The sequence below is a fragment of the Convolutriloba macropyga genome, chromosome 4 (genome assembly GCF_964194025.1).
Source record: "Convolutriloba macropyga chromosome 4, txConMacr16.3, whole genome shotgun sequence".
Classification (NCBI taxonomy): Eukaryota; Metazoa; Xenacoelomorpha; order Acoela; family Convolutidae; genus Convolutriloba; species Convolutriloba macropyga.
In genome coordinates this window covers 51082189-51217128 of record NC_134471.1, presented here as the reverse complement: position 1 = coordinate 51217128, position 134940 = coordinate 51082189, and the positions used below count along the sequence as shown (strand labels likewise).

Below are 134940 nucleotides of genomic sequence, written 5' to 3'. Positions count from 1 at the left end.
CCCCTTATGGTATGTTTACCATGATTGGGGGGGGGGGGGGGTTATAGGTTATCTGACCACTAAGCTGGGGGGGGGGCTATAATGGGAAAGACCCAAAAAATGTTGGATCTTTTCTGTTTGTGTCCCCCCCCCCCCCAGTACGTTATGCACCCCATTTACAGAGCACGTGCAATTTTATAGAAAATCAATGTGTGAAAAGATGGCACGTGAGTCTGGAGATGCAGATATGCCCCACTAAGCTTGGGGGGTGGGGGGGGGGGTCTCAAACGCAAAAGATCCAACATTTTTTCAATGATGGTCAGCGCTTTTCTTGCATAATTTTTAACAAAATCCTCGACCGTTGGGAGGGTGTTGGTGGTGGCATTGGCAATAAGAACGGAATAGTGATATAAGTTTTCAAAACAAGAAACTGATTTCCTTTGAGAACATATTCTTCATCTTTCTGGTCTTCTTTGAAGACGACCTTTGACTTTCGGGTCTTGCCAGTGCTGGTGGTCCGTGAATCGGATTTAGCCATTAATACGTTTGCATTAGCTCAGATCTGAACTTTGGGTAGTCTATTTGCATCAGGCAAACTGCTGATATTTGGTGAAGACAAAGGATCTTATCACATTAAGCAGTTCAATCAGTACCAATAGAGCACGTGCTTTGATTGATTTGAACAAAAGCATCTCTTCACAGGGATCTTTTCCGTTTGTGTCCCCCAGTATATTATACTCTCTCCAGATACAGAGCACGTGTCATTACATGATAAATCATATTATGTAAAAGTATGGCACGTGCGCGGGTGGCGCAAATAATATGCACACACAAAATAGGGGCAGAAACGGAAAAATACCTTTACGGTTGAGCCCTCTCAATAAATTTGGAGTTCCTCCTATATTAGGTGTCCCCCGATCCCTGCGTCTAGAACCTAAAGACTTCCAGGATCTTCTCTGATCTATTATTTGCCAGACGTTTGCCGGGCCGAGGTGTCAACCCCTAGCCCACCGTTATTAAGCGAGATTAAGGGTGTAAAGCCTTTTCCACTCTTAAATAACAGGGAAAAGAGTGTAAGAGTGTAATTTTGTAAAAATTACACTCTTTTTACACTCTTTACACTCTTTAATCTACTCTTTTTACACTCTTAAAAATTACTTTTGATTACACTCTTTCGTCCAATTTTTAGTGGGGAAAAGAGGGAAAAGTGTAATTTTGAAGCGATTACACTTTTTTTCATCTACTTTTTCATCTACTTTTTTGGGATAGTTTCCGTGGTATTTCTCATTATTAACCCCCCTCTGGTTTAGTGATTATACGCCAGGTACACTCCCTCCACTAATCATGGTATCTAAAAAATAAGGAGTGGGTTAGATTTTCGTGGGAGCTCCCAGCTCTAGACCTGGACTAATGAAAAGACTTTAAAAGTCTAGTTGGGGCCAATATTGACTATAATTACATGGTCCATAACCAATAAACAACCGAGTCGAGCACGGTATTTTCATGGGTCCACCATTAGTCATTTCATAACCAACAAAGTCGAGCTAAAGTCTTTTCATGGGTCCACCATTAGTTTTTTCATAAGTTTGCTTTTTGCCAATTCGGAATTTTAAGTTTTTTCTTTTTCTGTATATAAAGGGACAGCACCTGAGCAACACTGAACAGTTTTGCACCAGAGCAGTCCAACTTGAGGAACAATCGGAAAACTGCTAAAACACTTAAGAATTTTGTCATGTTTTAAGATAAAGCATTATGGCAGATGGAGTATATTACCAAATTACTTGGTTGAATGAAACCAGGTAGCCTTAGCGTGACTGTCTTGTTTCCCCTAGCCATGACAAAAATATGGCGTTATTAAGTTTGCGTTCCCTTCCAAAATTCTGAACTATTTTTTTTTCAAAAATAATGCAGGTTTCTAAAGGGATTTGTGGTTCATGAACATCGTAAAAATTGAAGTAGCATACGTGCTGACAACATTATCAGCAAAATTGAACAAAAAAGTTGCAAATAAAATATTAAAAGTAAAAAAGCAGGCTTATGAAAAGACTAATTATGGGCTCATGAAAATACTTTGCTCGACTTTAATTGATTATGAAAACACTAAAGGTGGACCCATGGAAAGACCTTAATTCGACTTTGTTAGTTGTAAAAAGGCAAATGATGGACCCATGAAAAGAGCTTGCTCGATTGTAAATTGTTATGAAACGACTTTAGCAGAACCATGAAAAACCTACTTTGAGTCTAACTAAAATCTTTTTTGCAAACATTGCATTGCGCTTAAGTCCAGCCCTAAATTTGGGTCGAGCTAAGGTCCTGCATAATTTTCAATCGAGCTAAAGTCTTTTGAGAAAAATTCGGATCGTGTTAAAGTCTTTGAGAGGAATGTGAGTCGAGCTAAAGTCGAGTATGACTTAAAGCCCAGCTAACGTCTTTTCATAGCTGAAATGAGTCAAGTAATGTCTTTTCATAATGCGCTTTGGTCGAGCATGGTCTTTTCATAAGTCTGCAGCTGGGATTGGGCTAAAATATGAACGAAACGTTTTTTTTTATCTCTGCCCTTTGTGCGTTATGCAACCCCAGTTATAGAGCACGTGACAATATGTAGTTAATCATTATTCAAAAATATGGCACGTGCCTTTAGGTGGTCCATAGAACATGAGTCCATTGAGCTGAGGTAGAGAACACAAGTAAAGAAGATCTCTTTTTTCGGTCTTATTGTTCTTGTTTTGTGTAAGAAGGATTTCATCAGCATCAAAAACTATAATCTCGTGATGAAGTTGTTCACCTAATTGTTCTCTTTCTTAATTGTTCAAAATCTTTCAAATCGGGTTTACTCGCCGTCCCGATCTAAATATGAGAGTTCCGATACCAGATCAATAACAAAATCTTTCAGCTTCTTACTACGGTTGACTAACTCTAAAATATACTTTCTGAGAAAATAAAAAGCTTTTCAAGTTTCAGTTTCTCAATATTGCGATTGACTTACTTTCTTACATATTGGTTACGAGTAAACCTAAAATGCGTTGCCCGCCTCTTATCTCATGAATTTTTGGAGTTTTTGTTAACAGAAGAGTCCTGTATCTTGATGCGGAAAATCTATCAAAACAATCAATTAGTTTTATGTTAGTTTAATTTGCCGTGTCCATATGTTGTACACTTTCTTTTCTGTGCAAAAAGAGATTTATCTTCTTTAAAATTTTTGCAAGATTCTTAAATGTGAATCAACCTATCAGGGGAAAACAGTAGCGCCCGGAACTTAATGGATTGCGTTCAGGCAACAATCGAATTTCCGTACCGTTTTCTTGACTGTTAACAAGTGTCAATCAGAGAAACAAACTACTCCTACAACTAAATAAAACAGCTCAAAACTTTCACGTAGCATGCTCTATTGCATTTTACAAAAGATCAGGACCTATACTAAGTTTAAGACAAGCACTAATAAGCTTGGAACAACAAGTTACTAACAATATTGTTCTCAAGCGAGGTTCCTAACTATAGTAGTTTCGGCTAGTTTTTAAAGTGAACTAGTACTGCTAGTATTATTTTTCATAATAACCAACTGATGAACTAGAGTCAAACAGGCTCAATAATTTCATGCCTCTTGTTCGATCAATCGAAAAAACTCTTCCAAATTTAAATGACTTGAATTTCCCGCAGATATTCCGAGCTTAAAGCTCAATCTGCAAAAAAATTATAACTTTAATAAATCGCGCTCCGCTTATTGTGTATGCAATTTTAATACACAGCCCAGCAAACAAGTTGTTTGTGCTAAAAAAATAAAACTCATGCTTGCAAAAGTTGTCTAGTTTTCTCTACTTTCTACACTTAATTTCAATAATGCTAATGCCGTATATCTGCTCTGGCGTGATGAAAGCAATTAAGAACTTAGTCAATGTCAATCCAGAAAGCAAAACCAATCGACATGTGTTTTCAGCGTATTTGTTTTCTCAGGGCGCATTAGGTAGGAATCGTTTTCGGGCTAATCAAGTTGTGACTCAGGGTTTACAAACACAAAATACTCGGTGGTATTCGTAAAACAAAAAAATGATTTATTCTAGAGTTTACACCAAAAATATCATTCTTGCCCTCATAGTTGTTAATAGCTACCTTTCCCGTTATAATGCAACTACCGATTTTCGCTCTAAGAGCTCAAGGATCCCCTGCAGTGACTACAGTTTTGCTTTGTTTCCAGTATATTAGCCCTCCGAAACAGGGGTTTGCAGAGATCTGCAGGCCCAATCTGTAGAGTTTAAATTTTGACCAAAGACAGTTTTTTTAAGAACCTATTGACCTTCAGTAATAATTGATGTTAGTGACTACGGGTAGGATTACGTTTGTAGATTACTAACTGTAGATGGTTTCACAACTATTCAATACAGAATGCAAAATCAGAAAAATCCCTTTAAAACTCACATAAGTTGGTAATTCCCTCTAATTTTCTCATCAACTTCTGTTACTTTGCAATTTCTCATCCTTTGCTCTTTTCAAGCGTCATGGGAGCTGAGATAGTTCACTAATAAAATGTGCTAGTGATAGAAAAAAATTGATCTGATCTTTTTACCGCAAAATTCATGATGTTGTTTTTCTCGTGGGTTAGCTGTTCAATGACGACAATATTCATGATTCTAGTCTTTATGACAACAAAACATATGAAAACAGTGTGCAACAAGGGTTACGCCAACTATGAATTAGTACATGCAGTTTCGTTCAAACTTCAGATTAATATTCGGGATTCTAAGCGGTTGATTTAAAACCATTTTTAAGTAAAGTTTTTACACACCATTCCTTGTTACACTCCTTACTGAGCTTAATTAGCTTAATTGCTTATTTCCTTGTCGAAAAAATGTGCAGGGCGTATACAAATAATGTGTTGTCGCTGATTAGAGCACCTGACTCCTAATTCGCTTCACAATAAACGTCATGCCTAATCTCTCAAAGGCTTTGGTTTGAGCCCATTAATTACGAATTGCATCCAGTGGAGTGCCGATTAAAAATAAATTTTTAGGAAGAAAAGAACTGAAGATCTACAACCTGATCTTCCTTGCGTACGAGGCATATTGTACTCTATAGTTTTCGCCTCTGTTTCCTTGTGTTGAATTGACACAAGAGCCGCGAATTTACGGAACAAAAGGCTGGCTGAGAAACTGAAGACGACATACAAGTTTATAGATAGAGTGATTTTGGTATAGATTTTGGTATTATCTGAGTGGGCTGGTCATTTAGTATGGACACGTTGTACGCGCAAAAAAAGTATATCTATCTCACGAGAGAAACATCACAGCACGATTAAAAGAAAAAAGGAACTTTGTATTGGGCGTGTATTGGACAAGAAAATTTAATTTGTTTTGCATGCTTTTACCAACCGTACTTTTTTGCTCTCGTTTGACACATTGAAAGTATCTTGCTAATAATTCTGAAACTGATTGGAAAATCATTCCATAATCTTCAGATCAAATTATAAAGTAATTGTGTTTCTGTATTGGTATTTTACAATAAAAAACCAAAGAAGCAAAATCGAAATGTGCCTTCAACGTTAAAATTTAGAAGAGTTAATGAGAACAACTGAGAAGCCAAAGCGATGAGTTATCAGTGCTACGCTGATCGGGACACTGAACAAAAAAACCAATGAACTTAACCGGGAGCAGCACACAACTTAATTTTATTCTGACTAGAAAGAATTTTCTGTTTATTTACTTCAGTATAGTGTTGAAAGAAAAAATTGATTGAGAAGGATAGATTGCATATTACAGCACAACTCCTGTAATGCATCTAACAGAAGGAGAAAGCTGACTCCCTTTACGTGTAAAGCCAATTGTTACAGCTGTGCTTTGTTTGTGTTGAACTGTGCTGGGTAATCAGTTCAGCCTGAAAATCCTAAGCTGGAGGATGGCTGAGCAGATTGATGTGTACAGGAACTGAGTTGTTTTAGGCACAAAGTTTACTGGGAGCGGCTGGCCACCAGCTCATGACAGAGTAAAAGAGAACTCTTTTTTGGCAATAAACAAAAATAAATAAAAGGAGATGAAAATGAGCTGGTCTTCAACTGCAGTCCTACAAATTTGTTTTCCAGTGTTTGCTCGCGCTCTATCGACAACTGTGCCAGTTTGGTCTTCCAAAGGTTGTTGGAATATTTTGGTAAACTTAATGAAAGGAAAAAACGCCCAGAAGAATTTGCTGGAGTGGAACTGGGATCGCAGTTGAAATTTCCTTGTTCGTCTGTCTTTGCACTCTTCAAAACTGTGCCACTAAAATACAATCTGAGTTTATTCGCTGACTTGGGTGAACTCCTTCTTTTTTCCTTCACGTTTACATAATTTTCACTTTTTAATCAAACTCCACTTCTACTACCTAAAGATTGTGATTCCTAATATTGAGTTATAGAGATGACCTGGGGTTGATCCTCATTTGTCTGGTTGTTCATTATTTTGAGCTCTCAATCAAGAGGTATGTCTATGGTATACGCAAGTTGAGTCCCTAGTAGAGGGGATGGTCATGAGTTCTTTTGTAAGTCTTGAGTGGGCACTGTCGTTTTTTGTATATCATCTGTAAAGCAGTCTACAGGTTGTTTTATAGCCCGTGCGATATTACCGTTGTGCACTTTAATCTGCATTTGTCTGAGTGGTTTCTTTGATTTCATAGAATTTATGGACCTTGTATCATCTTGGTTTTAGTCAATAAATTTGCTCAGCTTGGTTTGTAAACCACAAGCATTGAAATACAAATATTGAGAGCAGATCAAAGATTTATTTTAAAAGATATAAATTTTTGTATTGATGTTCAGTTCACCCAAATTTCAGAGTTGAACCAGCCTGCTGTTTTGATTTCTGTACTAAATTTTTGCAGTGGCCATTCCAGTTGAGTTGAAGACTGCGAGCGATACCGAGGAACTCCATTGGTTTTGTCTGCCTGATGGACACTAATTTTCTACAAATTCTAGAAACATTTTTTGGGATTGGATTTAAAATATTTTGTATTGAGTTTAATTCGAGTAAAGTTTGAGTTTAAGTGAATCACATCAATCAAGTAGACTGTTCGGCAATAATTGTAAAGCTAAGCGTTTTTTTGAGGCAACCGGTTGCTGACGTATACAAGAAAGAAAACAAGAGAAATTAGGCTCTCTTGGAGTACTCCAGGTTTCGGTCAGAAAATCTCACCGACAGTAGAACTTTTGTTCACAAAAATGTTCCTCCGTGAGAGAAAAGAATTCATCCATTTGTAACTGAGATGCATAGACCAACTGATTGTATTTTGTGAATCAGTTTTTGGTGTTCTTCAGCATTAAAGGCTTTTTTGACCTCCAAGGGCACTAAGCCAACCAATGAGGTCCACTGTAAGTTTTCACTAACGTGCAGATTGAGCTTGATTAGGTTTTGGTTGTCTCTTGCGCCGGATTTTCCAGTAAACTCAGATACAGGAAACACATTTTGACTGTCCCAATTTTCTATTACAATGCTATTTATGATGAATTATCAGATTATCTCTGAGCAGTTTTGACTAATGGATTGGTAGTTCTCGGACTTTGATCGGTTTTTCTGGTCTGGATATGATTTTTTTTCTAAATTTTCTTCCAGTTCTTTGGAACATGAGAACTTCGAGTGAAGTTTTTCATGTTGATATCATTCTGTCAATGGATGTGGTTAATTTGTGAGAACAACAACTAGCGTTTGATTTGATATGTTCGAGAAGTTTGATTCTATCAGTTTATCCACTATCTCTGATTCATAGTTTTAATTAGATTTCCTTGCTTCCTCATTTGTACCTGCGAGGTTGATGTTGAACTCAACCAGAGTTGATTAAAGTTTTTCCTGACTTGTTAGGTTTCATTGTTCAGGTGATGGATAATTTCGTAAAGTTGTCATGATTCAATAATAACTTAATTGTTTCAAACGAAATGCATTTTTCGACAGCCACTAAGACACCGTGTTGTTTTGATTTGCGTTCGGTTGACTGTCTATCATTTCTGATTAAAAACAAATTTTGTGGAAATATTGCACTATCAGCTGTCAGCCAGTTTCCGTGAGACAGAAGAAATAACAGTCATAAATTGTTAGGCATTTTGCTATTTTATTTCAACGCTCCGGTTGCAGAATGCGCTCTGTGATAAAATTATTAGTTTTCGTAATCAGCATCGTCCGCTAACGATACCCCAGCAACCTTGTTCTCAATTAGGTTCTCCTTGTATTCCACGCATTTGTCACCGTGTTTGGTCTCAACAACCAAATTTTGCACTTTAACATTTGAATTTGACAACATGTGGTTGTCAATCCACTAATGTTTTTTACTGGATGACCATTTTTAGTTTTTAACTGCTCTGAAGTAAGCTCTGGGCATATGCAGTTTCGTCAAACAAAATTTTGAAGCCTGAAGGCGGATATCAGATCCATTTTTTGCTGATAGGGCTTTCTAGTTTTATGAGGATAGTTCTCGAACCCTGCTCTTCGATTTTTTATTCCAATAAGCATAACGTTACAGAGCCGTTCATGTTGTACTTTAAGGTAACAACAGATCTGTTCAATAGAATTATTATTGGCATGAATATTTTCGTCTGGCATTTTTGATTCGTTTTCTGGTGTTCCGCACGCTCAGATACACTTTATATTGATCCCTCTATCATTTGCGCTGTGGTAGAACATTTTTCACTTCCTAATTTTCCCTAAAGATGCGGCACAAGATTGCGTTTTTGGTTTCAGCTCAAAGAGTTTTGCTTTGATTGAGTTAATGATTTCTAATGATTTTTCATTTAGCTTATTCGGTGTTTCGTCTTTTAAATTGAGATCATCTAATTTTCCCTCCAATTTTGTTAAGAGAGCCTGGCGCAGTTCTCCTGACGCCCTCTTTTCTGTACAGCTGTTGCAGACGTGAAAACTGTTTAAATTTAATTAGATGAAGACTTTAATACTTCTACTGTAAAGCCTCTGCAGTCTGAAGTCATGTGCAATGTTTTATTGCTAAAAGTGCACAAAACTATTCTTTTTTTAATATGTTGCTACTTGAATGAGAATCAGGTTGTCATTTCAAGGCTTTGCACTTTAAGTTAACATTTTTTTTCTTATAGGTTGTGTAACTTCTGGACACTCCGCCTGGAGATAGTTTGAGGAAGGGTTAATGCTAATCTTGACCCAAGAAATTAATCAAGGTCACAAGGATGCAGGAAAAACAGATTTTACTCATTGGTACTGTGAGTCTGGCTAGGCAAGGAAACTTCTAACAAAGTCACTTAAATCCCTTTGTCTTTTTGTGTCCGATGGGCGCTGATTCTGCTTGATTTGTTTCAGATCACCGTAAAGTTTTCTAACGATCGTCAAACTTTTGATTTCAATTTCCTATGATAATGAAGCTCTGAATATTGAGAGATAATTTTTATTTCTTTCTACCTCTTCTTTGACAGCAGGTCCGTGATAAGTGGAGAGTTGCAATTCTTGTCGAACAAATTCCTTAAAGAAGTTCGCTTCACCTTTGGCCGCAAACTTGTGTAACAAAATAAATTTGTCAGTGGTTAGCGGTTGTCTCGATCTGCGGGGTGCTTTGTGATCAAGTTCTTAATTCGTCGGACCAAAAAATAACTTTCACCAATCGAGGCATTACCTAGTCGATGTTGTACATTCTGATCTTCGTTCAGCTTCCAGGATGTAGATTGAGGCACGGGAACTCAAATTTATTTTTGTCAAAAAATTGTCTGTAACTTCAGAACACTTCTCCAATGAATGGTGTACGCTGCTGGCTCCAAAAATAAATACCAAAACAGATTATAAAAAAATTTTAGAGGCCACAACTGCTGCCTTGCAGTTCATCAATAACTGAAATCACACTATTTATTATGTTTATCACAACAATGGGAAAGAACAGCAGTTTCCTACAAAATATTGAGCTTGGAAATAAGCCCTGCCAAAATCTATAATAATAAAGGCTTCTGGACAAACAATAGGTCAATCCGGAGATCAACCCGGTACATAGATATGTCAGTTTTTGTCTAGGATTATCAAGTTCAGTTCATTAACTTCTTTGCAGTTAGAACATCCACATATTATTTACACATTTTCATTGTACTTTAAGTTGGAAAACTCCTGGTAAAGGTATAGAAGCTTCTTTATTGTTCATCAAAGAGGATGACGTTTGAAAAAATTAATGCAAATATCATTTTTCAGTAATGACATACTTTGGATTATCAAGAAAAACAAGCGTATGTACTCTGATACGTTTTATTTACATGTTGTTTAAATCAGTTCTGTTTTTCTATCAAGTATGTGTTATCTGATGACTATGGCTATTTTTTATTTGTATCTAACTAACTAACTAACTGTACTTGTCAGACTAACGTTGAATAAAAACTTCACCCTAAAGCTTTTCTTCAACACAACAATTTTTTTCAACGTTATATTGTAATTCCACTTATTGAAGCCGTCTACAGCAGCTACTCTACTAATCCCTGATTCTCAAACTTCGAAGCTATCCTTCACGAATTTCAACATCCTTATGTTACCCGGGGAAGAGTTGTCACGTTATCGATTTTCTGCCCACCAAAAGACAGTTTAAAGTAGTGTTCCTATTCATCGGTGCCAACTGCTTGTTTGACAAACACGGAAACCGGGTATCGACGCCATATAACGTTGCAGAAGAACTTTCAAAGCTCGCACACTGTTTGGTGGCGTTAGCAGAAAAAGTGGTTATAATTGGGTTAACTCCACGATTTACCCATCCCGAGCGAATGGCTGCTGTTAACCGTATCCTCCTTACCGAGAAGTCAAAATCCATCAGGTGGATATTTCGTGGGATCGTTCACAAGATCAGCATCAATCTCTTCAAAGACGATTATGAACAGTTGCCTGATACCGGACTGAGTCAAGTAAGAAGCATCCTGAAAAATATACATCCTTCTTTATTGAAAATGTTCAACGTCCTTCGACAACACAGGTCACTTGCCAACTCTCACCTGCTGAGAACCCTGTAACTCTGGTTTGTATGAATCATAATTCTGTTGAGTTTTGTTATATCTCCTTACCGCAGACGCTCTTTTGGCCGTCATAGAGTTTTTTTGCTCCGGTAGGCCCATCTTTCCCGAAGACGTTCTCCTGGGTTTTATAGGTTTAATTCATAAAAAAGATCGCAAAGAAGTTTAAGCCTCCACAACTCCCATTAAATCCAAGCGCCGAAGCCTAGCAATAGTAGAAAAATTGCTTCACGAAGTGTCTTGCGATAAATGAAATAACAGAGGATAACCATAAACTCACTTTCCTAATATCCCATGTCGGTCCAGACTTTTTAACGATTCTGGAAGCAGCAGTCTCGTACGAGGAAGCACTGCCCATCCCTGATAAACACTTCAAAAAGCCAACTAGAGTCATTTACGCACGTCATCAATTGCTATCTAGTGCCCAAAAAACAGCGGATTCTATTTTGGATTTTGTCAATAGGTTGAAAAGTTTACTTCAAAAGTGCGAGTGTAAAGAGGTGAACATAACTGAACATCAGCAGCAGCTCAGGCGGGATGCACTGGTTTGCAGAATCAAATCAGATAAAATATGGATGCGACTTTAGGAACTCAGCGATGAGGAAGCTAGTTTTGAAAACTGCATATCACTAGCGAGTGCAATTGAGCTGTTGTCCGATTGTACTAAGTTTCCAAAATAACAAAACATCTGAAGCAACCTGGTTGCTACGCCTTCAAGTGGCACCCTTGCAGCTGTTAAAAAGAACCGGCAAAACCACCCACCGAGGTACAAAGGATAATAGAAAGTTTTCTTTTTGTGAACTGCGCAATCGTCCCCGATGGCATTGTCCAGCACGAAAGGACGTCTGTCATAAATGCCAGAAGAAAAGGCATTGGACTGCGGTTTGCCGAGGACATTTCTCGGCTACGACACATTCAGAGCCGTCTATTGTTGCTTCCGTTTTACTAGCAGCTGGTTCTCAGGATCAGTGTTTTTATGTCCTTGTGGAAATCGGAAAACATAAATTACTAGGTTTAGTGGACTCAGGTGCTAGCGATTCCTTCATAACGAAAGCGGTACTGGAGAAGTGTAAAATCGCAGTAACAAATCACCGTTGCACGACCAGACTAACCGACAAGACACAACTGGTGATATTAGGTAGCGTGGAAGTATAAATGAAGATAAACTCGACACAGTACACTGCTAACCTCAACGTGGTCGGCTTTCTGGTATCAGATGTCACAATTGGCCTGGATATCTTAGGCCAACATTAAACGATTCAGCTTAAAACGAACGGAACACACCAAACGGCAGTTTTTTCGCGGAATCTACGGGTTTCCTCAGTGTTTCCACCCTTAAAAATAGGTCTGACTACGGTATTTTCCAAGCTGACGGAAGAAAGAGCGAACACTTTCGTCACTAAAACACGATAAACTAATCCCAAAAACAGAGAGTATATCAAACATGAGCTGGCTCGGCTACTACGTGATGGAATAATCGAACCAGGTTCCTCGCCCTGGCATGCATAAGCTTTCGTTGTAAGAAAGAAAAGCCTCTAATGGTTATCGACTACTCAGAGACCATCAATCGATACACTGAATTGGATGAAAATCTTTTTCCTGACATAGAAGAGCTTCTAGCAGTGGCAATTCAAGATCCCTTCTTCTTCAGGGCCGACTTGAAATCCGCCTATCATCAGATAACCCTGGAAGAAGCAGAACAACCCTACTTTGCCTTCAAAGGGAATTGTGTTCCCTATCAATTCACAAGACTTGCCCCCGGCCTGACAAATGCGGTGTGTGTCTTTCAACGCAATATCGACAAACTCCAAAGTTAGGAGAACCTTGGCAAAACTAGGGCATACCTGGACGATGTTATCGTTTCAGGGTCTTCAAAGGAAGAACATGATTGTAACGTGAATTCGTCTCGAAGCATTGTTCGAAAGTATGGGCCTACCCTAAACGAAAGTAAATGCGAGTTTAGAGTTACTCGGATAGCACTATTTGGCCAGTTGCTCGAGGATGGTACCAAGCAACTGGACACCAACCGACTCAAAGCTTTGATGGAAAATCCTTCGCCGCAAACCAAATCTCAGCTCCAACGGCTCCTCGGTTTTTTGCCTATAATGCGAAATGGGTCAGCGTTAACTCCAATAAAATTCGTCCGCTTCTGGACTCATTCGAACAATCCGTCTTCCCACTTGACAGGGTCGCTATCAAAGCCATAAAGCTTTTAAAGGAGGAGATCGTAAAGGCAATGCTCAGCATTCACCGAAATGGGCAATACACTATCGCAGTACAATTGACCCGTCGCCTTTTCCTTGAGATCATTGTTGCCTCCAAAATGAAACAGTCGTCGGTTGAACGTGAAACCATGGCAATTATCGAATGCTGCCGGAAATGGGCACGCTTTATCCGTCCGTTCCACGCCGTTATCCAGACAGATCAAAAAGCGGGGCCCTTAATTTTCCTTAGAATTGAAAGCAAGATTTAAAATGAGAAGCTAATCCGATGGCGTATTGAATTATCGCAGTTCGCCTATGATATAGAATTCAAAATAGTCTAAGAAAACGTCGCCGCTGATGCATTTTTCACGTATCGCTAGTTTACCTAGTGGCACCACACTTAGAGCTCTTCATAATGTTCTCTCTCATCCCTGAATAATTAGATTGTTGGAATATATCCAGCGCCATAAGCTCCCTTTCTTGTTTCACGATGTTAAGACTTGTATCGAAAGGTTAAATACATGTCTCGAGTTTAAGCTCTGTTTTGTTTGCCCAGAAAAAGCACATGTGGTAAAGGCTGCAGCGCCCATGGAACGGTTCAGCATTGACCCAATGGGACCCAATGTTCCCTCACGCGTAAACGCTTCTCGGTACGTTTTAACCCCCATTGACTAGTTTAGTCGTTTCCCGTTTGCCATACCATTGAAGGATATCACGGCAAGTAGTGTGATTGGAGGGCTAAAGTCTATTTTTTCTTTCTGTGGAACACCGGCGTTGATTCATTCCGACAGGGAAGTCAAATCTAATCGTATGAGTTTGATGCACGTTCACGAATCCTTCCATACTTTCCCAGAGGTAATGGGCAATGCGAGAGGTGTAACGGCGTAATCTTGAAAGGTGTCTTATGTAACCTCCACTCTCGGGGCCCGAGTGGCGATAGATGGGAAGAAATGTTGTCCAATGTTTCAGCTTCGATAAGAACGTTGATCTGTTTGGCAACCAAAAGCACACCTCATGGCCGGTTCTTCGATTTTCCTTGACTTTAACTCTGCATAGTGCTAATTAGTTAGCGCCAATTAATGCCATTTACATTAAAACGATTGTACGGAAACAATCAGATTCACTCGTTAAACTTGACAAAGGCGTTGAGGTAGTAAATGATCAGTTTGTCAGGATACAACGTCTCGGTGGGCCAATAGATACGGTTTTGTTACCGAACGCATCGCATGGCAATATTGCTCCCAACTGGAAGTGGAGTGATTCGACGGAACGAACAACGATGGTATCAAATCAGATTTTTGGCCTTCGGAAATGGAATTGCTCCCATGCAAATCGGATCAGGAAATGTTTACCCAACCAGAGCAAGCTGATTAACGTACTGATTCTACCGCAAGTAAATCAGTCACTCAATCAGCGGAAGTGCAAAAAGAACAAGTGGAACAGTACTTCAGGCCTAGGCGAGCCCGAAGGGCTCCCGAATTTTACAGAGATTATGTGGAAACAGAAAGGCTATTAAAAAGGGTATGACGATCGCGAGAAACCTAAACAGTGGGGGTGGATGTTATAATGACTGAATATTTTTTGTTTGCATCTAACTATTTAGCTAACTCTACTTTTCAGACTAACGATGCAGATAAGTAATTTTCAATTAAAGCTTAAATTGATTAAATAAAACGAACGTTTTCTAACATTACGTTCATCGTCAGGTTTAAAAACTAATTAAAATCATTTACAAAGTATATAAACTTGTGTTTGACCATAATTTTAACAGATGAGTTAAAATAACATCGAATTTTTGAAATTATTTACAGTTAAAATCACATTTACAACATTTTATTACACTTACTACACTAAACTCAATTAATTTTTATTCCGGATTTTATGAAAATCCGGGGTATAATGCTTTTTTTTCCTGAAAAAGGATTTTTACTTTCATTCCTATCTGTTTTTTTTTACTTTTTGGGGATGACCAAATTCCGAATTAACATGTACCAGAATATTTTTTGAATTTCAAAAGTCAAATTTTTGTATTTGAACTAGTACTTCAATGTCAATTCCCTTCCCCGATACTCGCGCGTATTTAATTGCGGATTCAGCTTTTTGATGTAGATCGCTTCTATCGTCATTAGTTTTTTAACCCCGCGACTTGCATCAAGAATCTCCCATTTTACGTTATGCGTTGCACCACAACATTCAACAAGAGGTTGTCCAACAAGGGAATCCTTCTTCTGATGCTCTGAAACTCTAGTTGTAACATGTCGGCTGTTTTGTCCAACATAGATGGAACTGCATCCATTACATGTAACTTTATACACCACATGGGATTTCAAATTCTTTCAAAAGGTGATTTCAGGGCGGGCAGGCAAGTTCTTAGCTTTCTTGTTGTGAAAATGATTTGAATATCACACAATTTTCTCATTCTCCTTGCAAAATTTTGCGTGATATTTCCTCTGTATTGAACAAAAACCTAGGTTTAGGCTCCATATTGTTACGACTTTTAACTTTTTTTAAGATGTTGTTCATTTTGTGGTGGTTTTGCTGTGACCTTTTCCTTCGTGACTATTTTATCCAACGTCTCATTAACAATACTGGAGGACCACTCCGTTGGGTATTGATTTTCAGTCCAGATCTCTTGATTTTTCTTAAGAGCTACATCAAAGGATTGCTAGTCACTGGTCGCATTAAAAATCCTATGCACAGTCCCTTGAATATAATTTCTCTTATGTTGTAACGGTGCACAGCTACGGAAATTTAGGATTATGGCGGTATCAGTTGATTTTTGATACTAATGACAGCTGATTTTTCTATCTTCGTTTAGGTTTATGTTTAGATCTAGGAATGCCAGTCTCCACTTCCGTTTGGTGTCTCAAGAGTGAAATGTAGTTCTTGTGAAGAGAATTTGCATACTCAAGGTAATCTAGAGGGTTCCCCTTTACCGTGCACACTATGTAATTTCAATTCCAGTGTGTCCTCTTTACTGCCTTTCTCTGCACAATAGGAACATATCCAAACAATTTTCTGCATGGTCTGATATTCTGTGTCAGTGATACCTTGGCATTTTGTATGAAACCAGTTTTTGCATGATTCGCACTCGACTCCTTTCCCTCGAAAAGTAACGCGTCGGTTACAGTCAATGCATATCACCTTTGTGTCAGGAGTTTTGACCTCCCTTCCCTTTTTTGGTTTCTGCAAAGATTTATCAAAGGATTTTATCCACAAGTTTGCAAAATTACCCCCAGCGAAGCACCCATTGCTCAACCGTCCGATTGAGTGTACCACATTTTATTACACTTGAAGTGAACATTCGTTACGGCTAGTCTCAAAAGGCTCTTCATAGCTGACCTCGGAATCTCAGGTACCTCGTCACTGGAGTACAGTTCTTTAAGCGCAATTTCAATTGCCTCCTCAACCGGTATATTGATGTATATTGTTAGATCATCACTTTCTCCATTACGAGGCTCAAACTGACTGGAGCTCAGGATTTCAGACTAACGTTGAATAAAAGCTTCACCCTAAAAGTCGAATAAAAGTTTTATTACAGTATTAATTCGACCCTTTGACGCGGCTCCCGGAGCCTAGAAATTATTATGGTATGTTTACCATGATTGGTGGGTCTATAGTTTATCGGACCACTAAGCTTGGGGGGGGGGTGTAATGCGAAAGAGCCAATTATTGATTAAATTCTTTACTATTTTCTTTCCAATTGGTCAGTAATGTTTTGAGTTTCTCATTTATGACTACTTTCAGATTCATTCGGGTTTCTATCAATAAGTTTTCGGTGCATGCTGGCGACAATCATATCCAACGGTATTTGAAATTTTCATACACCGTGACACGTGATAAACTGCGCTTACAGCTTATGCAAAATATCTAGATGTAATTACTACAAATGGTTTTAATAAACGCCCCAACTGATGTCTTAGACGTCGAAAGTATTGTGGCCTGTTGTGAAAGTCTATCATACTCGACATCAGCTTTTGCTAGGTGAGTAGAAGAGTTGACTTGCCACTGAGTTAAAGTTAGTTCTAGGTATTCGAAAAGTTTTTCTAATATTTCTCTACTACTTTTCACGAGGAACGGTAGGAAGATCTTGTAGCACAGGACGAGAGAGAACAAAATGTGTATAGCTATTGACAAATGTGCCAATCTTGAATTTTGAGGAACAAACCCGTGTCTAAGGCTCGCGGAGAGTCTTCTACCTGATTCTTCTGCTGCCAAGGACCTTGTGTTGCTGATCAACTTGAAATAAACTCGAGCCAGCACACGCTCACTAATAATAAGTGATAATTAAATAATAATTAATTAATTAATCAATTAATAATAAGCTTATTAATAAATAATAAGTGATTAACTTATTAAATAGCTTCGGCTGTTTAATAAGTAGTAGTAGTAGTAGCGGTTGAGACTTCTGGATTATGCCCAAGTAGTGTAGTCGAGACTTTAGGGCACAGCCAAGGGTTTTCACCCTTCAGTTCATCAGTTCGTTGCCTTGAAAGAAAAATATAAAAGTTTCAGAGTTTTGAATGAGGGTTGCAGCTACCACAGCTGCACAGAATCATCCAGCTGCATGTACTCAACTCGTTGTACTGTTCCAGGAAGAATTTTTGGTACAAATAACTCAATTTTGGCTTGTTTAGATCCTCCAAAGATCCCAATTTTCTCGAGAAGATGTTGACCAACTTGGCAGTTCGATGGAAGAAATTTTCACTACACTTGTTTCTGTTCACTTTAGGGATTTCGAGTTCATTTCGTGCATCTTGTCTTGTTCTTTTTACTCTCTTTGAGATTCATTTCGTCAGTGGTAGTGTAGTCATACTTGTTTCTTAACAGATCACGCATAAACAAAACATCATGAAGTTCAATGTACATTGATAAGGGTAGTAGACCACATTTGATTAGTCGTGTTTTATAGTCAACATTTACTCCGAAGAACCACTTTGTGGCTAGTCTTTGAATTTTTTCCACTTTTCGGAGGCACGTAGTGGTCAAATGAGAGACCTGAGAACTATATACTAGAATCGGGACGACGTATCCGGTGTAAGCTTTCAACTTAGCTTGCAGCGTGACGTTTTTGCCCACATTTCTTTTAATTTGATACAATGCTCTCAGGGCCTTGCTGGTTCTTAAGTCAACGTTGCTCGACCATGTTAAGTCACTGCCCACTAACACACCAAGATCTTTCTGCTCTTTTACGGTTGGTAGTTCAACTCCGAATATATCAGTTTTCAGGTCCCCTTTGAGTAACAGCAATGAGCTCTTCTTTGCGTTCAGTATCATTCTGTTTTGCAAGCACCAGTTATGTAGTCCGTCTCGATTTTTCTCACGGTCGTGTTGGTTTGTAATTACCAACTTAAAGTCATCTGCAGAGCCGTAACACGGATGTGTGACACAATTCGGCAAGTCGTTGATAAAAATCAGAAACAGAAGTGTTCCCAACACTGAATCTTGCGGTACACCACTAGAAACTGCTTTTAGGGATGACCTAGCTGTGTTAATCTGTACGAATTGTTGCCTGTGAGATAGGAGTGAAGTAGCTTAAGAAAGTTTCCTCCAACATCAAGACGAGCAAGTTTTTCGTGGAGTCTTTCATGACAGATTTTATCGAAGGCCTTTGAGAAATCAAGATATAGGACTGCCAAATGTTTTTCAGTTTCTGAATCCATCGTTTTGGAAATTTTATCAAGGAAAATCAAAAGTTGAAGTACTTTAAATCAATGTTTTCTGAACCCAAATTGACTGGAGTGGAGATTATCTTTTACAAAGAGATAGTGAATCAAAGATTAGTTTTTCAAAGACTTTTGAGATAGAACACAGTAGGCTGATGGGAAGCTAACATGATACGTCAGTTTTATTACCATCTTTGAAGACAGGGGTCACCTTGCTAATCTTCCATTCATCTGGATAGATGCCTCAAAGAGCTTGATAGAGATTTGGCGCAGTTTTTCAGAATCAAGTTCCCAATTGCGTCATGGCCTCTGGCTTTGTTTTCTTTTAGACTGCTCAAAACAATTTCATTGAGGTCTTCGATTTTTTAGAGTGTTTAGTTCACTCTTCGGGAAGCAGGTTTCGGTCGTGGAATGGTCTTCATTAAACATACTCACAAAGTAATTATTTTAAAGCTCAGACCTACCCTGGTCTGTCTCAGCCGATTGGTCTCCGCTTACTACTCGAGTCGGGATAAGAGGTTTTTTCTGATACTTGCCAAATACTTTTGTATGTGACTGAAGCACCTGGTCTGGGAAATCTTTGCTTCAAAGATTTTACAGTCATTATCTGCTGACATTTTAATTTCTTTTTCAAACTTTTTGATTTCGAGGAGTTGGCTCAGATTTTTTACAATTTTTCTTTTCACTGAATTCGAGCTTCTTTATTTTATGGGATGTCTCCTTTGAGATACAAGGTTTGAGAGAAGCTCTGTGTTTTGTCACACGTGGAACCAGTCTCTCAATTGTTTCTTTTATCCAGTCATACCATTGATACAGGAGACAGCTTACATTGCGGTAACAGTACGGTGAAAAAGGCGTAGACAAAATACCCTCGTTGAATTTAACCCAGTCAACTATGTTGAAAGCTATTAACATTCCTGAAAGATCTTTTTGCGGTTGTTTATGGGCCTCTAAATTTGCCCCAAATGCAGAATAGTCTGAGCAGTTTTTATGACTGATTTGATATGCCTTGATTAGCCTTCGGTCGACGTAGCTCTTGAGAAAAACTTCTGGATGGTTGGTCAAGATCACGTCTAACTTACTGTCCAGTGGGTGGAGAAAGTTAACAAAACAATTTTCTGATAGTTTGTCTAGCAAAGGTTGTTCGTAAGTGTTGGTTCTAGTTTCGTTAGCCCAGTCGCAACCCGAAAGGTTCAAATCAACAGCTATGATGGTTCCTTGTGCGCCAATTGTTTTTTTCTTTTACCGTTAACTCACTTATTAAAACGAAGAGGTCATCAACTTCACAGCGGTATGGACTGACGGTGGGAGGGTTCTAGATACAACAGATTTGCAAAACAATTCCCGCTAAGTCAATAGTCACGCAAATAAAGTCATCGTGAGCGACGTTAATTTTACAACGAGAGTGGTTGAGCTCATGCTTTACAGCGATGAGAACTCCCCCATGCTTTGTTTTGGCCACGCTGTGGCGATCAGCCCTGTGCAATTCATTTTTTTTTTCAGGAAAAGAGCTTCATCAGGAACATGCGAGGTGAGCCACGTTTCTTAAGACATAGAATATCATAGCTAGAAGAAATGAGAACGTTTCAGAAAGCCATTCGTCTTTCAATATCGAGAACACTTCGAACATTAAACAAAAGTGGAGAAATTAAACTTTCATCATGGTTCTCAGAAGCTGACTCTAGTCAGGCATCTGTTTGATAGATGCGCCATTCGTTTTCTACCCTCTCCTGGAGAGAGGTTTCGCACTCGTAGTTGCTTTCTTTCTCGCCCTTGGGCGATGAGTTCTCTTCTGAGCTTGAGCACTTCGCGTTCTTTTATGAGATCTTCTCCTGACAATTCAGTGTCGATATAAATCGGATTTTTTAAAACCTCCGTGTAGTTGAGAAGTTTGTAGGCTGATTTCAAGATTTCAGATTTGTCTAGCTCATTATCCACGTCATTATGATGGTTCTTGCAGGCGTACTTTCCGGGGTTGAATTTACTTGGCTTTCTTTTGGGTTGGCACTGTTTCCTGCCGCTGTTTCTTTTCTATGCCCCACTCTCAGGAGCTTTGTAATCCTTCCCTTCACCTGCAAATGAAAAAGGATTGATTGAACAGCTTTCCTATTCTGCGAAATTTGGTCCGCTGCGGTTCTGGGACACTCTTAATACGTATGCCCAGACCTTTCTTTTCAGATGTAACGATACGTTTTCCCGGATTGTTCTGGCCGGTGGCCGCTGCATAAGTCTTTGGTTCTTTCAGCTTATTGACTTCTTGTTGCATTTCCTCAATTGCCTTAAACGATTTTGAGAGCTGGGAGGTGAACTTATCAAGTTTTTCACTAATGTTTTGTATTTCCTTGCTGGTTTCTTTTTCCTTCATTTCTGCTTTTCCAATCTTGTCAGCTTGGTTGTCATTGACGCATTGATTGCAGACATGTAGTATGTTTGCGGTGACATTTTCTTCGATCAAATCTATCAATGTTTTCACAGTTTTTTCACTGAACCCTGTGCAGTCAATGGTAAGGTGCAGCCTTTTGTTGCAGAAGGTAAAACACAAGGTGAACTTTCCCTTGAGTTTTTGTCGGCAACTATGACAATTGTCTCTTGTTTCATTTTTTGGGCCAATTTGCAAAAGACAAAAAGTTGGATTCTGTGAAGAAACCTATGCAAGCCTATGCCCGTTTATTTCTTAGTTTTACTTTGTGTTGGATTCTGTAAAGAAACCTATGCTGTCAAACCTGAGCAGAAGTGGGTTGTCGTCTCCTCAGATTAACTGAGATTAAAACATCAGACGAGATGGGTCACACTAAAATAACTCTGCAACCAATTCGTGCAAGAAAGAGGAGGGCAGCAATAATCTTGTAGTGTACTGGTCCAGGGGTTATGGGAAGGGCTGCATCATCTGGACAAACATCTGGATGCCGACACTCATCCCCAAAAATTTCTTCACAAGGCCTTTCCTATGTGGTTTCTTTGTTGTCCAGGAACTGGGGAAAATCGTTGATCTGCTGTGGAGGACCTGTTCAGCCATAGAGGCTGACAGCTTTGAGTAGTACGGGCGCAGGGAAAATGTGCGTATCTTTGGCGTGGATGAGGAGCCAGGTGAGGATGTCTTTGTAAAGGTGGTGAGTGTAGCTGAGAAGGCCTTTGTCGTAAGCACCTCAAGTGAGGTTAGTACATGTCATCGCTTAACGTTGGAGGTAAAGGCCCAGAGCCGATATTTGCCAAGTTTGTCAGACGTGATACTAAATATCAGTTGTTGAAGAAGAGGAATTTAAAAACACTAATATATTTGGTAATCACGACCTTACCCCATTTCGTGCCAAGATAACCAGTGAATTGACGAAGAGGGAAAATGTTAGTAATGTTCTTATTGTAAATGAGAAAATTGTTGTCTTTATGCGGGACAATGAAAAGATTTTGTTAGAAGATTTGTATAAGTTTCAAAAGTGGGATAATGAGCTAATGAACGAAGTAAATCACAAGATAGAAATCGCGGAGACGGAGAACGTAAAAGTGCTCTACTTGGATTTGTCAAAACAGGAATCTGGGTATTCATGGCAAACTACTGAAACTCCCGTCAAGCTACCTTGTAGAAGAGTAAACGTGAGAAGTTCGAAATTCAGTTTTGTTCTGAATACAAATGGAGTACAGAAGACTTGTCCTCAGACCTCTCATGTTTCTGGTATATTAGGATGACTTGTACTATGGCTACGCAGATTTAAAAATAGGGAGATGACAATGATCTCACTGACTTAGGTGGATCAAAAACATTACTTTGCAGTATTAACAAACTGAGTCTATGCAACATGTCATGTTCCTAAGCTAAGTTTAACCCAAGATCCTATGCATCAAAGGCAAACTTCTGGAGAACGTAGTACCTGTCCTGACTATTCTTCACAAGCCTAATACAGCATCAAAACAAAAGTGAAAGCTCTAGAAAACTCACAGAAGAAAGTAACCTCTGGATCTCGAACAAAGAAATACTCTTGGCTGTAATTAATGACAATTACATAACCGAGGCCGTGCTACCTAAGATTTGTTGACATGGAATTCGTTAAGATCTAGAATTTGCAGTCCCAAAGCATCGGCTACAGGAAACAGATGAGGTTTTCTGGACGCGAGCAGCATAACTCATTAAGAATGTACGGTGACACAATTCTAGAAGACTTAACAAACAGACGCTTACTAAGATGTATACCGAATACTTCATTGGGAGCTACAACAATTGGGCTCGTGCACTTGGAGGCTCCTGTAATGTGACTCATTCCACCCGATGAAAATCGTGCCAATTAAAAAGTTAAAGGTCAATTTTACTTCTGGATAACTTTTTTGACTTACTACTGCTCTGTTTCACCCAACTCTGAACTCATTTTTTGTGCCTCCGGTTTTTTTGGTCATCACCTATTGTTAGTGTGGTAAATAACCGTTAAGATGTCTGTATCGAATGTAGTGAGCAATTTTTTCGCTTTGGTAGGCACATACAGTGCTCTCTTCTTCCTCTTCTTGGTACTCAGTCCTGTGATGGACTACACCTCCTCTCCGTGCAGTGGCGGTTCTTATGCCTTGCCATGTTTGAAGCTGATAGAGACTTGCCGCACTGGTCGCACGTTGCTGTTTTTGGTTGGTAGACTGTTGGGGTGATCTTCTCCCCGTGGGTCTTCATATGATTTTTTAGGGTGTTTAGGCTTTTAAAAACCCTCGAACATTTGTCGCACTTGAATGTCGTTTCTGCGGTTTCATGCATCCTCTTCTCGTGGATCCTAAGGCCACCTCTCGACTTGCATATTTTTCCACAGGATTTGCACTCCAGATCATGGTCGCTCGTTGGTGCCCAGTTCCTCTCGGTCACTTCTTCCTCTGATTTGTGTCCTTTTGATCTCTCCCATTTTTCCAGATGTTCCATTCTCTTGCGCACTTTCGCTTTCCAAGTCATTCTATCCGTAGCAATTTCTCCACAGCTAAGCCAATCCATACCAGCTTCCCGTACGAGTTTCCTCCAATACAGCACTGTTTTCTGTTTATGACCTTTCGTTTTCGGCCGATTTTCCAACTCTTCGTACCAGCCCAGGATCGCTGCTTTGGTTGTTCTTTGGTCTTCCATCCTCATGACGTGACCGAGTCTCTCTAGTGACCGCTTCTCTATCTTCCATCTGATCGACTTGACATCCAGGGAGTTTCTCACATCCTGCATATTCATGCCCGCTTTCTGCATCTCTTTGAGGGGTGGCCCGCGTTTGTTGGACCAAATGTGTCTGTAGCATTTGTCCATGAACTTTTGGAGTTGGTTGATCTCGCTCACTGACCAGCTCCGGGTGGCCGAGTCGAACAGGAGACAGCTTTCAACGCATACCTCCGTGATCTTCGCCTGGAACCGTTTAGACACCAGGGTTTTTCTCAGCCTGGTTTTTACCTTCGCCCAGGCGGCCCCTGCTCTCTTCTTCCTGTTTTTAGTGTCGTGGTTCCTCCCGACCCAGCACCCTAACATCCTGATTCCTTTTGACTCTTCATCGCCGAATTTGAGGTACTCCTCCTTGTCATCGTTACTTCTCTCCTCGAACCAGTTCATCACCTTTTTCGTAATTTCTACTCCGCTCTGGATCTCCTCTGACGTCCCCAGTACTGTTGTGTCGTCCGCGAAAAGAACTGAGTGGAAAAGCTCTCTCCTGGTTTCACTGTTCTTTTCCTCGCTCTTGTTCGGGAATCTGCTCCCCGGTTTCCATCTCCATGGTATCCCCACCTCCATTCCGCTTTGCTCCGCTGCTTTTAGACGTTCCTCTAAAGCTCTTCGCATCACTACCTGGTGATAGAGATTGAAGAGGGCCGGAGATGTCGAACACCCTTCTCTGAGCCCTCTTTGGGGGTGCCAAAACTCACTCTCGCCGTCCTGGCCTCTTACGCAATATGCTGTTGCCTCATGTGCTCTTACAGTGCTCTTTTGTCATACAAAGCGCTTTCGTCTTGTTAGACCCCTACAAATATTCTCCCCTAAAAAATTTCTATGAAGTGTCATATTTCTGAGTATCGATTTTAGAAGAAATGGTCCGCCGCTTTTCAGCGCTTGATCCACCCGCGCAATTTGTTTTAACGCTGTTTTAAATATTTTAAGAGTCTTTGAGTGCGGTATGCCCTGATTTTGAAAACCTCTCAATTAAGTTGATCATAGGTTGCCTTTGGGAGAATGTCTTCTAAACACGAATACGGAGAAAACTGCTAGATCCCCAAATCTTATCTAATGGTTTAGACTCGACTTCTCAAGATTGAGATTTGTTACTCGTAACGGTATCATGCTTCGAGTGAGATTAACCAGCGAGCTATTTTTTTCTTTGCTGTTCTATTTTTTTTGCAATTATTTGCCTCAAATTTGGCTGTGAGCCCCACCACTACTGATTGCGGATGATGCCAAATTTATCATGAAGTTGATGCGGTAGTGAGAGTTAGGCAATTCTAATAAAATGAAATTTAAATTTAACCTGGACGAATGTATACAAGTGGCCATCATAATATATGTGCCATATGTTGTCTGGTGTGGAAATTTGCTGTCTGAAGTTTAGAAATTTGCATTCCAAAATTTTGTATTCTGAAGAAAATCTGAGAGTAGTCATAACAAGTGCCTCATCATGGACACCCCATCAAGACTGAAAGCCTTGTAAGGATTTAGTGTGTCATTTTCTTGAAAGAAAGTGTGCTGCACAGTCTTAAACCAAAGCTTAATCTTTATAAATGTTGGATACGGTCTACCTGATTTACTTATCAGTTGCCCCCCCTGTTAGTGTGGTAAATAGCCGTTAAGATGTCTGTATCGAATGTAGTGAGAAATTTTTTTTGCTTTGTTAGGCCCATGCAGTGCTCTTTCGTCATACAAAGCGCTTTCGTCTTGTTAGACCCCTACAAATATTGTCCCCTAAAAAATTTCTATGAAGTGTCATGTTTCTATGTGTCGACTTTAGAAGAAATGGTCCGCCGCTTTTCAGCGCTTGATCCACCCGCGCAATTTGTTTTAACGCTGTTTTAAATATTTTAAGAGTCTTTGAGTGCGGTATGCCCTGATTTTGAAAACTTCTCAATTAAGTTGATCATAGGTTGCCTTTGGGAGAATGTCTTCCAAACAGGAACACGGAGAAAACTGCTAGATCCCCAAATCTTATCTAATGGGCTAGACTCGACTTCTCAAGATTGAGATTTGTTACTCGTACCGCTTTCATGCTTCGAGTGAGATTAACCAGCGAGCTATTTTTTCTTTGCTGTTCTTTTTTTTCGCAATTATTTGCCTCAAATTTGGCTGTGAGCCCCACCACTACTGATTGCGGATGATGCCAAATTTATCATGAAGTTGATGGGGTAGTGAGAGTTAGGCAATTCTAATAAAATGAAATTTAAATTTAACCTGGACGAATGTATACAAGTGGCCATCATAATATATGTGCCATATGTTGTCTGGTGTGGAAATTTGCTGTCTGAAGTTTAGAAGTTTGCATTCCAAAATTTTGCATTCTGAAGAAAATCTGAGAGTAGTCATAACAAGTACCTCATCATGGACACCCCATCAAGACTGAAAGCTTTGCAAGGATTTAGTGTGTCATTTTCTTGAAAGAAAGTGTGCTGCACAGTCTTAAACCAAAGCTTAATCTTTATAAATGTTGGATACTGTCTACCTGATTTACCTATCAGTTGCCCCCCCCCCCTGTTGTATGAAAATTGTCTGTCGATAGTTCAGAAAAACGTTGGCTGTTAAAGTTTTGCCTCTTGGAAGTTTTAATGCGACTCCATTTACTACCTATTCCGTATTACATGGGTAGAATGATTGGGGTTGTAGTTAAACACCCAACAACATGGAATGCGAACACCTCTAAAAGATGTGAAATAGGATGGGCGGCTTTGGATTAAAAAGAAACTTGACCCAGAACCGGCCCCTTTACACTGAGATAAATGTGCTCAAATTACATGTACTCCCTACTACTGTCTTTAGGTGCCTGGTGCCTTGCGTTTTTTTAAAAAAAATGAATGCTTATTGGACGAATGTACGAAAAGAGAGTTATTGCGCCAATTATATGATAAGAAAACCTACCCAAATTTACTGTGTTTTATAATGAAAAGTGCTATAACAAGTCTTGTGCGCCTGGAAAGACCTGTCTGCGTGGAGATTGTAATCCATCTGGAAAACTGATGTAATGACCCAAAATAACAAAGGGGTAAAAATCCCCTCGATAATTTAGCCTGTGTTTGAACAACTACTATAAGATTGTTTTTTTTGTATGGATATATGCATAATTGTACTTCTAATGCACAAAATTATGTATGTTGTCAGCGTGCCTTTCAAATGTTCACTTCAGATATGAAAATGAAACATTTTATCGAAAACTCGACCAGATTAATGGCTGACATTTTTTACATTTTTCATTCCTCGTTGGGCATAGACCGAGGAACCAAGATGATGTTCCAATGTAATAAGTTAATACTATTAATTATTCACTATTAGATGTATGAGCTTTTTAATGTTTCAAAACGTGCTAATTTTTTCAGATGAAAAGTATAGAGATTAATTCGACCGTCTTTAAAATCAGATGCTAACTTTTCTGAACATACACTGAAACAGGCTCATGTTATGAGTTGCAAAATTTTTTAGCTCTCCAAAAAGGAAGCTGACTTTTGGATCTCCGTGTCTGTATGTGTGTCAAAACGAATTTGGACTCATCCGCAAAACCAGTCTGACGGAAAACTCTCCCTTGTTTATTGGTTCCGATTGGGCAACTACTTGTATTGTTTTTGTGCTGGAAACTGCTGATCGTGTTTGCTGTTATCACCTCGACAGTCCGAGCAAAGCTGCATGGCGTAACCATGAGGCGATTCAGATACTCGGCAAGCATTCAAAGTAATTTTTCTCTGAAAATTTCGAATAATTGAGCAAAAAGTGTGCGACAGATTTTTGATGATCGCTTTGTTTAATTGCTCTCGCACGAAGTTTGAAGCAATTATTGTAAAAGTGTGTATTTTTACGACGTGAAGAGGAGTATTGGTTTTCTTAATGTTTTTTTTTTGCTGAAAGAACTATTCGTTTAGACGGCGTTTTGACGTAAAATTGAAAATGAGTAGAATTGGCGGGTTGAAATTTTTGGTTTTTGCGTCCAACTGGCCTTTTTTGTTCCGTGTCATTTGGTTTTTATGAAAAATTTTTTCGATGCTGCATGTAACCCTCTGAAATTAATGACACAGTATTTTTGATAGCCTAATAATGCGTTTCAATTTCAATACGGGAACATTTCTCGTTTTATTGGTTAATGTTTTGGCTTTTTTTCGTTTCTTCATTATTGGATCTTTAAGCACACTTTTTCAAAAATCAGGGCATATGCCAACTTCCCTTTAATAATTCATGCATTGAATGCCTCTATATAACGTAAGATTTCTCTGTTTTTGGTTTGTGTTTTGGTTTTAATTACTAGAGAGTCTTTTTGCACAATCAGGGATTTCAATTTCGTTTTATTAATAATAATTATTTTTGTGACGGTGAGTCTTAGAAATTTAGAAGAAAAGGTTTACTCTGTTTTAACTTCATTTTCAACTATACAGGAGGATGACTTGGTTGCTCTTCTAAGCAGTGAATGCTATTCAAAATGTTTTTTACTTCAATTTCTTCATTTTCAGTTTTAACTTTCAAATAAGGAGTATTCCTTTTTGTTTTTTTTTACAATGCGTCCTGATCTCCACATTCTAGCATGTATCATTTTAGCATTATCCTAAAACCTATAGTTTCATCGCTCTACCTTTATCAGTTGTTTAAAATTTTAATGATTTAAGCCTTTTTTTTTTACTAATTTCCATTTTTTAGGTTTGTATTTTTTATGATTTAATATAATTCATCACTGCGGATTAGCTGGAATTCGTTTAATAGCTTTGACTGATTATTACTTTCTGATTATTATATTCTTGGGACTAAGTTTTGGTGAAAACCGATTATTTTGCTTTTGAATTTTATTCGGTTTCCTTGTTTTTCATGATAATTTAATTTTTTCAGCAGGCTGAATTCATTTAGTCTGTTATATATTCAACAAGAGAGAAGTATATCTTGTTTTTGTCTTAATTTTCAAATGCTGTGACGCCAAAGCGAAAATTGTAGTGTTTTTGTGAGTCGTCTAAAATTTTGTTTTCTTTATTGAGGAATTCAATTTGGTTTCTAAGAATGATACCTGCCTTATTCTTTCCGACTGTGTCTTTTTGGTCGCAGAGTTAATTGCGGAACTGTAAGTTTTTCCAGAAAAATATCGTGATTCATGTTACGATAATTTTAGCCCGATCGGTTTTCTGAGCCTATCAAGATTTCACAATAAGTTACTCTCGATTGTCTTTAGATTTAGGTTTTGAGTTTTTTATGCTTTCTGAATGACGTTTTAAGTATTTTTATGTTAGCTTATAATATTCCCCAAATATTTTCATCGAATCTGGTGAGGCAGGGAAAACAAAAGATAATGGTTTCGGCTGTAATAATGGCTTTGCTTGTGAAGATCCGACGCTTTGGGTTGCTTCTGGAATTCTTGCGGCTGTTTCAATGCAAAATTTTTGCTCGACAATTCATCATTTTCGCCCTTTTATTCTAGGAGTTCTCAAATGACTTTTTCACGCTTCTCTTCTTCATATTTGAGTGATCGCAATCGCTCTCACTCCGATGAAAAGTTTGTTGCTAAAGTAAAAGGAATTGAAGTATAGGCAATTACAAGGGCCTGATAGGCGAGTGGTGAATGCTTTGTCGAGGACGCCGGAGGTCGCTGGTTAGAATCCCAACCTGGGCGGATCTTTTGCACCCATAAACACAAATTTATCTAGGCTGCAGCCCTTGAATTAAACTGCCCCGCCTCTTGTTAGAGAGCGATTTGTCTGACGTTAGTCGGTTTATGTTAAAATATGAAGTTTATCGGTGCATCTGAAACTAGTTGCCTTTTTCATCGTCGTTTCTAAATGGGTTATTATGGAGAGCAGAGTACATCAGTCAAGTCAGTATTTTTAAAAATTCGTGACCCTTTTTATGCGTTTATTATTTGAGCAAGAATTGAGCTAGTTCTCACTCTTGTACAAACTGGGCAATTTCAATTTAGAGCGGCTGTTAAATAGTTTTTTTTCAATTTCACTTTCTCAATTTTATAAAATGCGATATCTTGTATTGCGGTTCCAAAAATGTTTCTTTATAATTTATAAACGCTTGGGTTGGAAGATAGTCGCTTTGAAGATAGTCTTACTCGTTGACATAAATGATTTCTTAACTGAATCACTTATTATTCTTTTGTTTAGCTTGGAAGCCGGTGTGAAAGTGTATGCTGTTGGGGGTTACGTTGACTCGGATGAAAACTCGAAAGAGACGAAAATATCGAAAAACATTTTTACACAATCCTTGATGATTATGAAGCTTTCCCCTGTTGAGGTGAGTGTTTTATATTTCGGGAAATGTCTGTATGATTACTCGATACAAATGATCCAACGTTCAATCTCAAGTTATGATTTTTGGTTTGATTGTTTTCTTTTACATGATGCACTCTTTATAAAATGCTGGATGCTTTTTAATTATCAGTTTTTCAGCAAAATGTCGATTACAGAATTGACTTTCTGGTTGGGTTTCTTATACGACCCACTGAATCGAAAACCTTAAAGTTTCCCAAATATTAGTTCCTTAGCAAAATGTCAATTAACGCATGGCCCGTAACCTGTACCTGACGATTAAGAAGATAGCGAATAATGAATTTGTTTCAGTTTGATCTGAAATTGTTGTGTTGTAATGAACTGAACTCCGGCGAAGACAGCAAACCTATTCATATGGGCATGGCCTACTCAATAGAAGAGCAGAAGGTTTTCCCTGCAGATCTCGAAGAGTGCTTTGGACCAGATTATTTTGTAAGAAGCGCGTTCAGTGGCTATGCGGTTCAGAATAAAGACGAAATGTGAGTACCGTCGGCCTAAAATTTGAGCATTCGTTTTGGTTTGACCGCATTTGGATTTGAGCGGCATTATTGATTTGTTGTAGATTTTTTTTTACAATTCGAAGAATTTGAACTATTGTGCGACGTCTTAGGACTCGAAGAGGGTTATTGGAGAAGCGTCTTCTTTTAATCGTTAATTTTGGTGAAGACTCCTAAACTAACAAAGATTTTGCATTGGTATGACTCATAAGCAAAATCGAAGAGAAATAAGCGGTTGCTTATTTTGTTCATACCGATGTTTGTGAGAGAGCCAGAAATTGAGGTGTGATAAATTTTCTCTAGGCAATCGAATTTTTTGTTCGCGCGGCTTCAAGCTTTTTTTTTTGTTTAATAATAATAATAAATTGTTTACTGAGGTCAATAGAAAAAACATCTTGATTATGTATTTTTACATCGAGATAAAATCAATATCACCCTGGGAGATCACTATTAGGCCATGGGGGCCTGTTTTCAAGTATCGCAAGCTGAAGAGAAATGACTATGGTAGTTGCTGACAAGAAAAGCAGAAAAATCACCGCTGTCAACAAATGCCGAACTAAATAGTTATTGTTAAATTTAGATATTAACTCACAATTGTCCATGATGTAATATGATCAAGGAATTTATGGCAGAAATCTTTAACTTGAAAGTTTGATTTCGTACGAATGCTATTTACAAAGTTTGGAAAATATACTAGTAAGCAGTTTACCATCTGCCTGATTTTGGTCTTATAGAAAAATTTTCTCAATTGTTTTTGTGTAGACAAAGTTTCCTTGACCTCGTTCGACCATTCGTAATTTTGAGAAACTCATCTTCGGAAATTAGCTTTTCTAAACATGAAACTGAGTTTTCGCACCTGATTATTTTTGTTGCTGTTTTCAAAATTTCATAGAGGTGTAGCTCTGATACATTGTAAATGAGTAGTTTTCTCCTGGTTGTTGCTATAGATTCATATTTCATTTTGAATGTCAAGATTCTAGCTATTCTGTTTATCATCCTGTTCAGTAGTTTCAGAATTTTGTATTTTGCATATCCATATATTAGAACTCATACAGCAATTGGCTGCACATATGTTTTATAAACTGTTTTAAGCTGCCTTGTGCTTAAACATTTCCTCAAACGGTAGAATAAGGAACAGAATGTTGTTAATTTTTTCCCAATGACTGAGCATGTTGTTGGAAACTAAGGTCTTTGTCAAGTAGGACGCCAAGATACTTGTTTACTGCAACATTGTATTTCCTTTTTGTCGATCTTTAGAGTGTTTGGTTGATGGGTATTTTGCTTTTTGTAACACCTAACTGTTTTTGTTTTATCAGCATCCAATGTGAGGCGTTTCTTTTTGAGCCAAATTGCAGATCTTTCTAGAGCTGTTTGATGATCATCACTTTTGTTTGTAAGTCCTCTGGTGTAAATTAGAGTATCGTCTGCAAACAAAATTCTGCCTGTGGCTTTGTAGCAAAATCAATATCATTTATATAGATAACAAATAACAAAGGTCCCAAGACCGAGCCCTGGGGTACGTCAAATCTGATATTCGGTGTTGATTTTTTTTACCCCAATTTGAGTAAATTGCCGTCTAATACTGAGATAGGATTTTAGTAACTCTAGGACGCCCCCTTTATCCGCAATTCGAACATCTTTTAAGTAGAATTTGGTGGTCAACAGTGTCAAAGGCCTTTTTAAGGTCAAGGAAGGTGCACGTAGTTACCACTGTATTTTTATTCCAGTTTGATCTCAGGTTCTTAACAAGTTCTACTAGTGCATTCGCCCTCAGTTTATTAGCCTCCCTCAGTTTTTCAGCAGGTGATTATTGCGCTCCAACTTTTCACGACGACTCGAAGAGGAGTTATTGTGTGTTTTTTTAAATCTGATTTTTCTTGTCACAGGATGAAAATCAAATGCTGCATGTGAAAACAAGTTTTTAGGTCAATCTGCTGAGCTGAAGTCAAAAGCAGAGCGAGAGAGAGAGAGAGAGTGTGTGTGTGTGTGTGTGTGGTTTTGTTGATGCAGTTTTATAAGAGAACGAGAATTGAGTGTGAACAAATTTTATTCATGTGCGGCTTTTTCAAAACAGTTTTCAAGTTTTCTCTTACTTTTTCAGCCAAAAGTGTTTTTCGAATCTATTTTGACTGATAAAACTATGCCTTGAGGAAAATTTAATCATCCGATGCAAAAAGTATACTTTCGGATGGGGTTTTGAGCTAATTTCGCCATTTCACCCTGTTGAATGCTTTTTCGTCTGAATTTTAGTTTTTCGTTTGCTACTTAATTGACAGATATTTAAATAATTAATATTTATTCAACTATTTCTGCTTAGAGAAAACAATTCCATGTGAAATAGTGTTGTTTATGTATAATAAAAACAAATTAGTAATTTTTCTATTATTTGTTTTGTTTTTAACTGTTCATTGAGATGTCTCTGACAGGCAGGCCTTGGGTAGGTCACTGATCGGGTGGAGAAAACTTTTCGAGGGCTGTCGCAGAGTAATTGATGGTAAGGAGCTCTTTGCTTTTTGTGGGAAATTTTCTAAACGATGACTTTTTTCTCGGGTTTTGTGTACCGTTTTGCGGTTTCTTTTCAGTTGGTATTCGTTATTCGAGTAAAAACCGACTTTCTGCTGTTCTTAATGTTTTTAATTTATGTTTGTTTCAAAATAAACGTAATTGAGTAGTCTCATTTTGGTTGATCAGTAGTTGGCTTGGGTCAAATTGAACAACATCTACTTCGAGTCGGTTCTGGTTCTTCGGGCTTTGTTTTTATTCATCGAATAAAAATTTGTTTCGCTCTCTTCTTAGCTCATTAACTAAACTTAGCGTAATAAGGTAATAGAAATCTTGAAAAAGACTATAGGCATCGGTTTTGTGCCGCAGAATTTTGAGGACCCATTTTGTCAGAAAATGGACGACTAACCCCAAATTTTTTGACACCGAATATCTGCAACTGCTGGGTTTTTTGTAATGAATCATATACCAAATTAAACCACTGCTCAAACACAACAGTATCCAATTGCAACTGAGGTCATATTTTGCCGATAACAGTCACCTTTTAGACAAAGACCGAAAAAGAATTTTGAGCCCAAAAATGGATCCCTAAAACCAATGTGTAAACAATGACACTTATAATAAGAGTTGAGAGCTGAGACTTCGAGGATCCTATTTATTCAAGGGTACTTATTTATAAATTTCAGCCCTCTGCAACAATTTTTTGTGAACCTCGATTTGACTGTATAGGTACTTGGTTTTTGGTTTCAATTCATATACTGCAAGAGTGCTTCCTCTTAAATTTCAGCTGTGTTTAGCAACTTTTAATTTTATTGCTTTATCCCACTTAGTTTTTCAAGGGGAACACGATAAAATAGGTTTTAGAACGCTCAGATGTCATCTTTAAATAAAATTTAACTCTAAAAAAATTTTCGATAGCCCCAAAAATATTTTTTTTCTAAAGTACAATTGACAAAATTTTTGTAACACAAACCTAATAAAATTTGAATGGCTTAGCTCCATTGCTTGAGTAGAGCTCCGAAATACAATTTGTTAAGTTCAGTAGTGTTTAGTAGTAAAATTTGGACAAAATCGCAAAAAACCAAACCGTCCAAAATAGATTGGGAAAAATGGGGATTAATTTCTGATCATGAATCAAAATGGACAGGGGGTAGGCTTAGGGTTAGGGCCCTACCCCGGTCCATTTTTGGGATGTCCAAAAATGGACGTTCTAGGGTAAATATGAGTCTGGAAATGGACGAAAAATTAAAAAATAGACGAAATGTCCGAAAATGGACGTCGCCAGAAAAACCCAAAAAAACGTCCATTTTTTGGACAAAAAAAAGTAAAAATGCGTAAAAATGTCCCAAAACACCAAAAATGGACCGAAATTGCTGAAAATTCCCAGAGATGTCAAAAAATAGCCTAAACGGCGAAAAAAAGGTCTATTAACTGCCAAAAACCAAAAATGGTCAAAAAATCTGAAAAAATAGACGTCAGCTCATAAGAAACGCTTAAGTAGATATTTTCGACGAAAAATATAATAATGCACAAAAAAAACCAAAAAATTGATGCGAAACTCTTTAAAAAACACCGGAATGATTGGAATTTCCCAGTTATGACAAAAAATACTGCAGATGTTGAAAAAGTGTGAAATAACCGTAAAACATCAGAAAAATTGAATTTTTCAAAAAAAATTGCAAAAATGCTTTTTTTAACCAGTTAAACATTTGTCTAATTTTCTATACTTCCCTGCCCGCAACATTCGTAATCTAAAACATCTTCGAGAGCCCATTTATGGTTTTTACCTGAAAGGACATAATTATACGCTGCACATGAAGAGTTCCGACAACCCTAATTGAGTGGCCAAGAAAACTTTAGATTTAAGAATTCGTTACCAAATTCACATCTAGAAGCATAAAAATTAGATTTTTGAACGCGCATAATTATCAGGTTGCATAAAATCGCAATTTTGCACTTTATTCTTCTAAATTTTTGCTCTAGGAAGCAAAAATACCTGGAGAAACGAAATACTGTAAAGTTTTCTATGTATACTGTCATACTGAGGGGTATAAATAGGGGTACAATGTGCTTTAAAAACATATTTTTGAACTCCCCATTATAGGAGGCTACATAAAATCAATAATTTTGCATGCTTTTTCTCAGCTTTTGCTCTAGGAAGAATGCTCAGAGAAACGAATACTCTCATGTATTCTGTCATCCTGGGGGGTATAAATAGACATCCAATGTGTATAAAAATAATATTTTTGAACTCCCCTATTAGAGGAAATTACATAAAATTAATAAATTTACACTTTCTTTGGCCTTTTTTCCTAGGAAGAAAAAATACCCGGAGAATTGAAATATTCTCAAGTATTCTATGTATTCTGTCATCCTGAGGAGGTATAACTAGGCGTCCTCCTGAGGGGTATACATAGGCATCCAATGTGTAAAAAACAATATTTTTGAACTCCCCTAACATGGGAAGTTGCACTTTCTTTTTCTAAGGTTTTGCTCGAGGAAGCAAAAATATCCAGAGAAACGAATAATCTCAAGTATTCTATGTATTCTGTCATCCTGAGTGGTATAAGTAGGCATCCAATGTGTTTAAAAATTTTATTTTGAACTCCCCTATTATAGGAAAGTACATAAAATTATTAAATTTACACTTTCTTTCTCTGGCCTTTTCTAGGAAGCAAAAATACCCGGAGAATTGAAATATTCTCAAGTATTCTATGTATTCTGTCATCCTGAGGAGGTATAACTACGCGTCCTCCTGATGGGTATACATAGGCATCCAATGTGTAAAAAAATACATTTTTGAACTCCCCTAACATGAGAAGTTGCATTTTCTTTTTCTAAGCTTTTGCTCTAGGAAGCAAAAATAACCAGAGAACCGAATAATCTCAAGTATTCTATGTATTATGTCATCCTGAGGGGTATAAATAGGCATCCAATGTGTTTAAAAATATTATTTATGAACTCCCCTATTATAGGAAATTACATAAAATTAATAAATTTACACTTTCTTTCTGACCTTTTTTCTAGGAAGCAAAAATACCTGGAGAATTGAAATATTCTCAAGTATTCTATGTTTTTCTGTCATCCTGAGGAGGTATAAATAGGCGTCCTCCTGAGGGGTATAAATATGCATCCAATGTGTAAAAAATACATTTTTGAACTCCCCGAATATGGGAAGTCACATAAAATCATTAATTGTGCACTTTCTTTTTCTAAACTTTTGCTCTAGGAAGCAAGAATACCTGGAGAAGCGAAAGACTTTCAAATATACTATTCTGCCATCCTGAGGGATATGAATAGGCATCCAATGTGTCTAAAGTTTTAAATTTTCAATAGCCGCAAATAATGGCTATTATTGGCCTTCTCTTGTTTTTTTTGTCGTTGCGGTTTTGGTTACGACCATAAGACGTCACAACCACTTCAAATCTGCTTTTTGTTTATTCATTCATTCATGCAATTTCAACTGAAGTGCGTGCGTGACGTTATTTTTCGCTCTTATTGGAAAGAGTTTTTTTGTTCATTCGCGTGATTAAATGTTTGGTCACACTTGAATTGCCTCACACTCAAAAATGACTTCCTCACTTTGAAATTGACTTTTATTTGATTTAATTCAAAGAGATAAGGTCAAATGGGTGTGTGTCACTCTAAATGAAGGTTATTTGAGAGCAGCTAATAGAGGCAGCAAAAAATTATACACATTTTTAATCAAAATGTAACATATCAGCCTTCAATGAAAAGACGAATTTTTTTGGTCTGCCTTTTTTACTGTTTTTTTGAGACTGCAGATCTAGCTACGAAGCTATTGCGGCTATTTTCTGGCATTTTGCCAGCTATGTTTAGGAGAATTGAAATATTTTCAAATTTTCTATGTTTTCTCTCATTCTGAGGGGGTATAAATAAGCGCCTAATGTGTATAAGAATATTTAAAAGCTCCCCTTTTATGGTAAATTTATTAAAATTAATAAATTTGCACTTTTTCTCTTTAAACTTTTGCTCCAGGAAGCAGAAATACCTGGAGAAACGAGTTACTTTCAAGTACTCTATGTCTTCTGTCAACCTGAGTGGTATGAATAGGCATCCAATGTGTAAACTTACATTTTTAACTTCCCTAAAATGGGAAATTACAAAATCAACAATTGTGTGCTTTATTCTAAACTTTTGATCTAGGAAGCAAAAATACCTGGAGAAACGAAATACTTTCAAGTTTTCTGTTTTCTGTCATACTGAGGGGTATAAATAGGGGTACAATGTGCTTTAAAAACATATTTTTGAACTCCCTATTATAGGAGGCTACATAAAATCAATAATTTTGCACTCTTTTTCTAAGCTTTTGCTCTAGGAAGAAAAAAATGCCCAGAGAAACGAATACTCTCAAGTATTCTGTCATCCTGAGGGGTATAAATAGGCATCCAATGTGTATAAAGATTTTATTTTTGATTTCCCCTATTATAGGAAATTAATAAATTTACACTTTCTTTCTGACCTTTTTTCTAGGAAGCAAAAATACTCGGAGAATTGAAATTTTCTCAAGTATTCTATGTATTCTGTCATCCTGAGGAGGTATAAATAGGCGTCATCCTGAGGGTTATAAGTAGGCATCCAATGTGTAAAAAAATACATTTTTGAACTCCCCTAACATGGGAAGTTGCACTTTCTTCTTTTTCGAAGCTTTTGCTCTAGGAAGAAAAATGCCCAGAGAAGCTAATACTCTCAATTATTCTGTCATCCTGAGGGGTATAAATAGGCATCCAATGTGTATAAAAATATTATTTTTGAACTCCCCTATTATAGGAAATTACATAAAATTAATAAATTTACACTTTCTTTCTGACCTTTTTCCAGGAAGCAAAAATACCTGGAGAATTGAAATATTCTCAAGTATTCTATGTATTCTGTCGTCCTGAGGAGGTATAAATAGGCGTCATCCTGAGGGGTATAAATAGGCATCCAATGTGTAAAAAATACATTTTTGAACTCCCCTAACATGAGAAGTTGCATTTTCTTTTTCTAAGCTTTTGCTCTTCTGCTATTCTTTGTATTCTGCCATGCTGAGGGGTTTGTATAGGCATCCAATGTGTATAAAAATTAACATTTTTGAACTCCCCTTTTATAGGAAATTACATAAAATTTATAAATTTTTAGTTTCTCAACTTTTTTTAATAGCCGCAAATAATGGCTATTATTGGCCTTCTCTTGGTTTTTTTCGTCGTTGGGGTTTTGGTTACGACAATAAGACGTCACAACCACTTCAAATCTGCCTTTTGTTCATTCATTCATTCATGCAATTTCAACTGAAGTGCGTGCGTGACGTTATTTTTCGCTCTTATTGGAGCGAGTTTTTTTGTTCATTCGCGTGATTAAATATTTGGTCACACTTGAATTGCCTCACACTCAAAAATGACTTCCTCACTTTGAAATTGACTTTTATTTGATTTAATTCAAAGAGATAAGGTCAAATGGGTGTGTGTGTCACTCTAAATGAAGGTTATTTGAGAGCAGCTAATAGAGACAGCAAAAATTTGTACAGATTTTTAGTCAAAATGTAACATATCAGCCTGCAATGAAAAGACGATTTTTTTTGGTGTTGCTTTTTTACTGTCTTTTTGAGACTGCAGATCTACCTACGAAGCTTTTGCGGCTATTTTCTGGCAATTTGCCAGCTATGTTTAGGAGAATTGAAATATTTTCAAATTTTCTGTTTTCTCTCATTCTGAGGGGGTATAAATAGGCGCCTAATGTGTATAGGAATAATATTTAAAAGTCCTCTTTAATGGGAAATTTATTAAAATTAATAAATTTGCATTTTTTCTCTCTAAACTTTTGCTCCAGGAAGCAGAAATACCTGGAGAAACGAATTACTTTCAAGTATTCTATGTCTTCTGTCAACCTGAGTGGTATGAATAGGCATCCAATGTGTAAACTTACATTTTTTAACTTCCCTAATATGGGAAGTTACATAAAATCAACAATTGTGTGCTTTATTCTAAACTTTTGATCTAGGAAGCAAAAATACCTGGAGAAAGGAAATACTTTCAAGTTTTCTTTATTCTGTCATACTGAGGAGTATAAATAGGGGTACAATGTGCTTTAAAAACATATTTTTGAACTCCCTATTATAGGAGGCTACATAAAATCAATAATTTTGCACTCTTTTTCTAAGCTTTTGCTCTAGGAAGAAAAATGCCAGAGAAACGAATACTCAAGTTTTCTGTCATCCTGAGGGGTATAAATAGTCATCCAATGTGTATGAAAAATTTTTTTTTGAACTCCCCTTTTATAGGAAATTACATAAAATTAATAAATTTACACCTTCTTTGGCCTTTTTTTCTAGGAAGCAAAAATACCCGGAGAATTGAAATATTCTCAAGTATTCTATGTATTCTGTCATCCTGAGGAGGTATAAATAGGCGTCATCCTGAGTGGTATGAATAGGCATCCAATGTGTAAACTAAGATTTTTAACTTCCCTAAAATGGGAAATTACAAAATCAACAATTGTGTGCTTTATTCTAAACTTTTGATCTAGGAAGCAAAAATACCTGGAGAAAGGAAATACTTTCAAGTTTTCTGTATTCTGTCATACTGAGGGGTATAAATAGGGGTACAATGTGCTTTAAAAACATATTTTTGAACTCCCTATTATAGGAGGCTACATAAAATCAATAATTTTGCACTCTTTTTCTAAGCTTTTGCTCTAGGAAGAAAAATGCCAGAGAAACGAATACTCTCAAGTTTTCTGTCATCCTGAGGGGTATAAATAGTCATCCAATGTGTATGAAAAAATTTTTTTTGAACTCCCCTATTATAGGAAATTACATAAAATTAATAAATTTACACCTTCTTTGGCCTTTTTTTCTAGGAAGCAAAAATACCCGGAGAATTGAAATATTCTCAAGTATTCTATGTATTCTGTCATCCTGAGGAGGTATAAATAAATAGGCGTCATCCTGAGGGGTGTAAATAGGCATCCAATGTGTTTAAAAATAGTATTTTTGAACTCCCCTTTTATAGGAAATTACATAAAATTTATAAATTTTTAGTTTCTCAACCTTTTTCAATAGCCGCAAATAATGGCTTTTATTGACCTTCTCTTGGTTTTTTTGTCGTTGCGGTTTTGGTTACGACCATAAGACGTCACAACCACTTCAAATCTGTTTTTTGTTCAGTCATTCATTCATGCAATTTCAACTGAAGTGCGTGCGTGACGTTATTTTTCGCTCTTATTGGAGCGAGTTTTTTTGTTCATTCGCGTGATTAAATATTTGGTCACACTTGAATTGCCTCACACTCAAAAATGACTTCCTCACTTTGAAATTGACTTTTATTTGATTTAATTCAAAGAGATAAGGGCAAATGGGTGTGTGTGTCACTCTAAATGAAGGTTGTTTGAGAGCAGCTAATAGAGTCAGCAAAAAATTATACAGATTTTTAATCAAAATGTAACATATCAGCCTTCAATGAAGAGACGAATTTTTTTGGGCTTTAGGAGAATTGAAATATTATCAATTTTTCTATGTTTTCTCTCATTCTGAGGGGGTATAAATAAGCGCCTAATGTGTATAAGAATAATATTTAAAAGCTCCCCTTTTATGGGAAATTTATTAAAATTAATAAATTTGCACTTTTTTTCGCTAAACTTTTGCTCCAGGAAGCAGAAATACCTGGAGAAACGAGTTACTTTCAAGTATTCTATGTCTTCTGTCAACCTGAGTGATATGAATAGGCATCGAATGTGTATAAATTTTTTTTTTGAACACCCCTATTATTGGAAATTACATAAGATTAATAAATTTACACTTTCTTTCAGACCTTTTTTCTTGGAAGCAAAAATAACTGGAGAATTGAAATATTCTCAAGTATTCTATGTATTCTGTCATCCTGAGGAGGTTTAAATAAGCGTCCTCCTGTGGATTATAGGCATCCAATGTGTAAAAAAAAACATTTTTGAACTCCCCTAACATGGGAAGTTGCACTTTCTTTTTCTAAGCTTTTGCTCTAGGAAGAAGTGCCTAGAGAAGCGAATACTCTCTGCTTTAAAAACATATTTTTGAGCTCCCTATTACAGGAGGCTACATAAAATCAATTTTGCACTCTTTTTCTAAGCTTTTGCTCTAGGAAGAAAAATGCCCAGAGAAACGAATACTCTCAAATATTCTGTCATCCTGAGGGGTATAAATAGGCATCCAATGTGTATAAAAATATTATTTCTGAACTCCCCTATTATAGGAAATTGCATAAGATTAATAAATTTACACTTTCTTTCAGACCTTTTTTCTTGGAAGCAAAAATAACTGGAGAATTGAAATATTCTCAAGTATTCTATGTATTCTGTCATCCTGAGGAGGTTTAAATAAGCGTCCTCCTGTGGATTATAGGCATCCAATGTGTAAAAAAAAAACATTTTTGAACTCCCCTAACATGGGAAGTTGCACTTTCTTTTTCTAAGCTTTTGCTCTAGGAAGAAGTGCCTAGAGAAGCGAATACTCTGTGCTTTAAAAACATATTTTTGAGCTCCCTATTACAGGAGGCTACATAAAATCAATTTTGCACTCTTTTTCTAAGCTTTTGCTCTAGGAAGAAAAATGCCCAGAGAAACGAATACTCTCAAATATTCTGTCATCCTGAGGGGTATAAATAGGCATCCAATGTGTATAAAAATATTATTTCTGAACTCCCCTATTATAGGAAATTGCATAAAATTAATAAATTTACACTTTCTTTCTGACCTTTTTCTAGGAAGCAAAAATACCTGGAGAATTGAAATATTCTCGAGTATTCTATGTATTCTGTCATCCTGAGGAGGTATAAATAGGCGTCATCCTGTGGGGTATAAATAGGCATCCAATGTGTTTAAAAATAGTATTTTTGAACTCCCCTTTTATAGGAAATTACATAAAATTTATAAATTTTTAGTTTCTTAACTTTTTTTAATAGCCGCAAATAATGGCTATTATTGGCCGTCTCTTGGTTTTTTTTTTCGTCGTTGCGGTTTTGGTTACGACCACAAGACGTCACAACCACTTCAAATCTGCTTTTTGTTCATTCATTCATTCATGCAATTTCAACTGAAGAGCGTGCGTAACGTCTTCTTTCGCTCTTATTGGAGCGAGTTTTTTGTTCATTCGCGTGATTAAATTTTTGGTCACACTTGACTTACCTCACTCTCAAAAATGACTTCCTCACTTTGAAATTGACTTTTATTTGATTTAATTCAAAGAGATAAGGTCAAATGGGTGTGTGTCACTCTAAATGAAGGTTATTTGAGAGCAGCTAATAGAGGCAGCAAAAAATTATACAGATTTTCAATAGAAATGTAAGATATCAGCCTTCAATTAAAAGACAATTTTTTTTGGTCTGCCTTTTTTACTGTTTTTTTGAGACTGCAGATCTACCTACGAAGCTATTGTGGCTATTCTCTGGCAATTTGCCAGCTATGTTTAGGAGAATTGAAATATTTTCAAATTTTCAATGTTTTCTCTCATTCTGAGGGGGTTTAAATAAGCGCCTAATGTGTCTAAGAATAATATTTAAAAGCTCCCCTTTTATGGGAAATTTATTAAATTAATAAATTTGCACTTTTTCCCTCTTAACTTTTGCTACAGGAAGCAGAAATACCTGGAGAAATGAATTATTTTCAAGTTTTCTATGTTTTCTGTCAACCTGAGTGGTATGAATAGGCATCCAATGTGTAAACTTTACATTTTTAACTTCCCTAATATGGGAAATTACATAAAATCAACAATTGTGTGCTTTATTCAAGTTTTCAAGCTTTCAAGTGTTCTGTATTCTGTCATACTGAGGGGTATAAATAGGGGTACAATAAGCTTTAAAAACATATTTTTGAGCTCCCTCTTACAGGAGGCTACATAAAATCAATAATTTTGCACTCTTTTTCTAAGCTTTTGCTCTAGGAAAAATGCCCAGAGAAACGAATACTCTCAAATATTCTGTCATCCTGAGGGGTATAAATAGGCATCCAATGTGTATAAAAATATTATTTCTGAACTCCCCTATTATAGGAAATTGCATAAGATTAATAAATTTACACTTTCTTTCAGACCTTTTTTCTTGGAAGCAAAAATAACTGGAGAATTGAAATATTCTCAAGTATTCTATGTATTCTGTCATCCTGAGGAGGTTTAAATAAGCGTCCTCCTGTGGATTATAGGCATCCAATGTGTAAAAAAAAACATTTTTGAACTCCCCTAACATGGGAAGTTGCACTTTCTTTTTCTAAGCTTTTGCTCTAGGAAGAAGTGCCTAGAGAAGCGAATACTCTCTGCTTTAAAAACATATTTTTGAGCTCCCTATTACAGGAGGCTACATAAAATCAGTTTTGCACTCTTTTTCTAAGCTTTTGCTCTAGGAAGAAAAATGCCCAGAGAAACGAATACTCTCAAATATTCTGTCATCCTGAGGGGTATAAATAGGCATCCAATGTGTATAAAAATATTATTTCTGAACTCCCCTATTATAGGAAATTGCATAAAATTAATAAATTTACACTTTCTTTCTGACCTTTTTCTAGGAAGCAAAAATACCTGGAGAATTGAAATATTCTCGAGTATTCTATGTATTCTGTCATCCTGAGGAGGTATAAATAGGCGTCATCCTGTGGGGTATAAATAGGCATCCAATGTGTTTAAAAATAGTATTTTTGAACTCCCCTTTTATAGGAAATTACATAAAATTTATAAATTTCTAGTTTCTCAACTTTTTTTAATAGCCGCAAATAATGGCTATTATTGGCCTTCTCTTGGTTTTTTTCGTCGTTGCGGTTTTGGTTACGACCACAAGACGTCACAACTACTTCAAATCTGCTTTTTGTTCATTCATTCATTCATGCAATTTCAACTGAAGTGCGTGCGTAACGTCTTCTTTCGCTCTTATTGGAGCGAGTTTTTTGTTCATTCGCGTGATTAAATTTTTGGTCACACTTGACTTACCTCACTCTCAAAAATGACTTCCTCACTTTGAAATTGACTTTTATTTGATTTAATTCAAAGAGATAAGGTAAAATGGGTGTGTGTCACTCTAAATGAAGGTTATTTGAGAGCAGCTAATAGAGGCAGCAAAAAATTATACAGATTTTCAATAGAAAGGTAAGATATCAGCCTTCAATGAAAAGACAATTTTTTTTGGTCTGCCTTTTTTACTGTTTTTTTGAGACTGCAGATCTACCTACGAAGCTATTGTGGCTATTTTCTGGCAATTTGCCAGCTATGTTTAGGAGAATTGAAATATTTTCAAATTTTCAATGTTTTCTCTCATTCTGAGGGGGTTTAAATAAGCGCCTAATGTGTCTAAGAATAATATTTAAAAGCTCCCCTTTTATGGGAAATTTATTAAAATTAATAAATTTGCACTTTTTCCCTCTTAACTTTTGCTACAGGAAGCAGAAATACCTGGAGAAATGAATTATTTTCAAGTTTTCTATGTTTTCTGTCAACCTGAGTGGTATGAATAGGCATCCAATGTGTAAACTTTACATTTTTAACTTCCCTAATATGGGAAATTACATAAAATCAACAATTGTGTGCTTTATTCAAGTTTTCAAGCTTTCAAGTTTTCTGTATTCTGTCATACTGAGGGGTATAAATAGGGGTACAATAAGCTTTAAAAACATATTTTTGAGCTCCCTCTTACAGGAGGCTACATAAAATCAATAATTTTGCACTCTTTTTCTAAGCTTTTGCTCTAGGAAAAATGCCCAGAGAAACGAATACTCTCAAATATTCTGTCATCCTGAGGGGTATAAATAGGCATCCAATGTGCATAAAAATATTATTTCTGAACTCCCCTATTATAGGAAATTGCATATTTACACTTTCTTTCTGATCTTTTTCTAGGAAGCAAAAATACCCGGAGAATTGAAATATTCTCGAGTATTCTATGTATTCTGTCATCCTGAGGAGGTATAAATTGGCGTCGTCCTGAGGGGTATAAATAGGCATCCAATGTGTTTAAAAATAGTATTTTTGAACTCCCCTTTTATAGGAAATTACATAAAATTTATAAATTTCTAGTTTCTCAACTTTTTTTAATAGCCGCAAATAATGGCTATTATTGGCCTTCTCTTGGTTTTTTTCGTCGTTGCGGTTTTGGTTACGACCACAAGACGTCACAACTACTTCAAATCTGCTTTTTGTTCATTCATTCATGCAATTTCAACTGAAGTGCGTGCGTAACGTCTTCTTTCGCTCTTATTGGAGCGAGTTTTTTGTTCATTCGCGTGATTAAATTTTTGGTCACACTTGACTTACCTCACTCTCAAAAATGACTTCCTCACTTTGAAATTGACTTTTATTTGATTTAATTCAAAGAGATAAGGTCAAATGGGTGTGTGTCACTCTAAATGAAGGTTATTTGAGAGCAGCTAATAGAGGCAGCAAAAAATTATACAGATTTTCAATAGAAATGTAAGATATCAGCCTTCAATGAAAAGACGATTTTTTTGGTCTGCCTTTTTTACTGTTTTTTTGAGACTGCAGATCTACCTACGAAGCCATTGCGGCTATTTTCTGGCAATTTGCCAGCTATGTTTAGGAGAATTGAAATATTTTCAAATTTTCAATGTTATCTCTCATTCTGAGGGGGTTTAAATAAGCGCCTAATGTGTATAGGAATAATATTTAAAAGCTCCCCTTTTATGGGAAATTTATTAAAATTAATAAATTTGCACTTTTTCCCTCTTAAACTTTTGCTACAGGAAGCAGAAATACCTGGAGAAACGAGTTACTTTCAAGTATTCTATGTCTTCTGTCAACCTGAGTGGTATGAATAGGCATCCAATTTGTAAACTTTACATCTTTTTTTTCCCTAATATGGGAAATTACATAAAATCAACAATTGTGTGCTTTATTCTAAACTTTTGATCTAGGAAGCAAAAATACCTGGAGAAACGAAATACTTTCAAGTTTTCTGTATTCTGTCATACTGAGTGGTATAAATAGGCATCCAATGTGTATAAAAATAATATTTTTGAACTCCCCTATTATAGGAAATTACTTAAAATTAATAAATTTACACTTTCTTTCTGACCTTTTCTATGAAGCAAAAATACCTGGAGAATGGAAATATTCTCAAGTATTCTATGTATTCTGTCATCCTGCGGAGGTATAAATAGGCGTCCTCCTGAGGGGTATAAATAGGCATCCAATTTGTAAAAAAAAATAGTATTTTTGAACTCCCCTTTCATAGGAAGTTACATAAAATTTATGAATTTTTACTTTCTCAACTTTTTTTAATTGCCGCAAATAATGGCTATTATTGGCCTTCTTTTGGTTTTTTTTTCGTCGTTGCGGTTTTGGTTACGACCATAAGACGTCACAACCACTTCAAATCTGCTTTTTGTTCATTCATTCATTCATGCAATTTCAACTGAAGTGCGTGCGTGACGTCATTTTTCGCTCTTATTGGAGCGAGTTTTTTGTTCATTCGCGTGATTAAATTTTTGGTCACACTTGACTTACCTCACTCTCAAAAATGACTTCCTCCCTTTGAAATTGACTTTTATTTGATTTAATTCAAAGAGATAAGGTCGAATGGTGTGTGTGTCACTCTAAATGAAGGTTATTTGAGAGCAGCTAATAGAGGAAGCAAAAAATTATGCAGTTTTTAAATCAAAATGTAACATATCAGCCTTCAATGAAAAGACGAATTTTTTTTTTGGTCTGCCTTTTTTACTGTTTTTTTGAGACTGCAGATCTACCTACGAAGCTGTTGCGGCTATTTTCTGGCAATTTGCCAGCTATGTTTAGGAGAATTGAAATATTTTCAAATTTTCTATGTTTTCTCTCATTCTGAGGGGGTATAAATAAGCGCCTAATGTGTAGAAGAATAATATTTAAAACCTCACATTGAAATTGACTTTTATTTGATTTAATTCAAAGAGATAAGGTCAAATGGGTGTGTGTCACTCTAATTGAAGGTTATTTGAGAGCAGCTAATAGAGGCAGCAAAAAATTATACAGTTTTTAAATCAAAATGTAACATATCAGCCTTCAATGAAAAGACGAATTTTTTTGGTATCCCTTTTTTACTGTTTTTTTTAGACTGCAGATCTACCTACGAAGCTATTGCGGCTATTTTCTGGCATTTTGCCAGCTATGTTTAGGAGAATTGAAATATTTTCAAATTTTCAATGTTATCTCTCATTCTGAGGGGGTTTAAATAAGCGCCTAATGTGTATAGGAATAATATTTAAAAGCTCCCCTTTTATGGGAAATTTATTAAAATTAATAAATTTGCAATTTTTCCCTCTTAAACTTTTGCTACAGGAAGCAGAAATACCTGGAGAAACGAGTTACTTTCAAGTATTCTATGTCTTCTGTCAACCTGAGTGGTATGAATAGGCATCCAATTTGTAAACTTTACATCTTTTTTTCCCTAATATGGGAAATTACATAAAATCAACAATTGTGTGCTTTATTCTAAACTTTTGATCTAGGAAGCAAAAATACCTGGAGAAACGAAATACTTTCAAGTTTTCTGTATTCTGTCATACTGAGTGGTATAAATAGGCATCCAATGTGTATAAAAATAATATTTTTGAACTCCCCTATTATAGGAAATTACTTAAAATTAATAAATTTACACTTTCTTTCTGACCTTTTCTATGAAGCAAAAATACCTGGAGAATGGAAATATTCTCAAGTATTCTATGTATTCTGTCATCCTGCGGAGGTATAAATAGGCGTCCTCCTGAGGGGTATAAATAGGCATCCAATTTGTAAAAAAAATAGTATTTTTGAACTCCCCTTTCATAGGAAGTTACATAAAATTTATGAATTTTTACTTTCTCAACTTTTTTTAATTGCCGCAAATAATGGCTATTATTGGCCTTCTTTTGTTTTTTTCTTCGTCGTTGCGGTTTTGGTTACGACCATAAGACGTCACAACCACTTCAAATCTGCTTTTTGTTCATTCATTCATTCATGCAATTTCAACTGAAGTGCGTGCGTGACGTCATTTTTCGCTCTTATTGGAGCGAGTTTTTTGTTCATTCGCGTGGTTAAATTTTTGGTCACACTTGACTTACCTCACTCTCAAAAATGACTTCCTCCCTTTGAAATTGACTTTTATTTGATTTAATTCAAAGAGATAAGGTCGAATGGTGTGTGTGTCACTCTAAATGAAGGTTATTTGAGAGCAGCTAATAGAGGAAGCAAAAAATTATGCAGTTTTTAAATCAAAATGTAACATATCAGCCTTCAATGAAAAGACGAATTTTTTTTTGGTCTGCCTTTTTTACTGTTTTTTTGAGACTGCAGATCTACCTACGAAGCTGTTGCGGCTATTTTCTGGCAATTTGCCAGCTATGTTTAGGAGAATTGAAATATTTTCAAATTTTCTATGTTTTCTCTCATTCTGAGGGGGTATAAATAAGCGCCTAATGTGTAGAAGAATAATATTTAAAACCTCACATTGAAATTGACTTTTATTTGATTTAATTCAAAGAGATAAGGTCAAATGGGTGTGTGTCACTCTAATTGAAGGTTATTTGAGAGCAGCTAATAGAGGCAGCAAAAAATTATACAGTTTTTAAATCAAAATGTAACATATCAGCCTTCAATGAAAAGACGAATTTTTTTGGTATGCCTTTTTTACTGTTTTTTTAGACTGCAGATCTACCTACGAAGCTATTGCGGCTATTTTCTGGCATTTTGCCAGCTATGTTTAGGAGAATGGAAATATTTTCAATTTTTCTATGTTTTCTCTCATTCTGAGGGGGTATAAATAAGCGCCTAATGTGTATAAGAATAATATTTAAAAGCTCCCCTTTTATGGGAAATTTATTAAAATTAATAAATTTGCACTTTTTCTCTCTAAACTTTTGCTCCAGGAAGCAGAAATACTTGGAGAAACGAGTTACTTTCAAGTATTTTGTGTCTTCTGTCAACCTGAGTGGTATGAATAGGCATCCAGTGTGTAAACTTTACATTTTTTAACTTCCCTAATATGGGATATTACATAAATTCAACAATTGTGTGCTTTATTCTAAACTTTTGATCTAGGAAGCAAAAATACCTGGAGAAACGAAATACTTTCAAGTTTTCTATGTGTTCTGTCTTCCTGAGGGGTATAAATAGGCGTCCAAAGTGTATAAAATTTTCAAATTGTATATTTTTGAACTCCCCTAGCATATGAAATGACATAAAATTTATAAATTTGCACTTTCCGTTTTAAATTTTTGCTCTAGGAAGCAAGAATACCTGGAGGAGCGAAAGACTTTCAAGTTTTCTGTATTCTGTCATACTGAGGGGTATAAATAGGGGTACAATGTGCTTTAAAAACATATTTTTGAACTCCCTATTATAGGAGGCTACATGAAATCAATAATTTTGCACTCTTTTTCTAAGCTTTTGCTCTAGGAAGAGAAATGCCCAGAGACGAATACTCTCAAGTATTCTGTCATCCTGAGGGTTATAAATAGGCATCCAATGTGTATAAAATTTTAACTTTTTGAACTCCCATAACATGGGAAGTTTCAAAATCAATAATTTTGCACTTTCTAAATTTTTGCTCTGAAGCAAAAACACCTGGATAAGCGAAACAATTTATTCTTTGTATTCTGCCATGCTGAGGGGTTTGTATAGGCATCCAATGTGTATAAAAATTAACATTTTTGAACTCCCCTTTTATAGGAAATTACATAAAATTTATAAATTTTTAGTTTCTCAACTTTTTTTAATAGCCGCAAATAATGGCTATTATTGGCCTTCTCTTGGTTTTTTTTGTCGTTGGGGTTTTGGTTACGACAATAAGACGTCACAACCACTTCAAATCTGCCTTTTGTTCATTCATTCATTCATGCAATTTCAACTGAAGTGCGTGCGTAACGTCTTTTTTCGCTCTTATTGGAGCGAGTTTTTTGTTCATTCGCGTGATTGAATTTTTGGTCACACTTGACTTACCTCACTCTCAAAAACGACTTCCTCACTTTGAAATTGACTTTTATTTGATTTAATTAAAGAGATAAGGTCAAATGGGTGTGTGTCAATCTAAAAAGGTTATGTGAGAGCAGCTACTAGAGGCAGCAAAAAATTATACAGTTTTTTAATCAAAATGTAACATATCAGCCTTCAATGAAAAGAGGATTTTTTTGGTCTGCCTTTTTTACTGTTTTTTTGAGACTGCAGATCTACCTACGAAGCTGTTGCGGCTATTTTCTGGGAATTTACCAGCTATGTTTAGGAGAATTGAAATATTTTCAAATTTTCTATGTTTTCTCTCATTCTGAGGGGGTATAAATAAGCGCCTAATGTGTATAAGAATAATATTTAAAAGCTCCCCTTTTATGGGAAATTTATTAAAATTAATAAATTTGCACTTTTTCTCTCTAAACTTTTGCTCCAGGAAGCAGAAATACTTGGAGAAACGAGTTACTTTCAAGTATTCTATGTCTTCTGTCAACCTGAGTGGTATGAATAGGCATCCAGTGTGTAAACTTTACATTTTTTAACTTCCCTAATATGGGAAATTACATAAATTCAACAATTGTGTGCTTTATTCTAAACTTTTGATCTAGGAAGCAAAAATACCTGGAGAAACGAAATACTTTCAAGTTTTCTATGTGTTCTGTCTTCCTGAGGGGTATAAATAGGCGTCCAAAGGGTATAAAATTTTCAAAGTGTATATTTTTGAACTCCCCTAGCATATGAAATGACATAAAATTTATAAATTTGCACTTTCCGTTTTAAATTTTTGCTCTAGGAAGCAAGAATACCTGGAGAAGCGAAAGACTTTCAAGTTTTCTGTATTCTGTCATACTGAGGGGTATAAATAGGGGTACAATGTGCTTTAAAAACATATTTTTGAACTCTCTATTATAGGAGGCTACATGAAATCAATAATTTTGCACTCTTTTTCTAAGCTTTTGCTCTAGGAAGAGAAATGCCCAGAGACGAATACTCTCAAGTATTCTGTCATCCTGAGGGTTATAAATAGGCATCCAATGTGTATAAAATTTTAAATTTTTTGAATTTTAAATTTTTAAATTTTTGAAGTTACTAAATCAATAATTTTACACTTTCTAAATTTTTGCTCTGAAGCAAACACACCTGGATAAGCGAAACAATTTATTCTATGTATTCTGCCATGCTGAGGGGTTTGTATAGGCATCCAATGTGTATAAAAATTAACATTTTTGAACTCCCCTAATCTGAGAAGTACATGAAATCAATAGTTTTGCATTTTCTTCCTGAATTTTACAATATCACTTTAAAATGTTTTTTCAGGTTATTTTTGTCAGAAATTTCTTGTGAACTAGCTCGATTTTGTGGACCTATATACCACTGGATATTACTTAGTTCTTCTCTCATTCAATAGTTTAGAGGGTCAGGGTCAAAAAATGAGCTGCAAGTGTCTACCTACTCGTATGGGTTGATGTAAACTTTACCACGAGAATCATGGATGACTTAGACTTAAAGTGAAGTTTTCAGTCTCTGGGTCAATTTTTTGGAAAAATTGTTTCATACTAGTAACATGAGTTGATTTGTATACTAAAATGGAGCAGTTTCAAAGCGAAAAACGGGTAACTATCATTTGAAAAATGTCCGCAAAGGGAAAAATTGGTGAAAAAGCAGAAAATATGGTGAAAAAGCAGTTTTTGGTGAAAAATCGGAGTCCTTATGATGTTCATAAAGACCTAATCCGACTAAAATTTTGCGAGGAATCATAGTTTTGGGCATATTAGAGTCCAATTTTGGCAATAAAAAGAGATAAAAAAATTATACAGTTTTTAAATCAAAATGTAACATATCAGCCTTCAATGAAAAGACGAATTTTTTTTTGGTCTGCCTTTTTTACTGTTTTTTTTGAGACTGCAGATCTACCTACGAAGCTGTTGCGGCTATTTTCTGGCAATTTACCAGCTATGTTTAGGAGAATTGAAATATTTTCAAATTTTCTATGTTTTCTCTCATTCTGAGGGGGTATAAATAAGCGCCTAATGTGTAGAAGAATAATATTTAAAACCTCACATTGAAATTGACTTTTATTTGATTTAATTCAAAGAGATAAGGTCAAATGGGTGTGTGTCACTCTAAATGAAGGTTATTTGAGAGCAGCTAATAGAGGCAGCAAAAAATTACAGTTTTTAAATCAAAATGTAACATATCAGCCTTCAATGAAAAGACGAATTTTTTTTGGTATGCCTTTTTTACTGTTTTTTTTTAGACTGCAGATCTACCTACGAAGCTATTGCGGCTAATTTCTGGCATTTTGCCAGCTATGTTTAGGAGAATTGAAATATTTTCAAATTTTCTGTTTTCTCTCATTCTGAGGGGGTATAAATAAGCGCCTAATGTGTATGAGAATAATATTTAAAAGCTTCCCTTTTATGGGAAATTTATTAAAATTAATAAATTTGCACTTTTTCTCTCTAAACTTTTGCTCCAGGAAGCAGAAATACTTGGAGAAACGAGTTACTTTCAAGTATTCTATGTCTTCTGTCAACCTGAGTGGTATGAATAGGCATCCAGTGTGTAAACTTTACATTTTTTAACTTCCCTAATATGGGAAATTACATAAATTCAACAATTGTGTGCTTTATTCTAAACTTTTGATCTAGGAAGCAAAAATACCTGGAGAAACGAAATACTTTCAAGTTTTCGATGTGTTCTGTCTTCCTGAGGGGTATAAATAGGCGTCCAAAGGGTATAAAATTTTCAAAGTGTATATTTTTGAACTCCCCTAGCATATGAAATGACATAAAATTTATAAATTTGCACTTTCCGTTTTAATTTTTTGCTCTAGGAAGCAAGAATACCTGGAGAAGCGAAAGACTCAAGTTTTCTGTATTCTGTCATACTGAGGGGTATAAATAGGGGTACAATGTGCTTTAAAAACATATTTTTGAACTCCCTATTATAGGAGGCTACATGAAATCAATAATTTTGCACTCTTTTTCTAAGCTTTTGCTCTAGGAAGAGAAATGCCCAGAGACGAATACTCTCAAGTATTCTGTCATCCTGAGGGTTATAAATAGGCATCCAATGTGTATAAAATTTTAAATTTTTGAACTCCCATAACATGGGAAGTTACTAAATCAATAATTTTGCACTTTCTAAATTTTTGCTCTGAAGCAAACACACCTGGATAAGCGAAACAATTTATTCTATGTATTCTGCCATGCTGAGGGGTTTGTATAGGCATCCAATGTGTATAAAAATTAACATTTTTGAACTCCCCTAATCTGAGAAGTACATGAAATCAACAGTTTTGCAGTTTCTTCCTGAATTTTACAATATCACTTTAAAATGTTTTTTCAGGTTATTTTTGTCAGAAATTTCTTGTGAACTAGCTCGATTTTGTGGACCTATATACCACTGGATATTACTTAGTTCTTCTCTCATTCAATAGTTTAGAGGGTCAGGGTCAAAAAATGAGCTGCAAGTGTCTACCTACTCGTATGGGTTGATGTAAACTTTACCACGAGAATCATGGATGACTTAGACTTAAAGTGAAGTTTTCAGTCTCTGGGTCAATTTTTTGGAAAAATTGTTTCATACTAGTAACATGAGTTGATTTGTATACTAAAATGGAGCAGTTTCAAAGCGAAAAACGGGTAACTATCATTTGAAAAATGTCCGCAAAGGGAAAATTGGTGAAAAAGCAGAAAATATGGTGAAAAAGCAGTTTTTGGTGAAAAATCGGAGTCCTTATGATGTTCATAAAGACCTAATCCGACTAAAATTTTGCGAGGAATCATAGTTTTTGGCATATTAGAGTCCAATTTTGGCAATAAAAAGACCAAATCTTGCAATGTATGCGATGCTTCTGGAGACTTTTGTGGCCAATTAAGTTTTGCAATATCACTTAAGTTTTTGTTTTTTGGGTCAGAAGTTTCTTGTGAACTAGCTCGATTTTGTAGAGCTAGTGCTCGTTCTTAGTCAGGTGGAATCTGATTCACACTTGTTTCAGCGCCTGGAGGATTCATCAGCACATCTGCGTAAGTTGGTTTTCCGTTGTCTCTCTTTGGTTTCTTCCCTTGCCGCCATGGTATTTTGTTGCCACCGTAGCCGTATGTTATTTCCTCGTCCTTTTGTATGGTTTCAATTGCAATTATTTTGATATGCAGCTTCCCAGACCGATCTTTGTGGCATCTCGCGCTTTTATTGGGTCGTTCGACACAGCAATCATTAATTAAACGAGCGTTACCTTCGCTCTTTGCCGTCAATATAGATTCCCCAATACTTGTTCCAAAAAACGTATTCGGTGTCGTTTTTCCGGCCTCGTTCGTCAAACTCTTTTCTGTTTTTTCCTCTCCTCTGTAGAAGGCAATCAGCTTGCCACACTCGATTACACTGCTCCCGAGGAGACCTCTGCCTTTTGTCTCATCAATATGTTTTGCAAAAAAATAATCTGTTGGATCCTCGTTAATGTAACAATCAATGTTTCCTCTTTCAAAATTTCTCACTATATAGCGCCGATCGAGTTTCTTTGAAGATGCAGAAGCGTTTGTTTTATGTGAATTGTCTCTCTCATCGTTTCTCGTTGGGGATAATATCTTCGGAAGTTTTTCGTATAAAATCAAATGACCTGAAGATTGGAAAAAATATTGAACAAACATGTATTCACTACACTATAAACCAGTTGTCAAGGATTAAAGTCATTGACATATAGATATTTTAAAACACATGGTTAACAGAAACTTGAGAAACTTTGGTAACATCTGACAAAATCAACGTCATAGCAATTAGAGCCGACAAAAGAAATTGGACAAAGGCAACGGATACCAACAAACCACAATCCAACGAAACTAGACCTAAACTTAGCAAAAAATGTTCCTGGTGAAAAAACACAGGAACGTGAGGCCGGGCGGACCACTTTTGTTCAATTTAGAGACTTTTATGGCCAATTAATTTTTACAATATCACTTAACAGTTTTTCATGTTTTTTGGGTCAGAAGTTTTTTGTGAACTAGCTCGATTTTTGGACCCATATACAACTAGATAATACTTAGTTCTTCTTCTTTCCTACGATAATATAGTGAATCAGGGACAAAAAATGAGCCTAAGGTGTCTACTTACTCGTATAGACTAATGTTAACTTTACCACGAGAATCATGGATGACATAGTCTAAAGTGAAGTTTTGCAGTCCCTGGGTCATTCTTTTGGTAAAAATTGTTGCATATTAGTAACATGAGATTATTTGTATACTAAATTGAAGCAGTTTAGGAGCAAAAAACGGGAATCTTTTTGAAAAATGTCAGCAAAAGGAAAAAAAAGATTGCCCGTGTGGAGTGATATCAACTTTACCGCGAGAATCATGGATGACAGTCTAAAGTGAAGATTTCCAACAAATTGGTCAATTTTTTGCTAAGAAAAATTGCATATTTTTAAATGAGATTATTGATATTTTAAGTAGGAGCTTTTTCGAAGCAAAAAATGAGGATCTATCCGCAAGAAATTGTGAGCAAAAGGAAAAAAGTTTTAAGAAAAACAGATTTTCGCTTTTGAAAACGAAATTCAGTGACTGTTTTTGAACGTACATATACATAATTTCGCCTTATAGTTTCCAAAGGAGTCTAAAACTAGATTACTCGTTTCTTAAAACACTACATTGAAATGAAATTTAATTATAATGTGGCAAAATTTGGTGCATTTTCATAATAGAGGAAAACAAATCGGTAAAACAATTAAGAAATCTGGAACAACTTTAATCTGAATGAATATGAAAAATAGAATGAAAGGAAGCAAAGAGAGAAAATTAGAGCAAACACCAATAAATTGAGGGTTAAGTTTCTGAAATCATAAGGTGCAGGTCGTAAAGTTTGTAAAGTTTCGGTACTAATTTAAAGGTTCTTGGCTAGATATCGATGAATATGTTTAACTTCATCAAGCTTTAGGAGTCAGCAACAGGAGATCGCATGGAGCCATATAATTTTTTTGCTCTTTTCTTCAACCAAAGGTCCGCAATGAACTCAGCTTTTTCGTTAGTCAGTTCGAACTATTCATAATGCAGTGTTTTATCTGGACCGAAAATTTTTCCACCAATTTTCTGACATTCTTGCGGGAATTATATTCGGTTTCACTGTCTTCATCTGTATCTTCACTGGAAGGACGAAAACCTTCTTTCTCTCTTTCGGATGAAGCTGAGGTATTGAGTGATTTTCCTTCAAAGTTCAGCTAATTGAGTTGGCTTTGGTAGTACGTTGCCAGTTGCCTTCTTATTAATGTGGCGTCTGACACGGGCCAGTTTCTTTTAGTAACGCTACAAGACAACAACAAATTTGGTAAGGTTCTGATTTCGTGACTGCCGAAGGTTCCTCTGTCAACTTGTTGAGGTATTGAGTGATTTTCCTTCAAAGTTCAGCTAATTGAGTTGGCTTTGGTAGTACGTTGCCAGTTGCCTTCTTATTAATGTGGCGTCTGACACGGGCCAGTTTCTTTTAGTAACGCTACAAGACAACAGCAAATTTGGTAAGGTTCTGATTTCGTGACTGCCGAAGGTTCCTCTTTCAACTTGTTGAGGTATTGAGTGATTTTCCTTCTCAGTTCAGCTAATTGAGTTGGTTCTGGTAATACATTGCCAGTTGCCTTATTATTAATGTGGCGTCTAACACGGGCCAGTATATTTTAGTAACGCTACAAGACAACAGCAAATTTGGTAAGGTTCTGATTTCGTGACTGCCGAAGGTTCCTCTTTCAACTCGTTGAGGTATTGAGTGATTTTGCTACTAAGTTCAGCTAATTGAGTTGGCTTTGGTAGTACGTTGCCAGTTGCCTTCTTATTAATGTGGCGTCTGACACGGGCCAGTTTCTTTTAGTAACGCTACAAGACAACAGCAAATTTGGTACGGTTCTGATTTCGTGACTGCCGAAGGTTCCTCTGTCAACTTGTTGAGGTATTGAGTGATTTTGCTACTAGTTCAGCTAATTGAGTTGGCTTTGGTAGTACGTTGCCAGTTGCCTTCTTATTAATGTGGCGTCTGACACGGGCCAGTTTCTTTTAGTAACGCTACAAGACAACAGCAAATTTGGTAAGGTTCTGATTTCGTGACTGCCGAAGGTTCCTCTTTCAACTCGTTGAGGTATTGGGTGATTTTGCTACTAAGTTCAGCTAATTGAGTTGGCTTTGGTAGTACGTTGCCAGTTGCCTTCTTATTAATGTGGCGTCTGACACGGACAAGTTTCTTTTAGTAACGCTACAAGACAACAGCAAATTTGGTAAGGTTCTGATTTCGTGACTGCCGAAGGTTCCTCTTTCAACTCGTTGAGGTATTGGGTGATTTTGCTACTAAGTTCAGCTAATTGAGTTGGCTTTGGTAGTACGTTGCCAGTTGCCTTCTTATTAATGTGGCGTCTGACACGGACAAGTTTCTTTTAGTAACGCTACAAGACAACAGCAAATTTGGTAAGGTTCTGATTTCGTGACTGCCGAAGGTTCCTCTGTCAACTTGTTGAGGTATTGAATGATTTTGCTACTAAGTTCAGCTAATTGAGTTGGCTTTGGTAGTACGTTGCCAGTTGCCTTCTTATTAATATGGCGTCTGACACGGGCCAGTTTCTTTTAGTAACGCTACAAGACAACTGCAAATTTGGCAAGGTTCTGATTTCGTGACTGCCGAAGGTTCCTCTGTCAACTTGTTGAGGTATTGAGTGATTTTCCGTTTAAGTTCACCTAATTGAGTTGGCTTTGGTAGTACGTTGCCAGTTGCCCTCTTATTAATGTGGTGTCTGATACAAGGAAGCAAAGAGAGAAAACTAGAGAAAACATCAATAAATTGAGGGTTAGGTTTCTGAAATCATAAGGTTGCAGTTAGTCAAGTTTGTAGTAAAGGTTCGGTACTAATTTAAAGGTTCTTGGCTTGATATCGATGAATATGTTTAACTTCATCAAGCTTTAGGAGTCAGCAACAGGAGATCGCATGGAGACATATAATTTTTTCGCTCTTTTCTTCAACCAAAGGTCCGCAATGAACTCAGCTTTTTCGTTAGTCAATTCGAACTTCCTTTTTGCTAATCTCTGACCCAGTCTGTTCATAATTCGCTGTTTTATCTCCTGGACCGAAATTTTTTCCACCAATTTTCTGACATTCTTGCGCGAATTATAATCGGTTTCACTGTCTTCATCTGTATCTTCACTGGAAGGACGAAAACCTTCGCTGGTTGAGTCAACCGAGCTCTCGCTTTCGGATGAAGCTGATCTTTCTGGTTGTATATCGGATGTCTCACGATTTTCTGGAGTTCGATGTGACATTCCAGGAGATGCTGGCAAAGCTCTAAAAGTTGACGTTCCTAATTGCTAGAATAGAACAGCACATCGATCGTTTTCTGGGCGCTCGAGAACATAATCAGTGGCGAAGCTGACCAACTAAGCATTTATCACTTTATAATTTCCATTTCCTAGGATGCAGCTGCAATTGATGCGCAATGGCCAACGTGTTCATTCAAGACTTTTCCGTCAAGTTCTGATAGATCGAGTCGTCGCCAGATTGTGGCCATCAGTTGCCGATGAACAGTGGCAGTCCACTAAACATTTTCCAAATCAAACATACGAAGAACACAACATGACCAGTTCTTGAAAAACGCTATTAAGCCAAGTACTGATATACGTCTCATTTTGAGCATTCAGACGTCCAAAAAAGAACACTCATTTGATTTCCATCTTCTCACGCAGTGGAGCAAAATCGTTCATTAAATTTCTTTCATCTGTTAAAACCTGCACTTTGGTTCCCGAATACTGGAAATTTTTGTCACTTTCCAGATCTGCCAACCGTTTTCGTTCACCTTGTCCACCATTAACATTTAAGATTGCTTCGGGGGCCAACTCTACCATATAAAGCTTGAGGCCCGATCGTGAGCTATTGCGGAAAATAAGTAACGCTACAAGACAACATCAAATTTGGTAATATTCTGTTTTCGTGACTGCCAAAGTTTCCTCTGTCAGCCTATTGAGGTATTGAGTGTTTTTCCTTCTAAGTTCAGCTTATTGAGTTTGCTTTGGTAGTACGTTGCCAGTTACCTTCTTATTATTGTGGCGTCTGACACGGGCCAGTTTCTTTTAGTAACGCTACAAGACAACAGCAAATTTGGTAATGTTCTGATTTCGTGACTGACGAAGGCTTCTCTGTCAACTTGCTGAGGTATTGAGTGATTTTCAGTTTAAGTTCAGCTAATTGAGTTGGCTCTGGTAGTACGTTGCCTGTTGCCCTCTTATTAATGTGGTGTCTGATACAAGGAAGCAAAGAGAGAAAACTAGAGCAAACATCAATAAATTGAGGGTTAAGTTTCTGAAATCATAAGGTTGCAGTTAGTCAAGTTTGTAGTAAAGGTTCGGTACTAATTTAAAGGTTGTTGACTAGATATCGATGAATGTTTAACTTCATCACGCTTTAGGAGTCAGCAACAGCAGATTGCATAGACATATAATTTTTCGCTCTTTTCTTCAACCAAAGGTCCGCAATGAACTCGGCTTTTTCGTTAGTCAGTTCGAACTTCCTTTTTGCTAATCTCTGACCCAGTCTGTTCATAATTCGGTGTTTTATCTCCTGGACCGAAAATTTTTCCACCAATTTTCTGACATTCTTGCTCGAATTATAATCGGTTTCACTGTCTTCATCTGTATCTTCACTGGAAGGACGAAAACCTTCGCTGGTTGAGTCAACCGAGCTCTCGCTTTCGGATGAAGTTGATCTTTCTGGTTGTATATCGGATGTCTCACGATTTTCTGGAGTTTGATGTGACATTCCAGGAGATGCTGGCAAAGCTTTAAAAGTTGAGGTTCCTAATTGCTCGAACAGAACAGCACATCGATCGTTTTCTGGGCGCTCGAGAACATAATCAGTGGCGAAGTTGGGCAACCAAGCATTTATCACTTAATAATTTTCCATTTCATAGGATGCAGCTGCAATTGATGCGCATTGGCCAACGTGTTCATTGAAGCCTTTTCCGTCAAGTTCTGATTGATCGAATCGTCGCCAGATTGTGGCCATCAGTTGCCGATGAACAGTGGCAGTCCACTAAACATTTTCCAAATCAAACATACGAAGAACACAAAATGACCAGTTCTTGAAAAACGCTGTTAAGCCGAGTACTGATATAGGTCTCATTTTGAGCTTTCGGACGTGCAGAAAAGAACACTCATTTGATTTCCATCTTCTCTCTTAGTGGAGCAAAATCGTTCATTAAATTTCTTTCATCTGTGAAAACCTGCACTTTGGTTCCCGAATACTGGAAAATTTTGTCACTTTCCAGATCTGCCAACCGTTTTCGTTCACCTTGTCCACCATTAACATTTAAGATTGCTTCGGGGGCCAACTCTACCATGTAAAGCTTGAGGCCCGATCGTGACCTATTGCGGAAAATAAGTAACGCTACAAGACAACAGCAAATTTGGTAATGTTCTGATTTCGTGACTGACGAAGGCTTCTCTGTCAACTTGCTGAGGTATTGAGTGATTTTCAGTTTAAGTTCAGCTAATTGAGTTGGCTCTGGTAGTACGTTGCCTGTTGCCCTCTTATTAATGTGGTGTCTGATACAAGGAAGCAAAGAGAGAAAACTAGAGCAAACATCAATAAATTGAGGGTTAAGTTTCTGAAATCATAAGGTTGCAGTTAGTCAAGTTTGTAGTAAAGGTTCGGTACTAATTTAAAGGTTGTTGACTAGATATCGATGAATGTTTAACTTCATCACGCTTTAGGAGTCAGCAACAGCAGATTGCATAGAGACATATAATTTTTCGCTCTTTTCTTCAACCAAAGGTCCGCAATGAACTCGGCTTTTTCGTTAGTCAGTTCGAACTTCCTTTTTGCTAATCTCTGACCCAGTCTGTTCATAATTCGGTGTTTTATCTCCTGGACCGAAAATTTTTCCACCAATTTTCTGACATTCTTGCGCGAATTATAATCGGTTTCACTGTCTTCATCTGTATCTTCACTGGAAGGACGAAAACCTTCGCTGGTTGAGTCAACCGAGCTCTCGCTTTCGGATGAAGTTGATCTTTCTGGTTGTATATCGGATGTCTCACGATTTTCTGGAGTTTGATGTGACATTCCAGGAGATGCTGGCAAAGCTTTAAAAGTTGAGGTTCCTAATTGCTGGAGCAGAACAGCACATCGATCGTTTTCTGGGCGCTCGAGAACATAATCAGTGGCGAAGTTGGCCAACCAAGCATTTATCACTTAATAATTTTCCATTTCATAGGATGCAGCTGCAATTGATGCGCATTGGCCAACGTGTTCATTCAAGCCTTTTCCGTCAAGTTCTGATTGATCGAATCGTCGCCAGATTGTGGCCATCAGTTGCCGATGAACAGTGGCAGTCCACTAAACATTTTCCAAGTCAAACATACGAAGAACACAACATGACCAGTTCTTGAAAAACGTTGTTAAGCCGAGTACTGATATAGGTCTCATTTTGAGCTTTCGGACGTGCAGAAAAGAACACTCATTTGATTTCCATCTTCTCTCTTAGTGGAGCAAAATCGTTCATTAAATTTCTTTCATCTGTGAAAACCTGCACTTTGGTTCCCGGATACTGGAAAATTTTGTCATTTTCCAGATCTGCCAACCGTTTTCGTTCACCTTGTCCACCATTAACATTTAAGATTGCTTCGGGGGCCAACTCTACCATGTAAAGCTTGAGGCCCGATCGTGAGCTATTGCGGAAAATAAGTAACGCTACAAGACAACAGCAAATTTGGTATTATTCTGTTTTCTTGACTGCCAAAGGTTCCTCTGTCAACTTGTTGAGGTATTGAGTGTTTTTCCTTCTAAGTTCAGATTATTGAGTTTGCTTTGGTAGTACGTTGCCAGTTACCTTCTTATTATTGTGGCGTCTGACACGGGCCAGTTTCTTTAAGTAACGCTACAAGACAACAGCAAATTTGGTAATGTTCTGATTTTGTGACTGACGAAGGTTCCTCTGTCAAATTGCTGAGGTTTTGAGTGATTTTCCGTTTAAGTTCAGCTAATTGTGTTGGCTTTGGTAGTACGTTGCCAGTTGCCCTCTTATTAATGTGGTGTCTGATACAAGGAAGCAAAGAGAGAAAACTAGAGCAAACATCAATAAATTGAGGTTTAAGTTTCTGAAATCATAAGGTTGCAGTTAGTCAAGTTTGTAGTAAAGGTTCGGTACTAATTTAAAGGTCCTTGGCTAGATATCGATGAATATGTTTAACTTCATCACGCTTTAGGAGTCAGCAACAGCAGATCGCATAGAGACATATATTTTTTCGCTCTTTTCTTCAACCAAAGGTCCGCAATGAACTCAGCTTTTTCGTTAGTCAGTTCGAACTTCCTTTTTGCTAATCTCTGACCCAGTCTGTTCATAATTCGGTGTTTTATCTCCTGGATCGAATATTTATCTCCTGGACCGAATATTATAGGTCTCATTTTAAGCATTCGGACGTCCAAAAAAGAACACTCAGTTGATTTCCATCTTCTCACTTAGTGGAGCAAAATCGTTCATTAAATTTCTTTCATCTGTGAAAACTTGCACTTTGGTTCCCAAATACTGGAAATTTTTGTGAGAGTCGATCATCACTTTCCAGATCTGCCAACCGTTTTCGTTCACCTTGTCCACCATTAACATTTAAGATTGCTTCGGGGGCCAACTCTACCATGTAAAGCTAGAGGCCCGATCTTGAGCTATTGCGGAAAATAATCAAAGCTACAAGACAACAGCAAATTTGGTAATATTCTGTTTTCGCGACTGCCAAAGGTTCCTCTGTCAACTTGTTGAGGTTTTGAGGGATTTTCCTTCTAAGTTCAGCTAATTGAGTTGGCTTTGGTAATACGTTGCCTGTTGCCTTCTTATTAATGTGGCGTCTGACACGGGCCAGTTTCTTTTAGTAACGCTACAAGACAACCGCAAATTTGGTAATATTAATTCTGATTTCATGACTGCCAAAGGTTCTTCTGTCAACTTGTTGAGGTATTGAGTAATTTTCTGTGTAAATCAGCTAATTGAGTTGGCTTTGGTAGTACGTTGCCAGTTTCCTTCTTATTAATGTGGTGCCTGATACAAGGAAGCAAAGAGAAAACTAGAGCAAACATCAATAAATTGAGGGTTAAGTTTCTGAAATCACAAGGTGCAGTTAGTCAAGTTTGTAGTAAAGATTCGGTACTAATTTAAAGGTTCTTGGCTAGATATCGATGAATTTGTTTAGCTTCATTAAGCTTTAGGAGTCAGCAACAGGAGATCGCATGGAGACATATAATTTTTTCGCTCTTTTCTTCAACCAAAGGTCCGCAATGAACTCGGCTTTTTCGTTAGTCAGTTCGAACTTCCTTTTTGCTAATCTCTGACCCAGTCTATTCATAATTCGCTGTTTTATCTCCTTGACCGAAAATTTTTCCACCAATTTTCTGACATTTTTGCGCGAATTATAATCGGTTTCACTGTCTTCATCCGTATCTTCACTGGAAGGACGAAAACCTTCGCTGGTTGAGTCAACCGAGCTCTCGCTTTCGGATGAAGCTGATCTTTCTGGTTGTATATCGGATGTCTCACGATTTTCTGGAGTTTGATGTGACATTCCAGGAGGTGCTGGCAAAGCTTTAAAAGTTGACGTTCCTAATTGCTCAAATAGAACAGCACATCGATCGTTTTCTGGGCGCTCGAGAACATAATCAATGGCGAAGCTGGCCAACCAAGCATTTATCACTTTATAATTTTCCATTTCATAGGATGCAGCTGCAATTGATGCTTATTGGCCAACGTGTTCTTTCAAGACTTTTCCGTGAAGTTTTGATTGATCGAGTCGTCGCCAGATTGTGGCCATCAGTTGGCGATGAACAGTGGCAGTCCACTAAACATTTTCCAAATCAAATATACGAAAAACACAACATGACCAGTTCTTGAAAAACGCTGTTAAGCCGAGTACTGATATAGGTCTCATTTTGAGCATTCGGACGTCCAAAAAAGAACACTCATTTGATTTCCATCTTCTCACTTAGTGGAGCAAAATCGTTCATTAGATTTCTTTCATCTGTGAAAACCTGCACTTTGGTTCCCGAATACTGGAAATTTTTGTGAGAGTCGATCATCACTTTCCAGATCTGCCAACCGTTTTCGTTCACCTTGTCCACCATTAACATTTAAGATTGCTTCGGGGGCCAACTCTACCATGTAAATATTGAGGCAGGATCTTGAGCTATTGCGGAAAATAAGTAAAGCTACAAGACAACAGCAAATTTGGTAATATTCTGTTTTCGTGACTGCCAAAGGTTCCTCTGTCAACTTGTTGAGGTTTTGAGGGATTTTCCTTCTAAGTTCAGCTAATTTAGTTGGCTTGGGTAGTACGTTGCCTGTTGCCTTCTTCAAATGTGGCGCCTGACACGGGCCAGTTTCTTTTAGTAACGCTACAAAACAACAGCAATTTTGTTAATATTCTGATTTCGTGACTGCCAAAGGTTCCTCTGTCAACTCGTTGAGGTATTGAGTGATTTTCCGTGTAAGTTCAGCTAATTGAGTTGGCTTTGGTAGTACGTTGCCAGTTGCCTTCTTATTAATTTGGTGTCTTATACAAGGAAGCAAAGAGAAAACTAGAGCAAACATCAATAAATTGAGGGTTAAGTTTCTGAAATCATAAGGTGCAGTTAGTCAAGTTTGTAGTAAAGGTTGGGTACTAATTTAAAGGTTGTTGGCTAGATATCGATGAATATGTTTAGCTTCATTAAGCTTTAGGAGTCAGCAACAGGAGATCGCATGGAGACATATAATTTTTTCGCTCTTTTCTTCAACCAAAGGTCCGCAATGAACTCGGCTTTTTCGTTAGTCAGTTGAAACTTAATTTTTGCTAATCTCTGACCCAGTCTGTTCATAATGCGGTGTTTTATCTCCTGGACCGAAAATTTTTCCACCCGTTTTCTGACACTCTTGCGCGGATTTTATTCGGTTTCACTGTCTTTATCTGTATCTTCACTGGGTGGACGAAAACCTTCGCTGGTTGAGTCAACCGAGCTCTCGCTTTCGGATGAAGCTGATCTTTCTGCTGTATATTGGATGTCTCAGATTTTCTGGAGTTTGATGTGACATTCCAGGAGGTGCTGGCAAAGCTTTAAAAGTTGACGTTCCTAATTGCTCGAGTAGAACAGCACATCGATCGTTTTCTGGTCGCTCGAGAACATAATCAGTGGCGAAGTTGGCCAACCAAGCATTTATCACTTTATAATTTTCCATTTCATAGGATGCAGCTGCAATTGATGCGCAATGGCCAACGTGTTCATTCAAGCCTTTTCCGTCAAGTTCTGATTGATCGAGTTGTCGCCAGATTGTGGCCATCAGTTGCCGATGAACAGTGGCAGTCCACTAAACATTTTCCAAATCAAACATACGAAGAACAGAACATGACCAGTTCTTGAAAAACGCTGTTAAGCCGAGTACTGATATAGGTCTCATTTTGAGCATTCGGACGTCCAAAAAAGAACACTCATTTGATTTCCATCTTCTCACTTAGTCGAGCAAAATCGTTCATTTAATTTCTTTCATCTGTGAAAACCTGCATTTTGGTTCACGAATACTGGAAATTTTTGTCACTTTCCAGATCTGCCAACCGTTTTCGTTCACCTTGTCCACCATTAACATTTAAGATTGCTTCGGGGGCCAACTCTACCATGTAAAGCTTGAGGCCCGATCGTGAGCTATTGCGGAAAATAAGTGACGCTACAAGACAACAGCAAATTTGGTAATGTTCTGATTTTGTGACTGCCGAAAGTTCCTCTGTCATTTTGTTAAGGTATTGAGTGATTTTCCGTTTAAGTTCAGCTAATTGAGTTGGCTTTGGTAGTACGTTGCCAGTTGCCTTCTTATTAATGTGGTGTCTTATACAAGGAAGCAAAGAGAAAACTAGAGCAAACATCAATAAATTGAGGGTTAAATTTCTGAAATCATAAGGTGCAGTTAGTCAAGTTTGTAGTAAACGTTCGGTACTAATTTAAAGGTTCTTGGCTAGATATCGATGCATATGTTTAACTTCATCAAGCTTTAGGAGTCAGCAACAGGAGATCGCATGGAGACATATAATTTTTTTGCTCTTTTCTTCAACCAAAGGTCTGCAATGAACTCGGCTTTTTCGTTAGTCAGTTCGAACTTCCTTTTTTGCTAATCTCTGACCCAGTCTGTTCATAATTCGGTGTTTTATCTCCTGGACCGAAAATTTTTCCACCAATTTTCTGATATTCTTGTGCGAATTATAATCGGTTTCACTGTCTTCATCTGTATCTTCACTGGAAGGACGAAAACCTTCGCTGGTTGAGTCAACCGAGCTCTCGCTTTCGGATGAAGTTGATCTTTCTGGTTGTATATCGGATGTCTCACGATTTTCTGGAGTTTGATGTGACACTCCAGGAGATGCTGGCAAAGCTTTAAAAGTTGACGTTCCTAATTGCTCGAATAGAACAGCACATCGATCGTTTTCTGGGCGCTCGAGAACATAATCAGTGGTGAAGCTGGCCAACCAAGCATTTTTCACTTTATAATTTTCCATTTCATAGGATGCAGCTGCAGTTGATGCGTATTGGCCAACGTGTTCATTCAAGCCTATTCCGTCAATTTCTGATAGATCGAGTCGTCGCCAGATAGTGGCCATCAGTTGCCGATGAACAGTGGCAGTCCACTAAACATTTTCCAAATCAAACATACGAAGAACACAAAATGACCAGTTCTTGAAAAACGCCGTTAAGCCAAGTACTAATATACGTCTCATTTTGAGCATTCAGACGTCCAAAAAAGAACACTCATTTGATTTCCATCTTACGCAGTGGAGCAAAATTGTTCATTAAATCTCTTTCGTCTTCTGTGAAAACCTGCACTTTGGTTCCCGAATACTGGAAATTTATGTGAGATTCGGTTATCACTATTTCCAGATATGTCAACCGTTTTCGTTCACCTTGTCCACCCTTAAGATTTAAGATTGCTTCGGGGACCAACTCTATCATGTAAAGCTTGAGGCACGATCGTGAGCTTTTGCGGAAAATAAGTAACGCGACAAGACAGCAGCAAATTTGGTAATATTCTGTTTTTGTGACTGCCAAAGGTTCCTCTGTCAACTTGTTGAGGTATTGAGTGATTTTCCTTCTAAGTTCAGCTAATTGAGTTGGCTCTGGTAATACATTGCCAGTTGCCTTATTATTAATGTGGCGTCTGACATGGGCCAGTTTATTTTAGTAACGCTACAAGACAACAGCAAATTTGGTAATACCTGATTTCGTGACTGCCAAAGGTTCCTCTGTCAACTTGAGGTATTGAGTGATTTTCCGTGTAAGTTCAGCTAATTGAGTTGGCTTTGGTAGTACGTTGCCAGTTGCCTTCTTATTAATGTGGTGTCTTATACAGGGAAGCAAAGAGAAAACTAGAGCAAACATCAATAAATTGAGGGTTAAGTTTCTGAAATCATAAGGTGCAGTTAGTCAAGTTTGTAGTAAAGGTTCGGTACTAATTTAAAGGTTCTTGGCTAGATATCGATGAATAGGTTTAACTTCATCAAGCTTTAGGAGTCAGCAACCGGAGATTGCATGGAGACATATAATTTTTTTGCTCTTTTCTTCAACCAAAGGTCTGCAATGAACTCAGCTTTTTCGTTAGTCAGTTGCAACTTCATTTTTGCTAATCTCTGACCCAGTCTGTTCATAATGCGGTGTTTTATCTCCTGGACCGATAATTTTTCCACCAATTTTCTGACATTCTTGCGCGATTTATAATCGGTTTCACTGTCTTCATCTGTATCTTCACTGGAAGGACGAAAACCTTCGCTGGTTGAGTCAACCGAGCTCTCGCTTTCGGATGAAGCTGATCTTTCTGGTTGTATATCGGATGTCTCACGATTTTCTGGAGTTTGATGTGACATTCCAGGAGATGCTGGCAAAGCGTTAAAAGTTGACGTTCCTAATTGCTCGAATAGAACAGCACATCGATCGTTTTCTGGGCGCTCGAGAACATAATCAGTGGTGAAGCTGGCCAACCAAGCATTTTTCACTTTATAATTTTCCATTTCATAGGATGCAGCTGCAGTTGATGCGTATTGGCCAACGTGGTCATTCAAGCCTATTCCGTCAATTTCTGATAGATCGAGTCGTCGCCAGATAGTGGCCATCAGTTGTCGATGAACAGTGGCAGTCCACTAAACATTTTCCAAATCAAACATACGAAGAACACAACGTGATCAGTTCTTGAAAAACGCCGTTAAGGCAAGTACTAATATACGTCTCATTTTGAGCATTCAGACGTCCAAAAAAGAACACTCATTTGATTTCCATCTTCTCACGCAGTGGAGCAAAATTGTTCATTAAATTTCTTTCGTCTTTTGTGAAAACCTGCACTATGGTTCTCGAATACTGGAAATTTTTGTGAGATTCGGATATCACTATTTCCAGATATGTCAACCGTTTTCGTTCACCTTGTCCACCCTTAAGATTTAAGGTTGCTTCGGGGACGAACTCTACCATGGAAAGCTTGAGGCCCGATCGTGAGCTATTGCGGAAAATAAGTAACGCGACAAGACAACAGCAAATTTGGTAATATTCTGTTTTCGTGACTGCCAAAGGTTCCTCTGTCAACTTGTTGAGGTATTGAGTGATTTTCCTTCTCAGTTCAGCTAATTGAGTTGGTTCTGGTAATACATTGCCAGTTGCCTTATTATTAATGTGGCGTCTAACACGGGCCAGTATATTTTAGTAACGCTACAAGACAACAGCAAATTTGGTAATATTCTGATTTCGTGACTGCCAAAGGTTCCTCTGTAAACTCGTTGAGGTATTGAGTGATTTTCCGTGTAAGTTCAGCTAATTGAGTTGGCTTTGGTAGTACGTTGCCAGTTGCCTTCTTATTAATGTGGTGTCTTATACAAGGAAGCAAAGAGAAAACTAGAGCAAACATCAATAAATTGAGGGTTAAGTTTCTGAAATCATAAGGTGCAGTTAGTCAAGTTTGTAGTAAAGGTTCGGTACTAATTTAAAGGTTCTTGGCTAGATATCGATGAATATATTTAACTTCATCAAGCTTTAGGAGTCAGCAACAGGAGATCGCATGGAGACATATAATTTTTTTGCTCTTTTCTTCAACCAAAGGTCCGCAATGAACTCAGCTTTTTCGTTAGTCAGTTGCAACTTCATTTTTGCTAATCTCTGACCCAGTCTGTTCATAATGCGGCGTTTTATCTCCTGGACCTAAAATTTTTCCACCAATTTTCTGACATTCTTGCGCGAATTATAATCGGTTTCACTGTCTTCATCTGTATCTTCACTGGAAGGACGAAAACCTTCGCTGGTTGAGTCAACCGAGCTCTCGCTTTCGGATGAAGCTGATCTTTCTGGTTGTATATCGGATGTCTCACGATTTTCTGGAGTTTGATGTGACATTCCAGGAGGTGCTGGCAAAGCTTTAAAAGTTGACGTTCCTAATTGCTCGAATAGAACAGCACATCCATTGTTTTCTGGGCGCTCGAGAACATAATCAGTGGTGAAGCTGGCCAACCAAGCATTTTTCACTTTATACTTTTCCATTTCATAGGATGCAGCTGCAGTTGATGCGTATTGGCCAACGTGTTCATTCAAGCCTATTCCGTCAATTTCTGATAGATCGAGTCGTCGCCAGATAGTGGCCATCAGTTGCCGATGAACAGTGGCAGTCCACTAAACATTTTCCAAATCAAACATACGAAGAACACAACGTGACCAGTTCTTGAAAAACGCCGTTAAGCCAAGTACTAATATACGTCTCATTTTGAGCATTCAGACGTCCAAAAAAGAACACTCATTTGATTTCCATCTTCTCACGCAGTGGAGCAAAATTGTTCATTAAATTCCTTTCGTCTTCTGTGAAAACCTGCACTTTGGTTCCCGAATAATGGAAATTTTTTGTGAGATTCGGTTATCACTTTTTCCAGATATGTCAACCGTTTTCGTTCACCTTGTCCACCCTTAAGATTTAAGATTGCTTCGGGGACCAACTCTACCATGTAAAGCTTGAGGCCCGATCGTGAGCTATTGCGGAAAATCAGTAACGCTACAAGACAACAGCAAATTTGGTATTATTCTGTTTTCTTGACTGCCAAAGGTTCCTCTGTCAACTTGTTGAGGTATTGAGTGATTTTCCTTCTAAGTTCAGCTAATTGAGTTGGCTCTGGTAATACATTGCCAGTTGCCTTATTATTAATGTGGCGTCTGACACGGGCCAGTTTATTTTAGTAACGCTACAAGACAACAGCAAATTTGGTAATATTCTGATTTCGTGACTGCCAAAGGTTCCTCTGTCAACTTGTTGAGGTATTGAGTGATTTTGCGTTTAAGTTCAGCTAATTGAGTTGGCTTTGGTAGTACGTTGACAGTTGCCTTCTTAATAATATGGTTTCTGATACGGGGCAGTTTCTTTTCTCGTGAATGCAGGCGGTCGAGCTCGTCTTTAAATATGTCGAATTCAATTTTGGATTACTTCCTGCTTTTCTTGATTCTTACGAAAATGCTTAATGAACAATTTGGCATCTTGAATTAAGTTTTGTCTAGGTGGTCACGTGCTTTGGCTATAGCCAGGCTTGTAGGACGGGATAGGGGCCCGGACGTGTGATTTACAGAAGTAGCATTTACCTTTAAATTCCGCGCTTCAAGTTCTCGAATTGCACCCGTCAAAATTTTCTGAAAATTTGACAGCTGGTCCGAAATCGCGAGACAAGAAAATTTATCCTTATAACTCGAAACGATTGGAACAATCCTTCGATAATTTTCGGGCAAATTTTTGTCAAATTTTGCTCTTCGGCTTATCTGCCAATCGGCTAATTGACCAAAAAATAGTTGATCTGAGAAAAAGTGAAATTTTTTTAAAATTGCCAAAGAAATTGATTTTTTGTGTTGGTCCATTGAAATTGTCCTGAAGTCTAGTTCATATTAGACGAAACCGTTTGAGAGATAGCTTTCCCAATTTGAAGAAAACCCACTTCAAAGTTCGCCCCAATTGCTTATTTTGTAAGCGGAAAATCTTGGCGCAGTGCGCGATACGCGTTTGTCTCCCACGCTGCAGGTTGTCAGATCGATTCTGAGCGGGAGAGAAAACGACCATTGAATGAAGTTCTTTTGTCAACGTGTTTTCTTAATATTTTCTGGACTTTATACCAAACAGGGACTGTCTAAGGGGCTTGTCCCCCGCCACAGTTCCTTCCATAGTCAATCGACAATGAACCAGCTGTACTACTTCTTCATACCTCGAGCCGGAACGGCTCAAATTGACAAACGTCGTTCTGAGGTGAACAGCACAAAGCGAAAGACAGAGTGACATGGGTATCTCCTGGCCACTCCTGATTGAGGGGAAACTCCTGACGGTTCTAGATTTTGCGGCTTCGACTTTTGGACACGAAAATAGCCAGTCACGTATTTTGGTTGCATATGTCATGCCAAGGGTCTTTATACAAAAATCTTGCAGTCGCGGTTTATTTCCCTGGACATTTGCCTCCGTTATTGATCTTGTCAGTCCTGCGTCAGCTTCCTTTAATTTCAACAGCATGTATTTGTTGATTAGTTCCTCAAAATTATATGTTGCGTTTTTCAGGTAAAAATTGTCAGATTTGGCATCCTTCTTACATTTAACCATGCCGAGAATATGCTGAGGTAAATCAAAGATATATTTTATTGTCATCATGTCGCCTTCATGATGGGGTTGATCCTGTGCATGACGTCGCTTTCTACTGTAGATTCGATTGCATGAAACGCATAAGTGAAGGATTGATGATTTCTTTCGTTTTGTAATGGACGTTTTTTGTCTTTGTTTACACAGCAGATGTACCTTCTGAATCACATTTTTGGCAGCATCATTTGTGACACCATGCGCTGTTTCAAAATGATGTTTCAGTGATCTCTGTGACAACGGAAACTCTCTTGCTTTTTGAACACTTCTTTGGTATAGCGGCTCCCTTCGGTTTCTTTGAACAGTATGCACTTCATGTATCCGTACTGCTTGAAGCACTAGACGTTGAGCGAGAGGATGTGTCTTTTGCTGTCTTCTTTTTCTTCTTAGCCATACATGTCCGTTTCAGATATTTTGTGTCACGAACTGTTCCGCTTGTCTGAGGGGCGTCTCCAATAATCAACTGTATGAAATCATAATTTGATCCGGGCGAAGGTGTCGTTTTGTGCTTCTCCTTCATGTGATGAACCAGGTATTGATAAAGTGATCTACCGACAGTTGCACTGCAAAGACGACATGCACTGAAGAACTTACTCTTTGCCATCAGCGATCTTCAGTATTTCGTTATATTTAACGTTCGGGCAGGAACGAGTGTGTTGAAGGACATCTTCAATGTCGTGAAACGGGTATCCACAAAAAATACAGTGATGAAGGATTGAGGTTTCTAGCTGATTTTTTTTTTGTCGGTGAGGACGATTGAAACATTTCTTGCGAGGTTTTAGGCGACACTGGTTTATTGAATTGTTCTGTCTACTTAGTTTCCTTTTTTGGTCCTTCAAATTGTTTGAATTGTTTTGAAAGGTATAAGCCACTCGCTTCTTTTCTGTTTTTATTCTATTCAGCAGCAGACAATGGGACCACTGATGTGTACTCATTGTCACCGTCATAATCCGTGTTTTCTCGTTCTGTGTCTTCTGTGCAAACTGATTGTTTCTTCTCATTGACAATCTTCGATTTTGGTCCTTTTCCAATATCAGTTTTCCGGGATATGGAGATTAATGTTGCTTCATTGTCCGTCATCTTCTCACTATTATCTTCACGTTTTTTCTCAAAAGCGTTCTTCTGTTTAGATGATGAAGGCAGTTCAGCCGAACTGTTTTTTCCCACACATATGGTTCTGAATTCTTCTGATAATTTTCTCTCTGTGTTTCAATTGTTCTTCGTCTGTCTCTGAGTCTCCACTGAGACTCAAAGTTTCAATTTCTGTTTCATCTTTGACCTTTATTTAGTTCACGAAGTTATTTCGAGTTCTAATGTGATATTCGACTTTTGCTTTGCTTATTGTTTTCTTTGGTTTCTTTCTTTGCTTTGGGGTCAGAATCGCCTGTACATTTGTCAATGTCATATTTTTTCGCCATTGTTTCTGTCTTCTCATTTCGGGGTTTTATTTCAAATGGTGCTCGTTCTTTGTCAGGTGGAATCTGATTCACACTTGTTTCAGCGCCTGGAGGATTCAACACATCTGCATAAGTTGGTTTTCCGTTGTCTCTCTTTGGTTTCTTCCCTTGCCGCCAAGGTAGGTTGTTGCCACCGTAGCCGTAAGTTATTTCCTCGTCCTTTTGTATTGTTTCAATTGCAATTATTTTGATATGCAGCTTCCCAGACCGATCTTTGTGGCATCTCGCGCTTTCATTAATTGGGTCGATCGAAACAGCAATCATTAATTAAACGAGCGTTACCTTCACTCTTTGCCGTCCATATAGATTCTCCAATCCTTGTTCCAAAAAACGTATTCGGTGTCGTTTTTCCGGCCTCGTTCGTCAAACTCTTTTCTGTTTTTTCCTCTCCTCTGTAGAAGGCAATCAGCTTGCCACACTCGATTACGCTGCTCGCGAGGAGACCTCTGCCTTTTGTCTCATCAATATGTTTCGCAAAAAAATGATCTGTTGGATCCTCGTTAATGTAACAATCAATGTTTCCTCTTTCAAAATTTCTCACTAGATAGCGTCGATCGAGTTTCTTTGAAGATGCAGAAGCGTTTGTTTTTATGTGAATTGTCTCTCTCATCGTTTCTCGTTGGGGATAATATCTTCGGAAGTTTTTCTGATAAAATCAAATGACCTGAAGATAGGAAAAAATTTTGGACAAACATGTATTCACTACACTATAAACCGGTTGTCAAGGATTAAAGTCATTCACATATAGATATTTTAAAACACATGGTTAACAGAAACTTGAGAAACTTTGGTAACATCTGACAAAATCAACGTCAAATCAATTTGAGCCGACAAAAGAAATTGGACAAAGGCAACGGATACCAACAAACCACAATCCAACGAAACTAGACCTAAACTTCGCAAAAAATGTTCCTGGTAAAAAAAACAGGAACGTGAGGCCGGCGGACCACTTTTGTTCATTCTGGAGACTTTTATGGCCAATTAATTTTTACAATATCACTTTTTAACAGTTTTTATGTTTTTTGGTTCAGAAGTTTTTTGTGAACTAGTTCGATTTGTGGAAACATATAAAACTAGATAATACTTAGTTCTTCTTTCATACGATAGTATAGTGAATCAGGGACCAAAAATGAGCCTAAAGTGTCTACTTACTCGTATAGACTAATGTTAACTTTACCACGAGAATCATGGATGACAGTCTAAAGTGATGTTACTTTAGACAGTCTAAAATGATAATACTTAGTTCTTCTCACATACCATGGTTTATAGGGTCTGGGACAAAAAATGAGCATCAAGTGTCTACCTACTCTCATTTGATGATGTAAACTTTACCACGAGAATCATGGATGACATAGACTAAAGTGAAGTTTTAGAGTCCCTGGGTCATTCTTTTGGTGAAATTGTTGCATATTAATAACATAGGATTATTTGTATACTAAATTGGAACAGTTTGACAGCGAAAAATTGGAATCTTCCATTTGAAAAATGTCAGAAAAATGATGAAAAACTTTTTTTTCTCTGTTTAGAATGTAATCACTGACTGTTTCTGCACGTACACACACAAATCGGCCTCCTTGTGGTATTCAAAGACCTCATTCCACTAAAATTCAGCAAGGAATCTAATTCTTGGACAGATTAGAGTCCAATTTTGTCAATAAAAAGACCAAAAACTGCAATGAATGCGATGCAAAAACCTCGTCTTTGAAACAATGCCAAAAAGTGGCCACAAAAAGCGAAAAATTTTGCTCTAGTTGACTTCGCAAAAAATGTTCCTCGCGAAAACCTCAAAAGCGTGAGGCCAGCGGACCACTTTTGATCAATGTCAAGACTTTTATGGACACTCTATTGTTCCTATATCACTTTTTAGTGGTATATTGATGTTTTTTGGGTCAGAAGTTTCTTGTGAAGTAGCCCAATGTTAAGAACCCATATACCACTATAGCGTATCTAGTTCTTCTTATATAGCATAGTATAGAAGGTCAGGGACAATAAAGCGGTCGTCGAGCGTCTTTTTATTCGTTTGGAGTGATTTGAAATGTTCCACGAGACATCAACTGCAGGCTCTTAAGTGGAAATTTTAAGCACCTGAGTTGGAGTTTTGTTCGAAAACATTGCCTTTTGATAATCTGAGATCACTTCTGTACTAAATTGGAGCAGTTTCCCCACAAAAGATTGGCTTCCATAATGGAAGTTTTATGGAAATGTTAAAAAAAATTACAAAACTTGTTTTGCGTTGGACTTCCCTTAGTTATCCCTGAGAACCTAGTTGGAAGCAAAAAGGTCGTAGAAAATGAATTAGTTCAATTTTTCGCACTCGAATATATTCAACAAAAATTTGATATTGTCAAATATATGTGTTATTATTTTAAAAAAGTCAAAATAAGCAGCCTGAATGAGCAATAGAAGCACGTTTTCTAACTCATTTTTCTTAAACTTTGCTTATTTTGAATACCTGTTCTTCGATCGATTTTTTTTTAAATTGATATATGTTATTTGTGTTTAAACGTTTGAGAGATTTAGGGGAAAAGGCCATTTTTTTAACTTTTGGTATGTAAAGTTACCCAAAATTCCGTTCTCAAAAGAAGAATGAAGTTTCGCGTCTTTGAAGTTTTTGACCACCAGAACCAGAATTTTACATTACTGATGATTTTTTAACCTCGCCATGGCGTATATTCTTATTCTAAATTGAGAAATATTATTTTATCGAAAAAAATCAGACTGGAGTTATGATAGATCCTTTAGATTTTGAGGGAAGAGAAAGTTTGGTTATGCTTTTTGAGGGTCACCATTCAAAATTCCAACAAAAAAGTATCACATAACTTTCTTGCGAGTCGTGACAGTGCTTGTCCTGGTTCACTGATTACAAACCCAAACTGAAACATATAGTGACCCATGGAGTATTTTTTAGCAATATGACCATATGTGATGAAAAGAAACAGTTCAGTGCTTACAAAGATCAAAGGTCGATAACAGAAACTTTTGATCTGGTTTTTCTACACTCAGTGACACATAATGAGGCCGTAATAATGAGGCCTTTTTGGTAGTTGAAGTCGTCATTTGTTGCCACAAATTTGGACAAATGGTTGTTTCCGCGAATTGTGCTTGCAATTTCTTAACAAAAATCTTGATATGTGGTCACCAAAAAAAGGAGTTAAAGCGGCTGTTATGAATTTCCTCGGACACATTTGTATCTTTAATTGGTAACTGAATCACATAAAACAAAATTAAGGCCGCACAAGTATCACCAGTTGGACTTTTAAACACATAACAGCCACATTGTTAAATCTAAGAAGTCAAGTTTGCGTTGTTTTTTTGGGACTCTATCCTTTTTTTTTCAATTTCTGGGCGCCAGTAATGGTCCCAACTGAAAGATATCAGTAGTTTGGGCTCGGGGAACACATTGATAAGGTCAGAAAACGTTTCTTAGTCAAATGACCCCAAATGAGCTCGCAATAGTTCTAAAAGTAATGTATTAATGTCATTGTATATAAACAGCACTTTAGGTCAACTGGATACACCTAAAATAAGTCGGGTACCGATTTGCTTAACTTTTCACTATATTGATCCGATTTGGGATCCAAAAACGCGCTCCAAATGCTACCCGATCTGACAAATATTGATCTTATGGGGTTTAGACTGGTTAATCCTACAAAGTACTATCCTATAGGGCCAGAATTCACCATTTTTAACTTCAAATAATTTCTACGAAAAAATCTTACCTCGTCTGTCCTAAAGTGTTAACTTTTTTGAAAACGGGTACAAAATGTGTTACTCACCAGGGGTCATATTCAAAACCTGTCAAAAGTGCTCAACATAGGCTCAATAAACCCAGTTTCAGTCCTAGTGGGATATTTAAAAGGATTTAGAACGATATCTGTTGTCCAAAGAAAGTCTGCTCCAGATCGGAACACTGTTAGGATATCTGGGCCTTTTTTGACCAGGGGCGCATTTTTTTTCTGGAGCCAAGTTATCTTATTCCAAATAAGGGGCGATCCGAAAACGTAAGGTACCCAATGGATATCTTACAGATGTACCTAATTTGAAGCCGTAAAAATCGATTTTCTGGTTTTCGGCTACCTGTCGCCTTAACACGCATTTTGATATAAGTATGTAAATCAAATCAACTAAAAAGTACCCCGTAATCTACTGTTTTAGGGGTCGTAATAGTGTCTGGAGACCTAACTCGAGTGTCTCTAACTATCCTCAAGGCTATTCATTTGATTAGAATGCGTTTTCGAAAAAAAAACTGTCTCCGAGATATGGCTATTTTGCATATATGCATATAGGAGCCCCTAAAACTTGACATCAAAAAACGCAGTAGATAGCTTCAACACAAAACAAATAATCTACGGCATGTCGTCGTGGGAACACAGCAGGAAACGGCAGAAAAAAACCCGGTCAATTTTCGATTGGTCATTGAGAACGAGTGCTCTGTTCCAACGGTACGAAGGAGGGTTCTGTGCCCACATGCAGAGCTCGAGATTCTGCCAAGGGGCTAATTTCCGTTTAAAAACGCTTCATATACAAACTTAGGGGTTTGGACCCTCTAACTAGGAGTCGGTTGAGGACTTCGAGTGCAGTTTTCATACCTACTATGACGTCCTATGTTTTTTTTCAGATTGGATAGAAAAAACACGTTTTTGACCTAAAAAATGAGTGCGAAATCGGTGCTTCTTTTGCGAAATCTCATAAACGGTGCTTTTTTGCGAAATCTCATAAACGGTGCTTTTTTGTTGGTTTTCTGTTGTTTTGTCTTCATATACATAAGAATAGAGTATGTGAGTGCTTTTGCAGCCATAGGAAGGCCACTTTTCTTTTTTTTACTCGTTTTGGGTCATTGTGTAAAATTCGGGCATTTTGGCAACGTGATACCTAAAAACTACACTGCCAGTGTTGATTTCTGCGCGCTCAATTTTGGTCAATTTTGGTTCCTACACATATTTCCAATTGCCAGCTACACATACTTCTTTTAGAAATGTTTTAAAAATATATTTAACCAAAATTTTAGTTTTGTCAGATTTATCCTCTTTGGTGTCAATTTCACGGAAACAAAGGCGTAAATGTTTGCTTTTTTTCTGCAGATTTGCAGTAAGTTAATATTCATTTCATATCGAGAAACATATTTTGAGTGGATCCGAGCGTACAGGACCATTCATTAACATCTTAAACAGAAAAAATAACCGCTATGGTCAAATTTTGTAGTACAAACCAAAAATGAGACCTCGGCATCTATTAAAATTGTGTTGTGTTTTTCGCCCATGATTTTGAGCATCAATTCCGATTCCCAACACAAATATATTAATATTTTAATGAATTACTACATTAAAAGACGGTAAAACGATTTATTTTTGTTTATTTTTGTCTCTGATTCTTGCGGTAAAAGTTCTTCCTATATTTTTTAATGCACTCAAAAGATAGGAATAACAGAAAGAGATCCTTGCAAAAATCAGTCATCGGAAAAGGTTTTTGACATTCCTGCTTTCTTACGCTTTTTCCACACTAAATTTTGCAAGTAGCGAATTTATTTTTAGGGGATGTTGGGGGCATTCCAGCAGAAAAAAGTTTTAAAAAGACTAATTCGATCACAAAATATCTTCTTTGCGGACGAAAACACATTTAATGTGTTGATTTGTACTTATTTTCTATTAACAGCCTTTTGTTAGAAAGATGTTTTCACTACCTTTTTTTTCGCTCAATCATTGTACCTTCTTTTCTCAAAAAAATGCGTGCACAATGTAGTAACGGGATAAACCATAACAAAGCGTGTCTTAGTTGCAAGTGTTTAGTGATAATTTGGTTGTATTCTGTCAGAAAAATTGCTCAATATTGACCTTGTATAAGAAATGGGGTGAAAGCGTTCTTCCTTTCTAACTTTTGACTTGGACTTTTATGTTAAGTTGTGAATGTTTAGACCCATTTTTCTCTTCTTGGTTGCACTTAGCGCTATCGTAAGTGTTAAAAAAAATTGTCTTCTGCGCTTCGAATTTTTTTCCCGCCATCAAAATTTAACTCATAAAATAAACTCAACATAGACATAATGTTTATAGATGATTTTCTGTTCTGACGGAGAGTCTCAAATGCTAAGCAATTAGTAGGTTTAAAATGAGTGGGTTTATTAGAGGTTTAAAAAAACGAAAATCTTTTCAAGTTATTAAGAATTGGAAGAGTGTTTGACAACATGTACGACAACCAAATATGTTTAAATAGGTTTTTTTGTGCAAATTGAAGTGGGTTGGTGTTCTGGAAAAGTGTTTCAAGGTTTTAAAACAACTAGTCTTGTGTTTTAAAATACCTGCGATTTCTTTTTCTGTTTTTTTGTACCAAGTTTCTTGCATTTTTTTTTGGTTCTTCTTGGAGTTTTTATGACTTCTAAGTCCACAGAATTGATTTCCCGATAAATCAACTTTCATTTAATCATGTGGGTCCTGTAGTTGCTTTTAGGCATCCACAATTAGTCAACGAATTAATTTTTTTTATATTTCTCGTGGTAAAGTTAATATCACTCCACACGGGCAAGTAGACACTTGAGGCTCGTTGTTTTTACCCTCGCCCTCTAAACTATGGTATGAAACTTCTGAACTCAAAAAACATGATGAAACTTTTAAAAAAGGATATTGGAAAATTCAACTGGGCCTAAAACACTCCAGAATGAACAAAAGTGGTCCGCTGGCCTCCCGGTTATGAGTTTTTCAAGAGGAACGTTTTTTGCGAATCAACTAAAGCAAATTTTTTGGTTTTTGTGGCCATTTTTTGGCATTGTTTCAAAGACGAGGTTTTTATCGCATTCATTGCAGTTTTTGGTCTTTTTATCGACAACATTGGAATCTATTATGCCTTAAATTAGGTTCCTCGCTAAATTTTAGTGGGATAAGGTATTTTTGAATACCGTTAGGAGGCCCTTTTTTGTATCTGTACACACAAAAACAGTCATTTTTCAAATAAAAGATCCCCCATTTTTGCTCCAAAATTGCTGCAATTTAGTATACAAATGGTCTCATGTTAATAACATGCAACAATTTTTTTATCACAAATTGACCCAGGGACTCTAAAACTTGTACAGAACTTGTAAAAGTCTTGTTAAAATAAATTGTTTCCTGAGGTCAGTAGAAAAAAATCTTGATTATGTATATTTACATCGAGACAAAATCAAAGCACCGTGGCAGATCACTATTAGGCCATGAGGGTCTGTTCTCAAGTATCGCAAGCTGAAGAGAAATGACTATGGTAGTTGCTGACAAGAAAAGCAGAAAAATTACCGCTGTCAATAAAAACACCGAACTAATTAGTTATTGTTAAATTTAGATATTAACTCACAATTGTCTACGATGTAATTATCAAGGAATTTATGGCAGAAAACTTTAAATTGAAAGTTAGATTTCGTACGAATGCTGTTTACAAAGTCTGGAAAATATACTAGTAAGCCAGTTTATCATCTGCCTAATTTTTGTCTTGTTGAACAATTTTCTCATTTGTTTTTGTGTAGACAAAGTTTCCTTGACCTCGTTCGACCATTCGTAATTTTGAGAAACTGATCTTCGGAAATTAGATTTTCTAGACATGAAACTGAGTTTTTGCACCTGTTTATTTTTGTTGCTGTTTTCAAAATTCAATAGAGGTGTAGCTCTGATACCTTGTAAATGAGTAGTTTTCTCCTGGTTGTTGTCATAGATTCATATTTCATTTTGAAAGTCAAGATTCTAGCAATTCTGTTTATCATGTTCAGTAGTTTCAGAATTTTTTATTTTGCACATCCATATATTAGAACTCCATACTGAGCAATTGGCTGCACATATGTTTTATAAACTGTTACAAGCTGCCTTGTGCTTAAACATTTCCTCAAACGGTAGAATAAGGAACAGAATGTTGTTAATTTTTTCCCACTGACTGAGCATGTTGTTGGAAACTAAGATCTTCGTCAAGTAGGACGCCAAGATACTTGTTTACTGCAACATTGTATTTCTTTTTTGTCGATCTTTAGAGTGTTTGGTTGATGGGTTTTTTGCTTTTTGTAACACCTGTTTTCGTTTTTTATCAGCATTCAATGTGAGTCGATTCTTTTTCTGCCAAATTGCATATCTTTGTAGAGCTTTTTGATGACCTTCTACTTCGGTTTTCAGGTCGTCTTTAGTGTAAGTTTCACTATCGTCTGCATACAAAATAGTGCCCGTCGCGTTGTAGCAAAATCAATATCATTTATATAGATAACAAATAACAAAGGCCCAAAGATTGAGCCCTGGGGTAGACCAAATCTGATATTCTGTTGATTTTTTTTACCCCAATTTGAGTAAATTGCACTCCATTACTGAGATAGGATAAGTAATTCTAGGACAGACCCCCTTAATCCGCAATTCGAACATTTTTTAAGTAGAATTTGGTGGTCAACAGTGTCAAAGGCCTTTTTGAGGTCAAGGAAGGTGCACGTAGTTCCCACTGTATTAATATTCCAGTTTGATATCAGGTTCCTAACAAGTTCTACGAGTGCATTCGCCCTCAGTTTAATAGCCTCCCTCAGTTTCTCAACAGGCTATTATTGCAATCCAACTTTTCACGACGACTCGAAGAGGAGTTATTGTGTTTTTTTTTAATCTGACTTTTCTTGTCACAGGATGCAAAATCAAATGATGCACGTGAAAACAATTTTTTAGGTCAATCTGCTGAACTGAAGACAAAAGCAGAGCGAGCGAGAGAGAGAGAGAGTGTGTGTATGTGGTTTTTGTTGATGCAGTATTATAAGAGAGCGAGAATTGAGTGTGAAAAATTTTCATATATGTGCGGCTTTTTCAAAGCAGTTTACAAGTTTTTAGGCTTGCTATTTTAGCCAAAAGTGTTAATCGAATCTATTTTGGCTGGTTAAACTATGCTTTAAGGAAATTTTAGTCATCCGATGCAAATAGTATACTTTCAGATGAGTTTTTGAGCTAATTTTGCCATTTCACCCTGTTGAATGCTATTTTTCTCGTCTGTTTATTACAGACTTTTTGCATATTTCTTCTGACTTTGAACTTCTTGCTTATATAAATAATTGTGCTGAGAGAAAGCAATTCCATGTTAAATGGTGTCTATATATATTAAATACAAATTACTAATTTTTCATTTTTTTTTGTTTTTAACTGTTCATTAGGATGTCTCTGAAAGGCAGGCCTTGGGTAGGTCATTGATTGGGCGGAGAAAACTTTTAGAGGGCTGTCGCGGAGGAATTGATGGTAAATAGCTTTTTGCCTTTTGTAGGATTTTTTTTAAACGAGGAATTTTGTTTTTTATCGGTGTTCTCCGTGTACCGTTTTGCGTTTTTTTTAGTTGGTATTCGATATTCGAGTAAGAACCTGTTTTCTGTTGTTCTTAATGATTTTATTTTATGTCTGTTTCAAAATAATCATAAATGAGTAGTCTCATTTGGTTGATCAGTAGTTGGCTGGGGTCTAATTGAACATCCACTTCGAGTCGGTTCCGGAGTCTTCGGGCTATGTTTTTTTATCGAATAAAAATTTGTTTCACTACCTCTTTTTGAGTTCTTCTGGCTAGTTTCATTCTTCGCTTGTTTTGCCCAAAGTGCCCAAAGAGCAGCTGTTCAGCAAAGCAAAGCCAAAATATAGGCGAGATAAACCTATAAATCCCAATTTTAGATGCCCGCTACTCGAAGTTTGTTTTTTATAAGTTAGGTTATCATCTCTAATGCTTATTGGTATTGATACTGGCCCTTGTATACTCTCATTAAGTAGCAGGAGTATGTGTAACAACAGAATGAAATCAAAATAGTTCCAAGTTTTTTAAGTCAGTCAATGTTTTTTCCATTCTTTTCTGTTGTTTCAATCCCAGTGAGTGTTATGGGAATCAATGGCGGCTATTTTTCGGTAATCTGGGGTGTATTTTTTAAATAGCCACTTCGTATTCTCAGCCGGCTATTTTTGAGGTCCTACTGTAAAGAATTGAAAGAACTGGATTTGTATTGCGAATATCAGGCTCATATAAAATTGAGCTATTTTCTTCATTTGCGGTTATAAATGTTTTGCACCAACTTTGTGTTTATTTGGACTTGTTTTTATGAAAGCGTAATTATTAACTTTAATCAGTTTTTGGACACTTTTTGTCTATTTTTGACATTTAATTATTCTCAAACGAAATTTGAAGCAATTATTGTGAACGTGTCTTTTTTCTGCAAAGTTTTCGCTTGACACGTTTGCTCTTTTGTTCTTAATATTCTTTGACTTCCTTAGTGACTTCACGCTTCACTTCTTCATTTTGAGTGATTTCAATTGCTCTCATTCCGAAATGAACTTTGTGCCTAATATGCAAGCGTTTTTTATCGGTGGAATTTTCAAAGCCGTTGTAGATTAGTGGTTGGTGTCTGATTTCTAGTCTCAAGCTACACACCTAAATTAAATCCCCCTGCCTTTCGTTTGAGAGCAAATAATCAGACTTTAGTCGGTTTATGGTTTTACTAAGCGTTTTGCTGTAGTTTTTCTATTTCAATCGTTATTCAGAAATATTAGATTGGCACTTTCCTCTGAAGCAAAAAAAGAAAGAATTTTGTAAATTTCATATTTTGCTTTTCGCTTTTCAATTGTGGCGTTGTGCGTGTGTCGTGTGTCAGGTCGGAGGTGTGTTTTTGGGTGCTTTTTTGCAGTTGGGACTTAACATTCTATGGAAACTTGCAGTAAATTTTCGTTGAAGTTTGGACTTTTGGGTCTTCGATTTTGCCCCCTTGCCTCGGTTTCATTTGTACGCAACCTTTGAACTGTTTCATTAGTCGTTTTATGAACCAGAGTCTTTATATGAATAAAAGAGGAAGTGGTTCAGAAAATGAAGTGGTTTCGGAAGTGATCTTTTCGCTTTAGTTTTTAAGTATATTGACACAACGCTGTTGGGCAAAAATTTGCTTTGTGGATAGTGGCTGTTTTTTGTTCACCTACGGCAGTTTGACTTTTATTTTTTTTTTGAGTTTTTTGATGGGCTTTTTTCTAAATGTTTTTCCAAATTCAATCATAGTCATTTTTTTGTTTCACCAATGAAAATTTTCTTGAATTGTGGTTCAGGACTTCTGATGTTTATTTCTTCGTCAAATGAAAATTCGTTTCTCTTTACTTTTTTTAGCTTGATCCACATCTTCCGTGAAATGAACAGGGTCAATATCCAAAAAGCGAAGTCAAAAAGTAGAAACAGGATAAACGCATAAAAGCCCAGTTTTGGGTGTACTGTTTTAAACTTAGTTACGATGTCTAACGCTGCTTTCTAATATTACTAATCCAGGTGTCCTCTCATAGAGAACCAGGCCTAACTATGAGCTCCAATTGAAAGCGTGCATTTTTGTAATTCTTTCTGTCGATTTTTTTCTGTTCCTGTTTTAATCCCAATTGGGTTGATGGGAAGTAACGGTGACTATTTCCACCAATCAACCCTCTATTTTGCTTTTAAAATGTTTATTGACCTGCGGTCACTTTGATAGTTTTTTGAAGTCTGTAATTTAATTGCACAGCTATGCTAATTATCGGGGCGCTGTCTTTTATTTTGAGAGCGATTCACACATTTTCATGATGTTAAATTCAAGGTGTGATTTTGGTCACGCCGAAACAGGATATGGAGCAAAGAAGCGAGTAGTTTTGTGGCGTAAACTGTTTTCAATCCAATATTAAATAGCAAAACGGTCTTTGAACAAAGTTTCGCTCACTGGTTTGTGATTTTTTGTTCACGTGCGGCAATTTGACTCCTGTTTTTTTCTGTTTTTTTGTCGATTTTTTTAGACGTTTTGCTACTCAATCCGTATGCATTTCTAGGTCGAACCGTTAGTTTAATGGGTGAAAAGTTTTTGATTTGTAGGTCAGGTCTTACGCTTGGTATGAATTTTTAGGTCAATCCTGTTGTAAGTTTGTTGGTCATGCATGCCTTATCTGGCTTAAGAAAATGACAATTTTTGTAGCAATTAGCTTTGTCCCGGGGTCTTTTTATACGATTTTTCGCTTGACCAATTTTTGACCGTTTTTGACCGTTTTGACCGTTCAATTATCTTTATATTAACAGTTGAAAAGACGTAATTTTGTACGTGAAGAGTGGTTCTTATAGTTTGATCCCTCACCCTTTAAGCACCTCTCCATCTCCCTCCAATCCACATCATTCCACCCGTAACACCGCACACTCCCACTCTCAACATCCCTTCCCCTTCCGCCCCTATGCTCATCCCACCCTTCAATTAAGGTAAAGCTAGCCTCCCTGAGCCGCGTAACTAGCTACTGAGGATGCCAACCCTTCGCCAATCGTTGGAATTTCAAATTACTAATTGCGAACAATCATGTTGGCTACAAACATTTTGTTTAGAAAAATGACTAACGGTTGAGAAAATAGCTATTTATTCTCCATTTGTTATCGGAGTTGCTTCTCATTTTCTCTAAGGCTAGATGTTTTTGAGCCTCTTATGATTTTTCATTTTTGAAGCAATGTGTTTTTAATATTGTTTCAGGGAAATTTTTTTTTCGTAGTCTTGAAAAATAGTTTATTTTTCGTTATTTCAACTTAGTGTTGTCAAAATTTTTTATCGTTACTTGCTCTCAAACAAAATTTGTGGAGTTAGATTTCTTGGTCTTTTTCTGAAATTTTTTATACGGCCTTTCTGACTATCTGACTTTTTGTTCTCAAGAATTGGATAAACAGGAAAAGCCTGAAGGGCGTTATTTTGCTGATCAGCTCCCTTAGAGCTTTACTATTAAGTGTACGAACCACCAAAAGTTTTGCGATGGGTTTTTAAAGGTGATACATGGACTTTAATAGTGGATGACTACAATAGCTTGTTTCCTACAATGGGCAGCTGTTTTCTGACGTTGACGCTACGGATGCTAGCGGTTTTGACGTGTAGTTTGGCATGTATTCTAACTTTATCCACACCATTCTTTTGCTTGCTTGATCGATTTGAGTTTACTTCTATTCTTCAAAATGGGATTTTAGTAAAGCCAGATGATGTTAAGAGCATGAGAATCTCTCTTAGAGCTTTAGAACGCTCTAAGTGAACGGTTCAGCAAAAATACTGAGTAACGCTTGCGAGGGAGATGTTCATGGTTTAAAGAGCAAGCGTGGAACGTCTTCTCTCTTCGCTTTTATTATAGACATCTGAAGCTAGCCTCCCTGTGCCTAACCGACCCGCAAAAAAGTCAACCTCACGCTTTAAAAAAAATTAGGCTACAACCAAAGCCAACCGCTTGCTTTTCGTTTATTTTTCGACATTAAATGAAGTTGCCATATTGACCCTGTTTTGTAAAAACCTAAAATTTTTATATAGAAATGTTCCGTTCAAATTTTGATTCAAAGTGATTCAGATAATCTAAATGATTCTTTCAGGATTGTGGTATACGAACCCGATGAAAATGAAATCAGAATACGACCATTTGAAGTGTACATGAACAAACAACAATTCCAGTGAGTGGTAAATTAATTTTCCAGAAAGCTGGTTGATTGGTTGTAAATTTGTCACTCATGTTTTATGCGCTACAGAAATTGGACAAGAATAACGTTTGTGCCCTGTCAGATGGTAATTTTTTTCAAGTTTTTCTTGAAAAAGTGAGAAAAAATGAACACAAAATTATACCTCCCAATTTGTGCGGAAGTCACCAGCCGTTGCAAATGTAAATAGGCTTAATAACAGCGGTTTATTAGTGTAGCTTCCTTAAATTGAATCGTATTATGACTTTATTGTTCGGTTTATGGTTCAATTTACACTTTTGTTAGGGTCAATAATTAATTGCTCTCAAACGAAGTTTGTAGCAATTATATTAGTCCTTTCGGTCTTTTTTTTTTATGCGATTTTTCGCTTGACCAATTTTTCGTCTGACGCTTTTGACTTTTCGTCCTCAAAAACGGGATAAACAGGTAGCGCCCAGCGGGCATTAAGTGCTCTTAGAGCCTTTTAGCTCTGTTTCAGCTCAAACAGTTTTGGAGTCTTATACTTATGGTGTGAACAGCGGTTCTTAGAGGTTGAAGACCCCCCACCCCCCCCCCCCCCCCACTTCTGACCCCCCCCACTATTGCCCCCCCACCGCCCTGTTGCCCCCCACCCCCCCTACCCGACTGTCGCCACCCCCATCGGCACCCCCGTGCACCCTCCCCCCACCCGTGGCTAGCTACTGACGAACAACCGCTAGCTAAAAACGCAAATTTTTACTAATTTTCACAATTTTTTTCAAGATTTTTGAAAATTTTTGTCAGTTTTTTAAGTTTTTTCAGCCCTAAGTGTCAAGGAATCCACTCTAGGATTTGATAATAGGTTATTGAATAGTTTCTAGTGGTAATAGAATGGTTTCAACATTTCAACACTGCGAATTTTTTGCATTTTTTTGATATATTTTGCAAATTTTTTCAATGTTTCTGAAAGTTTTTGTCGTTTTTTAGGTTTATCCAGCCTCAAGAGCCAAGGAACTTCCTCGAGAGTTTAATAATAGGTTACTATGTAGTTTCTAGTAGTAATGGAAACATTTTCAAGATTTAAACATCACGAATTTTAGCATTTTTTTGACAAAAATTGCTATATTTTTTAAAATTTTTTGACATATATTTTCATTATTCAAGATTTTTCAGCCTCAGGGTTCAGATAACCTCCTAAAGGGTTTGATAATACTTTGCTGCATAGTTTCTAGTGGTAATAGAATGTTTTTCAACATTTGAACATCACGATTTTTAGCAATTGTTGGATAAAACTTGATTTTTTTTTTCAAATTTTTCAAAATTTGTCATTATCTAAGTTCTTCCAGCCCCAAGAAACCTCGTATAGGCTTTGATAATAGGTTACTGAACAATTTTTATTGCGATAGAATAGTTTTGAACTTTTTAATATCACAAATTTTATCGATTTTTTAATAAAACATGAATTTTTCAATTTTTTTTTGAAATTTTTGTCATTTTATTTGCAGTTTTTGAGTCCTTTTTTGAGTTTAACGATTAATACTGGCCAACGAAGCTTTTTAGGTCTTGCAGATGGGTTACATGACAAAAATCCAGAGGCAAAAAATGTTCTTTGAACATTTTCGTCACTGCGAAATGTGGAAAGTTTTCTTCTGAATTTTGCACTTTCAGTTTTTTATATGATTTAGTTACTAACAAGAGTAGAGTCTCATGGAAAAAATTTCTAGCTCTCTCTCTTTCTCTCTCTGTGTGTGTTGGTTGGCGTTTATTTCCTTCTCTTTCTCGCTCACGTTTTACCTCGCACTCTCTCTCTCTCTCTCTCCTTAACTCTTTTGTTGACTTCAGCGGCTGCTATGTGGCGTGATAATATCGTCTATTACCCTAGCCTCACGCCTCTTCAATCAAGCGAAAGCTAACCTCACTAAACAGTGGCTAGGTGCTGACAACCGCCCGCCGGTCGTTTGAGAGCAATTCGCCCGACGTTAGTCGGTTATGTTTATATATTGTAGGCGCAGAATGCTCAGAAACGTGTGTCTCACTATTTAAACTTTAACTTGTAATTCATTTATCTCACTCAACGAGTCTTCAGTTTTCGTTTGTTGGTAGCTTAATGATTCTAAACATTTCAGATATTTACTTTCCCTCGACGACAAAGCCTTTCTTGAGATCGGTTCTACTTCGCCGAAAGTTGAACCACCTAACTTCGTGAAAAATCAGAAACAGCTAATGCAGTTTCTGCTTGACAATTATCCCTTCATGAAAAATCTTTTCAACAATGGCAAATCAGATCGTGTCCACATATTGAAAATCGATGGCTCCAATTATGAATGGGAATTAACTATGGAAACTACAACAAGCTGAGCCTAATGGTGCTAATATTTTGCTTCTCTGAGCTATGTCAAATTTGTTTGCTGCCTATTTGACTTGAAATTTATCTTGTAAATATGAATTTGAAACTTTGTCAAATTAATTTTCCTAATGCGTACTGTGGTCCATTCACTTTCTCGAAAGCATGTTGACCATGCTACGTGAGACATGTATTTCATCTTTCCGATTGCTTATAAAATAAAGTAGCACCGATTATTCCGCAGTTATTGTTGCGCGAAGCAGGGACCAGCAACTGCATTGATTAATTGCTCTCAATCGAAGTTTGTAGCAGTTATATTAGTCATTAATTCTTTTAACGCAATTTTCTGCTTGTATGATTTTCGTCTGACCCGTTTTACTTTTAGTCCTCAAAAACGGGATAAACAGGTAATGTCCTGAGGGCATTAAGTGGCTGAGCAGTTTTTTTAGAGTCTTTTTTATAGTTTCTAAGTATGCGATTCACCAAACCTGTTTTAAGAAAGTTACGTGGTGTGAAGGGCGGCTGGCGTTCCCTCAGTTCCCATAGTCCCTCAGTCACCATGAACGTGGGATTAGAGAATGGAGCTTTCCTTAAAATATTGCGATAGCCTCAAAACATTAATGATCTGTTCATTTGCTCTCGAACGAAGTCAAACGAAAATTTGCTGTCATATATTATTCCTGTGGTCTTTTTAAAACTCGCAGAGGAGTAATCGTATTCAACAGGTTTGCTTTAGCTAAAGCAAGTTTGCTTATAACTTGAACTGTGACACTTTGACTCTTGTTTTTGAACATCGGCTTCCGTTTTAGAGCAATTAAATTATGAACATGAAACTAAGTCAAATTTTTTCTAATGCGTATTGTAGTCCGCTTACTTATTCGAAAGATTAAACCATTTTCCGATTGTTTATAAAATGAAGTGGCACTGATTGCTCCTGCAATTATGGTTGCGCTCTGTTTTTTTTTTGTGAAACAGGGACCAGCAACTGCATTGATTAGTTGCTCTCAAACAAAGTTTGTAGCAGTTATATTAGTCGTGAATTCTTTTAACGCAATTTTCTGCTTGCATGATTTCCGCCTGAACCGTTTTAATTTTAGTCCTCAAAAACGGGATAAACAGGCAATGTCCAGAGGGCATTGATTGGCTGAGCAGCTTTTTCGGAGTCATAAGTATACGATTCACCAAACCGGTTTTAAGAAAGTTACGTGGTGTGAAGGGCGGCTGGCGTTGTCAGTCCCCCGGTCACCATGAACGTGGGATTAGAGAATGGAGCTTTCCTCAAAATATTGCCTAGCCTCAAAACATTAATGATAAGTTTTATTGATCTCAAACGAAGTTTGTTGCAATTATATTAGTTCTGTGGTCTTTTACGACTCGTAGAGAAGTAATGGTTTTATACAGGTTTTGCAAGCACTTTTTTTAGCTGAAGCTAATTTTCATAAATTTGACTCTTGTTTTCGAACATTGCCTTCTGTTTTAGAATGTTGACATCCGTTTGTCTCTTGTTTCAGAACTTCATTTCTTTTTTTGGGACACCAGCTTCTGTTTTAGAATGTATTCTGTTTGCGAACATTGGTCTATTACCTTAGTTTAGTTACCAATACATAATAATCAGGCGCTGGTGGTGGAGTTCAATGACGACAAGTCATTTTGAAGTTTTTATCCCTTAACAGTTCCCTCAACAGTTTTTATCCCTTAACAATTTTTATCCCTTAAGTTTTTATCCCTTTATTGTTGTCGTTCTAGAATGATCTTTTGAGTGAAAAACAATTAACGTCATTGTAGCTTTCTGTTTAAGATGTCAGACTAACATCCTGGAGGTCCGGTGTTCAAACCCCTGTAGGATCGTTTTTGGCACCCATAAAACATTTTAAAGCTACTTCCCCCATGAATAAATTGCCCCGCCTGTCAATTCATCCGACAGTTCAACTATTATTCATTTAGGATTTATTTGAAATGTTAAGGATTGCACTGAATCAAGTCTAACATAGGGGTGTTTGTTAAGTGATTGAATCGCTTCGTGAACGGTCATAAATTATACTCAGACGAAAGAATTTTTTCATTGTTTCAATTATAGCGGCGAAGCTGTAAGCTGAGTGTAGCTATATTGCGGTGCTCTTGGTTTTTTTTGTTTCGTCGTCTGACGCTCTTTTTTCGTTTTACATTTTTTCACACAGCAACGTTGAAAAAGTCAAATTTCCTGAATGACTTCTTATCCACTAACGGCATTTGCGCGCGTGACGTCATTTCTCACCCGCTCTAGCAAAAGTTTTTAGGTTATTTGCGTGATTAGATTTTGATCATACCTGACTTACCTCACTCAATAAAATGACTTCTGCACTTTAAAACTTAAGTTTAATTTGAATTTGTTTAAGGTCAAAGGAACTCATATGTGCAGGAAAGGTCCCTAATAAGAGGCTTCTGTGGAATGAATCTTAACGAGCTTTATTATTTTATCGCTGAATGTTTTTTTAGCCTAGTTTTTTGCGCGGCGTCGATTTTTTTTTCAATTTAGATCTGTATCTGTTTCTATCTCTATCTATTATATGGCACGCAGGCTATTCTTTCGCAGCTATTCCGGCAATCTGCCGGCTATGTTCTTCAATTGTCGGTTCTTCTCGGTTCTTTATTACGTATTTTCTTCCCATGAATCCCAAACAAATTATTAATGCTTCAGCTTGCTCTACTTGGAAATTAGTTTGATTATATTGCCTTTAATAAGATTATAACAACCTAAAAATAGCTTCTTTAAGATATTCAATTTCTTTGAGCGTCAGTTTGTATACTTTAAATATTCGATATGGACAATGATTGACAAGCTTTTATTAGCGGCCAGTGTTTTCATTCAAATTAGAGCAACGGTCTTTTGAGGCGATTTTAAACAAATTTTGTTTTGAATCTCAAAAGTTTTTGAAAAATGTAGAAGCGACGTCTTGAAAAATTTCTTTTCAGTTTAAGAATGACTTCAAAACATATTTTATTCTTGAAGTTTGATAAGTTTTCTTAGTTTGAGTTAAACAAATTAGGTAAAGATTGCAGTAATTTTCAATCAGAAAAGGTCTGCATTTAATCTGCTGTTTGCGCATATCACAATTTTAAATATTGCTTTCATCTAAACTCTCTGAAATTTTTCTACTTTATTTTTTTTATCGTTCTTCCGATTTTCCCATTTTTCAATGAAAGCAAAGTTCATTATCCTTCTAAGCTGTAGATTGTGAAATTAACAAAATTTCAAATAGTCCGTCCAGGATCAATCGAGTCACATTGATTGTTTTCGACAAGCTGGGTGAGGGTTTGAATTCAGTATTCAAACTCTTTTGGAATTTCTGGACTGGCCGGATGGTATACTTCTCTGGATCAGGGCGGAAATTGGAGTATTTTCCCCCCAATCTACCGGTGATCTCAAATTGGTGTTCACCGATTTAAAAGCCATAAATCACGGCTATTCGTTGATGTTGGATGTTGCCTCAGTCATAACCTGAGAACATAATTGCTAGCTATTTATTATAATTACCAGATGCATCGATGTTTACTTCAGTCATCCAGCTTAAAACAGATTTAATGATGAAGTCATAGAGCAAACGTATAAAGTGTTAGTCTCATAAAAAATAATGACTTTATCTGTTTGCAGAATTAATATTGTTCTTAACGGGAATTGAACGCAGGTTAAAATGTTTTTCAGATTGAAAATGTTCTGCAAGCTGTCGGTTCTGACCTTAGCTGTTACTCTAGCTTGTGAGTATTTTGTTATCTACTGGCGTTGCTTTCATCAAGTTAAATTTTGAAATTTTTATAACTCAACGTAATGTTTTTCCAAGAAACAAACAGTAAGATTTCGTCGAGAAAAGTTTGTACGGCTCCACGTGTTCCATGATCAGTAATTAATTCATTGTTTTGTTTTAGTGGTAAGCTGTGAGTTTGAAAGTGCTCAGAAAGTGGAGGTTAACATTATTGATACTGCACCCAATGAAGAAACCCAGGCCTATGCTCATATCCGAGTTACTGAGAAGCCATTCAAAGGTGAGAAAGGAATTTGTAATGTCAGGAACAATATAATTGATCCTCTAATGATTATAATGTGGCTTCAGAAAATGGCATTCACAAACAAAAAAATAATTATGCAAAAAGTAAATTTTCAAGTTGGATTCAAACAATTCTTTTCAGTTATCGGCTATTGGCAAAGGGACAAGCTATCCTATAAGTGGTGATGAAAAGTATTTTAAAACCCGTTGTGGTTCATTTTTAATAGCCGACGTCAGCCGCTCAAACCGCTATTATGTAGGCGCTCTCCTTTTTATTACGACTCGATGAGGAGTATTGCAGAAGTCCTTTTTTAATCAATTTTATTGGAGTGAATATTGAAGCAGGAAATGAAAAACGTGAAAAATTTATTGATTTTGTTGCTGAACAAAATGAGTTGAGCGAAAACAGTGGTTTTTTTTGTCGATATCGCTGTTTTGTTTTAATTTTATGCTGGTTTTGGTTGTGATTTGAAGTTTTCTAGAAGTGCATCTGAATTTTATGCTACTTCGGGGGTTTTCATGAATTTTGCTGAGTTTTGGGCTTATTTTTCGATTTTTTGACGATTGTTTTGTTTTACTGCCTCAAATGGGTTTTGAAAAGACCCTTATTACTTGAGCAATTTTGAGATGACAAGTGGTTTCAGTTTTGTGGATATGAAGCATTTTTTGTTGAGAAATATGACTAAAAATGGCGAAAATTGAAACTATTTTTCGTAGTTTTTTTGCAGTTTTTCGTTTTCCGTTTTTAAGTTTCTTAGCCTATTATGACTTGCCTATTGTTTTGCGAGCAATTTACCCTATTGCATACCCTCTTGGCTGGATTTATATGCTTTTGTAATATTAAAATTTTAAAAACTAGAAATATTAAAAACTAGAAAAAACTTTTGTAATATTAAAAACTAGAAAAAAATGTTTCCAAGTTCTTTAGTCCAAGTTGTTTGTCAGAGCTTATTTTTTCATGATTTGGCATCAAGTATTTTAAAAAATTCTCATAAGTGGTTTTAGTAGGTTTTAGTTGCTTTGACCAAGTAATATTGGCAGAGATAGTTATTTTGGGATCTCAATTTATGACAAAATTTGATCAAATTTTTTATTGTTTAACAGATTTGATTGTCTTGTTTTTTTCTTTTTTGTTTTATGGTTTTGTTTCAAGATAATCATAAATGAGTTGAAGCACGTTGTGTCTGATGAGTAGTTGGATGGCGTTTAAGTGGATTTCCACTTCGAGTCGTTTCCGGAATTCTTCCGGCTATGTTTTTTTTTAATTCGCTTTACCTTTTGGTCACGTTTTTCGTTTTACATAAGTCACAATTTCCACGTTTGACTTCTGAATTACCTCACTCACGGTTTTAACTGAATGGATTCTAAGTTCTTTCACTCATTGAATTACGCAATGTAGTGAATACGGTCAATGTCAAAAGAGCAAAAGAAACGGGATAAACCGATAAAGCCCGGTCATTAAGTCATTGAGAATTAGGTCATCAAAGTTCATTAGAGCGATTGCTAGCTTGATATTAGTATTAAGCTTAATACCCTTCAATATAGAAGCTGAAGTAAGTATAGGTTTAGAATATAACTGAAACTGCTACTTAATTAGAACAATTTTTGAAACTTAGTAGTCAATTTTTATCTCTTCTTTTTCTTTCAATCCCGATGTGCGTCTAGCGCGTCAGTGGCGGCTATATGCCGGCTATGTTTCAATTGGATGTTGCTTAGTATATATCGATTTCTTGCTTCGGAATAGCTCTAAATTTGGCTACCGTTTTAGGACCTGAGCACATGAAATTTTTTGGAGACTTTTGCATGCGTGAGTCTCCATCAGGGGGAGGAGGTGCATACAGCTACACAGTTTGTCCTTACCATAATGTCACCCAGTTGGACACGAGAGTCGGAGATTCCACTGATGTCGTAGTCGGGTAAGATTTGGCTGTATTTAGTTTCTGCTTTTGGCATCTTTTCGCGAACTTAGTTGGGATAGGATAACATCCTTTTTTGATTCTATATACAAAAACAAATTACGGAAATAATGTGAGGTTAATGTTATTAGATGGTATTTTTAACTTCTACAAAAGACCTACATTTTAGTTTTATGGAGGCTATTCGTGGCGGGTTATGTCGAATTTTCAAACTGGGACTTTTTGACATAATTTATTCGAATTGTTCAGCAAAAGATGGTCACATGGAATATCTGTAATGTTACTTAGACTGATGGCTTTTCGTTTACGAAATTTGATTGTCTGAGAACTTAACTAAGCAGCATAATTAGAATATTTTAGAACGTGGCATGGATGGATAATTGAGAACAACACGTACAAAGGATGGCATTTCTACGCAGGAGATCCTTGCGAAGGAAAATCACGAGAGGCTAAGGTTAGTATAGAATTTATAGGGTCTTCACGGACTCTAAGGCTGCTATTCTTGTTAATAGCCGCCCTCATCTTCTCAGCCGGCTATTATAGCGCCCCTATTTTTTACAATTCAAAGAATTTAAGTTGTATTGGGGCGCTGTCTTTTTACAATTCAAAGAATGTGAAATGTATTGGGGCGCTGTCTTTATTTTTTAAGATCGGTTCACACCTTTTCATGATTTTTGAAGTCAAATTGGAGTAGTGATTTTGGTCACGCAGAAACAGGAAGTGGAACGAAAAGGCGAGTGGTTTTGCAGCGTTTTGCGGCGAAAAGGCGAGTGGTTTTTGCTCTAAATTTAAATTAGAGTGAGAAAACGGTGTTTGAACAAAAATTTGCTTTCTCGCTACTGATTTTTTTTCACATGCGGCAATTTCACTCTGATTTTTACTGTGTTTTTTTTCTATTTTTTAGATCAGATTTTTTTCTAAAGCGTTTTTCCTATTCGTTGATAGTTCATTCTAGGCCTATTTTTTTTTAAACCAAATTTCCATTTCTCGCTAGTGGCTTTTTTGTTCGCATGCGGCATTTTGACATTGAATTTTTTTTGTGAATTTTTTTGATCTGTTTTTTAGAAATGGTTTTCCCAATTCACTCATAGTGCCTTCTAGGTCTAGTCTTTTGTTTAGTCAATGAAAATTCTCTGAATTGTACGTCAGGACTCGTCGTGCTATGTTTTTTTTTACTTAGTCGAACAAAAAAATGTTTCGCTTTACCTCATTTTGCCGCTTTTTCAACATTTTGCGTGAAATTTTTTTGACTTCTCTAGGCTAGTTTCTCTTCTCTCAGTGATTTTGAACATCAGCTAAAAGTGATTTTGAACATCAGTTGCTCAGCAAAGCCATTCAAAATGAACAGAGTCAGTATAAAAATTTGAAGTCAGAAATAGAAACGGGATAAACCCATAAAGCCCATTTTTAGATGCCCGCTATTTAAACGTCGTTCCTATAAGTCTTAGTTACCATCTCTAATGCTTATTGGTATTGATAGTAGCCCCTGTAGCCTCTCTCTAAGAAACAGAAGTATGTTCAACTACGAAATGCCATCAAAATAAATCGGACTTAAAAATGTTTTTGTACAAAATTTTTTTTTATATATATCTTCTATTCTTTCAATCCCAATCATGCTTATTGGAATCAACGGCGGCTATTTTCCGGCAATCTGCCGGGTATGTTTTAATTTCGTATGGGGCGCTGAGACACCTGACCAGAGTCAGCCCAAATCTGCTTGTCGAACGGCTGTTACGTAATTGGACCTTTGTTTACTCAGTAGTGTTTACATTCAATTATTATGAACTGTTTGAGTTAACAAACCGTGATTGAACGGTTATTAAGTAATTTTTTTTATCAACTTCGAATTGTGAACAGATATTAATACCGTATCTAAATACTTTTTTGTTCAGAAGTGCACTGTTGTTTAGGTTATGTTTGAGTGTGGCCAGCAGAATGAATTGGTCTCCGTTAGTGAGAAAGAGAAGTGCGAGTATGTCTTCCAAATGCACAGTCCCATGTTCTGCAATAATGACTCTCTTCTTGGTAAGCTTAATACAGTTGTCGAATTTGGTTTACGGAAAGCAGTTATCATTCTGCTCGGTCTTTTTTGTTGTCATATATAGCACCGCGAGTATGTTTTCAGATTAATTTCAGATCGGAAATGTGTGTGAGTTTGTTAACAGAGGCTCGGTATTGTGTGTTTGCACAATGATCCAAACCCTTCACGAAACTTTAAGAAATTTATTTGAAATATAAGAAGCAGACTTTGACGAGGTTGATTTTTTATGAGACCGTTCACGCCAAATAATAGTTATCTTCCACGATTTCTTTTAAATTTGAAGTTTTTCTGGCTAAAGTTTTTCCCTTCGCTCAGTTATGATGTTTGTTAAATCCAGTGGTCAACGCGCTCAGTGTTTGTGTAATGTAAAAACATAGCAGGACAAGTCCTGACGTACAATTCAAAGAATTTTCATTGACTTAAAAAACTAGACCTAAAACGGACTATGAATGGATTGGAAAAACCATTTAGAAAAAAATCCGATCCAAAAAATCGAAAAAACAGTAAAAATCAAAGTGAAATTGCCGCATGTGAACAAAAAACCACTAGCGAGAAAGCGAATTTTTGTTCAAACACCGTTTTCTCACTCTTAAATTTAGAGCGAAAAAATTTCACGCCGCAAAACCACTCGCTTTTTCGCTCCATTTCCTGTTTCGGCGTGACCAAAATCACTACTCCAATTTGACTTCAAAAATCATGAAAATGTGTGAACAGATCTTAAAAAAAAACATAGCCGGAAGAATTCCGGAAGCGACTCGAAGCACCAAAACTTCACAAAAAGCTGAAGCCATTACCTTTTGTATTAAACCATTAACTCATTGCCTCCGCGGGTCTGATCTAAAAATCGGTGAAATTTAAACCACTGTCACCAAGAGAAAGAAAATGCAGCAAAATTTTATTATTGAAAACGTTTGGTAACGTTTGAAATTTTTAGGATGGTCAAAAAACTGATAACCTGACAAAATTGACATGGCCATCAATTGCCCTCAGATAATTAATGATTCTAATCTCAAAAAGATCGCGAAAGCAAACGGCAGATAAAAACTTTTCAAAAAAGACAGGAAAGTCAAAATTATTCAAAAAAGAGTGCTCAAACTTAAGAATCAGAGAAACACTACAATTAGTTTTCTAATCACGGCAATTAAGACAAAAATAATACACGATTCTTCCTTGTTGTATATATGCTAGACAACATGATTTCATACTAATTCAAAAATTAAATTAATTATAGAAAAACAAAAGCAACAGAATAATATTCAAAAGCAAACAATCGTCTAAAACAATACCAAGCCCGGAAGAAAATTGCAATGAAAAGTAATAATTCGAAATGTTGGAAAAGACTTTCTAGCAAACTCCCAGTACTGCCTTATTTTGAATTAAATCAATTGCAAACCGAAGAAACCAAGATCTAAGAAAAAGGTGAATTCATTCAATTTTTTAACAACTGAAAAAATCAATATAACGAATACAAAAGTAGGTGCCAGGACAAAAATAGAACGATACAAACGAGAATGTGAACAATATGGACACAATGTTAGGAACACCGTAACAAAAAGACCAATTCTTGATTTTTGAAAGTTAAAAACCAAATTTAAAAAAATCAAGAAAAACGAGTAATTTCATTGATCAGCATTTGAGACATAGAAAAGACAACGAGTCATTCGAGACAAAAATCCAACTTGCTGAACAAAATAAAACAAGAAAAAGCAGAATTCAGATATACGAAACAATGAAACATTTTGCAAAAAAGTGGTCAAAAATATTTAAGACTGCATTTATGAAAATTTATCTGTTTTTTCAAAAACTTAACACCAAAAAATGATTGAATTTTTATTGAAACAAAATTAAAGTCCCTCATGTTCCCAAAAAAAACTATTTCTAGTAATTAAAAGCAAAATACAAACAAAAAACGGAAAAAAAATTGGCAAAAAAACTACGAAAATCGGATTAGCAAATGCACAATTTTATAAAACAAAATTACATCGAGGTAGAAAGAGGCATTGAGTATATGAATTATCAAAGGGAAGTTGCCATATTAACTGATTTTTGACAAAAAACAGCTAAAAGATCCAAAAATGAAGAAATTAATAGAAAAAAAGCCAAAAATTAACTAAAAAATAAAGAAATATGTCCCAATTTCGCATTTGAAACGCAATTTCAGGCTATGCAAAATACTGTGCTATCAATTTCCAGGGTTTACATTTCAACATAGCATCGATTGAAAATTATTTCTACAAAAAACCAAATTACAAGCAAAAAAACTAGGCCACTTAGACGAAAAAACGGCTAAAAGCGGTTATCTATATGTGCCATTCAGTCAAAAACTACTTTTCAATGTCAAAAAGTCATTCACTAAACGCAGCGCATGATCAAAAAACTTCTCTCGCTCAGAAAAAATTAGTTCACATTGCAATTTTACTCGCTTTCGCTTTTAGGTCAAAACATCGTCTGAACGAATAGTACTTCCGGTAAAAAAAAACCTTAAGAAAACCAATACTCCTCTTCGAGTCGTAAAAAAAAGACAGCGCCCCAATACAATTCAAATTCTTTGAATTGTAAAAATATAAACTTTGTTCAAAGTCTAACTCTGAGTCAAAGCAGATTTCAGCTGCGCTTTGTCATTTTAAAGATGAAACCAATAACGTTATGGGCCAGAAAAATAACATAGTTCAGAAAAACAGAGCATAATTCGAAAGAAGTACTGAAAAGTAAAACTAATAAAAATATATGCCTATGAAATTTTGGACCGAAGTAAGGCAGATCAAAGAACCGTTTTATGGTAAGTCGACATGTTTGCTTTACTGTATATTATTAATCTAAGTTTTTGCGAGATATTTACTTGAAAATATCTCGGCAGAAAAGTTGTGTTGTCTAGGAAATTATTATGCGAACGGTGCATTGGATGTAAAACGATTACAGGTCCTATTACTAGTGAATTGAACTGTGTTTAGTGTACCCCTTTTTGTGTGAGACAATGCAACACAAGTGGGATGTTTACGAGACACAGAGGTCACGTGGACTCATCAGCAAACATGTAAGTTTTTGATCAACTTTATGAAGAACCATGTCAGCTTAGTTGAAACTAGGTGCGAACCAATGCTCCTGATATATTACCAGAATATATTTTTTCTAACAGCTCTCTTAGTTTTTTATTCAGCTTAAAAACTTTTGAAACTTTATGCTCTAGAGTTTGAATTACGGAAATATTTTTTATGTGTTCAAATAACTCAACGATCTTTTCGTTGCCGTACAATATATTTTAACCCATTTTAGGCTCGTGTGGATTTTTAGACAGTATCATTTATTACAGCTGCGAAGCTGTAAGCTGAGCGGAGCTATATTGCGGTGATCTTGGTTTTTACTACTCGAAAAGGAGTTTTGGTTTTCTTACGTTTTTTTTACACGAAGTACTATTTGTTCAAAAAGCGAAAATGAGTAAAAGTGCCGTGTGAACTAATTTTTTTGGAGCTAGAGAAGTTATTTGATCATAAGCTGCGTTGAGTGAATGACTTTTTGACTTTGAAAAGTGTTTTTGAGAGTGGCAAATATAGATGACAGTTTTTAATAGCCGCCGTCAGTCTCTCAACGGCTATTATTTAGGCCTCTCCTTTTTTATTCGCTTTATCTTTTGATCACGTTTTTCGTTTTTACAAAAGTCACGATTTTCACGTTTGACTTCTGACTTACTTCACTCACTGTTTCAACTGAATGGATTTTAGATTCTTTCACGCATTGAATTACGCTATGTGGTGAATACTTCCAAAGTCAAAAGATCAAAATCTAAAGTGACGGGATAAACCGATAAAGCCTGGTCATTAAGTCATTGAGAATTAGATTATCAAAGGTCATTAGTGTTTGCTAGCTGACATTGGTATAAGCTTATTAGCTTTCATTTTTGAAGCCGAATTAGGTATAGTTTTAGAATCCAACTGAAACTGCATGCCAAGTTAGAACACTTTTGACATTGAAGAAAAACAAAAAAAATTGGTCATTTTATCTCTTTGTTTCTTTTTCTGTTTCAATCCCGATGTGCATCAAAGGCGGCTATTTTCCGGCAATCTGCCAGCTATGTTAAGCCGTGTTTTCGTCTATTTGGCCCAATTTTTTGTTGTAATTTTTTTTTGTTTTTGTAGAAATAAGTTCTCATTGATTTTGCTTGAATATATAACCCTCTGAAATTGATACCGCAATTTTTTGCGAGCCTAATAATGCTCTTCATGCGCAAAGTTGGCGTATTTCATTTTTGTCAATTTTTGGCCTTTTTCCATCTGTTTCTTCATTTTTGGAGCTTTGTGCCGACTGTTTTCTACCTGCTCAGTAAATATGGCAACGTCCTTTTGACAATTTATCAATTGAATGCCTTTTTTGGAGTGAGATTTTCCTGTTTTTATAAAAGTGTACACAAACTAATCCGGTTTTGGCGGTTTTTGTCACAGTTCCCCATTTTTTTGTATTTTGTAGTTATTTACTATTGAAACTTTTAAAAAACTATTCACCAGCAGCGTCAACGATTTCTGTTTTGTTTTATTGTTAACTGAAGTAATTTTTGATAATAAGCCTTTGATATTAAGAAAGAATTTGACCATTTATTGACCAATTTTTTCAAATTCTTTGTTTCGAGCTTGAACTGTTTTCGTTTTTACTGAGAAGATGGGCATGCATTTTTTGAGCCTCGATTGCTTAATAATGAAAATTCCATGTTTTAGCTCAATGGCTTTCATTTTGATTGTCATTTGAATTTCCTATTTGATTTTTTTTTCAAAAGTTGTCAATCTGTTTTCTCATCCTTTTTGCAATGTCTGTGTTCCCTACACTGTAGCGTGTATTTTTCCAACAGTCTCTCCTGGTTTATATTTTTATTGGCCCTGTATCTATTAGTTTTAAAATGATTGATTTGAACTGATAATTTTAGTCAATTTTTTCATTTTTCATTTGCTGCTTGTTCTTAAATACAATATAGCACTGATTTTGTGCTAGATTCATAGTTCTAGTCGACAGTTTTCTTCTTGGATTGTCCATAAGGCTAGATTTTGGTAATATAAGACTTTTGCTTTTGAATATTGATCTTTCTTATAAGTCTTTTTCATGATTAATTTCTGACTTGATAATTTCATTAGCCATTGTTTAGTTTTATCATCGCGTTCATTGTGATTTAGAACGACAACTATTTCTTAAGGTTTATTTAGTTATTAAGTGATTGCAGTTTTTTGGTTTAAATTAGTGTTTTTAATGAGTAATTAAGGAAGTTGATAAATTTTGTAACCGTTTCTTGCAGTTTTAAATTTTTGTTCGAAAATAGAGATTTTTGGCAGCTTAACATAGCTTGCACTTTGCCGCTTGAGCAATTTGATGTTTCCTTTTCCTTAAAACAATTTTCGTAGTAGTTTTTGCCTGCATTAATTACTGGAGTAATAGACTTTTGCAAATTTTTTTTTTAGTTCAGTTGGTTTTATGGGCTATTTTTCAATTTTAGACCTATTTTTTAGTTTTAATAGTCATTTATTAAGTACCAGGTAATTTAAAAAGTATTTTGGGTCAGTGAGACGACTCTTCGAGTTGTTTCGGGAATTCTTCCGGTTATGTTTTGTTTCGTCGTGTAACTTTTTCGTTTTACATTTGTTCACGTAGCAAAGCTGAAAAATTCAAATTTTCTGAATTGCTTCTTCCTCTCTTTAATGGCTTTTTGCGTGCGTGACGTCTTTTCTCACTCTATCTAGCAATAGTTATTTAGGTTTATCGCTGAATGTTTTTTTACGTATTTTTTTGAGCAGCGTCGATAACTTTTTGAACTTATATCTGTATCTGTTCCTATCTCTATTATACGACACGCAATTCTATGCTTTCGCAGCTATTCCGGCTATGTTTTAAATATTCTTCGTACATGGTATAGCATATTGTTGTAGGTGTACAATGAACTGCTTGATATGATGTTCGCTGAAGAGGGTCTGGTTCTAACTGACGAAGACAGGCTGAAGTACCACGAGGAAATCATCAAAGAGGAGCCACAGAAGTTCGATTCTCTGGACTCTTGTGAACGGGTACCTTGTAATTCGCTTTCTGTTTTGAATTCAAGTTGCTGATCGGAAAAAAATGCAATTATTGAACTGTGCTTAAACGGCACTTTGTTAGCATAATTAAGCTAATGGGAGATTTCCGAAGATGTCAGTCGAAAGATTCCGGACATTGTTCGTATCCTGATATTATTTTCTCCACACGGAGTTTCAAGGCTGAACAAGGTCATGAGTATAATTAATGCTAAGCTAACAAATCGTGCCAGTCTCATTTGACTTTGAATATGACTTTCGTGAGTTTTTGCTGAAGCTCTGATGTCAATTTAGGATAATTGAAAATTCCCCTGAGCCACATTTTGCATAACATCTCATTTACAGTTAATAGTTTTTTTTTCTGTAACGGCTGTGAACAGTTTTAATTCTTCTTCAGGAGTTCCACTTGGTGAAGCGTGAGAATGCCCTGTTGAAAGCTATGACATCGAAAGAGGCCTTGACCGACCTTGAGACCCAGATGGCCGAGATCCGACAACAGGAGAACGAGAAAGAACAGAGGGCAATGGAACAAGGAGGAAGACACGGTAAGAATCAGGCATTCTATTTGTCAGTATGTTTTGCAGGTTTAGAAATTTGCTGTTTATCATGCTCGATCCAAATTGCTTGTGAAAAGAAAATTGATCCTGGGCGAATTTTACGCGAGACCTGTGTTACACCTAGAAATGAGAAAACTATGTATATTTCCAGATAAGAATTGTGATGTGAAATGCTTCTTTGAAAACGAGTTCGAACCGGAAAGCGTTAATTTGAACTTTTTCAGTTTGGTTGTCTTCGGTGAAGTGGTTTGCCAGGTTGCACCTAGAATTCCAAGCTTAATGTTATTTGTAATTGCTGAAAATTTGAATAGATTTTCATTATAACGGGTTAAGTCTCTATGCGTGAAACTATTAGAAGAATTAGGATGACAAGTCGTAAGATATTTCGGGCCCAAATCCAGTTTTTAAAAAGTTAATGGCGCTGTAAGTATTTTATTGGGCTCTAAGATAATTTTATTGCTGTTGAATATTGGTTTATTACATAGCAAACGGACCAATGATTTGAATCCATTTATCCTTTGTTTCATCAATTCATCAGTAAGTGAGTCGGAAATTCGGATTAACTCTTTTTAATTGCGAGAAATTGATTAATGAAATCATCTGATTGCGCTATCCAATCCGTATCCTTTCTCGTTTTTAACCAACCCTTTGCTGTAGTTTTGGCTGTAGTTTCATTAATTAACATAGTGGTTACCGATTCCCTCGGTGACCCTTCTCACTAGCATTCTAATGCTACTCTTCCTTGTTGAAATTGATTTTACCAAGTTACATCATAGCTGCCAGTGCTAGGAAGCTACAAATGTAGTTATAACTACATTTGTAGCTTCCTATCACTGGCAGCTATGATGTCACTTCGTAAAATCAATTTCAACATGGAAGAGTAGCATTATAATCACGCTTATTAATTTCTCTCAAACGAAGTTTGTATCAATTATATAAGTCCTGTCGGTCTTTTTTTAATGCGATTTTTCGCTTGACCGATTTTGCGTCTGACGCTTTTGACTTTTCGTCCTCAAAAACGGGATAAACAGGTAGCGTCCAGCGGGCATTAAGTGCTCTTAGAGCCTTTCAGCTCTGTTTCAGCTCAAACTGTTTTGGAGACTTATACTTATGGTGTGAAGGGCGGTTCTTAGAGGTTGAGACACCCCCCCCCCCCCCCTGTTGACCCCCCACCCCCACTATTGCGCCACCCCCCACCGCGCTGTTGCCCCCCCCCCCCCAACCCAGTGCCCCCCATCAGCCCCCGGTGCACCCCCCCCCCCCCCCGTGGCTAGCTACTGACGAAGCCAATCACTCGCCGGTCGTTTGAGAGCAATTCGCCCGACGTTAGTCGGTTATGTTATATAATAATGATCGTGTGATATCTTCTTAATTATTTTCCGTAATCATAGTTGAGGTCAGTTTGAACTGGAGTACGTGCGATACCTGAAGTGATCCCATAATCATTTTTTATACTGGTATAGTACTTTTGGTTCCTATTTTGCTAATATTTTGAGCTCCATTTTCTGATTTTTGATAGTTACTGCATTGGCACATAAAAGTGATTAAAACTTCTTAAAAGTGAAAGAGCAATGCTAAAGTATGGGTTAGTTTGTGCCAGTTTTCAGTTAAGAATTTGATGCTGCGCACCAGCAACTGAAAACATCCAATGATGTTCTTTCAAACGCCAGCTTCTTATGTTTTGACGAGTTTCGCCGTCTCCTATTCTGAGGAAATGGTTTCAATGATAAATTTTCAGGGGCTTACGAGTTTAATGAATTTAATAACTGGGAAATTGACGTTATTATGCAGATGCATTATGAAGACCGCAAGTTAATCTGTTACTAATTTGTGACTGGTATTAGGGTCTCTCTTTCTTTCTGAATCATCTATTTCTTTACAACCTAAAAAAGCCCGTCTGAATCAGGTCGACAAAAGATATGATTTATTGGATGGAACTGTTGGAAGTAAAATTTTATTTCATATTTCAGTTATTGGTTGAGAACCCTTTGTAATCCTGTGATGCTCCCTCATTGTTTTCGAGGTATTAAGCACTTTTTAAGTTCATATCGAACTGTTACCTTTTGCTTTCATTAGCATGTGCCAATAAGCTATTCGTATGACTTGCTAAGTTTAATCAGAGGGGGAAACTACCCGATACATGTTATAAACGCCATCATAAGGGTAAAAATATCAGTTATAGTGAGTTAAAAATCTTACAGGGTGAAGGAAACAGTTCTGTTCCTTTAGTTTATTATGTTACTCCATTTTACAGCTGCTCGGGTTGTGATGTAATTGGGCAGCTATTTCTGAATCTTATCCGATCATAACATTCTGAACATCCGATGCTTTACATCAGTTCTAATACAATTTAAATACAACTCATCTGTTTCAGGTATGGACTACGGAGACCATGACGACTACACAAGCCACAAGCTTCTGGATTTGTAAACAATCCTCCCAATCTTATATACAGTAACATGCTCCCCATGATTGTGGTCGGAATATTCGTGGTAAAATATTGGCAAAAAGTGGCCCTGCCTGAAGTTCCTATTTGTTCAGTTTATTCTTCACTAATTTTGCAGATATGGTTATAGGAAACTTCACGAAATTATACCACATATCTTTAAAATGTATTGGAGACTTTTGTATAATTTGTATATTGTGTTAAGTTGTTTATTTTCATTCTCTTCTTTTTAAATATTTGTTTTGATCTTTAGAAATGTAATTGTAATTAATCGGTTTTTTTTTGTTTTACTAAAGAAGTAAAGCTTGGTTATCCACTTGAGCATAGCATGGAAAAGGAATGCTGTTATTGAACATGCCTAATTGTTCCGACCCACTTTAGTGGGGGAGGAACTACATACTCAAATGGGTTTTTTTGTTCAGACAATTTTGGCCGATCGATATAATCATCGCAGAGTTGAGTGGTATCATTAAAAAGCCCGTCCAGTGTAGAATATGGAATAAAAAAGATTTTTTCAATTTTGCTTTTTATAGGGAGTTACCGAGGTTTAAAATTGTGTGAATATTAGACGTAATTCAGCTGTTTTATTCACATTTTTGACCAAATTTTCGTTAATTTTGGTAAAATATGTTTAAATTGTCAATTGTAGTGTTATTAATTTTGTCTCTAAAGATAGAGGAGGGTTGCTGAATTGTTTGGTCCGAGTTTTTGGGCTAGATTTTATGCTAAATTTTCCAAAATTCGACTTTTTTGGGACCAAATTTGCTTTTTTTTAACCGACTTGCTTTAAATTTGCTGGAAGTAGATACCTTAAAACTGCGGCCATATTCTTTTTCAGCTCAAAAACGAGCTAGTTGTACACCCACTGAGTTTGAGAGTCTTCTGGAGTTACAATTTTGCCAGTCTTTTACAAATTTAAACTCAATAAATATACAAATTGCATTTTTTTGACGAGCTGAAATTTGTTAAATTGATCTATTTTGCAAGCATTTGAGGAAATGAGTATTTTGTTAGACGCACAGCAACATCTGTGCTGATCTTGATCTCGCCATGGATCCTTACGATAAAAAATTTTTTAGATTTAATGGGGCGCGACTTTTTTTCCGCTATGTAAATGTTTTTCAAGTAAACTTTTTTTTACTTACAAGAATTTCAAATCAGGGCTCAATTAGTGTCAGATACTATTTACAAACAATGAGGCCGAACGAGATTATATTACGGTTTCTGAGTTAATCGCATGGTTTCTATGGCTCTCACGAATTGTTTTCGTAAAAAAAATTAAGTTTTTCTTGAATTTTGCTTTCATTTGTTATCTTTTTTTGTAGCCCAATGACTTTTTGTCCCGAGTCAAAGATCCTGTTATTTTTCAGGAGGTAAAAATGAACCTTGAAACTTCTCTCAGTTGTTAACCTAAAGTCTGTTATGACTTTGAATATTTGTTTTAAGAAAACATCGGTTAATTTTGGAACTTCGCCACTATTTTATCTTACTTCTCTCAACTTCGGTCGCAGTGTCAGTAAACAGGTAGAAACCCATTTCCTGTGGGTTATAAATTAATGTCCCTAACGGTTTTATGTTCAACTAATGGTCTCTTTGTTTCGATACTACGCCTTTTCAATTTCTTAATTTTCAGCTTAACTGCGTATTTTATGAGTTCATTTTGTTTCCTTGTCGAATTATCGCATTATTGACAAGTCCAATTAAAAACATAGTATGGAAAATGCACAGCGTTGGAAAAGGCGTATCTGACTATTTAATTGTTTTTGTTATACAATTTATGCTTTTTGGGCTGAGACAGTTATCTCGCAAAATTTTATGGATTTTTTGTTTGTGCCTATGTTTGTCTTTTTTTGTTGATTTACGCCATATACCTAATAACGATAGATCTCAATTGCTTCCCCAGGTAGTATAACTCAATCTCTTGTAACTCAATCTCACTGTTTAGAAGTATCCATTACTTTTATTGATTCAAACATTTTCGCGCTTGGTTATACGTTGTGACTGATTGCGTCTACCATTATTTTCCTAATAATTTTTCGAGATTTTTTTACTGTTTCATTTTCTGGGTTTCTTGTTATGTCTACGTAATCCTTTAAGAAGGAAAACTCTTTGATGTTAAAATGAGGAGATAGCGACGATGTACTGTTCTTGCAGGTAGCATCTTATAATTATAGTGCCTTGAACGGTGTGATCTCGTAAAATTGTTCGATCCTTTGGCTTCTTTGTATTTGTTATTTTGTGGGTTCGTTATTTAGTCTCATTATTATCAGGTCCAAATGGCTTCATGAGGTATTGCAACCTAATCCATCGCTGTTTGTTGAAATTTGAAGTCTGTTATGACTTTTAATTATTTTTCGTTTCTAAAACAATTGGGTTTTTGAGCTTCATTTTTAGTTCAATTTTCGGTCGATTTTTAATCTGAGGAAATGGTTTCAATGATAAATTTTCAGGGGCTTACGAGTTTAATGAATTTAATAACTGGGAAATTGACGTTATTATGCAGATGCATTATGAAGACCGCAAGTTAATCTGTTACTAATTTGTGACTGGTATTAGGGTCTCTCTTTCTTTCTGAATCATCTATTTCTTTACAACCTAAAAAAGCCCGTCTGAATCATTTCGACAAAAGATATGATTTATTGGATGGAACTGTTGGAAGTAAAATTTTATTTCATATTTCAGTTATTGGTTGAGAACCCTTTGTAATCCTGTGATGCTCCCTCATTGTTTTCGAGGTATTAAGCACTTTTTAAGTTCATATCGAACTGTTACCTTTTGCTTTCATTAGCATGTGCCAATAAGCTATTCGTGTATATGTACTGATAATGACTTGCTAAGTTTAATCAGAGGGGGAAACTACCCGATACATGTTATAAACGCCATCATAAGGGTAAAAATATCAGTTATAGTGAGTTTAAAATCTTACAGGGTGAAGGAAACAGTTCTGTTCCTTTAGTTTATTATGTTACTCCATTTTACAGCTGCTCGGGTTGTGATGTAATTGGGCAGCTATTTCTGAATCTTATCCGATCATAACATTCTGAACATCCGATGCTTTACATCAGTTCTAATACAATTTAAATACAACTCATCTGTTTCAGGTATGGACTACGGAGACCATGACGACTACACAAGCCACAAGCTTCTGGATTTGTAAACAATCCTCCCAATCTTATATACAGTAACATGCTCCCCATGATTGTGGTCGGAATATTCGTGGTAAAATATTGGCAAAAAGTGGCCCTGCCTGAAGTTCCTATTTGTTCAGTTTATTCTTCACTAATTTTGCAGATATGGTCATAGGAAACTTCACGAAATTATAACTTCGGTCGCTGTGTCAGTAAACAGGTAGAAACCCATTTCCTGTGGGTTATAAATTAATGTCCCTAACGGTTTTATGTTCAACTAATGGTCTCTTTGTTTCGATACTAAGCCTTTTCAATTTCTTAATTTTCAGCTTAACTGCGTATTTTATGAGTTCATTTTGTTTCCTTGTCGAATTATCGCATTATTGACAAGTCCAATTAAAGAAAACATAGTATGGAAAATGCACAGCGTTGGAAAAGGCGTATCTGACTATTTAATTGTTTTTGTTATACAATTTATGCTTTTTGGGCTGAGACAGTTATCTCGCAAAATTTTATCGATTTTTTGTTTGTGCCTATGTTTGTCTTTTTTGTTGATTTACGCCATATACCTAATAACGATAGATCTCAATTGCTTCCCCAGGTTGTATAACTCAACCTATTTAAAGAATTCCTTTCATAGCTGTTTGTTTTAATGACTTTAAAATTGAAATAATGTTTTTTTTTTCAATTGTATTGTTTTTGCTTTTAATTTTGTAACCATGTAACTCAATCTCACTGTTTAGAAGTCTCCATTACTTTTATTGATTCAAACATTTTCGCGCTTGGTTATACGTTGTGACTGATTGCGTCTACCATTATTTTCCTAATAATTTTTCGAGATTTTTTTACTGTTTCATTTTCTGGGTTTCTTGTTATGTCTACGTAATCCTTTAAGAAGGAAAACTCTTTGATGTTAAAATGAGGAGATAGCGACGATGTACAGTTCTTGCAGGTAGCATCTTATAATTATAGTGCCTTGAACGGTGTGATCTCGTAAAATTGTTCGATCCTTTGGCTTCTTTGTATTTGTTATTTTGTGGATTCGTTATTTAGTCTCATTATTAACAGGTCCAAATGGCTTCATGAGGTATTGCAACCTAATCCATCGCTGTTTGTTGAAATTTGAAGTCTGTTGTGACTTTTAATTATTTTTCGTTTCTAAAACAATTGGGTTTTTGAGCTTCATTTTTTTTGTTTAATTTTCGGTCGATTTTTAGCTCAGGCTCTGTAAACACAGGTCACAACTCGTTTCCAGTTAACTATAATTTAATCTCTATAACGGTTTTAAGCTTCAAACATTTGTTTCTCGGCTTTGTTACTACTGTTACTACGAGAAAATTTGAGAATTTTTAATTTTTTATAGGATTTTTGTTTTTAGTGTATAACATTAATCATAGGTCCCGTTGGCTTTGAAATTTTGCGCAATTGAACAGTGGTTAATGACAAAACTCAATTGCTTCCTATGCAGATTTAAATGAACATTTTAGGGATTTCAGTGAAATTAATTTTTTTCAGAAATAGAAACGCATTTTGGAACTTCGCACTTCTTTGCTCTTTTTGTCGATCTAATTACCAGTCGCATTGAGGACAGGTCCCACATTTTTTCTAATGATGCATAGTTTAAATGGATTCGTTTAGTTTTTGTCTGATGCGTGTCTGATTTTGTTATGATTTTACTTATAATAGAAGTCGAGTTTTGGTTGTAAATAATGTTTTGTTTTTGTTTGATATTTATTATTGTCCTTTCCGGTAGTCCTGTTATCAACAACGTTCATCGGCCCTCTAGGGTGGCATTATTGTATTCCATTGGTTGTTTATGGAACGATATGTATGTTTTTGAAAGTTTTCTATCTCTTCATCATTTGGTAGCCAATTAAGTCAAGAATGTAGTTGAGCGGGTTCGGAACCTTATGTGCGCACGCAAATTGCCGAGCCTCCTTGGTCGAATATATATCGATAGACTTTTATGAAACACTTTTTTTCTACTTCATGACATCCCATAGCTGTATCTCTGAAATTACTTTGAACACTTAATGTAGAATCTTAAAATGTAAACGGTTGTTCAATAATGCTCAATGGTCTCGCGAATCAGAAGACTTAAATTATTTGAGCAACTATTTAAATGCTCTCAAACGAAGTTTGTAGGAATTTTTATTTCTATTGGCCCTGTGGTCTTTTTTAATTCGATTTTTCCTCATGTTTTTGTTTTTTCGTCTTCAAAGAGGGGATAAACATGTAAAGGCCGGAGGGCATTCAGTCGCTGATCAGTTCTCTTAGAGCTTTGCGTCTACTAGTCTCTAAGTTTGCGATTCGCCGAAACTGGTGAGGAGACAAACTCATGATGTAAAAGGAGGGAAAAGGCAGTTCTTAGTGTTTGATTTGACCCCCATACCCCTAGTCCAAGTCCAACCCCGTCAACCGAAGCTAGCCAATCACTGCCACAGCAAGCTACCGACGGAACCAACCACACGCCAGTCGTTTGAGAGCATTACTTGTAATATAAATTATGTCTTTTTTCGATCATTTTTCGATCCTCAAATATCTGAGCTGCATTATTTCAGATTGTTTTGGTCTGACAAACAGTAGATAGTTTGCCTCGCAATAATGACTACCTGATTTTTGGTCACAGATGCCTTGACCTTACCCTGCAGTGCAATCTCTCAGCATATCATATTTTCTCTTTCGTCATCATCTTTCGCGTTAAAGAAGAAGCAACCAAGTACAGCCATGAAAATATCAATTGTGGGAGCAGGAAAGATGGCCATCGCTTTGGCCAAGGGTCTGGTCCGCACCAACACTATCAAGGTAATCTATCATATATGGAGGATGTGAAGTGCAAAAACGATTCTAAACCTTTATTAATTGCTCTCAAATGAAGTTTGTAGCATATATAGTCCTAAGGTCTTATGTGATTTTTGGTTTGACCGATTTTTTGTCTGACCCTTTTAACTTTGCAGTTTTTTTCGATTTAGACCCCCTCACTCCAACTCCACCAAGGGCGACATCGAGTCCCGTTCCTTGAGTTTTACTATCTCTCAGTGTATATTTTTGCGAAAGTAAGTTAGTCCTAGTAAGTAAGTAGTGCAGAGGCTTTCAGTAGGATTAAACCCCCCCCCCCCCCATTAATTCAACCTTTCTGCGCTCTGTTTTCAATTTAAACCACCTCTGAACTGTTTACCAATTTGACTCATTGACGAAAATGTTCAACAGGTTCATCAAGTTTGTGCCATATTCCAGATATTACAAACATTTACGAATAATCCTCCATGTGCTTTTCTGCATATAGTAAGAAATCAATTTCGTAATATTATTCAACAAGAATTTGCTGATGGCTTTTTTGAACGCTTTACCGTAGCTCGCAGCATTGACAAAATTGTAGACTATATTCGGTGGCTCTTAGCTATCTATCAGTTGCAATTTCGGTATCCTTTTCGAGTATGTTGTTTTGTTCTGCAGGTCTTAATTGGGTTGAGATTGGTTGAAATATTGTATTTTTCATTTATTGTGATTAAGTACCAGGCCAACTGTTAATTGAAAAACTTGCTCAACAAGGAATCTGATAAACTTTGAAGATTATTGACTCAAAGTAATGTCATGGGTGACAAATATAAGAGTTATTAACCCAAACTCTTTGTTTTCTTGATTTAAAAACAACCACTTACCTGAGCTAGGTCCATGCGAACGAGTGCTTGTTTACAACTGATTTCTATTTAATAATTATATTGAAAACTGAGCTGAATGATTTCCTGGCTGCGTCAGAAACCTTTTTGAATTGTGTAGGAACATGCAATAATACAATGAGAATATGAAGACCAACAATGCACATGTTGTTTTTCAAGTGTTAAACAGAGCTGCTTAACTTGGAATAAGTAGTCGACGAATTGAAGAATCAGGGTTTAGTTAAAACATCAACTGCGATTTTTTTTCCGTCGCTTGACGCTCATTTGTCGGTTTTTCACGCCACGAAGACGCTTTACAATGAGGTGTTGAAAGTCGTTTTTTTTTGTTTGAAGTTGCCAATTGTTTGAGACCACCCAGGGGTTGGAGTGACTTCTTAATTATCCATTTCTTTGCTAACGTTTGCAGAAAACAGTTAACAAAATTGAGCTGCCTATTCAAGATTTTTGTCTAGGCAATAAATTCCACAAAGCATTTGAAGTACAATAAATGGTTGCAAATTTTTGGGGCGGTCAACTTACAACCAATTAAGCAGCTAGTGAGAAGAAAAAACAAAAAACGAGAGTCTTTGCCCAATATTTTTGTTTCATGGTCACAATTTCGTAAGAGTCCCAAGTTACTGCCGAAGCAATAAAAACATTCTTCTGAGATTTTCTTGTTATTATTTATTGAGATGTTTTTTCATTGCCAATTTGTACAAATCAAATTCCGTATTGACTCTTTTCACTTAGGACGAAGAATTTGGATGAAACAGTTCTTTCAAAGGGTGAATTAAAGAGAGCAGTTTTACACCCAAAGTTTTTTTGCAATCTGCACTTTGTCAAGAATTTAATTTCTCAGCGAATGTAACCAATTTGATGTATTGTTCTCTTCTCGGAAGACTCCTCTGTGGAGGAGAAATATTTGGATTTTTTAATACTTAAAAACCATGTGTATAGATGGTCTAAAATGAATTTTTAAGTATACTAAACCCTGTCAAGTCAATTCCTCATTCAGAGGATAACTGCTGAATGAAGGCTGGTAAAAGTAGGGCTTCGGGATTGAAATGAAATTCAATTAGGCACATTCTAAGTCCATTGGGCAGCTATTTTGGCGATGCGCTGGCTATGTTGCTTAAGGAGGATGTGGAGAAATGCTTTGTCACTAATAGACTGAAGCGAGCGTTCTTCTTAATCTTGTTCCCATAACTGAAGGGGGAAGTTATGCTACTGATTAATTGCTCTCAAATAAAGTTTGAAGCAGTTATTAATAGCCGCCGTGAGCCTCTCAACGGCTACTATTTAGGAGCTCTCCTTTTTTACAATCCAAAGTATTTGGATTGCATTGGAAAGCTGTCTCTTTTAAGATCTGTTCACAATTTTTTCGGCTTTGTCACGTCAATGGGAAGTCAATTTGGAGTGGTGATTTTAGTCACGCTGAAGTAGTAAAGGGAGCTGAAAATGGAGTAGTTCCCAGGCGTGAATTTTTTAAAACTACTTTTATAGTGGAGTGAGAAATTGGTGTTTGAACAAACATTTGTTTCAAACATTTTTAAAAACTCTTTGTTCTCAGACATTTTTATTGAATTTTTGTGAGTTTTTCGTGTAATTGTTGAACTTTTTGTTGTCTTATCATTTAATCGTAAAAAGGACAGGTCTCATAGGTTCCTCCAAGTGATTAATTTGATAGCTTTAATTCTTTCAATTTAAACTTATTGATTTCTCTAACTTTGATACTAAATTTTTTCAAGAAATTTTGTCGATTTGTTTGTTCCCGTGAGTTTATTTTGTCACTTTGTTGTCGTCTCTTAGTTTCGTTAATGACAGTTCTCGTCAGTTGCTAAGGAAGCTAAAATCAATCGAGATAATCGTTTCAGGTCATAGCTATTGCTTTCTTTTAAATATACGCCCTTCATTATTAATGATTTTTTTGTGTGTATTTGTTGTACTTGTTGTTGTCTTATCGCTTATTCTCGATAATGACAGGTCTCTTTGGTTGCTAAGGACGATATATCTAACTTTAGACTCTTTTAGCGTGTAGCTGGTGCTATCGGTGACTTCTATGCTGCATGGTTAGCAAACTTTCCTTATTGTTTCTAGATTTTTTTGTTCATTTCGCGGATATATGCTCATGGGCTTTTGATTTTAGTTTGATTTTGCTTTGAAAATGTTGATTGGCTGCTCATTAGTTAATTCAGTTCTTTGGATTGTAATTCCGGACATGTCCTGCTGAATTAGTTCGCTTTACTTTTTGATAAAATTTTTCGGTTTACTCTTGACTTGTGACTTACCTCACTCACTGCTTCAACTGAATTTATTTTGATTTCTTTAACGCATTAAATTACGCAATGCAGTAAATACGGTCAGTTTCAAAAGAGCAAAATCAAAGAAACCAGAGAAACCGATAAAGCTCGGTCATAAAGTCATTGAGCATCAGGTTATTAAGTTCGAGTGATTTGTAGCTGATATTAGTATTAAGCTTAATAGCTTTCAGTTTAGAAGCTTAATTAATTATAGTTTTAGAATTTAAGTGAAACCGCACGCCAAATTAGAGCACTTTTTGACACAGAAAAAAAACATAAAAATTAGGTTACTTTCTTTTTTCTTTTTCGGTTTCAATTGACCAAATGTTTGACTGACCCTTTTGACTTTTTGTCCTGTAAAACGGGATAAACAAGTAGCGCCCGGTGGGCATTAAGTGACTGAGCAGGTCTCTTAGTCTTGGGTCTTTCTAGTTTCTAAATATACGATTCACCAAAACTTTTGAGACAAATGGTCCGAATTAAGCAAGCAGAAAATGTTTTGCATCTTTTCCATTTGTGCTCCCCCAGTCACAGAGCGCGTGCCATCTCATGGTAATTCATTATGTAAGAATATGGCACGTGCATCGGGGGGTCCAGATAGTATGCACTCACTAAGATGGGGAGGTACAGACGGAAAAGATCCAATTTTTTTTACCTGATAACAGTCCGTCAGACAGTGTTTTCGTTTGTTTGAGACTGATTTCACTGAGCATAATAATAGTCAACACGACATATCTGTCATCACGTTTGATTGAGGTGAATAATTTTTCAGGCAGAAAATATAATTGGGAGTGCTCCAGACAAACTTGGCATGGCAAATCAATTGCATGCATTCAAGGCTCAGGGATCGAGGATCACGCATGATAACAAAGACTGTGTGAGAGATAGTGATGTTATATTCCTCATGACAAAGGGAGTCCATTCTTTGGGTTAGTGTTTTGCATTGTTTACAATTCATAATATTCACGTTCAATTTTTTACTTACCGTGCTATTTTTTCTACTTAATTCGATCAAAGAATTTCGCTCTACATATTAAGATCGAAAGAGCGAAGTCAAAAGAACCAAGGTGAAGCGTGGCCTCTTCATTTCGCGTGGTCTGGAGGACGAACAGTATCAAAACTAGCTAATTATTATGAATGTTTTAAGAGAACTTTAATGTAAATCTCTCAAGTTTTCAAATCAATAAGTGTTTAACTGTGTGTCCAGGTGTACTGCGTGACATCGCCCCTGCTCTGTCGCGTGACCAGATCCTGGTGTCCGTGATTGCCGGATTTCCTCTATCTCTTCTTTGTGAGCCATTGCCAGAGCATGCTAAAGTTATCAGGTCCATGCCAAACACTCCAATGCTTGTTGGTCAAGGTAAGTTTCGTAATGGTTTTGCAATTGTTCTAATTGATGCTAATTTTTTCAAACCGCTTTCGATAAAAATTAGGCAAAAATTTAAGTTCGTTCAAAGAACCTTCCATGTTGAATTTTGGTTGATGATTATGTACCCAAAATGTCTTCAAAAAATCTGTAAGACCTGCTAAGAATCAAGATCTACATCAGAATTAAGCCGAAAAGGCTCATATTAAAACTACCGTGTTGCTTTGATTAAAACTATTCAGACATAGGCTGTAAAGTTAACGAATTTGAAGTCGAGTCTTTCAGAAATACAGAGTACTAATTATGCAAGACTGGTTCTTCATTAAGGATAAGTAAGATAAAATAATCGAACTTTCAATGTTAGAAAAGTTCTAACGCGTGATTTCAGTGAAGTCGGCAGGGCTGATGTGTTTCAGGTGCGGGCTGTTACTCGGCCAACCCTAATGTCGGAGAAGACGACAAGAAGCTAGTTGAGAAGTTGTTTGCGAGCTGTGGCTTCATCCACGAGGTGCCTGAGATGTTGATGGATGCTGTCTGTGGTTTAAGTGGCAGTGGACCTGCATATGTTTACGTGTTTATTGAGTCGCTCACTGGTATACATTGAAACAAGTTTTTGTTTGATAGCGGTCAGTCGGCTATTATTTGGCTCCTATTTTTTAGTACGTCAAGCAAATTTGTTTCGTTTTAATTATTGTATACAGTCTTTTCGATATTTTGCCTAAAAACTTTTCAGGTTAATTTCATTGTTAATAGGCGCCCTCATCTTCTCAGCCGGCTATTATAGTGCTCCTATTTTTTTTACTTCGAACTTTTTTTCGCTTTACCATTTTGCCGCTTTTTCGACATTTTGCGTGAAATCTTTTTGACTTCTCTAGGCTATTTTCTCTCTTCTCTCATTCTGCTTAAAGTGAATTTTAACATCAGTTGCTCAGAAAAGCAATTCAAAATGAACAGAGTCGGTATCAAAAATTGAAGTCAGATATAGAAACGGGATAAACCCATGAAGCCCAATTTTAGATGCCCGCTATTTGAACGTCGTTCCTATAAGTCTTAGTTACCATCTCTTATGCTTATTGGTATTGATAGTAGCCCCTGTAGCCTCTCTCTAAGAAACAGAAGTATTTTCAACTACGAAATGCCATCAAAATAAATCGGACTTAAACAATTTTTTGTACAAAAATCTGTTTTTTTCAATATCTATTCTTTCAATCCCAATCATGCTTATTGGAATCAACGGCGGCTATTTTCCGGCACTCTGCCGGGTATGTTTTTAATAGCCGCCCTCATCTCAGCTGGCTATTATAGCGCTCCTATTTTTTTTACAATTCAAAGAATTTGAATTGCATTGGGGCGCTGTCTTTTTTTAAGATCTGTTCACACATTTTCATGATTTTTGAAGTCAAATTGGAGTAGTGATTTTGGTCACGCCGAAACAGGGAGTGGAGCGAAAAAGCGAGTGGTTTTGAGGCGTGAATTTAATTCGCTCTAAGTTTAAAGTGGAGTGAGAAAACGGTGTTTGAACAAAAATTCGCTTTCTCGCTAGTGGTTTTTTGTTCACATGCGGCAATTTCACTTTGATTTTTACTGTTTTTTTTCAATATTTTGGATAGAATTTTTTCTAAATGGTTTTCCCAATCCATTCATAGTCCGCTCTAGGTCTAATTTTTTGTTTAGTCAATGAAAATTCTTTGAATTGTACGTCAGGACTTGTCCTGCTATGTTTTTTACTTCGTCGAACTTTTTTTCGCTTTACCATTTTGCCGCTTTTTCGACATTTTGCGTGAAATCTTTTTGACTTCTCTAGGCTAGTTTCTCTCTTCTCTCATTCTGCTTAAAGTGAATTTGAACATCAGTTGCTCAGCAAAGCAATTCAAAATGAACAGAGTCGGTATAAAAAATTGAAGTCAGATATAGAAACGGGATAAACCCATAAAGCCCAATTTTAGATGCCCGCTATTTGAACGTCGTTCCTATAAGTCTTAGTTACCATCTCTTATGCTTATTGGTATTGATAGTAGCCCCTGTAGCCTCTCTCTAAGAAACAGAAGTATTTTCAACTACGAAATGCCATCAAAATAAATCGGACTTAAACAATTTTTTGTACAAAAATTTTTTTTTTCAATATCTTCATTCAGCTCAAAATGCTTTTAAACAGCTGTTGCTCAGCAAAGCAATCAAAATTGAGCCGAGTTAGATTACTAATACATCCCAGTTTGAGATACCAGTTAATTGAATTTCGTTCTATTTATGCTTAGTTCCCAGGTAGAATGAGTATTGCTACCAATTCCTCTATCCGCTCATGAGCAGGCATGTGTGAGCCTAACTACAGGTCCTATAAACGTAACACGTACTGTACAATCATTTCTTCTTGTTTCAAATCAATTGGGGTCAACGGAGTCAATTGCGGCTATTTATCTGCGGAGTATGATCTTAATTGATCTCTAAAAAGAGTTGAACAATTATATAGAATATGCATTAAATATTTTAAACAATATGCATTGGTCTCCTATACGCGTTGTTTGTTTGTTTGTTTTAGTTGATTTCTATCGCCTTTTGTACTGATATTCTACGCTTGTCTTCTTTGATTTTGTCATTAGTAGCCGCCGCCAGCCTCTCAACGACTATTATTTGGGCGCTCTTCGTTTTTTAATAGCCGGCGTCAGCCTCTCAACGGCTGTTATTTAGGTGCTCTCCTTTTTACAATTCAAAGAATTTAAATTGTATTGGGATGCAGTTTTTTTACGACTCGAAGAGGAGTATTGGAGAAGTCCTTTTTTTAAATCTTTTTAACTGGAGTGAATTTTGGAGTGGTTTTCGTCCTGAACAAAATTGAAGACTGGAGCGAAGAGAGAGTGGTTTTTTTGTTCATTCGGCTGTTTTCGAGAGAGCGAGAAATTGAGGTGTGAAAAATTTTGTGTTCACGTGCGGCTTTTTAAAACCGTTTTTGTTTATTTTTTGGTTTAGAAGTCTGATTATGATATGTTATTCTTTTTAGGGTTGTTTGATAGTGGTTTGTAGGTTTCTGGTCATTAATATGATTTTTCTACCATTTTGCAGGTTTTTCAGCTATTTTGCTGAATTTTAGGCAAATTTTAGCAATTTTTTGCATTTTGTTTCGTTATACTGCTTTGTATAGGCTTTGAATAGACGCATAATATTTATGGAGTCTTTAGATACCAAGTGATTACAGTTTCATTGGTATTAATTTATTTTTTTGTTAGGAAAAATGACAATAAACTGAGAAATTATTAATTTTGCTCTATTTGCTCCAAGAAACGTTTTTTTGGCTCTGTGCTCTCGTGAAATCAAAATGCATAATTTTTTCCATTTTATTTCAAGTTGTTTTTAAATGCCTTTTGTTATTCAAGTTTTTATAGCATTTGGGGATGCCTGTTGTTCAAATTAGTTGTTTTTGATGCATGTTGATGGATTTGATAATAGTTTTGAGTCATTTTGTTAAAGATAATTGAGTAATTTTTTGCGGATTTTCCGTGTTTTTTTTGCTATTTTTGCTGAAATCTTCTGATTGTGTGCTTTTTGCTACTTTTTACCGTTCTTATTTTTAAGAGGAACTTTTCTCGAAGTGTTTTTTAATGCATTTTTCAATGACAGATATTACAAAGTTTTAACTTTTTTCTCTTTTTTGTTCTTCGTTTTTACTTTTATAAATCGACAATGTTTTGGATTGATGGACGCTAGACGAGAAGTAGTATTCAAATTTTTTTTTTAAAATAATGATTTGGATTCAACATAATGACAGTTGATCCATAATTTGTGGCTAAATTTTCTTGCAATTTTACGGAGTTTTTTATTTAGATTTACGTCCGTTTTCTCTACTTGAAAATTTTGTGCTGTTTGTCTCTCAATTTGCAGTGGTTCAACGAAATAAAACTGAACGTATCGCATGGGTTTTTGCCGAAAGCTGTTTTTTAAACTTGCGACTGATTGTGAAAATTTTATCACATGTTTTATCGTCTTTTCTGGTCAGATACTTCTTTATTCTTTTTCGTTTTCTTGTTTTAAAGTGATTAGTATTATTCAGTAGGATAAGCATTATGTTAAATATTGTGGTCATTCAGTAGATTAAAATTTATATTAGTTAGGGGCGTTAGTTTTTTCCTTCGAGTCGTTTGAGGATTTCTTTGGGCTATGTTTTTTAAGATCTGTTCACACATTTTCAAGGTTTTTGAAGTCAAATTGGAGTAGTGATTTTGGTCCCGCCGAAAGAGGAAACGGAGCTACAAAAGCGAGTGGTTTTGCTCACATGCGGCAATTTCGCTTTGATTTTTACTGTTTTTCGATTTTGTTTTGGATTGGATTTTCTAAATGGTTTTCTCAATCCATTCATAGTTCATTCTAGGCCTAGTTCTTTGTTTGAACCAAATTTCTTTTTCTCGCTAGTGGTTTTTTGTTCACATGCGGTTTTTTGACATTGGTTTTTAATTCTTATTTCAAATTTTTTTGATCTGATTTGTTTGGAAATGTTTTCCCAATTAACTCAGAGTCCGTTTTAGGTTTAGTTTTTGTTTAGTCATTAACAATTCTTTGAATTGTACGTGAAGACTTGTCCTGTTATGTTTTTTTTAATTAGCTTTACCTTTTGATCACATTTTCCGTTTAACATAAGTCACTGTTTTCACGGGTGACTTCTGACCTACATCACTCACTGCTTTTACTGAATGGATTTTAAATTCTTTTACGCATTGAAATACGCAATTTAATTAATACGGTAAAGTCAAAAGTGCAAAATCAAAAGCGCCGGGATAAACCGATAAAACCCGGTCATTAAGTCATTAAGAATTAGGTTATGAAAATTCATTAGAGTGTTTGCTGGCTCACCTCTGGTTAAGTTTATTAGGTTCAGTTTTGATGCTGATTTAAGTATAGTTTTAGAATCCAACTGAAACTGCTCGCCAAATTAGAACACTTTTTGACACTGAAAAAGAGAAACAATGCGGTCAATTTGCCTCATTTTTTTCTTTTTCAATAGCGATGTGCATCAAGCGCGTCAACGGCGGCTATATTCCGGCAATCTGACCTCCATGTTAAAATTCCTTTTCCCTTGCCAGCGTTCTCCTCGTTCTATTTAAGTCACTACGTCTGTTTGATTTTTGACTTAATTCATTCGCTGTTTTATTTAAATGAATTTTTAATAGCTGCTTACGACCTCTAAACAGCTATCATATAGGAGCTTTCCTTTTTACCTGTTTACGACTTGCCGAGTAGTAATGTTGATCTATTTTTTTTATCGGTCACCTCCATTTTTAGAGGATGTATTTGTCGAATACCGCACGTGAAAACAAGTGTTGAGGTCATTCTGGCGAACAACAATCAAAAGCAGAGAGAGATTATAGAGTGGTTTTTGTTCACTCCTTGTTCTAAGAGATTTCGAGAAAAATAGGTCTGAAAAATTTTTGCTAAATGAAAGAATTTCTTCTGTTCACGTGCGGCTTTTTCAAGCTGTTCTTAGTTTTAAAACAAACACAGAAGTTATGAATGAAATTTGTGCGTGGGAGTTTTTTGGCCATTACAATCCAATTTTAGATTTCTGCATGGAAATTTGAGATTTATTTTGTCGTTTCGACATTTTATGATTTTTATTGGTTTTTGTCTTGCTTCTAAATTGCTTGTATCTATAGTGAATTTCTTTGTGACGGCAGGTGGTTTTTGTTGTATAGGAAGTTTTTATTATGGGAATTAAATGCGTTCTCTTCGTTTCAAAAAATGGACTAAATTAAATCTAATTAATTGCTTTCAAAATGAAGTTTGTAGCAATTATATTAGTCATGTCGGTCTTTTTATGCGATTTTTTTGCTTGACCAATTTTTCGTCTGAAGCATTTTACCTGTCAGAAACGGGATAAACAGGTTGCGCTCATCAGGCATTAAGTGCTCTTAGAGTCTTTCAGCTCTCTAGTCTTCAAGCATGCTATTCACAGAATCTGTTTTGGAGACTTATACTTATAGCGCGAAGGGCGGTTCTTAGAGATTGACTTCCTCCCATTGTTGACTTTTTTTGTCCATGTTTTGATATTTTCTCACTTTCGTCTTTTCTGCTTTCCAATAATTATTCTTGTTAAATTGTTAGGTAGTTTCTGTTCCTTTCTGGGTTCTTTGGTTATTTGAGGTTAATTGTTTGTTTTCTTTTTTATTTAGTTGATCATTGATCTTAACGTTTTTTAACATGTCTTTTAAGTTGAATTGAATTCGAATCGCAGCTTTTTTAGATTTATAATTTTTTTTTCAGAATTTCTGTTTTCGATTGGTAGCCGGCTATTACAGTGCTCCCATTTATACAATCCAATAATTGGATTATTTTGGGGCTCTTTGTTTTGTAAGATGTTTTTACACATTTTTAATTGCTCTCGAACAAAGTTCATAGCAATTATTATAAACGTGTGTCTTTTTTATGCAAATTTTTTGCCTGACAATTTTGCGCTTTTCTTCTTCTTTCTTTGACTTCTCAAGTGACTTTTTCGCGCTTTCGTTCTTCATTTTTGAGTGATTTCTATTGCTCCAAATTAAAGCTTCTTGCTAATATAAAATCGGTTGCAGAATAGCAGAGGTAATTGATTCGTACAGCAGTGGTTGGTGCGTGTGGTTGTGGATCGGAAGGTCCGTGGTTTGAATCACGGCGGGGAAAGGTTTTTTGCACCCATAAAGAAAAATTGATCTAGGCTACAGCCCCTGAATTAAATCGGCTCGCTTGTCGTTCAAGATTAATTCTTGCGACATTTGTTGGTTTATGTTTTAATGACTTCGATCTTTAAAAACGGGATAAAGAGATAGGGCCCAGTGGGCATTAGTTATCTCCAGAGGCCCAAAACTGGCTTGAATAGTCTTTCAAGTGATTAGAGTGTTGCAGCTGCTGGGAAGGCCTTAATTCAATGTTAAAAGGTCCTTTTTAGGAGTTTTTGAGCCCAAAATGGTGCTTTCGTCATTTTTCATTTTTTGTTTATTCAGTCTCAAATTGCTGTTTGTCAAAGATACGGTCATTTGCATGGCATATTTATTTTATGTAACCTTTTTATGAGCTATTTGTTTTCGTACTGCAAATATAAACACGCAAAATGATACTAATTTTTGTAAGCAATTCTTTGAAAGTATTTGTCTTTTTTGAGTTTTGTCAGCCTCAGGGGCCGGAAAACCTCAAGGGTCTGATAATAGTTTGCTGCATTGTATTTAGTGGCAATGGAATTAATTTCAACATTTTAATTTCACGAATTAAAACAAAATTTTCTTTTCTTAAATTTAAATTTCACGAATTCTCTTGCCTCAACGCCCAGGCAAAATCTTCTAGGGTTTGATACTATTGTACGGCATTTTTGCTAGTTGCAACGACTTGGTTTTCAAATTTAGAATCACAAATTGATAAAATTTGAAATTTTCGAAATTTATTGTCATGTTCTCAGTTTATCGATCTTTATGAGCCAACAAAGTTTTTTAAGGCTTGCAATTGGGTTACTGGATAGCTTCTGAAGACAACAAAATGGTTCTGAAGAACTAATATAAGAAATTTTGGCAACATAGTAAAATTTGCTATTGTTTTCCAAAATTTGTCATTTTCTAAGTTTATCGATCTTTTCGCGCCAATGAAACTTTTTTTAGGTCTTGCAGATGATTTACTGAGAAGATTCTGGAAACAAAAATGATTTTGAACATTTCAATTTTGCGAAATTAAGAAGCTTACTTTAATTTCTGCAATTTTCAGTTTTTAAGTATTTCATATTTCTCGATTTTTTTCTTTATAGGCCATTAAACCTTTTTCATGCCTTTTGCGTGGGTTAATTCGTATATTAAAACACATCAACTTTGTTATTCGGTGTAAAAGCTTCTACAGTCTTCGCAATACGTTGTTTACGTTGTTTGCTTATTCTAATTTCTCAATTTTCGAGACTCCTTTTTTGGCTGGCTGTGTTCGATTGATCTGCTGTTCAGGTACAGTAGTTGTAACTTTCTATTTGATTCTTTGGATTGTATTTCAGGACTTTTCCTGTTATGGTTTTTTTTACTTCGTCGAAGTAAAAATTTGAAGTAAAAATATGAAAATTTGTTTCGCTGTACCTTAGTTCACAGCTGGTTCAACATATTCCGTGAAATCTTTTGTGACTGCTATAGGCTAGTTTCATTATTCACTCATTCTGCCCAAACTGGCTTTTAGGAGCAATTGCTCAGCAAAGCAATTGAAAGCTAAGGGAATCAACATCGAAAAATGAAATCCAAAAAGAAACGAGATAATCCCATAAAGCCCAATTTTAGATGCCCGCTACATCAACTTTGTTCTTACAGGTCTTAGTTACCATATCTGATGCTTATTGGTATTGATACTAGCCCTTGCATTCTCTCATTAAGAATCAGGAGGATGCATAACTACGAAATACAATCGTTCGGTAGTTAGCACTTTCAAAATATTTTTGTACCTAATTCTTTTTTCTGTACCTTCAATTTAGAGATGCACTCATTCAGAATTTTTCAGGATTAGATATTTGCCAAAGCTCAGTTAGTTGAAATCAATTTTAACAACAGCTATAAATGATTCATTTCCGTTTGTGCCCCCCCCCCCCCGAGTTACAGAGCACGTGTCATTACATTATTTCATTATGTATGGTTATTGAAATTCTAATCATGCTTTTATGAAACTGTACTTAAAAGGATCTTAAATTATTTTAGTACACAAGTGAATTGGAGTGTGTTTTTTGTCAATTATTTTTTGTCAATTGTGATTATTTTGTCAATTTTAATCAATTAAAATTGAGAAAAAAATTATAAAGAAATGCGTCTTGTCTATGGGTTCATATTGACAAAATTCTTATTTTCCAAGACGAGGTGAACCATCTGAAGAAAATGGGGCTTGGAATTCAATTAATTTATACACTCCGCAATCGGATACCAACGTTTCTAATGAAAACGGTTCTGAACGCGTTTGTTATAAGCCATTTACACTATTCCTTACTCTTAATTCAATCAATTGACAAGAACTTGCTTTTTCCTTTGAAAAGCAACTAAATTGGGCCAATCGTGCATGTTACTCTAGAAATAGGATGGAGTCAACAAGAGATCTCAAGACAGTATTCTATTTTCCCTGGTGAATATCGAATTAAGTTGAAAAGACCTACCAATATGTTGAAACGGAGAAACTGTCTTTTATCCGCGTTGAATCCTCTAGATGCCCTAACCCTGCCCCTTTGGTGCATCAAACAACATTAAAAGATCTATGTCATATTTTTTGCATATTTCACACTGAAAAATTAGAATGTTCATTTATCACAACTTTCAAACATTCGAACATCATTCTACTTATTGACCTGTTAGCTGGAAATCCATCTGATCAGATTTTGAAAAGAAAATTAAATCCATGACTTACGAAGAATTCAACAGTATTTGACAGAGCTAAGAATTAAATTATTTAATTGCACTTATTAACTCATCTAAACCACCACACTCCAGGCAGTTTTGTAACAATTGTTTAACTATCTCATTACTACTGCTACGGTTTTTGTTGTTTTCTTTTAACTGCTACGGTAAGTGTTGTTTTATTTTAAAGATTTTGACTGCAACAATGGGTCAGACAAGTTTTGGATTTGAGAACTTATCATACTATTGACCTATGAGGCTATCACTGCTTAGTGCAATGTGATATAAAATTTTATAGTTTTGTTTTTTCAAACAAGTGTCTATGCCCATTGTTAATTTTTATTTCATTTTCTTGTCATTTATCGCTCTAAAACTAAGTTGTAGCAATTATATTAGTCATGTGATCTTTTTTTCTAATGCGATTTTTCGCTTGGTCGATATTTTATCTGACACTGAAAATGGCGTGAGGAATTAAAACAATTTATACACTCTGCAATCTGATAGCAACGTTTCTAATGGAAATGGTACTGAACGACTTTGTTATAAGCCGGTTATACTATTGCTTACTCTTATTTCAATCAATTGAGAAAATTTTGATTATTTCCCTTGGAAAGCAACTAAGTTGGGCCAATCGTGCATGCTACTCTAGAAATAGGATAGATTCGACAAGAGATCTCAAGATAAAGTATTCTATTCTCCTTGTGCATATCTAATTAGGTTGAAAAGAACTATCATTATGTAGAAACCAAGAAACTGTCTTTTATCCGGTTTTAATCCTCTCGATACCTTAACCTTGCCCACTTGGTGCATCAAACAGAACATTCAAATCTCTCATTTTTTAATTGCATTTTTCACACTCAAAATTTAGAACGTTCAATTATCAGAACTGCAACAAAGGATTGCAATGTACTTCCTAAAGAACTAAAGGGTTTGGGAAGAAAAAAACATTCACGGAATAACTGAAAACATTTTACCTCAATTTTTTTTCCGATAACAAACCTTATACTACTTATTGGTCTGTTAGCTGGCGATCTATCAGATTTTTAAAAACTGCAAAACCATGATTTACGAAGAAATCAACATTATTTCGTTTTAGTTTAAGATTATTGAAAACAATTATGTTTTAACATTTTCAATGTCATCAAATACTTTTTAGTTTGGTACATATTCTAAGTTTTTTATTTTTGGCTCATCTGTTAAGGCGTTGTAGATTTTTGAAGATGAAATTACTTGCCGTTTCAAATAACATCAACTTCAGCTCTCATTTTTTAATTGCATTTTTCACACTCAAAATTTAGAACGTTCAATTATCAGAACTGCAACAAAGGATTGCAGTGTACTTCCTAAAGAACTAAAGGGTTTGGGAAGAAAGAAAAACATTCACGGAATAACTGAAAACATTTTACCTCAATTTTTTTTCCGATAACAAACTTTCTACTTCTTAATGGTCTGTTAGCTGGAGATCTATCAGATTTTTAAAAACTGCAAAACCATGATTTACGAAGAAATCAACAGTAGTTGACCGACCTAAGAATTAAATTATTTGTTTACACGTATTCACTTAACTAAATAACTACACTCCTGGCAGTTTTGTAACAATTGTTTATCTCTCTTATTTCGTTTGCTATGGTTAATAAAATGTTGTTATTGTTTAATTTAGACTGCAACATTTGGTGGCAAATGTTTTGAGTTTGCAAACTTATCATACTATTGAGCTATGAGGGTATCACTGCTTAGTGCAATGCGATATAAAATTTTCTACTTTCGTTTTTTCAAACAAGTGTTAATGCGCATTTTTAGTTTAATTTAATTTCTTGTCCTTTATCGCTCTAAAACTAAGTTGTAGCAATTATATTAGTCATGTGATCTTTTTTTCTAATGCGATTTTTCGCTTGATCGATATTTTATCTGACACTGAAAATGGCTTGAGGAATTAAAACAATTTATACACTCTGCAATCTGATAGCAACGTTTCTAATGGAAATGGTACTGAACGACTTTGTTATAAGCCGGTTATACTATTGCTTACTCTTATTTCAATCAATTGAGAAAATTTTGATTATTTCCCTTGGAAAGCAACTAAGTTGGGCCAATCGTGCATGCTACTCTAGAAATAGGATAGATTGGACAAGAGATCTCAAGATAAAGTATTCTATTCTCCTTGTGCATATCTAATTATGTTGAAAAGAACTATCATTATGTAGAAACCAAGAAACTGTCTTTTATCCGGTTTTAATCCTCTCGATACCTTAACCTTGCCACCTTGGTGCATCAAACAGAACATTCAAATCTCTCATTTTTTAATTGCATTTTTCACACTCAAAATTTAGAACGTTCAATTATCAGAACTGCAACAAAGGATTGCAATGTACTTCCTAAAGAACTAAAGGGTTTGGGAAGAAAAAAACATTCACGGAATAACTGAAAACATTTTACCTCAATTTTTTTTCCGATAACAAACCTTATACTACTTATTGGTCTGTTAGCTGGCGATCTATCAGATTTTTAAAAACTGCAAAACCATGATTTACGAAGAAATCAACATTATTTCGTTTTAGTTTAAGAGTATTGAAAATAATTATGTTTTAACATTTTCAATGTCATCAAATACTTTTTAGTTTGGTACATATTCTAAGTTTTTTTTTATTTTTGGCTCATCTGTTAAGGCCTTGTAGATTTTTTAAGATGAAAGTACTTGCTGTTTCAAATAACATCAACTTCAGCTCTCATTTTTTAATTGCATTTTTCACACTCAAAATTTAGAACGTTCAATTATCAGAACTGCAACAAAGGATTGCAGTGTACTTCCTAAAGAACTAAAGGGTTTTGGGAAGAAAGAAAAACGTTCACGGAATAACTGAAAACATTTTACCTCAATTTTTTTTCCGATAACAAACTTTATACTTCTTATTGGTCTGTTAGCTGGAGATCTATCAGATTTTGAAAAACTGCAAAACCATGATTTACGAAGAAATCAACAGTAGTTGACCGACCTAAGAATTAAATTATTTGTTTACACGTATTCACTTAACTAAATAACTACACTCCTGGCAGTTTTGTAACAATTGTTTATCTCTCTTATTTCGTTTGCTATGGTTAATAAAGTGTTGTTATTGTTTAATTTAGACTGCAACATTTGGTGGCAGATGTTTTGAGTTTGCAAACTTTTCATACTATTGAGCTATGAGGGTATCACTGCTTAGTGCAATGCGATATAAAATTTTCTAGTTTCGTTTTTTCAAACAAGTGTTAATGCGCTTTTTTAGTTTAATTTAATTTCTTGTCCTTTATCGCTCTTAAACGAAGTTTGTAGCAATTATATTTGTCATGTGGTCTTTTTTATAATGCGATTTTTCGCTTGATCGATTTTTTATCTGACCACTTTGACTTTTCATCTGCAAAAACCGGATAAACAGACAATGCCCGGAGGGCATTAAGTGGCTGAGCAGCTCTCAGCCTTGCGCCGTACTAGTTTCTAAGTATGCGATTCAGCAAAATTGTTTTGAGGACTGTGAAGAGCTGTTTGTTGTGTCAGTTCCCCCCCCCCCCCCCCGCCACTCACCCATCGTTACGATCACATGTTAATTTTAGTGTTTACATCATTATTGTGCTATGGCGTGAGCCCACAAGTCAAGGTCATAGTGGTTGGAGTTTTATGACAGAAGTTTATTGTTATTCAGATGGAGGTGTCCGCATGGGCTTGCCACGTGAACTTGCTGCTAAACTGGCAGTGCAGACAGTTCTAGGATCTGCCATGATGGTCTCCGAGACGACAGAACACCCCTCGAAGCTGAAAGATGACGTATGCTCACCGGGTGGCTCTACAATCGCGGCCATTCACACGCTAGATACCGCTGGATTCAGGTCAGAGCTTTGTATTTTTTATTGTTTCAGTTAACTTTGTATAAAACAAAGGTTTCATGTCTAGTCAGATGGGGTAATGTCAGCGATGAAAGTTGACGTCATAAGGTTTGACCTTCTAGTAGTAAAATTTTCTTCATTCTATTCAAGGTTTTTGTTGGGTTTTATTCCATCAATGTGGTAGCATTGTCTGAAAGCTAGATGAACCGCTTTTGTTTCAGAATTTTTCTGTTCGCAAAAACTAATGTTTTCTATCACAAATGTTCTCCAACATGAGTTCAGTGAAGCTGTTGCTATTTTGAATGCGTCCTCGATTCTTACTTGACAGGAGAGAACAGTCGGTTATTAACATTATTAATAGCCGCGTCAGCAAATCCAGGCGACTATTATTGCGCTCCTAATTTTTTTTTACAATTCACAGAATTTGAATTGTATTGGGGCGCTGAAGATCTGTTCATACATTTCCAAGATTTTTGAAGTCAAATAGGAGTAGTGATTTTTTGGTCACGCCGAAACAGGAAATGGAGCGAAAAAGCGAGTGGTTTTGCGGCATGAAATTTTTTCGCTCTAATTTTAAAGTAGAGTGAGAAAACGGTGTTGAACAAAATTCGCTTTCTTGCTAGTGGTTTTTTGTTCAAATGCGGCAATTTCACTTTGATTGTTACTATTTTTTCAATTTTTTGTATAGGATTTTGTTTCTAAATCGTTTTCTCAATTCATAGTTCGCTCTAAGCCTAGTTTTTTGTTTGAACCAATTTGATTTTTTTTAAGAAATGGTTTTCCCAATTCACCCATAGTCCGTTTTAAGTCAATTTTTTTGTTTAGTCAATGACAATTCTTTGAATTGTACGTCAGGAATTGTCCTGCTATGTTTTTTTCCTGTCTAACAGATTTTTATTTCGTCGTACCCTGACTTTTTCAATGACTTCAGTGACTTCTACTGCTTTGCAGTTGAAATTTGTCTGCGTGACGTCATTTCTGCTTTTAGGCCGATTGCGTGACTTACCTCTCTCAAAAAATGACTTCTGAACTCACTTATGGAACATTTTTTAATGAACATTTACTAGTTAAAGATCAGTAGTGTGCATCTAAGTAGTGCCAAACTTATATGCCCTAATTCTTGAGTATTAGTCTTGAGTTCTTGATTTCGAAAATCAATTTTGAAAAAGCTGTTATAGGGTTTTTCCTCATAGACTGTATGTGTATCTTAAAAATGACAGTACGTATCTAACCCAAAATATCTAGTGGTCTACTAAAGGATTTTCGGTCAATCTGCCTATATTGTTTCTTTAGTTGTTTCAATTCATGGAAGGCCACAAGCGTCTATCGCGGCTATTTTCCGGCAGTCTGTCGGCTATGTTTTAATTTGGCTCCGTTTTTTGATTTCAATACTAAAGTGAAATGCATAGTTTGTTTAATTGCTCTCAAACGAAGTTTGTAGCAATTATATTAGTCCTGTCGGTCTTTTTTATGCGATTTTTTGCTTGACCAATTTTTTGTCTGACGCTTTCGACTTTTCGTCCTCAAAAACAGGATAAACAGGTAGCGCCCAGCGGACATTAAGTGCTCTTAGAGCCTTTGAGCTCTGTTTCAGCTCAAACTGTTTTGGAGACTTATAATAATGGTGTGAAGAGCGGTTCTTAGAGGTTGAAGACCCGCCCCATACTGTTGACCCCCCACTATTGCCCCCACCCCCCCCCCACCGTGCTGTTGCCCCCACCCGACTGTTACCACCCCGGTGCATCCCCATGGCTAGCTACTGACGAACAACCGCTCGCTAAAAACCCGCAAAATTATAAAAATTTTCACCATTTTTTTTTCAAGATTTTGAAGTTTTGTAAAATTTTTTGTCACTGTCAAATTTTTGAGTTTTATCAACCCTAGATGGCAAGGAACCCACACTATTGTTTAATAATAGGTTACTGCACAGTTTCTGGGGTAATAGAATGGTTTCAACATTTCAACTTCGCGAATTTTTGCATTTTTTTGAAAAAACTTGCTAATTTTCTTCAAGATGTTTGAAAATTTTTGTCGGTTTTTAGGTTTATCCAGCCTCAAGAGGCAAGGAGCCTCCTCTAGGGTTTGATGATAGGTTACTGTATAGTTTCTAGACGTAATGGAATTTTTTTAACTATTTTAACATCACCAATTTTAGCATTTTTTTGAAAAAAATAGCTTTTTTAATTTTTATTAATATTGTCATCATTCTTGATTTTTCAGCCTCAGGGTTCAGAAAACCTGCTTAATTGTTTGCTAAAATGTGGCTGAATAGTTGTTAGTGGTAATGGAATGGTTTTCAACCTGTTAATATCACATATTTTAACGATTTGTTTTTATAAAACTTGCAATTATTTGAAGTTTTTTAATTTTTGTTATTTTATAAGTTTATCTAGCCTCAAGAGCCAAGGAACCTCCTCTAGAGTTTGTTAACAAGCTATTCTATAGTTTCCAGATGAAATTAATTGTTTTTAAAGATTTTAACATTTAACGAGTTTTAGCATTTTTTGAAAAAATTTTGGCAATCTTCATGTTTTCCGAAATTGTTTGTCATTTTTTAGTTTATTCCAGCCTTAAGAGCCGAGAAACCTCCTTCGAGGTTTGATGCTAAGCTGCTGCTTTTTTTATTTGTTAAAATAAAAAAAATTTTATTTGTTCTAAGTGTATGGATCGTTTTGAGCCAGTGAAATTGTTTAAGGAGTAAAATAGGCATACTGGATAGTCTCTTGAGACAATGGAATGGTGTTCTGAAGACATTAATATCACGAACTTAGCAAGATTTTGTTAAAATTTTTTAAATTTTCGAATATTTTTGTGCTTTTCTGAGTTTAACGATCGTTACTGGCCAACGAAGCTTTTTAAGTCTTGCAGATGGGTTACATGAAAAATATCCAGAGACAAAAAATGTTTTTGAACAATTTTTACTGCGAAATGTGGAAACTTTTCTTCTGAGTTTTGCACTTTCAGTTTTTTTCTATATGATTTAGTTACTAACAAGTCTAGAAAACTTGAAGTTGTAGAGTCGAATCTCATCATGGAAAAAATTCCTAGCTCTCTCTCGCTCTCTCTGTGTTTTCCTTCTCTGTCTCGCTCACGTTTAATCTCGCTCTCTCTCTCTCTCTCTCTCTCTCTCTCTCTCTCTCTTGACTCTTTTGTTGATGCCGCACTTCAGCGGCTGTTATGTGGCGTTATGTCATCGTCTATTACCCTAATCTCAGGCCCCTTCAATCAAGCTAAAGCTAACCTCACTAAACAGTGGCTAGGTACTGACGAAGCCAACCGCTCGCCGGTCGTTTGAGAGCAATTGGCCCGACGTTAGTCGGTTATGTTTAAGCAAGTAGATGGCTGCGTATATGTCATTTCCTGCTGCGAGTATATTTTGGATTCTGCTGGTTGTTTTTTTTGGTCAAGATTTTGGTTATGAGCATGTGAATTCACGTTCAAATATTCAATTCTGCTTTTTGTTCATTCATTCGTGACTCAATTGCGTGCATGAAGTCCTTTTTGCACTCTTACGGCGATTTTTTAGTTCATTCTTCTGATTAAGCTGTTGGGTACACGTGAGTTGAAGGAGGTAAGGTCATTTAAATGTGTCACTCTAATTGACGGCAATTTGAAATCTAACGGAAACAGCTCATGAGTTAGAAAATTTTTTCTAAATCAAAATATGACATTGGAGCTATAATTAATAAAAGCTGAAATTTCTTTTGTTCGGCCTTCTTTCGCATTGGTCATTGAATTGAGACTACAGGTCAACGAGTCTTGTGCAGCAACATTCTTTCAGACAGCTATGTTTTCTGGAAAAGGGTCCTTGCTCGTTGGTAGCGTCTCATTAGTTTTAGTTTAAGAGTATTGAAAACAATTATGTTAACATTTTCAATGTCATCAAATACTTTTTAGTTTTGTACGTATTCGAAGTTTTTTCTTTGGGTCAGGCTGTTTAGGCTTTGCAGATTTCGAAGTTTAGGCTTTGCAGATTTTTTAGATGAATGTACTTGCGGTTTCAAGTAACATCAACTTCAGCTGCCGATATATAAAGCGAACAAATATTGGAACTGTCTCTATTCGCTTTAAATAGATCATTATTTTTGCGGTTATTCTGTTTTTTGTTTGTTATTAGCCGCCGTCAGCTTCTCATCGGCTATTATTTAGGCGCTCTCCTTTTTACAATTCAAAGAATTTGAATTGTATTGGGGCGTTCTCTTTTTTTAAGGTCTGTTCGCACTTTTTGATGATTTTTGAAGTCGAAATGGAGTAGTGATTTTGGTCACGCCGAAACAGGAAGTAGAGCGAAAAAGCGAGTGGTTTTTCGGCGTCAAATTTTAAAGTAGAGTGACAAAGTGGTGTTTGAACAAAAATTCGCTTTCTGGCTAGTGGTTTTTTGGTGCACATGCGGCAATTTCACTTTGATTTTTACTGTTCTTTTCGATTTTTTGGATCGGATTTTGTGTCTAAATGATTTTCCCAATCCATTCATTGTTCATTCTAGGCCTAGTTTTTTGTTTGAACCAAATTTTCATTTCTCACTAGTGATTTTTTGCTCACATGTGGTATTTTCACATTGATTTTCTGTTTTTTTTGTTTTATCTGATTTTTTAAAAACGGTTTTCCCAATTCACTCAAAGTCCGTTCTAGGTCTAGTTTTTCGTTTAGTCAATGAAGATTCTTTGAATTGTGCATCAGGACTTAACCTGCTATGTTTGTTAATTCGCTTTACCTTTTGATCACGTTTTTTCTTTTTACACATGTCGTGATTTCTTTTACGCATTGAATTACGCAATCTAGTGAATTCTGTCAAAGTCAAAAGAGCAAAATCAAATGAATCGGTATAAACTTATAAAGCCCGGTCATTAAGTCTTATTGCATTAGGCTATCAAAGTTCATTAGAGCAATTGCTAGCTGACATTAATATAAAGCGTAATAGCTTCCAGTTTAAAAGCTGAATTAAGTACTTTTTAAGAATAAGCGAACGAGAACACTTTTTGAAACTTGGGAAAAAATTCTGTCAATTTCGATCTCTTCTTCTTTCGAGTCAACTGCGGCATTTTTCCCGCAATCTGCCGGCTATGTTTTTGTTGACATCCAATTTCAGTTTTACCTTTTTACTCATGAAAACGCAAGATAGCAGTTTTTCTTTCATTCTCTTCATGACGCTTCTCTAAAAATTTGTATGGGTTACATTTGTTAATCTCATTAGCAACGAGTTTCAAGCTGAATTCCGCAGCTAGTGTTTTGTCATCAATCACCCACCTCTCTCTATATGACATTGAACCCCACTT

The 134940-nt window shown here is 36.3% G+C and overlaps 3 protein-coding genes across 6 annotated transcripts in view; all 3 read left to right on the top strand.

The window, feature by feature from the left end:
- Window positions 1-16806: 16806 nt before the first annotated feature.
- On the top strand, window positions 16807-89094 carry LOC142337735 (protein N-terminal asparagine amidohydrolase-like). 2 transcript variants are annotated; one of them, XM_075387210.1, is made up of 6 exons: window positions 16807-17115; window positions 27409-27654; window positions 30063-30192; window positions 30519-30706; window positions 86568-86645; window positions 88754-89094. In XM_075387210.1, exons 1-6 carry the CDS (start codon window positions 17021-17023, stop codon window positions 88983-88985), a joined length of 969 nt encoding a protein of 322 aa, XP_075243325.1. In that variant the 5' UTR covers window positions 16807-17020; the 3' UTR covers window positions 88986-89094. The 2 variants fall into 2 exon arrangements, with proteins under 2 accessions (XP_075243325.1, XP_075243324.1); XM_075387209.1 differs by lacking the exon at window positions 16807-17115 and adding an exon at window positions 26498-27233.
- LOC142337737 (N-acetylglucosamine-1-phosphotransferase subunit gamma-like) lies at window positions 17487-106282 on the top strand. Of its 3 annotated transcripts, none has more exons than XM_075387213.1 (11): window positions 17487-17494; window positions 92654-92706; window positions 92875-92991; window positions 94762-94909; window positions 95270-95363; window positions 96820-96934; window positions 99902-99984; window positions 102854-102988; window positions 103392-103539; window positions 105343-105358; window positions 105926-106282. In XM_075387213.1, exons 2-10 carry the CDS (start codon window positions 92661-92663, stop codon window positions 105351-105353), a joined length of 897 nt encoding a protein of 298 aa, XP_075243328.1. In that variant the 5' UTR covers window positions 17487-17494; window positions 92654-92660; the 3' UTR covers window positions 105354-105358; window positions 105926-106282. The 3 variants fall into 3 exon arrangements, with proteins under 3 accessions (XP_075243328.1, XP_075243327.1, XP_075243326.1); XM_075387212.1 differs by having other exon boundaries at window positions 105343-105362; XM_075387211.1 differs by lacking the exon at window positions 105343-105358.
- Window positions 106283-111690: 5408 nt separating this feature from the next.
- The window catches only part of LOC142337734 (uncharacterized), a 25996-nt gene continuing 2746 nt past the window's right edge, over window positions 111691-134940 (top strand). The window contains exons 1-5 of the mRNA XM_075387208.1: window positions 111691-111930; window positions 115857-116013; window positions 116292-116444; window positions 116867-117043; window positions 129484-129667. Of these exons, the coding sequence (XP_075243323.1) occupies window positions 111853-111930; window positions 115857-116013; window positions 116292-116444; window positions 116867-117043; window positions 129484-129667 (749 nt within the window). The 5' untranslated portion in view covers window positions 111691-111852. The remainder of the gene's footprint in view (window positions 111931-115856; window positions 116014-116291; window positions 116445-116866; window positions 117044-129483; window positions 129668-134940) is intronic.

Excerpts from the sequence above, each read along its gene's own strand:
- LOC142337735 (XM_075387209.1), top strand. The coding sequence starts at position 27,046 with ATGCATAATTGTACTTCTAATGCACAAAATTATGTATGTTGTCAGCGT. Across the intron at positions 27,234-27,408 it reads ATGATGTTCCAATGTAATAA|CTCTCCAAAAAGGAAGCTGA; the intron begins GTTAATACTATT and ends AAAATTTTTTAG. Across the intron at positions 30,707-86,567 it reads GTTCAGAATAAAGACGAAAT|GATTGTGGTATACGAACCCG; the intron begins GTGAGTACCGTC and ends TGATTCTTTCAG.
- LOC142337737 (XM_075387211.1), top strand. The coding sequence starts at position 92,661 with ATGTTCTGCAAGCTGTCGGTTCTGACCTTAGCTGTTACTCTAGCTT. Across the intron at positions 92,992-94,761 it reads TACTGAGAAGCCATTCAAAG|GACCTGAGCACATGAAATTT; the intron begins GTGAGAAAGGAA and ends CTACCGTTTTAG. Across the intron at positions 95,364-96,819 it reads GAAAATCACGAGAGGCTAAG|GTTATGTTTGAGTGTGGCCA; the intron begins GTTAGTATAGAA and ends ACTGTTGTTTAG.